The sequence below is a fragment of the Rosa rugosa genome, chromosome 2 (genome assembly GCF_958449725.1).
Source record: "Rosa rugosa chromosome 2, drRosRugo1.1, whole genome shotgun sequence".
Classification (NCBI taxonomy): domain Eukaryota; kingdom Viridiplantae; phylum Streptophyta; class Magnoliopsida; order Rosales; family Rosaceae; genus Rosa; species Rosa rugosa.
In genome coordinates, this window is record NC_084821.1 from 14,138,454 (window position 1) to 14,282,632 (window position 144,179).

Genomic DNA, 144,179 nt, shown 5'->3' on the forward strand with positions numbered 1-144,179 from the left:
GAATAGTTCCATCCACAAAACCATAAAGATTCTGGCCTTTGAGAAAAGACTCAAGTCTAAACAGCCAGAAAAGACTCAAGTCTAAACAGCCAAGTTGGATAGTTTGTCTCATCCAATAGAATATGAACAATTCTTAGGTTCACCCCTAGGGTGAACAAGCATATTCACCCCCATTGTCGATTAACTCAATTTTACTTAATAAATTTATAATCCAACGGTCCATATCTTAAATTAGCCTTTAAAGATCATCTCTGTAAAAAATCAATTGAATCGGAAATCATTTAATTATCTAATTGAATCAAACAAATGGACGGTTCTAACAACACTTACTGTTATTATGATAAACCGTCCATGTATTTCATAGAAATGAATAACTAAAAGGTCTTCAATTTGATTGATTTTTTACAGAGCTAATCTTTGTATTACATTATACAATATGAATGGTTGGCTTAGAAAATTATAATGTTATTATGCGTTAACCACAAAAGAGGGTGAATATGCTAATTCACCCAGGGGTGAACCTGAGAATTGTTCATAAAATATTAGGCAAATATACAGTGGTTTGTGTGGCCTGAATAGTAGTCATGACTGTAATTGAAGTAAAGCTTGATACAAGAAGCTAGGGTTTCAACAAATTTGCACTAGCCTGAGTTTGTGACAAAGTAAAGTCTCCAGTAGTGAAAGTAAACACAAATTGTAACAGTCCGAGCCTTGAGATATACGCAGTAGCAAATCTTTAACAAATGAGCTAGGGTTTCAACAAAACTTGTACTTCTCTGATCTTGTGCAAGCAAATAGCTACTAATAGTGAAATCGAACACTGATTATAACAGATCTGAGCTCCAAGGATGTAAAGCAGTACTGATTCTCAACAAATTTTAGTGAATCTTGAACAAATCTGAGTGTCTGAACTTGATAATGAAAATCTAGCTTCCAATACTGAAATCGAGTACTAATTATAGTAGATCTGAGCTTTGATGATGCAAATATGAAGAAAACTTCAACAAAAACTAAAGAAAATCTGATTGAAGATGAAGGACATATCTGTTGCTGCTGAGATTTGAAGATGAACAAAATTGAGTGTATAGAAGCTTGAATCTGTGCTTGAATCACTGAGAAATAGCTTAACAATTGAGGTCACTGATCGACCTGAGCTCTGAAAACATGAAAGTCTGAGTGTGTGCTTAAGAGAGAAGAAAGAAATTTCTAGAGAAAAAATATATGAGTCTATTATAAAATGCTTGGTTGTTACAGAATGAGGGAGCTGAGCCTATTTATACAAGGAATGAATGCACAGATGAGCACCATGTGTCAACCATCTGAGCACAAGCTCTAACTAACTCGTTGTATCAGAAGGCTAATAGCTAGCTAATTAACTGACAGCATAATTGAGTTAATTAACAGAGCTAATTAACAAAGTAATTAACTAAGTAAGCTAATTAACTAAAACTAACTAATTACTACTGTTAATAGAGGCCAGGCTCGACCCTTCCCAAGGGCAGCCTGGCGACAGCCCAAGACCCTAGAGAAAGGGGGCACTAGTAAGGGATGTCTTTTTTTTTTTTTTGGTTATTTTAAGGGTTGAGGTATCGGATAAATCTTGATTTGACATTTGACTAGCTGCCTTTTCTTTGACTTTTGTTCTTTCTTTATCTAGGAGACAATCCAAAATAAACAGGTATGGAAGCTATAATTGTAAACCATGATCTTGCTTATTAGACCAACTTTTCGGTCACAAATCGATATCTCCACCGTTTAATTTTTTGGTCCCTATGTATAGATCAATTTTGTAAATTTTCAGCCAAATTGATGATAATTTCGGTATTTATGATTGTGATTTACTAATTATGAACACGAACGGTTCAGGTTGGAGATATTCAGTTCGTTCATTGATTTTATCTAATTCGATACATTAACATTTATCAGTTTGGATGAAAATTTGCATAAGTGCTCTAGCAAATTTTTAGGACCCTATGGATAGATCAAATTTGTAAATTTTCAACCAAATTAATCATCGTTAAGGCATTCAAAACTGTGATTTACAATTATAAACGTGAATGGTTCGGGTTGGACAGATTTGGTTCGTCCATTGATTTGATCTAGTTTAGTACCTTAACGATAATCAATTGGGCTGAAAATTTGCAGAGATGATCTATTCATGGAGTTCTAAGAACTGAACTGTCGAGATGCCAATATGTGATCGAAAAGTGAGTCCCACATAAGATCTCTTAAATTGGCAAAAAACAATCTTGGAGTGGAATGGCCATCTATATATAAATAGCAGTAAATGTTACATATGGTAAAAAATATTATTTTATTCACGTAGACGTATCGTAATTGATACAACATATGGACACTAGAGTGATATACTATTCCAAATTTTGGGTCAATCTTGAGAATTACTGATGTTGTAGCGCTCCCTGCTCATGTTAATCTCCCAATAATCAGTCTATTCACACATGCAGCTGTTGAATATCTTTCATTTTGTTAATGTTAGGCTAAGGTCAATTGTGGGCTTGTGACCTTTGAGGTTACTCCTCTGTTTTTCTCAATTCAAAAAGAGCAATCAACCTGAAATTTGTTAGGTTTGATGTTTAACAATTCAATTCAAAATAGCTGAAATTTAGATTGATGTGCATTATTTATCTTAAGTAACAGTGGATAATTTGTAAAAATAAAAGAAAATTAATTATAACTTGACCTATTTCTTAATTTATCTTTTGATCATCCAAAAGAGATTTAAGGTTCATTAATTAGGAATGACAGAGTAAATTCAACTTTATTATTCCTAGAGGGCAAGGAACTAGGTTCTATAGAATGGACTAAATTCCCAACATTAGCTGGAGGCCACTCTGTGCTGACCTGTGCAAGACTAACAATTTCCCCACCAACCCACTAGAATGACACATAAGTTTCTCTAATACTCGTTTATGGCTGTAGTCATTAGAGGTGATGCAAATGAACTCTTGTCCATTCTCACAATGTGTTTCCACATAAAAACCATTGGCTCTTATATCTTTAAAGCTCAAAAGGGTTCTTCCGGCCCTAGGAGCGTAGAGAGCTTCAGTGACATTAATGATTGTGCCATTTGGCAACAAGAATTAAGCTGGTCCCCGACCATGAATTAATTTAGATGACACTGCCATCGTAGTCACTAAAGATCGAGTAGGCGTCATCTCAAGAAATAACTGCCTATTTCGAAGTACGGTGTGCATAGTAGCCCTATCCACGAGGCATTCTAGCTATCCGGGAAACATACTTGAATGAATAAAGTTCAAATCAAAATTGACACTTTATTTCAATGAAAGCCAATAATTACGTCCAAGTTTCTAAATCAAAATTTAATCCAAAAATGATAATCAAGCTTAGACAAGTAGTAGTTACTCAATCCTTTCAGTAACTCCAATTTGATTATGACCAAGTAAGGTAAGGCGAGATTTTGGTGGAGTTATGCTCACTTGTAAAACCGTTCTCTCAGTTCAAACCTTTCCTAGACATCACAATTAGTTGGATGAGCCTAGTGAGAAAGACTTATAACCACTGTCTTTGTTGATAATTTCCAAAATTTGGATTTGGATTGAAAACAACGACGTTTGTATGGTCAAATTTTGATGCTCACAAACGCTCTTAGTCTGTAATATTTCAATGCTCACGAATGCTCTTAGTTCGTAATTTAGCGTGAACTCCCCACGGTTCCACTTTTGTGAATTGAACCCACGTTATAAGAAAGCTGGGATGTAGGAGAAGGGATTTTGTAAGTCCCCAAAGAAAATAAAAAATTTAAATTTCAAAAATGGGGAAAACTTACATGTGAAAACTTACTTATGAATTTCGGAGCTTGAAATTCTCAATACACAAGCGTGTTGATACAGGCGTGTAGGCTTTTAGGATTGCCACTCGTTATCAATCCTGAAGTAGGATTGCAGGCTGTTTCGCGATCCCGACTGCGTGGTAGGATTGCAGACGTGCAGGATTGCTGGTGTGCTTTCGATCCAAGAGTAGGATTGCAGTCGAGCTTCAATCCTAGGTGTGTACAGGCCGGCTTGTACACTAGGCATGCAGGTGCTGCGTAGGTAGGTAAAAGCAAATGACGTAGGGGCACTGTACTTGGCGGAGTTAGGTGCACAGGAAACGGGGACTTCGGCTTCTTGAAGCTAGGGCTAGGACTCGTGCTGATAATGTGCTAAAGGAAATTGGAATGCAGAGAGATTGTAGAGAGAATTGGGAGAATAGTTGTGTGTATTCATTGATAATAGAAGTCCTATATATAGGGATTACAAAGTACATAATCTTGGAGTATAAGGATTCCTATTCTAACTCGGAGTACGAAAACTCTCCTATTACAACTATAGAACTAATCCTAGTTTGACAAGGCACACTAAAGTCAACATTCTTCAATAAACTAGATGTCTAGTTGTCTATTTAGGTAATCCTTTAAGAATTTTCTACCTAGGCAGGTATCCAAAATGAAAGAGCCACGATGATCCTTCCTTTCCATCCCTGCAGCATCCAATGCCCATCTTCTTCAACTCTAAAATCCTTATGATAACCCACAACTTGGACAAGTTCTTTACTTTCTTCAGCCGCTCCTGGTCCGACGGGAGCTGCTTTAACCCAGTCCTCACATTCCTGATCAGCCACTTCTTGTATGTATCAGGTATTTCAAACCTTTCCAGTCCCTCGCAAGCTATGACATTCATTATGTCATTACCATATATTTCTCTCTCGAACATCATCCGTTGCTTATCTTCACGAGGAATGGTTGCTTCAAACATATCAAACAAGGCATAGTAGTGCAAGAGTGCCTCTTTGAACCTTGTGGCAAAGAAGGGTGAAATGTATGTCCCATTGGTAATCCCATGAATGAAAAGGTTGGGATTTATATTCTTGATCAACTTGAGATCAACAGCATCTCTTGGTGAGTTCTCCATTCCATCTCATCATGTATGTAGTGCCTTAATCGATAGAAACAATTGACTGCTTGTTGCTTCTCCTTTCTAGATAGTGTTCATCCTCTCTGATGATTCTTCTTTCCCTTTAATCCATTTGTTGGGTTGTATACATCACTTTCTTTCTCGGATACCAAATTCATGTTCACTACAGGCAGTAATTGGTACCTCTCTTTGTCAATGATATTGAAATTCTCATTTGGAAGGAACTTGTCTGCCTCCCCAACATTTCCAAAATTTTCAAGACTTTGTGTTAGTATAGGAACTTGTATGTTGGCATTCCCTTTATACAAAAATAGAGAGTTCTAGCTTAAGAGTGTGTTTGAGAAGAATGATCTTAACAATCAGAATTGAAGTTCAAGGCTTATAACACAAGACAAGATCCTACTAACTCGTATGGAAGTTTTTTATTGGTTTTTATCACACCCTAATTGTTTTAGGGGGAGGCCACTCTTGACGCATATATAGGTCCTGCATTAGGTTTCTTTTCTTTATGCTTTAAACGATAGAAAAGTTTCTTGGTTTCATAAGGCAAGGCTGTGTCTTGATCATTAATTCATTTTTTCCATGTCAAAGTGAACTAGTGATTCAAGAAATTATTCACACATCATCCATATCATTCTTATGTCTTGAAAGTCCTACGAGTTCAGTTAGGAGTCTAGCACAATTAAGAATTGAAGATTGACAAGTTGAGACGTGTGAAGCACAACTAGAGGCAGTAAGCAAATTGAGGTGAAGTAGTTCAACCGGCTAGAATGGGTTTAGCTAGAGGTAACTGAGTCCAGAGTTACCCGAGAGGTTGTAAGTCTACTTTGTAATTTGACTACTATCGTATAGTCTGTGCTTGAGCACTTGGCCTTCAAGAGTTAAGGCCATGCAGTTGTTTACCTCACTTTGGGGATTTTTACTGCACAAACATCTTCTGTGTTTTGCTTCTTATTATGTATGTTTGCTTGGTACATTGATTCTTATTTGTTCTATTTCTCATTGTCTTGAAACTACATTCTTATTGCAACAGTGTGATCAGTTTAGTTTTTGAGTGTAATCCCAGTGAGTTGCCTATTCAACCCCCCACGTCCCTCCTGCTCCTAGGCCATTCTAGTACTTTCACTCTGCATCTTGAAAAGTGAATCTGAAACCAAAAGAGCATCTGAAAAAGACTCAACAAGAGAAGACTGGGTGGATGAAGGACATCATAGAAAGATTTTTTAGCAGCTTGGAGGACCAAACAGTCCTGCAACATGCTTGAGTACAGGTCTTCATCCAGAATAATATCACTTATGTATACTTGATAACAGAACTGCTGGAGTAACCAACATCATCAGTTTCTTCCTCAGAAGCCGGGCTCAAAGACGTACTTGAATCACTTCTATGGTCTAAGTTAGCTGGATGGATAAGTGTATTGGTGGATTCCCGAGTTACTTTGAACCCCTTTGTAAGATTTGGATTGGAAGTGATTGAAGCTGAGCCATGGCCAAAACTGAATCCCTCAAAAGGGTATCCATGAAAACAACCTATCTAACAGGACCTGCTCAGTTTCTTGAGTTACAAGAAATTCGAGTACGATATGAGATTATGGAAATATAGATTGTGGACTGGAATAAGAAATATTTCGGAGTTCCTTGCATTTGAGCAAAATCAGAAAGATCAGACAGATCGGAGCTGGAGGTATATTTATACATTCACACAGAGAGGATTATATTTATTATCCCTTTTTCTTTTCTTTTTTCCGGAAATAAAAGCTGAGAACACTCTTGAGAGCAATGAACCTTAGTCAAAGTCAGAAGCCACCTTCTATTAAGTGCATGTAACACATGCATGGACACCAGAATGATATTTTCTGTCCAGTTTGAAAATTTACTGATGTTGATCGATAGCAGTCCCTTCTCCTTATAATCTAGCTCATATCATAAGTAATCGATCTGTCTATTCAGTAATTCAGACAGCTTGTGAATATCTTCCATATGACACTGTACAATTGACTGCAATTCCTTAAAATCTTAGCCAGAAAGCCCAAGGCAGTTGTTCACTTGGAGGTTATACCTTTAAGTTTGTTAGTTTTGAAGTTTTGCAATTCAATTCGAAAGAGCTCGTGAAGTTAGAATTGATTTGGGTTTCTTTTTTTCTTTTTTTTTTATAGGGCTAAATACAAATTACTACCCTGTGGTTTAGCCGTTTAGGTCCAAAATCAATTCAGTCCCTGAACTTCTATCAAAAACACCCCTGCACTTTCAATTTTGATCTAATAGGTCCAATTTGTTAGTTTTCCGACAATTGAGTTATTTAACTTGTTAATGTGGATCATATATGGCCTATGTTTTATGATGTGGCGTCAAGGTGGTCTGCATTGTCAATTTAGGAGTGAGTCTTACTATTAAAAATAAATAGTTTTTCAACAAATAATCCAACTATTTGAAAGAATATTAACGAATTGGACCTATTAGATCAAAATTGAAAGTGCAGGGGTGTTTTTGATGAAATTAGAAATCCAGGGACTGAATTGATTTTGGACCTAAACCACAGGGTACTAACTAGTATTTAGCCCTTTTTTATATTTGAAATATTTCTCTGCCGATGAATTGCCTCAAATAGTGAAAGGAACTTAAACACATCCCAAACTTTGGTAGGAAAAACATGTTTATACATTAGCATTTTCAATCTTGATTTATGGAAGGTACTGCTTATAACATCTAGAAATAATCTGCACCTTAATTTGCCTTGTTACTAAATAGAAATGGATTTCAGTATATTATGTGTACTGATGATGGTGTTCGTACTATGTGCGGGCGGCTCAAGTAGTCAAAAGTGACCAACATATAGGACTATGGAGGCAAGAACCTAAATTATATAAAATTAATGGATTGAATTAATCTTATATTAATTAAATGGGAGACCTGTCTTTTCTGTCTTCAGCAAGACTTCAACCATTTAAAGTTTTCTTTTATCAATTGTTAACTTTTACCCAATACTATTTTGTCTAGTGACATTAGTCTCCCCTTTATAGATGAGAAGTTGCGAATTCAAACCTACATTGGAAAGAGAAAGGGTGACAACCTAGTTCAAACCTACACTATATATACATGTCTCTCCTCTCATTCAAGATAAGCCACCATTCTCTCTACTCCTACCTTATCAACATTCCTATAAAGTGTCTGACTTAAGCATCGGAGAGTCTTAGGCCGGCAACCCCGGTCTACCGTCTGACCTCTACTTGTGGTTAACAAGTGATGGAGCTCGGAGATGGTGCGCTCTTCCTGTGATTCTCGGTTCCCACTTGGGAACCACACAGAAACAGATTATAAAAAGGAACTAGGCGAGCAGATTACGTACATACTTATCACCCTTTTCCAGAAGTTGCTGCAAAGATCAAGATTTAGACCAATGTTTTCAAATGCGAAAGCGAAGGCGAAGGCGTCTTGTTAGTGCCTCGCGAGGCGAGTGCCTCAAGGCGATGAGGCGACCGCTTTTTCCGCAAATATTATTCTAATATATTACATTTATAAATTATATTCAAATACATAAAAATATAAACTAATAAATATATTATCAGATTATTGAATTCTTTGGGCTTTTGGCTTTGAATATGTAAATGGGCCATTATCTTTTGCATGTTACCTACCTATATTGGATTGGCCCAAAGAAATTTTCAGAAAAGGGACCTGTATAAAACGACGTCGTTTTGGCTGAAGGAAAGGAGAAACAAAAATACACGTTATTCCATCTTCTTCCTTCCTCCTCCCGCCGCATCAGACCTCGCCTTCGGCAAAAATGGCCGCCCCGATGCCTGGGCGGACGCTTTTCCAGCAGCATGCCTCAGTTTAGACCGGCGAGGCATTTTCCGGTCGCCTCACACAGGAGCGCGCCCCGGGCTCGCCTCAAAATCGCCTTTGAAAACATTGATTTAGACAAATCAATTTGAGCAATCATTATATATAAACATAATCATTTACAGGACGCTATGGCCAGCTTTTAACTTGGGCATGAAATTTTGGTCAGAACTTAATTTGCTAAATTATTTCGAGTATTATAAAAAACTAGAAACCTTGTCGATGAACAAGACAGGGCAACAACGATAACTCTGCTGAAAGATGAACTGCGAGGGTATTCATGAGCTTGCAAGATGAAAATAGTCAGACCAGTGAACACAATTATCAGCCAAAAACATTCAAGATTAAAATACAATTAGCATTTGACTCGATGAAATAGTAATCTAAGCTGTGGCAGGTCTTCACATTGTGCCCCAAAACCCCACAGCTGCTGCACTTCAATGATTTCTGCACTCTTCCCAGCTTGGTTCCCTCAGTAGCTTTCTCTTGTGAATCCTTAATTCTCTTGGTTTTTGGCCTACCAGGCTGTCTGTTGTACTGAGGAGGAAAAATTGCAGCATCATCAGTCCTTTCCCAAAGATCGATTCCATTTACAGGGCTGATGGTGTTTGAGTAGATGGCCAAGTATGTCTTTGTCCAGTAGGCTGTATCAACATAATCCTCAGGTTTTTCCCTCATGTAGTGGATGGCAGATATAGCATGTTTGCAAGGGATCCCACTCAAATCCCATCTCCTACAAGCACAACTCCTTCTCTCAATATCAACTATATATCTTGCTCCTCCAATGCTTTCCACTTCGATTTTTGAGCTTCCTGAACCAAATGGGATGCAGTCTGTGGCAGCTTTCACTTTGTTCTTCTCCAGTATTTCTCTTGGTTTGGGGCAGATGGTATCCTGAACCTTCATAATCTTGTCCCTCCTAATGTGAATCCTCTTCATCAACTTGATCCTCATTTCCTCAAACATGCTGATTACAGGTTTGACTCTTGCGGGCAGTATGAAGGCATTGAAGCTTTCACTGAGATTGTTGAGTAGAATGTCACATTTAAGCACTGTGTTGAAATGTGACCTAGACCAGTGCTTTGCAGGTCTTTCAGGTTCTACAAAACGCACAACATTGGCAGTTAATGTATTGAAAATTCAATGTCAAGAATATAAAGAACATGAAGTGATAATAATGGTAGCATTACAAACCTGTGAGATAGTTATAAGCCCCTGGCTCCATTTGGTTCATTAGGACCATCTCCGCAATAAAGTAAGCCATTGTGGTTGACTTTGCGATGGCCCATAATTGGTCCTTCAAAGCTTTCCCTGGAAACTTCTTGTTGAAATTCGTCCATAAATGTCTTACACAGAACCTGTGCTCCGCACTTGGCAAAACCACCTCAAATGCTGGTAAAAGGCCCTTTTGTTTATCAGATATAAACGTCCACCCAGCTCCATCACTCCTAATGTCCAAGTCATTAGCCAACAACTCCAGAAACCATATCCAACTATCCTTACACTCCTGCTCCACCATTGCATAACCAACTACCCAAGTACTGTTGTTAGCATATCGACTCCAACCGCTGACAAAAGTTGACCTCCATAAGGACTCTTTAGATGACAACCATCTAGTCCTATCAATGACCTACAGCCTGCTTTAAATCCCTTCTTCAGTGCACCCAGACAAACATACATCCGCTTGAAAATAGGTTTCTGGCCAGGGTTATTGTAGTCGCATTGGATGTCCACTGTTGTACTTGGATCAACCCTCTTCAACTCTGCTGCATAGTCCTTCACCCTTGAATACTTCTCTGCATGTGATCGCTCAAGTATACTCAATGCAGCCTTCTTGGTTCTATATGCTTGCTGAACTGAGACTCTTGCTTGCACTTTTGCTGACATAGTTTGGGCTAGAGATTCTGTGTCACAAAAGGGTTAAAGGCATTAGTGTGCTATTGTAAATAAAGCTTAGTAAGTAAAGGCATTGAATTAAATTGATAAAGTCTTGGGGAAACTACCTGTGGACCAATCAGGGTTAAGCTTTATCTGATCAATAAACTTTTCAGTCAGGTAAGGGGTCCTAACCATGCTATTATCTAGCACCCTTGCACAGTTGTGTTGACCATTGTATGTCTTGATCATTAGAGTGTCTTCATGCTGCATCTTAGAGGCATACAGCTCGAATGGGCAGTTTTCTGCTTTGTAAATCACCCTCACCCTCACTCTATCACTCTTCACAAACAAGGCATCCCAACCCTTTTGTATTGCCTTCTCCCTTACAGCAGCTCTCAATATCTTAGCAGATGCAAACCTCATACCCTTACAAAACTGAGGGTTGCCCATGTCTGTCTTGGGGTTGAACTCTGGAAACCTTTGCATATCATCTCCCTCATCATCTGAGTTTGCTTCATGACCAATCCCCTCTTCATCAGAGTCTAGAGCCCCATACATTGGTTCATTATCTTCAACCTCCATGTTCTCATCCACATCAACACTTGTTCCAACACTAGCTTGCTCATATGACTTTGCCTCTTTCTTCTTTCCCTTCCTATCTCCAGCACTTGTTCCTACAGCCTCAGTAGCTTGCTCATGCTTGTCCACACTCTCTTCACATTCCACATAATCTAACCAATCATCACCAACACCATAATTAGCATAGTCTTCATCATCCCTACATGGATCATAGTCTGCATCCTCACTAGCATCATCTTCACTGCTCATAGGGTCCATGTAACACATTGCATCACTGACATCTATGTCTACCAAGTCCTCAAACATCTCAGCTTCATAATCTTCTCTTTCTTGTTGTTCTACAACTTTTTGTTTCCCTTTGTCTTTGCTGTCACATACTGCACCCTTGCTTGCTTGAGTTGGAACCTCTTCTTTGACCTCTCTAATCACAATTCCCACAGCCTTTTTTCTGTTTGCACATACTTTAACCCGACGTCCTAACTTTGGATCTCCTTTCACAACGTCAGGCTTCTTTTTAGGTGAATCTGGCAACTCTTCGATCTTTACAGAGCACTTCCTCTTTGGTGAATCAGGAAGTTCTTCAATCTCCACCCCTGATGAACCAGCTTGACTATACCCCCATGCAGTTGGTTCATCATCAAACATCTCGACATCATCCCCATCAGATTGGTAGTTGTCATGCAGATCTAAATGATCTAAGTAGATGATTACCAACCTGATGTGAAGTACACAACAACACATTTGTATGGCATCAAAGTCTGTGGAAAGCTTGGTCAAAGCATCATCTTCACTCCTAATTGAATACCAGTAGTCCATCCTCCTTCCAACATACGCAGGGTCTATCCCTCTCACCATAGAATCCACCTCAATTAGGGACATCTTGTCCTTGTCCACATTGTCATAGTAGCTGATTTTTCCCCTTACATATTTGTTCTCCCTTATGATTCCACCATGGTATATTTTGACTGTGAATAAATCACAATTTATTGCATGACAAACATAACCAACAGTTAGCATCCTTAAGGAAACATTAACCAGCAGCACAGACAGCCTTTTATTCCATAAACAATAATTCAAAAACACGTTGATACAGTATTAAACACAACAACACTAACACCCTTTTGGACCACAACAGCACTAACACCCTTTTGGACTGCAACACCACTTTTTGAAAGATAGAGTATTAAACATAACAAGACACAAACTGTAGTATTTCAGCTACCCAACAAGGTCCACATGCATATCATTCTTACTTTAATCACAAATTCTCTAAGTAATAAACACAACAAGACAAAAATTCGATAAAGAAACCCTAAATCCCACCAACCCAGATTCAATACATGCATATATAAACCAAAGTGAAGTGCAGTGGTTCTAACAGAAACATCACCCCAAACCATAACTCGAAACCACCAAAATAAGAAGCTTCTAAACCCTAAATCTCATGGTTCATCGAAACCCCAAAATGAAAATTTTCGAAATTCTTAAAACCTTACAGTCGAAACCCGTAAATTAGAGGATTCAAAACCCCCGAATCAGAGGCTTCGAAGCCCCCGAATCAGAAGCTTCGAAACCCCCAAATCAGAAGCTTTGAAACACCCAAATAAGCTTCGAATCTCAACCCAACAGGTCCACATAGCCCTTAAATCAACCAAGCTAAATCCCTAAACCATTAATCACGATTTCTAACACACAATTTGTTGTTCGAAACTCACCATAATAGGGGATTTCATCGCCTCCTTCTTCTGTTCTGGGTACCCACTCTTCAATCTCATTACCAGCCATGTGCCTTTAACCTTGAACTAGAGATTGGGGTGGATATTTTGAAAACGGGGTTATAATCGAAACCGTAATCTGGGTTCAGTTAAGGTTTTCAATTTTCGGGACCGTCGTGGGAGGAGGGAATGGAGTCGATGGTTTTGACTGAATTAGTGGTAATGGGAGCGTAATGGATACAATTTTAGGGTTTTTGGGGATGAAAACTTTTCTGGGGATGCACGCCGAGAGGAGGGAAAACGGTCACCAAGGGTATTATCGACTTTCTCCCACCCATTTCCTGCCACATCAGTAGTTGACGGAAAATTTGGACAAAATTTACGAAATCGGACACGGTTGATTAATTTTGGAAGCTCAGGGGTGTAGCTGATGAAATTAAAAGAACAGGGACTAAAATGAAGATTGCCCCAAAGTTGAAGTGGGTAAACTGGAATTAATCCTAATATAAATTAATGTCAACATATTAAATTTGCTATATTACATTAAAACATATTGCAATAATTTAGGATTACAGGTAATATATTGATTTTTACTATTTTTTGTGCAAAAGATATTAAATAAGGGTATATTAGGATTGAAAAATTTAGGTGTTAAGTCAGCAAGATAGAAAAGGAAATAAATCCAATATGGCAGATTGGCAGCTGAGTCGTAGGATTGCGATTAACAAAAAATTCATTCGGACTACAATCAATATAGGGTCTAAATTTTGGACTTTAATCTAATTAACTCCTTTATTAAACTAACCAAGTCTATGTATTTTAAATCATCTGAGGGTGTGAAAAATAAGAAGTGCTAAAAAACCCTAAGGTCGTGCTTATGCGCAACCACCAAACCAACAAAACCGTGCGGTCTTCTTGCGCTGCTCCTCATCTTCCCCAACCTGCCACCATGTCCACCGTTGAGGACATGACCTCGTCCTTCGCTGCATCACTTGCAACGATGTGGTTGATCTCTCAAGACCCTCTGGAGGAGTCCAAAAAACGCAATCCTTTTTGCTGGCACGACCACTGGTGAAGAAACTGGCCTTACTCAATGATCTGAAACGTTTTTTCAGGCGAGTTTGGGTTCTCGATAATTAAGGGTTTCAAGATTCAAGAGAGGGCACCAAACATGTTTGTCCTTGCTTTTGATTTGCGCAGGGATCGAAACAAGGTGTTGAAAGGAGGGCCTTGGAGATTCAATCAGGCTCTTGTTGTGCTTCAAGAATATGATGGTGTTTCCCCTATTCATGAGATTGATCTGACCTCACTTTTCTTCTGGGTTCGAATTGGCAACATACCACCTCTGTTTGAAGAGCCTGACATGATAAAGAGCATTGCGTCGGTGGCTGGTAAGTTTCTTGAAATGGATGATAAACTCTTTGAGAATGTTGGCAAAGTTAGGGTTCATGTTGCACATGATATTTCGAAACCTTTCTTTCTCAAGAAAACCCTAAAGCTTGCACCTTATGTTGAAGTCGAAATCTCGTATTTCTTTGAGAACCTTGTGGGTAAATGTGATCATTGCAACCTGATCTATCATGAAGGGGATCATTGGCCTTTAATAGGAAGCCATGCAGCACCGGTTACAACTAAAGGGATGGGTGATCCAAGAGTTGAGATTGGACGTCATTCCCTAGGGTTTGTTACTAATAGTTTTGTGGATGGGACTTTCAGATTTCAGGGTGTGCAAATACTCATATTGCCATCTGTGTGTAGATCTTTATTTCAATCCACTGAAAGCAATAAAGGTCACAAATTGATCATCCTGCGTGAGAAAAATCTGAACTCCAAGAAGTCTGAGGAAGTACTAGATTAAACATTGGCGTTAACTGTGTTTGATGCATCAGCCAAAATGCTACAGAGCCTGCAAGCCATGATCCAGGTAAGTGCATGGAACTTGTGAATGTGAGTGAGGATGTGGTTAGTCCAAATCGCAATGCTGAAATGGCTCTTGAGGAGCAGACAGGTACTCCTGAGCTGGCTACAGGAAAAGAAAAAGAAAATAGGGGTGACAAGCGTACCCAACAACCTCCCTCTCCTGCCAAGTCTCCATAGAAACTCAAAATATTGTTGCCTGAACTTTTCAAACCACTTCTGACTGTGGTGCCTGCAAAAAAAGCAAAAAATGTCAATGTTCACAAGCAAATTCTCTGCTAGGTCCTTGGGTATGATTGAAGCTCCAGGGAACATTCTTGTGCCAAAAGATGTGATGTAGCCAAAGTCTGAACCAAAGAAGAAAAGGGGAAGGCCTCTGGGATCCAGTAATAAAAATCCCTCAAAATCAAATAAGATTGCGGAAGCACAGGAACAATGTTTATCTTATCTTTCCAAACCTCCTAGCCCAACTGTTAAGGGCAAGGAGAAAATTTAGTTTAGTTTTATTTCTGAACTTGCCTATTTGCTATGTGTTACTTTTCATAGTTCTTAGGCTCGCTGAATAAGTGAGCACTGGTTGTCTAATGGGTGGTGCTAGCATACCACGTCATAAACTTGTCCTTGAGTTTGGCAAGGAAATGTATGTATCCGTGCCATTCTGGCTTGAGATGAATGAATTACTTAGTTTAAAAAAAAAAAAAAAAAGTCTATGTATTTTGAAATAAAATAAAATAAAAAGCCTATGTACAACTTACATTGCGAGAAAGAAAATCATTTATATAACAGCGGTTGTCTTTGAGTTGAATTTCATACCTCTTACTTGTAGTTCATTCTCCAACTAATAAATGTTATATCTCAAAGAGAATGCATACCAAAAAACAGCTAGCACTGTTGTTATTAAGTAGTGAATTCAAATCACAAAATATATTGACTAAATTAAGATAAACATTTATTAAAAAAAATATATATATATATATATATATATATATATATATATATATATATATATATATATATACGGATCCGTTCGAGAGCGGACGTCTGCAACCCAGAAAAAGTGCGGACGTCGCTGCTCCGCCTCGATCAAGCGGCGACGGCGCGGCGCGGCTTGCCGGAGGGATGCTGGGGGTCGTGCGGAGGGGTCTGCGGTCCGATGGAGTCGCCGGCGACGGTTCTGCTGTGCTGCACATAACCTGCAACTGCAGGTGAGGTGGCTGCCCAGAAACCGGCAAGCCCGACCTCCTCCGACCTCGAACTCCGCCCAGAAGAGGTCTGGGACGCCTCCGGCCTCCCTCTGGCCAGCCCGCGCCGCCGCCGCCGCCTGCTGCATAGACGTCCGCACTTTAGCGACAGTGCGGACGTCCGCCCTTGATCGGGCCTCTATATATATATATATATATATATATATATATATATATATATATATATATATATATATATATATATATATATATATATATATATATCAATCCTTTGTGTCTCCTGGGACACTATATAGAATTGTGTTTCCATAATGTCTCATCCTCGTTAAGATATACATGCTTAATCAGGTAGACATGGTTATCGACAATATGTCTGACTTAGCTAGAGACACTTATGCTAGATATCCAATTCCATGGACAATATATACGTTGGTCTTGATTAGAGAGCGTGTGTATGCTAAGCCTCCATTGCCAAAACTCAAGAATTTGGAATTGGTTCTTGCAGATGATTTCTTTAGTTTCCTTACAGATTGGATACTATAACTCGTTGGCTAATCCATCAAACTGACCGGAGGGGAGAACAATGTTTAAGAGGTTAAGGAGGAAGTGAAGGCAAAGAGAGCATGCTCGCCAGCTAGTTTAAAGAGAAATTGCCTTCATCCGATGAATTCAGTCCAATGTCCATGTTGTGTATAGGTATTAAGGTATGTACTTCGACTTATGCAGTAGATAAGGATATTATCATAAAATCATATTGAAACATATTTAAGAAAGACAATTGAAGCTTGATATGTATGTATGTATGTATGTATGTATGTATGTATGTAATATTTTTGTAAGATATATATATATATATATATATATATATATATATAATATTTTTGTAAGACATACGACAATTTATTGATAAATTGGGCAGTCTATTATGTGACCCAACAAAATAAAATTCATTATATATAATTCTGCACTAGCACCTGCCTCATGCCCAAGTTACACGACTACAAATAAAATACAAGTAAAATATAAATGATATCTCATACTCTCATGTTTATTGTGGGTCATTCCCCAACTAATAAATATTGTGTACTCAATAAGAAGAACATCGACAGATCAATAAACTACTAGCATTATTGATAATGAATTCCAATAGCAAACTGCATTCACTAAATTAATCTGAAAGTATATCACTTAGAAAAAAATTACATCATAAATTTTCCATATTACTTGTTACTTAAGACATAAAAATATCAGAACTACAACTCAAGTTTATTTCCTTACGAGTTGCATATTCCCAAACTGATCCATGACATATTCCACCTCAAAAGCTTGATTCAAATTAACTCGGGCAGAAGAGTCAATCTTTCTTTCAGGAGGTTGGCTTTTTTGCGGAGGTGGCGGGCATGTGCGTTCATCATACGTTACGAATCCCTTGGATTTTGGGGTTGTTGCTTCTTTATCCTTATTATCCGTCATTGACCACCAGTTATTGTCTTGTTGTGACATATTGAAAAACTTGCTTGATTAATCTTTACTGGCTAGAGAAAACGAATTTGTGTTGAGAATAATTTGTGAAAAGTAGCTAAGGTTAGGGCCTCTATATATAGAGTTTTTTTTTTGGATCAAATCATCATCCATACTTCATTCCAGGAAGGAAAATTACAAGCAGGGATGCAATGTAGTACAAAAGCCAAGAGACCTACTTCTAACTCAAGTCCGATCATCTGATCTCGACATACCTTCCTAATTCTAAAAACAAAAAATGGAGCAAAACTCTCCAGAACACCAGTAAGGCTAACAAATGACCAAAATCCGGCAACCGGGGAGACTAGTTAAACTGCTTTTCCTAAATTCAAAAGGACCCCTAAGCTAAGAAAAATCTTTTTCCCAAACTAAACAGGCAATTATATTAGTAAACCCAATAGGAAAAGGGAAGAAGGAACCCAACGAATATAGAGCAAAAAGTTATGGCTGTGGACCCTGGACCCGGGGAGAAGCCCATTATTTTTGTCTTTCAGGCCGATAAGGAAGCCCATCAATAGTGAGGGTTAAATTTGTCTTTTTATCTTGTAAATTATCAATTGGACAGTCGAAGGTACAAAAATTAAAGAACACAGCTGCACAAATTTGTGACTTGTTTTGAATCGATGCCCAGTTCTAGTTTCTATTTGAGATTTGATTTGGGTCTTGCTTAGATCCTTCTGGGTATCTTGAATTTCTGATGCACATCATTGAACTTATATGTAATTTTGTTTGTTTGTTTGTGTTGTGTTACCGTAGATCATGCAAAGGGCAACTCAGAGAGAGGAGATGATCAAGAAAGAAGAAGAAGAAATGAGACCTGATGTTAGGATCCATTTGTCTTATGGCTAGACTCTTGCATGTTTTATGGGCTATTATTGTGTTGTGAGCTTATTAGACTTTATGACCATGTTAAATAGCTACTCAGATGTACTGCAAGACCATCATTGAAGAATATTGAAATTTTCATTTACTTGGTTTCTCTTTGTTTTCCTTCTTCCTACGATCCCGGGGATCGTAACACCTAATGAAGTCAAAATTTCATGTTTACTTGACATCAACAAAAGGGTCTACAAAGATTGAAATCCATTTTGCAAAGGACAGATGAGAGAGAGAACTATCAATTTACCAAAGCGATCGAGAGCTGAGGGAGGCGTTATATATAACTGGAAGAAAAAAGAAACCAAGTAAGTAATTAGAGAAGTATTGGATACTATCATGCCATCTGAAAGAATAATATACATATAAGAATGCTTTGAAATTTGGATTGTAAAAAGGAACTAGCCGAGCAGATTACATACTTTTATCACCCTTTTCCAGATGTTGCTGCAACGATCAAGATTTAGACAAATCAATTTGAGCATCATTATTTATAAACATAGGCATTTACAGAACGCAATGGCAAGCTTTTAACTTGGTGACATTTTGGTCAGAACTTAATTAGCTAAATTATTTTGAGTATCATAAAAAATAGAAACCTTGTCGATGAACGAGAACTGCTCAAGGCCTGACCGGCGACGGTATTCATGAGCCTGCAAGATGAAAATAATCAGACAAGGAAATACAATTATCAGTCAAAAAAGTTCAAGACAAGCAACAATTGGCATTTGACGCGATTAAATAGCAATCTAAGCTCATCTCAGATGATGAAGTTTTGGGTCCATCTAGCCATATATCCAATCCATACAAACATGTATTAAAAACTAAATCCTCCCTATTATGTTCTAATCAATATCATGACTCAAGTTAACATCAAAAGAATTAGAAACTGAACTGCCAACAATGTAATCCTCAATTATCTTCTGAATTATGATTCATGAACACAAACAGAAACTACAAAGGATTAGAAGCATTGGATCATGGAAGTTCCTGAGCAACCAAACAAATTAACTTAAAATATGCAAACCATCATCAGAATCATGTGCAGTGAACGCGCATTGAATCAAGGATTAAATTATGTTTAGTCCCTATACTATGACCCTTTTTTCGTTTCAGTCTCTGACATTCTCAATTAATCTGAAAAGTCTCTAATGTCAAAATTTCTATCTGATTGGTCCCTCCCGCGTCAAATTAGGAGTTGGCCTTAGGTGAAATGTCCAATATACCCCTCTGTTATTTCTTTTTCCTTTTTAATTTCTTTTTCTCCTTTTATTTTTATTTTTTCTTTTTAATTTCTTTTTTGCTTTTTCTTCTTTTTTTCTTGTTCCTTTTTAATTTTTTTTCGTTTTTAATTTCTTTTTTGCTTTTTCTTCTTTTTTTCTTGTTCATTTTTAATTTCTTTTTTTCCTTTTTTTTTTCTTTTCATTTTGCCTACTTTCTCCTTCCTCAACCCACCAATCCCATTCCGATCAAACTCCACAACCCATCTGTTTCTCTCCCCAAATTGAAACCAAACCCAGCAAAGACCTAGCTTGGCGGTGCAGAGATGGACATCGAGCAAAAGCAAGAGGCTAGGAGCTGATCGATCACTTCTTCACCTTCTCTGAAGCCATCTCCCTCTGTTGGGGTCCGCCCTCGCCTCCATCATTGCCGACGCCATCTCCCAAATACAAACAGATCCCAATCAGCTCGGAAATTCGCCGCTAAACCACTCCCCTCTTGTTTTCACAGCCTACTTCTCTCTCTCCCGCTCAAATCTCACTTTCTCTCTCCACATCAAGCCTCAATCTAGAAACTTTTCACTGAAAACTACCATTTTTTCAGACCCTGAGGTTTTTGGGTCTTGCTCAAAATGGTGATTTGGATTTTGGGTCTGGTTGAAATGATGGTTTTTGATGGCCAAGTTGACCAAAACCAGAAGTGAAGAAGAAGAATAGTGATGGAAAAGGAAAATGGCCGCCGGCGTGGAGAATAATAATTGGGGTTTCGGGTCGATCTGGATTGGTTCGCCGACGTGGCGCTAATGATGGAGCAGGATACGATGGTCATTAAAAAGGAAAAAGAAAAAAGAAAAAAGAAATTAAAAAGGAAAAAGAAAATAGAAAAAAAAAAAAGGGCCGCCGGCATGGAGAACAAGAATTGGGGTTTCAGGTCGATCTGGATTGGTTCGCCGCGGCGCTACCGATGCAGCAGGATACAATGGTCATTAAAAAAGAAAAAAAAATTAAAAAGGAAAAATAAAAAATAAAAAAGCAAAAAAGGAAAATGAAAAAAGAAAAGAAAAAGGAAAAAAGAAATTAAAAAGGAAAAAGAAAAAAGGGCCGCCGGCATGGAGAACAAGAATTGGGGTTTCGGGTCGATCTGGATTGGTTCGCCGACGTGACGCTACCGATGCAGCAGGATACGATGATCATTAAAAAGGAAAAAGAAAAAAGAAAAAAGGAAAAAAAAAAGAAATTAAAAAGGAAAAAGAAAAAAGAAAAAAAGAAAAAAAAGAAATTAAAAAGGAAAAAAAAAAAAAAGGAGAAAAAGAAATTAAAAAGGAAAAAGAAATAACAGAGGGGTATATTGGACATTTCACCTAAGGCCAACTCCTAATTTGACGCGGGAGGGACCAATCAGACGGAAATTTTGACGTTAGAGACTTTTCAGATTAATTGAGAATGTCAGGGACTGAAACGAAAAAATAGTCATAGTACAGGGACTAAACAGAATTTAATCCTTGAATCAATAATTCAACTCGGACATTCTTAATTGAACTTTTCAATACTACAATTGAACGGATTGAAATGATATCAATTTATAAATGATAAGCATAATAGCTATTTGGTAAAGCACAAATTTGCAAAACTTTACGTCAGTATTCCAAGCCGTCCAATATTCACAAAACTTCTATAATGCTCTAGAGCACTAGTGCTTATCACCTGTGGACCTTTAAAGTAAGTTCACAGATATAGGAGCATAACCAATGAACCGTTGGATTCTACATGAGAATGGTGAGTATCAATGCTCTAGACTACAATAGAACATCATGCAATCACAATCAGTGAGTAGGAGATCGGCACTGGAGGTCTTGAGGTTCTAAAAGCTTCAAGAATCTATATCGAGCTATTAATCCTTGGTCTTAAACTCTTTTGAACACACTACAATGTGTCATCTGCAACTCAGAACATGACATAATCTGAGTTAATGTTGATTTAGACAAAATTAATTTAATCAAGCTTTCATGAAAGTTTTAATTATAGATGGTTGTAGCATTATGACAAAAAATAACACAACATGAAATGTCACGACACAAACATCATCTGCTAAAATAAATTAAAGCTTGCGCTCCCAGATGCTCTTTTGATTTCCAAAGGAAAAAAAATACCACCAATTAAGAATCCAAGAAACTTGTTGCTTATTGTTTAAGCAAGCACTATATTAGTAATAAACAATGGGGTCATGGGGTGATTGGGGTCAATGGATTCCTCCAATCAAATTGAATGTTTTCCTCCAATGACGAGTGATAAGTAAAGCGGAAGCAATAGGAGCTTCATATAGTTTATACTGACCAACAAATAAATGCAAATTCAGTGTGCTCCAAGTTCGGTTCTGTGGTAGCCACCGGCGGATCTACTCACAGACTAGGACGGGCTTGAGCCCGTCCGAGATTTTGAAGCCCAAAAAAAATATTAGATCTATACCTTTTTTTTTTAATTGGGGTTTGTCCAGACAATAAAAGCCCAGTAGGCCGCCCACTAGCCGACCCGAACTAACTCCCCACTCCGTCCCGACTCCACTCATCGTCGTCATCGACTACGGGTCAACTGGAGATTTGGAGAATTGTCTCTCACAGAGTCACAGTCTCACTCAGTCACTCTCTCCCACTTCCTCCTCCTCTCGCCACCTGCTCTCCTGACTCCACTCATCGACTACGGGTAACGGGTCTACAGCCTATTCGAAGTTTCGAACTGGTCAACTGAAGAATCGTCTCTCACAACCTCACTCTCTCCCACTTCCTCCTCCTCTCGCCGCCTGTGGCTCAACCGGTTCTCCCTTCTGGCCTTCTCCACTTCTCTCAGAGATCAACTGATCAAGTTCAATTTTGTAAGTTCAATTTTGTTTAATTGAATCAATCCAATTTGGGGCAATTTATAGGGTCAAGGATTGATGTGAAATTCAATTTCGTAGGTTGTATTGGATATTTGGATTGAAGCTTTCGTGGATTGAAGAATAAGATTGCAGACTGGAAATCAGGTAGGCTGTAGGCAGCATTCTCTCCGTCTCCTTGTTCTGCAAATATGCAATCTACTGCTGGAAATCAGAGAAGCTTGAGTCCATTATTTTCTTTCTTCTTAAGCTAGCTTCCTACTCATCCCCCTTTCTTTTTTAACTTGTGATTCATCTTCGGTTTCAATTTCTTGGAATTTGAGTTAGATTTGTGGGCTGATTCGGTGACTTGAAGATTTGCACCTTTTCTACTTCAAGATTCGCTGCTTTCTTGGGGTTTCTTTGTTTTAATTTCTTGTTCATGTGTGCATCTATGTATGATCTTGTGCAGGATGGAATTACTTCTGGACTCCATGTGTGCATCTATGTATGATCTATGTTTAAGAAATCCAAGCCCGCCCAAGATTTCAATCCTGGATCCGCCATTGGTGGTAGCTTCATATAGTATGATCATACCTGCTATCAGTTAGACAAAACACGTACTGAAAAACTTATATCGGTCACAGTATTAGAATCAAGCTCGGTTATGAGATAATTAATTTGATAAGATGTATCAAACTAACCTAGAAGTAAATACAGTGAGCTGTGTCATGTTGATTATCATTACCGAAAAAATCAATGGTTGGAATCTTACTCATCACAAGATATGCGGCATGGGGATAAAATAAAATAACCCAGAAGCGTATGAACAGAAACAAACAGAACTGGGAAGATTCTAACTAAAGAGTAAAGACCTAATGCCAAATTGCTAAAAAGCAGCCCTAATGCCAAGTTGCCAACAAGCAGTATTAGAAGAACTTATCAAGCTAATAACATGGATTAAACATTTTGGACGTCACTATACTAAAGTTTTGAGACTACGCGCTTCACGCGCGGCAAATTTTCTCTCCTCTTCACCTCGTTCGTAGCTACTGCACAACTACCATCACCGACATTGACTTCACCGCCAATTGAGTACTCCGCCCCTTCTCTGGTGACGGCGTCCTCTCCTGTCTTCACCTTCTCCGCCCTCCCACCGAGGAGTGGCGGAGATGACCCTATTTCTGCAAATCAAAACAAGTGATTCCGAGCAAATGATGTTCTCTGCGATAAACTCATGGCAGCACAAATCACCGATGCCGAACCTGCCTCTCCTTTACCTGGTCATTCTCTTGATTCGACTAGCTATGCGGCTCGTCTCCTCAACCCCCTCAGTCACTATGGCAAAGCTGCAATAGAAGATTTTGTGATGACTGATGAGGACTACACTATCACTGAAGGTACGATTGCTCCGAATGTCTGTTTTTCTCAACGAGTCAATGATAAACTAGATATCGAGTGGCGTTGTGCTGTTATTGTGAAATTGATGGGAAAGCCTAATGTCAAGAATGCTTATACGTTTATGCATAGTGGTCTCAAACGAAAATGGAACCCTCAAGGCCCTTGGCAGCTTATCGACTTACCCAATGACTTCTACATAGTTAAATTTACTCTGGAATCTGATCTTAATGTTGCCCTATGTGGAGGTCCTTGGATTCTGGCTGGACAAACCTTGGTTGTTCAAAAATGGCGTCCTGATTTTGATCCCAATAATGAAAAAATAAACAATATGGCTGTATGGGTGAGAATTTTGGGTGTACCTGTTAGATATTTCAAGGATTATACACTTAAGGTGGTGGGTAAAGTTCTGGGAACTGTTATCAAAGTTGATAAGCTAACTTTAGCTCAAGCTCGAGGGAAATTTGCCAGAATTTGTGTTGAAATTGATCTACAGGCACCTTTGAAACCTTTTGTGGAGATTGAAGGGGTTGCCTATGGTGTTGTTTATGAGGGAATATCTCTAATTTGTTTCAATTGTGGCTGCTATGGACATGCCAAAGCTATTTGCCCTCACTCTGCACCTCCTAGACCTACTCCTGATGTTGACACTCATGTGAATGCTGAGACTTCTACGCCCCCAGTTTCTTCTGCAATAAACTCTAGTCAATATCCCACTGAAGTTGCTTTGCCTATCAAAGCTGACCATCAGAGTAGTGACATGGAAATTGCTGATAAGGTTGTGAAAGCAATTGTTCTTGGTCATGGACCATGGATGCTCATGTCCTATAAAAACAAAAAAGCCAACTCTAGCAAGATTCCTGCTAACAGTGCACCTGTGCAATCTGGTTCGAGATTCGCTCTTCTTGAGACCTTTGTTGAAGGTGAGGATAATGCTCTCAAGGAGGTACAATCTACAACTGTTGACGCTCTGAATGCTAAAGACAATTCTGAACCTGCAGTAGTGCATATGTGGAAACAAGTTCAAAAGAAAGCCAATAAGACCATTTTTGATAATTCGCAGCAAGCTTCTACATCTAGCAAGAGCACCTCAGCTAGTAAACCTCATGCATCTCTTAAAAAGCCTCTCAAAGACATAACTAATGGAAAGTCTAATTTGAGATCACTTGTGCCTAAATTCAATGCTGGAAAAAGTTCGACTCAGACTTCTAGAAAATACGTTGTGAGCTCCACAGTGAAGAAGTCTATTGCATCATCTCAGCCTAATACCACTGCCAAAAATAGCTCTCAAGCTCCTTCCATCTCAATTCAAGATTCACATCCTCCATCCAATTTCTCTGCCGAATTTGGGAATTTTCCTCCTGAGAGCTGTACAAATTTGGAGTCATCTTGCACTGAAATGGATTCGCCTAATGATGGTTCTATTAGCAATGGCCAGGTATGTTCTGTCCTTGCTGCTGATAACTTGAACAACATGATATCTATTATCTCTGGTGAGAATACTAACCTATCCTCCAATGTGGAGGATATGGTTGATAATTGACTTTGGGTTTCAACCCTCACATTACCTGCTTTCTAATGAGTAAAGTTCTCTTTTCGAATTCTAGAGGTGCAGGAAGTGAGAAGTTTAGATCTGACATTACAGATCTTGTTAAATTACATTCAATTGATATTTTGGCTGTTTGTGAACCTCGGGTCCAATTTTCTAGAGCTAAAGATTCACTCCTATCTCTTGGATTTTCTGATTATACAATTGTTGAAGCCAATGGTTTTTCTGGTGGTATTTGGCTCTTTTGGAACTCTAATCTCTGTAATATCCATTTTGTCGATAAAAATTGTCAATCAATCACAGTTAAAGTTACTCTCCCTGGTGGTATCAATTGGATGCTCACTGTGCTGTATGCTAGTCCTACTAACTCTATCAGAAGTAATCTATGGAATTATTTTGATCACCTGGTTTCAACACATCAGCTGCCTTGGATTTTTATTGGTGATTACAATGAGCTTTATTCCTCTGCTGATAAAAATGTTGGTTCTATGCGTGGAAGAATTGGAGGTCTTAAGCAGTGGGTGGATCATAACTCCTTAATTGATATGGGATTCTTTGGATCCAAGTTTACTTGGTCTAATAATAGAATTAAAGAAAGACTGGACAGAGCTTTTTGCACTTGTGATTGGAGATCTTCCTTTCCTGATGCTTTTATTAGACATTTAGCTAAAATGAAATCTGATCACTGTCCTATTCTTTTACAACTTCATTCTAATAACTCTGTGAATAGAGCTGCTATCCCTTTTAGATTTCAGGCTATGTGGATGACTCACAATGATTTTGCTCCTTATGTTGATACTACCTGGAAAAATTCTCATGGTTCTTTTGTTGAAAAAACTAATGCTCTTTCTCATGCTCTTTTGGACTGGAATCAAAATACTTTTGGTAATATCTTCAAAAGGAAAAGACAGTTACTTGCCCGCATTGGTGGAATTTAAAGAGCTACTGACAGGTACAACAATCCTTTTCTTCTCAAACTTGAAGCTAAGCTTATGACTGCGTATGAAACTTTGAGAGATCAGGAAAATCTTTTTTGGAAACAAAAATCGAGAGATAAATGGTTACAAGGAGGTGATAGAAATACTAAGTTCTTTCACTTGAGTACTCTTGTGAGGAGGAGGAGGAATAAAATTGAAGGATTATTTGATGAAAATGGGGCTTGGCAAACTGAGACGGATTCTTTAAAAATCATTGCTGTTGATTTTTTCCAAAAGCTTTTTTCTGATTCTACCACTAATGATCCCGGATTTGTTATTCCTTGGCTTTTTCCTACTCTTGAATCTGATGAGCTGATTGGTCTATGTACTCCAATTGATATGTATGAGGTTAAATCTACCATGTTCTCAATTGGAGGTCTCAAAGCTCCTGGCTTTGATGGCTTTCCTGCTGCTTTCTACCAAAAGTTTTGGAGTATTTATGCTACAAAAGTTCTTTCTCTTGTGCAGAATGCCTTTACTTCTGGTGAAATCCCTTGTGGTTTAAATCATACCATTATCTCTTTAATTCCTAAAGTGAGTGGACCTCAAAGCATGGTGCAATTCAGACCTATCAGCTTGTGTTAGAGAGATTTGTGTAACTGAAGATCTGTGCAATCAAAACTGATCATCAGTTTTGAATCTTTGTATTTATAAAATTGAATAGTGTTTATAGCTGATTGTAACAGTAGCATAACAGTCAATTAGCTTAGCTATATAATTGTACATTGTAATCAGATTGAGAATATAGAAAACACATTTTCTACATGGTATCATAGTTTAGGTTGCTTACCTCTTTTCGATCCACTATCTCTTCCTTAGTCGTTCTTCCTCCTCTGCGCCTCCCCTCCCTCCCTCTTGGCCAACCCCACTACTTCTTCCTCCTCTCCAAACACTTCCAGCTTTATCAAACTCACTGAAACCAACTATCTAGTTTGGCTTCGGCAAATCAAACCTTACCTCAATGGCAATGATCTCTGGTGCTATGTTGACGGTTCCAAACCTGCTCCCCCATCTACCATCCTGTCCACCCCCTCTGAGGGCAAACCTGCTGTTCCTATCCCCAACCCAGCCTACACCAAATGGTTCAAAGAAGACCAAATCATCGTCAGCACTCTCACCACCACCCTCACTGAAAATATTGCTCAACTGACAATTGGTTTCGAAACCTCCAAGGACATTTGGGATTGTCTTCAGCGCCATTTTTCCCAAAAATCTGTTACCAGTGCCTCTACCCTCAAAATGCAGCTTCTGGATCTCCAGAAAGGAAACCAATCTGTTGATGCATATCTCCGCCAAGCCAAGGCCATTGTCGATTCTTTAATCTGCATCAACAAGCCTGTTTCTGACGAAGACTTGGTCATTGCTACTCTCCACGGCCTTGGACCGTATTATGGCATGCTCCGCACTGCACTCACCCAAAACCCACCTCTCCCTGACTTCTCTGAGCTCCGAGCTCGCATCCTATCCTTTGAAGCACAGCATATTGGCACATCTGCCACTGGAATGGCCACTGCGCTCTTCAATCATACTGCTCCTTCCCCACGCCGTGACGACCGCTCCTCGGCCCCTCGTCCTTCTCACTCCGGCGGCCGGTACTCCACAGGCCGGCATCGTCTCAGCGGTGCGCGTCCGCCCTTTTTCCAGCAGCAGCAGTATGCGTCTTTTCCACAGCACCAGCAGCAATTCGCGTCCCCGCCTGGCCCCTTTTCTTCCCCTGCCTGGGCCGCACGTCCTGGGCCTCCTGGGCTTCTTGGCCCGGCACCTCAGTGGTGCCCTAATTGCCACTCCAACCAACATGGGCTTCCTCAATGCCCACACCGATTCCCTGGCCCAAGCACTGCTGCTCCGTTTGCTGGAGTCCACTATGCACCTGACCCCACTTGGTACCCAGATACAGGCGCCACTCACCACATGACATCCATGCCTGTTACTAATCCTCAATCTTATGGGGGGCCTCATAATGTTTATATGGGTAATGGGGACTCAATGCCCGTTTCCCATACCGGTAATCTTCCCTTGTCATTAGGGTCTTCCAAATTCTCTTTACAAAATGTTTTTCAAATTCCATCCATCCGTAAAAATCTCCTTTCTGTAGCTCGTTTCACTAAAGACAACCTAGTGTTCTTTCTTTTTGCTCCGGATTTTTATCAAATCTATTGCTTACGTACAGGTCATCTCTTGTTTCAGGGCCCTTGTAAAGATGGTCTCTATCCGCTTACTCTGTCCAGCGTCTCCACTCCTCCACAAGCCCTTGCCTCCATTCACTCCTCCATTTGGCACAATCGTTTGGGCCATCCCTCTTCAACTGTCTTAGCTCGTCTAGGTTCAATAATTGGTTCAAAATTATCTTTTCATTCCTTTTGTAGAGATTGTGCACTTAGCAAATCTCATCAATTACCTTTTAATTCCAATAAAGAGTCTGTTCCTTTTCAATTTCACATTATTCATAGTGATGTTTGGGCTTCATCTATTCTTTCTGTTAGTGGCTTCAGGTATTATGTTCTTTTCACAGATGAATTCTCCCGTTACACTTGGATTTATCCCATGCGTCGCAAAAATGAAGTACTCACTCATTTTCAAACCTTGGTAGCCATGATTCAAAATCTTTTTCACCATACCATAAAGATTCTTCAAAGTGACAATGGGACTGAGTATGTTAATCATGCCTTCTCTCTTTATTGTAAATCCTTGGGAATTCAACAGAGATTTTCTTGCCCACATACACCACAACAGAATGGACTTGCCGAGCGCAAACATCGCCATATTACCACGATGACTCGTAGTCTTCTCCTCACCTCTGGTGCTCCCCATAATCTTTGGGTCGAAGCGGTCTTGACCTCGGTTTATCTTATTAATCTCCTTCCCACTCCCATTCTCAATTGGGATACCCCTCACACCCGTCTTTATGGTAGTCCTCCTTCCTACTCGTCTCTTCGAGTTTTTGGTTGCTCTTGTTTTCCTCATCTTGGGTCTTATGTTTCTGATAAACTCTCCAGTCGTAGTATCGAGTGTGTGTTTTTGGGTTACAGTCCTCAACACAAAGGTTACCGTTGCCTAGATCCAACGAGTGGTCGTGTCTATGTCTCTCGGCATGTTATTTTTAACGAAACAATTTTTCCCTACAAGAATTTGCAGGTACCATCAGTTTTGGACCCTAGCTCATTGGAATTCACCCTCTTGACCAGCCCGGGTATTCATCACTCTCAGCCCAATACACCTGGCCCAAATCCAATTGATGAGTTGATCCCTTCTTCTGCTGTCATCCACGACACCTCGGATTCCCAACACCCAGCACCCAACATCGCTCCACCACCGAGCTCCCCTCCGCCATCTTCGGCCGCTCCTTCACCGCCTCCAGCGCCCAGTGCCGCTCCGGCTCCCGCCTCCGCCCCCATCCGGACCTACCAGCGCCGCCAACCCATTGTCCCAGCTTCACCTCCTTCTGCTCCACTGTCCTCTCGGCCAGCCGCTCCTTCCCCGGCGTCCCCACCTGCTTCGGCGGCTTCCCTTTCACCACCAGATCACCCCGGTTGTAACTGAAGATCTGTGCAATCAAAACTGATCATCAGTTTTGAATCTTTGTATTTATAAAATTGAATAGTGTTTATAGCTGATTGTAACAGTAGCATAACAGTCAATTAGCTTAGCTATATAATTGTACATTGTAATCAGATTGAGAATATAGAAAACACATTTTCTACAGCTTGTGCACTACTGTTTACAAGGTAATTTCAAAAATCATTGTGGCAAGAATTCGACCATTGATGCAAAAGCTAATCAGCCCTAATCAGGTCAGTTATGTTCCTGGTAGACAAATTTCAGACAATATAATGATTGCTCAGGAAGTTCTATTTAAATTCAAGAAATCTGCTGGCAAGAAAGGTTTTTTTGCTTGGAAGGTTGATTTATCTAAAGCATATGATCGTCTCAGTTGGCATTTCATTGAGTCGGTTCTATATGAATCTCTTCTCCCTCAACCTCTTGTAAAACTTATTATGAGTTGTGTTACGTCTACAAGCTTTCAGATTTGTCTTAATGGTGAGCTTACTCAATCTTTTAAAGCTCAAAGAGGAATAAGACAAGGTGATCCTCTTTCACCCTATATCTTTGTTCTTTGCATGGAGAAATTGTCCCATTTAATTAAATCTGCTGTTGATGTTGGAGCTTGGAAAGCTGTTAAAGCGTCTCAATCAGGTCCCAAAATCTCCCATCTCTTCTTTGCTGATGACCTTATGTTATTTGCTGAAGCAACCATGGATCAAGCATGTATTCTCAAACAATGTCTCGATATTTTTTGTTCTCTATCTGGCCAAGCTGTCAGTTATGAAAAGTCTCTCATCTTCTGCTCCCCTAACACGAGCAAAGAGCTTACTTCGGATATCAGCATCACTTGTGGCTCTCCTCTTACTACTGATCTGGGAAAATACTTAGGTATGCCTCTCATTCATTCTCGTGTTACTCAGTTTACTTATGCTAGCATCTTGGATAAAGTTCAAAGTCGATTGGCTGGTTGGAAATGCAAAGTTGTAAGTTTAGCTGGCAGATTGACTTTAATTCATTCAGTTACTGCTGCTATTCCTAATTATGCTATGCAGACTGCTAGATTGCCCATGTATATTTGTGATGACTTAGACAAAATAAATAGAAACTTTTTGTGGGGTGATAATGACAGTAAGAAAAAAATTCATTTAGTGAACTGGGATACTGTTTGTTTGCCTAAGAATCTTGGTGGTTTAGGTATCAAGAAATCTTCTGATATGAATCAATCTATGCTTGCTAAGGCTGGTTGGAGGTTATTTCAAAATGATACTGGTTTGTGGGCTTCAATTTATAGAGAAAAGTATATGAAACATAACTATTTGTTTGGTCAAAACTATCAGCAATCTAAGGATTGTTCTAGTACTTGGAGAAGTGTTCTTCATGGTGTTAACTTGTTGAAAAAAGGTTTAATTTGGAGGGTTGGTGATGGTAGAACAATCAGATTCTGGACTGACGTCTGGTTCCCTCCTATTCCTCTTATCAATTATGTCTTGCCAGATTCTACTGTTAATATTAATGCTACTATCTGTAGCTTTTGGAATGATAATGGATGGGACTTGAATTTGCTTTCCTCTTGTCTCCCTGCTGATATTATTGATCAAATTGTGAGCATTCCTCCTGGTTTTGATGGTTGTGGAAATGACATTCAAATTTGGGGCTGCACTTCTAATGGTTCATTTTCCGTCAAGTCAGCTTACAACATTTTCTTTGAGGACTATGATCAAAGTAACTCTCCTTGGAAATTTATTTGGAAAATGCAAATTCCCCCAAAGTTCAAGACATTTATATGGGTTCTCTGTCATGGTAAACTTCTCACCAATGCTCACAGAGTTAAAAGGAATCTCACCCATGATGATACTTGTCCTATATGCCGCAGCAATAGTGAGTCACTTTCTCATCTGTTTAAAGATTGCCCTGCTGCTGTTAATGTGTGGAATTCTTTCACTTTACTTCAGTCGGTTAGATTTACTTTTTCCATGAGGTGGGAAGGTTGGTTGCAGGCTAATCTTCTTTGCAAATCCAAATGTAATGTTGGGAATCTGTGGTGCTCTACCTTTGTTTTCATATGCTGGTTCATTTGGAAATGGAGGAACAAGCATATATTTGAGGCTCACTTTCAAAAACCCAATTATCCTGGTACGATCATAATTGCTGCTATCTCTGAATGGAATAATGCTCAATTGCAAACTGACTTGAACAAATCTTATTGTCTTAACCTTCTGAATTGGATGAAACCTCCTCATGGAATCTACAAGCTAAACATTGATGGTAGTAGAAATGGGCTTTCTGGAAAAATTGGTGCTGGAGGGGTTCTTAGATGTTCTAATGGTTTATGGATTAAGGGTTTTCAGATAAACTTGGGCATAGGCGATGTCCTAGATGCTGAATCTTGGAGTCTTTATTATGGTCTTCAACAAGCTCTTAAATGCCACATTACGCATATTGAAGTTGAAACTGATTCTGCAATTCTGGTAAAGTTAATCTCTGAGACTGATGTTACTCTTCACCCCATGGGCTCACTTATTTGCTGCTGCAAAAATCTGATCAAAAATTTTCAATGCTTCTTCATAAGGCACATTTACAGAGAATGTAACATGGTTGCGGACTGCCTTGCTAAGCAGAGCATCAATCATGCTTATGGGATAATCGAATTTGATAGCCCTCCTATCCATGCCTCTCCTGCTTATCTTGATGATCTTGATGATCTTGATAATAGGCCAAGATAGCTTGTTTCTTTAGTCTGTTTCGTTTTTCTGGGTCTTTTTGACCCCTTGCTTACCAAAAAAAAAAAAATAACATGGATTAAACAATGTGGTAAAAGAACATGATTCTCTGTATTTAAATGTGATGGCATATGCTTCGTGCATTCCACATTTCCCTACTGAGTTGGACTCGCTGAGAATTTTGAGCCCTGCAAGTTTTTCACTTCTAACCTTTCTAACCTTAGTTCAGGGTTGTCCATCCCATCGATATTTAAAACCATCTGATCTGAATCTTGTTTTCCAATTTGCACCTCTTGGAAATTTCCAGCTTCCAAGAACAATTTTGTACTTGACAGAAATACGATGCCAACATCTCCAGATCAGAATATCATTTTTACTGAGTTTGATCAACACAATCTTGAAATTATTGATCCCAGTTCGTTTCTATCCAATCCATACCCTCCTCCTCGTGATGATTCATCCCGGTCTTTGGGTGTGACCTCAGAGGCCTCCAGAGCTACTCTCCAGTATATAAGTGAGATGCTTATGGAGGAAGAGCTGGAGAACAGACCCTGCATGCTTCAGGACTGTTTGGCCCTCCAAGCTGCAGAGAAATCCTTGGAAGATGTCCTGGTTCAGCAATATCCTCCTTTGACTAATCCCGTTCTTGCTTCTTCCATTCAGCAAAATGTTGAGAACTCTGATGATTTCATTAACCACAGCAGTAATAGCTCCACTGCTGCTAGAAACTGGGATGATGGTTCAGGTTGGATTTCCTTTCAAAATGATCACAATGACTCAACAAAAGGATCAAGGAGCAAAAAAGATCGCATTGGGAGGATGGCGATTGTCTAGAAGAAGGGAGGAGCAATAAGCAGTCATCATTTTACGCTGATGAATCCGAGCCACCAGATATGTTGGATAAGGTACTGCTCTTTCATTATCGAAACCCAAAGTCTGATTCATGTTCTTCTTTTCAGCTTAAAGGGGGAAGGGGACATGCAGGATCCAAAGGCAAAAGAACAGTCAAGAAAAAAAAGGATGACAACAGTGAAGTAGTGGATTTTCAGTCACTGCTAACTCAGTGTGCAAAGGCTGTTGCAAGCTATGACAGAAGGACTGCAAATGAACAACTGAAAAAGATAAGGCAGCACTCATCTTCCTACGGTGATGGAACCCAAAGAGTAGCTCATTACTTAGCCAATGGCCTTGAAGAACGCTTGGCTGCTGCAGTTCCTTTGTTCAATCCTCTTTGCCTTAATAAGATGTCAGCTGCTGATATCTTAAAAGCTTACCAGACATATATCAAAGCATGCCCCTTCAAGTTGATGTCAAACATCTATGCTAACAAAACTATCATCAAACTAACAGAGAAAGCAACAAGGCTTCACATAATTGATTTTGGTATTCTCTATGGCTACCAATGGCCTGGCCTTATCCAAAGTCTTGCAAAAAGACCCTCTGGACCTCCCATGCTTCGCATTACTGGTATTGAATTTCCACAATCAGGATTTCGACCTTCAGAGAGTCTTGAAGAGACAGGGCACCGCCTAGCGAAATATTGGAAGAGATTCAATGTCCCATTTGAGTACAACTTCATAGCACAGGATTGGGAAACCATTCGATATCAAGATATCAAACTTGACAGAGATGAGTTGACTGTAGTGAACTGCTTGTGCAGATTAAGGAACTTACCTGAAGAAACAGAGATGAGGAGTCCATGGACTGGTTAATGGAACCTACTATGCACCCTTCTTCGAGATACGGTTCCGGGAGGCACTCTACCATTTCTCTTCCCTGTTTGATATGTTTGACGAGACTTTGCCCAGAGAAGATCAACCGAGGCTGCTCTACGAACAAGAGATATTATCAATGTGATAGCATGTGAGGGTTCCAGGAGGCTTGAAAGGCCTGAAACATACAAGCAGTGGCAGATTAGAAACACCAGAGCTGGGTTCAAGCAGTTACCATCAAACCAGGAGATCCTGACGGAAGTTAAGAATATGGTTAGGTTAGATTACCATGAGGACTTTGTTGTCGATGAAGATGGCAAGTGGATCTTGCAGGGATGGAAAGGTCGAATACTCTATGCTTTTTCTTGCTGGAAACCTGCTTCATAAATACAGAAGGCTGCTTTGTAGTCTAACAGGGGATTTTCAATTGTTGCTATCCAGTTACATTGTTCTAGGCATTAGCTGATGTAATTCATGTTTAGTACGTTATTATAGATTTGTTTATGCCATTATCTGTTTCAGAACACTGACATACTAGTTTGTCAAACTAGAGAATTACTCCTGCAATAATTTAACAACCAACTCTAATCAACCGAATCAAATTAACGTTGCATCAAAATTCCATCTAGCCACACATAGGATGTGTATGTTTATAAATCCTCCCGCCATTTGGGGATTATTTGGTGATCTGAAGCATGTGTTAATTGGTTCAAGGATTCCCTCGTGTTAATTGGTTCAAGGATTCCCTCAAATGATTCAGATATCCTTGGATTTGTAACAGAATGCTCAAATTAAAGCAAAGCAACCTATATGAACACTCCACCTCAAATCCAGCAAGTCACCTTCTTGCTCAAGTACACAAGTAAAAGCACGGTCAATAAAGCCATATGACCTAGATAACACATCTTAAGGATGTCATCCATCTGATCTGTAAATCTCTCAAATGCTAAACTCCACCATCAATACCGAAGTTGTTTTGCTACCTAGCCCACATACTATACCATGATCCCCAGTACCACTGGAAGCTTTTGAATTTTGCAGGGTACAACTGCGGGCTTTTGAATTTTGCAGGGTTGCTTCCATCCTAACATAATATGTAGCATTTACTAGGGAAAACAGATTATGGTGGTTCACCATAATCTTGCCTATGTCCACGGAGAGCAGAAAATCAACAAAAGATGGAGAATTGCACAAATGCAATACGATATAAAATCTATTAATACAATGATGCACAATAATACAGGATACCCAAACCAATGCAACATCCCAGAATGATCTATACCCCATAACCTCGGAGGGTTTTATCGATGACAAAGCACATTGTCAGTGCTCTAAGCTGCAACATTACACATGATGCACTAACCAGATCATAGCTCACATTATGCCTCATCATTTGAATAGCATCACAGTTCACAGGTACTAACTTTTTCATGAGTAATATAAAAAGTATTGCACCTTATGAGACATCGAAAACGTTAAAATCATCAAAGATGGGTTGATAGGACTAAAGAGCAAGTGACCTATGAAGCTAAATTAATAACTTGGGACTTAATGTCAAATATGGTCTTAATGTCTTATACCACATTGCAAAGTATTTTGTGTGTACCCTTTTACTTGCCAAAGAACTGGAAGTTAAGAGGTTTGAACTCATAAATCCAGAATAAACAACCTTCAATTTCCAAACATCAAATGTACAACCCCTATATGTTAGACAGTTATGCAGAGAAATGAACCCAATTTTCCTTGAGCACTAAAGAGTAACTGTGGAAACAAATTGAGACATGCGTCAGTGACAAATAAACACAACCTTTCTACATCTGAATTAATGTAGCATCAGTAGCTGGAAATATAATAGGGACACAAACTTCAGCAACTTTTTAAAAATTATAAAGAAAAAAATTCCACAGTATGAATTACTGTCACTGTGTCACAGCTGGAAACCTATGTTCCAGTTTAAAAAAAAAAAAAAAAACAAAACAAAACAAAAGCATAAGGAAGCTGAAGAGAAATAAATTCATGATTCTGCTGCGAGCTTGAACTTTCACTTTGTTAAAAACTCTAACCAGGCCACTAATTCAGCTCCATAGATACCAAAGTTGAATATGTTCTGATACTGAGCTTTAGTAAATTGTCAACGAGATTACAGATACAAATGAAAGCATCTGAAAGCAATTCAAAACAGTCTAAGTGCAATCACCTAGTTATGGTCTACCTTTTTTGGTTTGACTCTTTGATGGCCTAAGAATGTTGTAGTCCAGCTTTCCACCCTTTGGTTTCTTGAAGGAGCCTTTACTTTTATTTGATGATGACTGACCTTGATCATTTTTGGGCGATTTATTCGGATATTGTGTTTCAGACAATACTTGAGACTGTTTTCTTTTATGGTCTCCATTAGGCTCACAGTTTGAGTTGTCAATATTTGAGCACTCTGCTTCGTCCATTGAGGACCCACTTTCTCTGTGAAAAATGCAAATAGAAGAAAGAATATAGGAAAGCAGAAGCCAAAGTTTGGAACAAATTTGCCACTCAGGTTTTTTAGTCTCCTTAACCCAATGAACAAAAAATCCCAGAAATAGAGACAAGAGATTCCTACAAATAGAAACAAAAAAGTAAAATAAATTGAAATTTCAGATCACGAACCTAGTTGACACTCTTTCACTTTGGATGCCAGAAGAAGACGCAGAGGCTGCTGGCTGACCAGGGTTATTCAGTTTCTACCATGAGAACACTTTCGCGTCAGGTCAAAAAAGAAAGCCAATCAAGAGGCATGCAAGACGTTAACAGTGGATGGAACTATTTGGATCCATGAAACTTATACTCACATCAATTAATGGATTGAAACCGTTAAATGAAATTCGCCCTTTAATTGCTCCCGGACTGGGGTCACCTTCCATTACGACCACACTGCATCCAGAAACATGACCAATCACATGAATCAAGAAAAATTAATACAAAAGAAAATCCAATAATCTAACTAATGAGTACCTACAGCAGCTAGTTTTCTATAGGAATCATCATCATCTTTGATTCTATGTATGGAGTTATCTTAATTATTAGGACATCTACTTTGAGTCGTCAATGCCTTTTTATCAACATAACTAACAGCTTCCCACGTAAAATACTTCCTTATAGCTAGGGTCTACAAACTGATTCTCCTAAGATATAATCAATCACTATCAGCCAATATTACAAGTTTACAACACCTACAAATTCGAATTTTCCGACACTACACCTAGTATATCTCCAGCAATTCAGAGAACAAAAAAAATGTTCAAGGAGCAAGTAGTGAAAAATCCAATCTATGCTAATGCTGAACATGCAAATATGGAGGTGGACAAAAGACTATGATGAACTAATAATTCACAGATAACTAAAGTTAAGAGAAAGCAATAAAAACAGCTCAAATAAGTTACTTTAAGAAACAATCATAAAGAAAAAATACCACTTTCTTAGTTGGGTAGCAGCAGAGCTAAAACCCCCATCAGGTTTGACTTCTTCTTCTTCTTCTTCTTTCTTCACCATCTCCTCTCTCTGAGTTGCCCTTTGCATGAACTATGGTAACACAACACAAACAAACAAAAAATTTACACATAAGTTCAATCATGTGCATCAGAAATTCATGACACCCAGAAAAATCTAAGCAAGACCCAAATCAAATTTCAATATAGAAACTAGAACTGGGCATCAATTCAAAACAAATCACAAAAAGGAAAAGACTAGGCTTTGTGTAGCTGTGTTGTTTAATTCTTGTACCTTTAAGTTCCTCAGAGTGCTGGAAAGCTCCCGCTTCGCCATTGTAGCTTCTGGGATTTCCTCAGAAACCCAATTGGAAACTAAAGGCGGCAACTTTAAGCTCGACTTGTCTCTCTCACTCTCTCGCCGTGAAACCAAGAACGCTTTTTTAATTTTGGTTCTGCAAACTGCAGAAACACAAAAGAGGAACAAGGGTTTGCTTTGAATGATAAATTAGCTGAGAAAAAGACAAATTTGTCCCTCGTTAGTGATGGGCTTTCTTATCGGCTTAAGATGGACACAACTAATGGGCTTCCTCTCCGGCCCAGCTGTATTTATTTGCTCTATATTCCTTCTTCCCTGTTTTCGTTGGGAAAAGATTTTTCTTAGCTTCATTAGGGGTCCTTTTGAATTTAGGAAAAGCAGTTTAGCTAGTCCACAACTCTATATATAGAGGCCCTGACCTTAGGTTCTCTTCACAAATTATTCTCAACACAAATTCGTTTGCTTTAGCCAGTAGAGACTAATCAAGCGAGCTTTTCAATATGTCACAACAAGGCAACAACTGGTGGTCAATGACCGGAGATAAGGATGAAGCAACAACCCCAAAATCCAAGGGATTCGTAGCGTATGATGAACGCACATGCCCGCCACCTCCACAAAAGAGCCAACCTCCTTCAAGAAATAATGACTCTTCTGTCCGAGTTAATTTGAATCAAGCTTTCGAGATGGAATATGTCATGGACCAGTTTGGGAATATGCAGCTCGTAAGGAAACAAGTTTGAGTTGTAGTTTTGATATTTTTTTATCGTCTTATGTGATGAGTAATATGGAAAATTTATGATGTAATTTTCTTTAAGTGACAACTTTCAGCTTAATTTAGTGAATGTAGTTTGCTATTGGAATTCATTATCAATAGTGCTAGTAGTTTCTTGATCTATTGATGTTCTTCTTATTGAGTACACAATATTTACTTGGGGAATGACCCACAATAAACATGAGTATGAGATATCATTTATATTTTACTTGTATTTTATTTTTAATCGTGTAACTTGGGCGTGAGGCAGGTGCTTGTGCAGAATTATAATGAATTTTATTTTGTCGGGTCACATAATAACTCTGTAATCTTTGCCACATTTATCAATAAATTTTTGTTTGTCTTACGAACATAATATATGTGTTTGTGTGTCTATATAAATATATATAGGGGTGATTATTTGTTTGTTTCAATATATACAAAAAAAAAAAACTCTACTCAATAGGGATAATTATTTTTGGTCAAATTTTGAGGGCTTCGTTTCATGGTAGTGGAGATTTGAAGTAACATGAATGACACACTAAAACTTTATGCATAGATTCATTAGACTGTACCCAAAAAAAAAAAAAAAATTTGATGCACAGATGCATCTGGGAGCACTATAGCCGTTTTCCAATTTTCTAGGCCTACCTAATGAAAGTATGAAACCCGATTAGCAGCTCCGGCCAGTGGGCTTCGATGAACCATAAATCGACAAACTATTGTATGAAAGATCAAGACTGGAGAGATTTGATCATGAGCTCTGATGAGGTAGCAGGTCAGAATGGAATCTTGGAGGATTCCCAAAATCCCAGGTAATCTAATGATTGAATTAAGCTTGAAGGAGTTTGACTCTTTACTGCCATTGCATTTTGATTCATGTGGTTCAGGTCCTTGAGGGTCTTATAAGTTTTTTTTTTTTTTTTTTTTTTTTTTTGCATATAATCATATAAGTTTTTCCCAACTTATGGAACAATTGAGTTACAAGGGATTCATAGGGATGTTTATCTTCAATCCAGAATTTGTGTTACACCTAATCATCAAGGGTGTCATGTGTAGTGAGTGCTTGCTTTGCTCAAGGTGGATTTAAATGCATTACAAATCCTTGTTCCAGCTTCCATTTGAAGGAAAATGAACAATCAACTTAGTAAAGGAAAAACTCTAAGAACCAAGCAAATACAGATTGTTATAGTTCTTTTTCACTCCTAAAGAGTAGGTTGTACTCCTAGTCCTAGGAAGGTTCTGAAGAAAAATCCATGACTCTCATTAGGATTCTTCGTCTACATTCTATTCAAAAGTCTTTATGTTCACTAGCCAAATTCGACATACCCTTCAATTTCTGCGAGAGCTCCTGGCCTAGTGGCAGCTACTTGAACCCAGCATCCTGACACTCCTCCATTGCTTGTAGCCTTGTATGTCTCTTGCCTTTAAACTCTTTCCAGCCTTTCACACTCCATGGCTTTTGTTAATTGTGTCTCTTCTATATACCGAACTTTAACCTCCATTGATCTTCACGAGGAGTAGTGGACTCGAAAACATCATATAGTTCAATCAAGCGGAAAAGTACCTCTTTGAATCTCTTGACAAAGAAGGCGCGCGTCTTTTATGTCTCATTGACTATCCCAAGAATGAAGCTTTGTTGCATTTTTTTCCAATTGCATAATACTTGTATTGGCAAAGAAGTTCGACATCCTCTTGAAAGGGGATGCAGTAACAAATACCCGGTAAGCTCTTACAATATTTGCAGCTGATGTCTGCACACTTATAAGAGGGTGGGGTTCTGGTCCCAGCCAGGTGTGCCTCCAATCTCTAACCTATCAGAAAAATAATAAGCTAACCCCTGGGTTGTATCAACATGGGGGAAGAGCTAATTTGGTTAAGTAGCTCACTAGCAGATCGGTGGTTATAGGTTGTATAAATTGATTGAACAAATCCACTACTTCCCTCATGTTGTTCTTCTTGTGAACCTCTCTGTTTTCGATCCTTTTGATTTCCTCTTAGGGCACATTTGTTTCCTAGGACTCGCCCAGATGAGCTTATTTTTTAATATAGTCTTGTAAAATCTAGGAAATGTATTCAAGAATAAGGCTCATGATTCTCACCTAGGAAAATCTAGTTAAGAACTGAAAACAGATCACATCAACTTAGAAGATAAGAAATGGATCACATCGACAAATAAACCAAATAACAAGGAATAGATAATTATTGTTACATTGAAGCAAACATAATTGCTAAAAATCAAGCTGATTTCCAGCAAGAAATAGCATGTATTATTCGGCCTTTCCATCCCTGCAAGAGCCACTTGCCATCTTCGTCAACAACAAAGTCCTCATGGTAATCTAACCTTACAATATTCTTAACTTTCTTCACGATCTCCTGGTTCAATGGTAACTGCTTGAATCCAGCTCTAGTGTTTCTTATCTGCCACTGCTTGTATGTTTCAGGCTTTTCAAGCCTCCTGGAACCCTCACATGCTATCACATTGATAATATCTCTACCAAATATCTCTTGTTCGTAGAGCAGCCTCTGTTGATCTTCTCTGGGCAAAGTCTCCTCAAACATATCAAACAAAGAAGAGAAATAGTAGAGTGCCTCCCGGAACCGTATGTTGAAGAAGGGTGCATTGTAGGCTCCATTAACCACTCCATGGATGAAGATATCAGGGTTGATTCTCCTGATAAGCTTCAAAACTGTATCCCTTGGACTGTTGATTACTGTTTCATCATGTAAGTTCTTTAACCTGTACAAGCAGTTCACTACAGTCAACTCATCTCTGTCAAGTTTGATATCTTCATATTGAATTGTGTCCCAACTCTGTGCTATGAAGTTGTACTCAAATGGGACATCGAATCTCTTGCAGTATTTCGCTAGGCGGTTTCCCGTCTCTTCAAGCCTCCCAGATGGTCGAAATCCTGATTGGGGAAATTCAATACCAGTAATGTGAAGCATTGGAGGTCCGGAGGGTCTTTTCGCAAGCATCTGGATAAGGCAAGGCCATTGGTAGCCATAGAGAATACCAAAATCGATTATGTGAAGCCTCGTTACTTTCTCTGCTAGCTTGAAAATAGTTTTGTTAGCGTAGATATTTGACATCAGCTTGAAAGGGCATGCTTTGATATAAGTCTGGTAAGCTTTTAAGAGATCAGCAGCTGACATCTTATAACTGAAAAGGGAAACGGGATTGTACAAGGGAACCGCAGCGATCAAGCGTTCTTCGAGGCCATTGGCAAAGTAATGAGCTAATCGTTGGGTTCCATCACCATGGGGAGATGAGTGCTGCCTTATCAGCTTGAGTTGTTCATTCGCAGTCCTTGTGTCATAGCTTGCAGCAGCTTTTGCACATTGAGTTAGAAGTGTCTGAAAATCCACTACTGCTCTGTTGTCATCCATTTTTTTCTTTCCTGTTCTTTTGCCTTTGGATCCTCTAAGTCCACTTCTCCTTTTAAGCTGATCAGATTCCTGAAGAGAAGAACATGAGTTTTGATATTGATAGAGCAGTACCTGATCCAACATCTCTGGTGGCTCAGATTCAGCTGCGTAAAGTGCTGTCTGCTTGTTGCTCCTCCCTTGTTCTTGATAATCACTATCCTCCCACTGGCGATCTTTCTTGCTCCTTGATCTGTTTATTGAGTCATTCCCATCCTCAGTCAGCTCCCTTGGCTGTATGAGAAATGATGAGTCCCTTTCTTGATCTATGATTTCACCCTTGCCATTTGAGGAAAAAGGATTTGGAACCGAAAGGGCAGTATTTTCCACAGGAAATGATTCTAGAACATCTTGTAAAGAAATCCAACCTGAGCCAGCATCCCAGTTCCTAGCGGCAGTGGAGCTATTACTTCTGTGGTTAATGAAATCATCAGATATCTCAACATTTTGCTGCGTGGAAGAAGTGAGAAGGTGATTAGTCGAAGAAGGATATTGCTGAACTAGGACATCATGTAAGGATTTCTCAGTGGCTTGGAGGGCCAAACAGTCCTGAAGCATGCAGGGTTTGTTCTCCAAGTCTTCTTCCATAAGCATCTGACTTATGTATTGGAGAGTAGCAATAGAGGGAGAATAATACTCCCCCTCTGAGCTCAAACCCAAAGATGAAGATGAATCATCATGAGAATGTGGGTTTGGATTGGATGGAAAGAGACTGGGATCACTAAATTCATGATTGTGTTGATCAGATTCAATAACAAGGATATTCTGACCTGAAGTTGGCATTGAGTTCTGGTAAAGCTTGAAATTATTCATGGAACTTGGAAATTCATCCATAAAGGTGTAAGTGAGTGAACTGAGTAGGGAAGTGTATATGCTCCTAATAAATTGAAGAGAGCTGGGTGGCACTGAAGAATATGGCACCAACTTAGAATAAATGAATGGATACAAAGCCTAGGTACAACCAATCACATTGAATTTTAGTGATCAAAAAACTAGTATGTGCCTCTTACTTTTCTACACCTAATTTGCGCGTTTCTTCAGTCTCAGTATGATGAATGGTGAAACAGACTCTTCTGCCAATGGTTTTGATTGACCACACTGGGCAGGAAGTGAAAATTCTCCCTTATTATAATATGGAATTATTTTTCGATACAGATTATAATATGGAATGAATAATGCATATGCCATCACATTTGAAGACAGAGGATCATATTCTTTTTCCAAATTGTTTAAAGCTTCTTTGTTTGCATCAGGTCTTTAGTCCGAATCTTTCATCTCCAAATGCTATTTGTTTGTGTTTATGTTGTTATTATTATTTTAAAAGAAAAAAAGAGGATCAAAGGATTTCATTTCTACCCTCATGGTGACTCAAACCCATGACCTCGATCTTAGGTAGTGAGTGCTCTAACCACTGAGCTAACACCACTTCGTGTTAATTTTACCCGCAAGTGCTTTTAGTTTTAGCACAATGATTTAGCCTACACTAAATTTTAATTTATTTTTGGGTTAGTATAAACTATAAAGATGGTTGCTTCTATTCCTTCTATTGTGTAATGTTTATTCCAGCTCCTTTTTCTTTTAGCTTTATTCATCACTCATCAGTCCTCACTAGAGGAAAAGGTTCAATATGATTGGAGAAATCCGTTGCCAACCTTGTTTATGGCCCCCTTGTTTATTATAAAATGAATCACTAATGCAGTCTATCATTTTTCTTGCTTATACAATAAACAAGTATCTAGGCCATAATTTATTAAAGCTTCCATAAAAGCCAGGCTAAGCTGATTTACTTGGTCAGTTTTGTTGAATACATCAACATTAACTCAGATTGTGTCATGTTCTGAGTTGCAGGTGACACATTGCAGTTTGTTCAAATTAAGGAGTCCAGGATTAATAACTCGATATGGATTCTTGAAGCTTTTGAAACCTCGGAACCTCTAATGCCCATCTCCTACTCTCTGATTGTGATTGCAGGGATGTTTTCAAGTGGTCTAGAGCATTCATGCTCTCCACTGTTGTTGATAATCCAACAGTTCACCGGTTAACTTTCATCCACTGAATTTAACGGTTCAAAGGTGAAGAGCACCAATATTGATCTAAAACGTACATTATAGAATTTTCTGTGAATGCATGAACATTAAACACCTTCTATTCTCAAAAAAAAAAAAGAACATTAAACACCTTGGAGTACTAATATAATGTTTGTCATCTTTGTGCTTTACCCATACCCATAATAGCTATGATTTATTAAAGGATATTAATCTAATCGGTTGAATTTTAGTATTGAAAAGTGAGATTAAGACGATTTGAATAAACTCATGATGGACCAGATTCATTCCATTAGATATGGACCATATCCATTACCTGGACAAACGGATTATTTGACTCTCAACTTTTTTTTTTAACTACCCTATAATAACATAAAGTGGGATTTTTCCACAAAATAGAATCTTTTGATTTCCCTAGACCAAGATCTTGAATTGTTTGCCTGTCTGCTTGGACTTGTGTATCCCAGTTTCTTGTGTGGCACACAATGATTTCATTTGCATGATTGCATCCTCAGGCTGCTCAATTTTAAATCTCGATTTTGGTTTGGGAAAATTTCAAGAATAGTACATGAAGTATCGGTCATTCTAACCTTTCGTGAATCTACTTTCGAAACTATCAAAACGGTACATCAAGTTTAAATTTCTACCCAATTTAGGTACATGTCGTTACGGGTTCCGTTACGATGCATGCCATTGTCAAATAATTGAAGGGTAAAATAGTATTTTTAAAGTTTCCTTTCTCTCTCTCTCTCTCACCCTCTCAGACACTCTCTGACTCTAGCTCCTCTCTCTCTCTCTCTCTCTCTCATCTCTATCTAAAGACTCAGATGCTCAGTCTCTCACTCTCTCCTAGTCTCCTCGACGGTCGACGGCATCGGTACGGCGGGCCAGCAGCACCTCCTAGTCTCCTCGAATCCGGATCCGATCCGGCCCTGTCCTCGAATCTATTCCGGCACCACCAAGAATATAAAGCATCACAACTCTTCCCCTCAATCTCAAGCTCCTCCGATTCGAGGTCTAAACCACTTTTAACAAATACACACAGTTCTCCAACTCTCTCTCTCTCTCTCTCACTCTCTCTCCCCCACTTTCTGTCTCTGATAGTCAAGCTATATACTTGAAGAAGGTCGGACTAGTGTCAATTAAACCATCTTGGCAGCGTGGAGCGAACCGTGGCCTCAGTTTTCCTGTGCGATGACGGACGACGATGGAACGAAGCCCGCAATTTTTTATCTTCAACTGGTTCCTGGGAAAATTCCGGCGCCGTTTTGATATGCATGTGGTGAGAAAATCCTTCTACTCTTCATGCCTTATCTTCTGGTGTGATCAATTTCAAGTTTTGATTGGGTTTTGAACAATTGGCGTTTTTGGGTAGCGTCGGCTGTCGCTGTGTTCGTGGTTTCTGGCCTACGGCGACTTCATCGACGGAGACAAGGGGCTAACGTATGAGGGGCTGTTGCGGATGTATGACGACGGAGGCGGCGACGTAGGTCTAATGGTCGTCGGAGGAGACCCGGATGGTCAGTCCGATGGTCTTGATTGGGGTTGGGTTTGGGGGAAGGTTAGAGAGTTGGATGAGGGAGGATCGACATGTGTCGAGGAAGTGGGTGGCTTTGCAGGCGAGTTGGATCTGAGAAACGGCGGCGGTGGTGGAATGATGGTAGTGGCGGGCGGCGAAGGAGAGGGAGAGGAAGACGAGGGAGGCCATGAAGATGAAGAGGAATTTGGAGGGTTTGGATAGGGAGGAACATGGTTTGGAGAGTGAGGTGAAGCTAGGTTTTATGGGTTTTCGGTGATGCGTGGTCATCGGAGGGAATGGGAATTCAGCTACGGTGGTCGGCTGCAGTCAGTACGAGGGAGAGAGAGAGATGGGTGCTCAGTTTAGTTTTTTTTTTTTTTTTTTTATCATCCTTGAAAAGACGGATTTACCCTAAAAAATTTGACAAAAAACACATTAATTAACGGAGCATGTAACGGCATACACCAAAATTAGGTCGAGATTTGAAATTCATGTACCGTTTTGATAGTTTCGAAAGTTGATTCACGAAAGGTTAGAATGGCCAATACTTCATGTACTGTTCTTGAAATTTTCCCTTTTGGTTTTATGTTTTTTTGTGACTTGACCCAATAATAGAAGGAAACAACAAATAGAACATAGAAGAGGACACAGGAGGAACTGATGTAGTAGATATTACAGTTACTCTGAGTAAAGGGATGGAAGAAATAGTTTCTACGTATGTCATTTAAGGTGTATGCTCAGTTCATTAAACATTTTTTCCCCTACTAGTTGAATGTAGTAGATTCAATCACATCTTTTTTTCTTCTTTTTTTTTGAGAAGATTCAATCAGAGTTTGAATGACATGAAGAAGAATTAGGATGGATCATCAGCCATCAATTTTGGGTCAAAGAATATGTCATGATGAGTTGTAAGAGCATCTTTAACAATGCTAGCCATTTTTGAGTCAAATTTTAGCCAAAGTAGCTAAAAACTTATTTTGGCTAGCCACTTTAGAAATATGTCTATATCAACTCTCTCTATTTTAGCTAATTTTGAATTTATATTATTTTTTAAATGAAAACTAAATAGTTTAAACTTTAAATATATTTATAAAATACATAAAATAACTCAAAAAGTATGGATAGAGCCTTATCTCGCTCTCTATATTTAGGAGCGAGATAGTTAAAAGTTATGATGGAGAGCCACTTAGGAGTCTGGTGCAGCTGCTACAATAGATAAAAAACAAAACATGCTCTCCAAAATAGCTAAGAAGTCAAAATAGAAAGGAGAAAACTACACCTACCTCCTTGACCAAACTCCAAAACACAAAAAACTCCACTACATTTGTTTTTAGACACTTAGAGTGTGTTTGGATGAGGGAAAAAATGATGGAATTTAATTGAAAGTGAGGATTTCATAATTCCTACAAGCTAATTCCCTCGTTTGGCGTTATCAGATTGGAAATTTTAAATTTCCCTGTGGAAAAAAAAGAAGGAATTCATTATTTAAATTTCTCACTTCAATTTCCACCCAAATATGTGTCATTTACGAATTCCTTTGCAGTATTCAATTTTCATTTCCAAAACAAGGCTTTTTTCAATTTTATTTTTTTATTTATTTTAAACTTTCTTAATTTATTACACATTTCAAATCCTAAATAGATACAAACAAACAATAGAAATTTCAATTAATGGAATTTTAGATTGATGGAGTTAAAGATTCCATCATTTATAAATTCCTACGGATTTCATAATTTTCTCATCCAAACGCACCGTTAAGGACATTTTGTCTTTTCTTCTTCTTTGTTATTTACCTTTCCTTCAGTAAAAATTAAAAATGACGGAGCGTAGTGGGCCCATACTTTTGAATTTGTTTGTTTAAACATATTGCAGGTATAAATCCATCCTCTATACTCAAAGGTAAACAGTTATTTTTACTATTCATAATATCGATCGTCGACAGACTTGAGTTAAATGTTATATGCAAAAATACTAGCAAGGAATTGAGAAAAGAAAGAGAAAAGTTGAGAAAATTGAAAGATTTCAGAGAAAATCTTAAAAGAGAAACTCCCGATTATTGGGATATTATTTTTAGGCTTCAAACAAGAATCTATAAAATAGAAGAAGATATTGAAAATCTCTTATATATACTCAAAGAGGAACAAAAACCTCTTGATTATATGAGCATTGGTTAGATCCGCAAATCACTGGTATCAGAACTTGTAAAATAGCTCAGCAGGGGAATCCCCGATGGGGACAATGTCTGATTTAATAATAGAGAGACTGAATTCTCTATTAAAATCTTCTGATGAAAAATATCAGATCCTGCAGAAAGAAATTTCTAGATATCAAGAACATCTAGAAAAAATTCCTATTATAATCCACCAATTAGAAAAATTGGAAAACAAACTGGATTATATCAAAGATCTTCCAAAACCGGAAGAAGAAAAGCTAACAAGTGTTAGTAGAAAAATCATTGAACAGCAAAAAACGCTGGATTCTATGAAAATTATACTGAAGGACAATAAAGTGCCTACAGTAAAACCAAAGAAAGCTAATGGATTCAAACCATTAGAAAAACCTGACAAGAATCCTGTTCCGATTTTTCTAGATCCATCAACTAGTTCTACTAGTATTCTGTATGAAAATCCGAAAGAAACTCGAGATGTTAACATGATGAGCATCTTCGGGAAAAAAAAAGGAGTACAACTCCTAAATGCTGAAGAATTTGAATATAATGAAATCGAGCATGAGGTAAAAAACGCCTCAATTCCAAAGCTAGATTTCAAACAAATATACAAAAGGGGAACATTTGACCTGATGGATAGCCATCATTTCAAATTACTAGAATTTACAATCCCCTCTACAACAGGAGAAACCGATCTTTTACTGATCACTCCTGCTGAAGTTGCCAGAGCAAAAGCAAAAAATTATCAATTTATGCATATTGGAGCAGTCCAAGTAGGCATAAAACTTCTTGCTCGGGAAGGCATAAACTGTTCAGTTCTATGTGTCTTACAAGACAATAGACTAACAGATTTTCAAGCTAGTCTTTTGGGAACCCTTGAAGCATCTTTATGCAACCAAGTGGCATATTTCAACTGCTTCCCCAACTTCTCAACCAGCTTGAAAGATGCAGCTCACTGTCTAAGACTGAGAGTCAAGACGGATGGCATATCTATGAAAAATGATATGCAAGAATTGGCAATAGTATACAGGATATACTATAAACTGATGAGTACTACAGTAGAGCCAAAGACAAGGATATCTAACATCCCTGGTCTTACTACTGGATTCCTCACCAGTCAGAAGAACCATTCACAGCAGATCCACAAGGTTACTTGGAATGAAGTAACTTTTCCTATTGAATGGAAATTATCTGGTCCGAAGCTACCAGCAGAAAGTGCAAAAGCTAAAGTTTATGAAAGTAGAAAGACTGGAGAAATCAGTCTAAATTTTGAAAATCACAGAAAAAGTGATGTCTGTCCTGAGAATATCAGGATAAACAAGAATCTTCTTAGAAGAAGCTACAGCACTAGAGAAGCTAGTTTTAGTGGTACAAAGAACTCTGAAGAACCATCAGAGTCCATCACTGAAGAAGAATTAGAAGCTGATCTAAATAGACCAGTTAATATGCTTAGAGCACAAAAGCTCTATGATCTCTATGAAGAAGCAGAATTTTGCGAGAACCCTGAACGATTAGAGAAACTAATCGAGGAAATGAAAAACTTCAATCCAGGAAAGGAAAGAAAACTCCTTCCCTACCAAGATGTTGAAATGGAAGAAGGAGAAAGCTCCAAAACTTTCATTACAAGAGAAAAGGGAAAAGTAAAACTCCTTATACAAAAAGCCCCTACTGGCAGAAATGGAGAAAGAAATTCTCAAAGATTTGTCCCAGAGGACAAGATACCCAGAGTACCAATTACCAATTTTGGTATCTGGTTAGATTTAGATAAAACTCTAGACAAGAGAAAAACTCTTGACCAATGGGTAGACAGCCTGATGATGGCATCTGCTCTCACCTTTGGAAAATTCGAAGCCCCTGATCTTCAGATGTACTTCGAAACTACTCTCACAGGAGTAGCTAAGAAATATTATTTCTCATTCAAAGAAACAGCCAGAGGAAAAAAATGGCTGGAAGATATCAAAGCTTCGAAATCTCCGTATGATTTTGCAGTACCCTTGTACGATCAGTTCTGTGGAGATTCTGCAAATATGAGTGAAAAAGCCAGAGAAATGGCCAAATCAAATATCTATGCTCTCAAAATTTGTGACATGAGATATTTTGAAGAATACTTGAATGAATTTCAAGAATATTACTGTACAATTGGTGAACTAGAAAGCACTGATCTAGTCAACCTGTTGCACAGGAAACTCCCTGAACCATGGAGAACAGCTGTGCGAGAAAGCATAGCAGAAAAACCAATTGAAAGATTTTCAGTTAGAGGAATTGCCGATAGAATCCGGCAATTACTAAAGGAACAATGCAAAGCCAATCTTAGAGCAAAGATGGCTAAGAAACAACTCAAAGGAGTTGAAAATTTCTGCTATGGAATACTTGACATGCCAACCAACTAGGGATGTCATGAATCCAAGTTCCACAGAAAGAAAGGAAAATATTACTCTAAAAAATTCAAAAAGAGTAATCAAAGAAAAGATTGGAAATTCAAGAAAAGTTCCAAGAAACAACAGGATGAAGATCCAAAAAAGAAATTCTTCAAGAAAAAGAAAAATACTCATCAACATAAACAACCAAGCAAGAAAGCTTGCAGATGTTGGTTATGTAAAGCTGAAGGGGCACTATGCCAATGAATGCCCGGAAAAGGGTAAAAGATCTTCTACTAAAGCTCTCTTTGAAGAATATGAGCATATAGTAGAATCTGCAAATATGAAAGGCTACGAAATAGCCTATTCTGATGATGAAGAAGACGACAGGTCAATTTACTCTGCCTGGTCTGAAGAAGAAGATTCATCCGAGTCTGAGACAGATTCTGAAGTAGAGTACTTCGAATCTAGACAAATGAATGTTTTGAAAATCAAAAATTGGGAAGAAAGCAAGACAGAATCTTTAATGTCTTCTTATCAGGTGAACCCTGGTACATTCGTTTGTGACTTCTGTTTATGTCATGAAAAGAATGGTCTCCCTATGTTTTGTGAAGAGTCAAAGAAGACTTATCACAAAGAATGCTTCATAGCTGAAGCAAGAAGAAAAACCAAGAATGGTCTTGTCAACCAATTGGTTGAACAAGAATATGAAGAATATTTCTCTGAACAAAAAGAGAAAGAAGTAGAAACTTTGTTCCAAAAAATCATGGAACCATCTTCCTCAAAAAAGAAGGAAGAAATCATCGATGAAGAAAAAACTGATGAAAACTTAAATTTTGAACTGGTCAAACCACCAGAAATTGTTCCAAAAGAATGTAAACCATTCATTCCCAAGGAACAAGCTCAAGAAAATGAGCTTCAACAATCAAAAGTCGTCTCTACGAGTAGATACAGCAACTACATAGAGATTGGACTAAAATTCCCTGACCATAAAAATATCATCTACATGCCTTTGTAGATAATGGATCAGGATTTACAGTTGCAAAAAGATTTGCAATTCCAGAAAAACTCTGGAAAGAAGAAAAGAAAACAGCTACTGGTGTTACTTTTGATGGAAGCCATCTCACCATGAATAAAGTAGCAAAAAATGTTCACATCACCATTGGTGGAGGAACATTTATCATCCACAACGTCTGGCAATCTGAAGGTCAAGGCGCAGATTTCTTGTTGGGAAATGATTTTATTCTCCAACAGAGATTTATTCAGGATGAAGAAGCAATAGGCTTCAGAAACGGAGAACGGGTGTTCTGGGCAGATAGGCTTACTCAAGCCAAAAGTATTGTAGGTCCAAACTTTACTACCCAGTATCAGAGATCGCAACAGAATAGTGGTGATCTTATCCCCTACAAACCCAAATTTGAACCCATACTCCAAATCAAACAACAAGAAGAATTACTTGTTGAAGAATCTTCTGAATCTTCTGAAGAAGAAGAAGAAGAAAAAACTAGTGAAGAAGAAGAAGCTAGTTTCATTCATGAGCATAACCTCAAGCACTTTCAGAATAAGTTTGAGTCTCAGAAAATTCCCACTCTTGAAAAAATCAAGAAACTACTTGAGCAGAACATTGATGTAGATCCTCAGAAGTTTTGGGAAAAAGACCCAGTGGTCTGTGAATTGAGATTACATGACATGAATGCTATCTGTCATGTCAAGGCCATTCCTCAGTACAAAGAGGAGGACTAAAAAGAATTCAGAAAAGATATTAAAGATCTCCTGAACAAGAGATTAATTCAACCGTCCACTAGCCCTCATCATGCTCCAGCATTCTACGTGAGAAATCATGCTGAAAATCTAAGAGGAAAAGCTAGAATGGTGATTGACTATAGAGATGTCAACAAGAAGACTGTCAAAGACGGTTATCAAATTGCTCAAGTAAGAGTACTGATTAACCAGCTCAGAGGAGCTAAAGTCTTTTCAAAATTCGATGCAAAGTCGGGTTTTTGGCAGGTCAAGATGCATCCTGAGAGTATTCCTCTCACTGCATTTGGAACACCACAAGGACATTACGAATGGTTAGTAATGCCTTTTGGCCTAAAGCAAGCTCCCTCAATCTTCCAGAGAAAAATGGATAATATCTTCAAGCATGTTGCGGAGTTTTGCGTCGTCTACATAGATGACATTCTGGTCTTCTCCAAAAATAGAGAAGAACACATGAAACACCTCCACGAGGTTGTAAAGCTGATAGTTCAGCATGGAATCATCCTAGGTGAAAAGAAAATCTTCTTTATCCTTGATGAAGTTGATTTCCTAGGAATAAATATCAAAAATGGAGTAATAAAACTCCAACCTCATATCCTTGAGAAGATCTGGAAATTCCCAAATAGAATTCCTGATGCTAAGAGTCTAGAGAGATTCCTTGGTGTCATAAATTATGGGAGAGATTTTATCCCAAAAATATCAGGGTTAACAGCAATGTTATCTCCTAAAACAAGTTCCAAAAGAAAATGGAACTTCACTGAAGACGATGAAAAAATTGTGAAGCAGATAAAAAATCTCTGCAAAAAACTCCCTCCTCTTCAACAACCAGAAGAGAATGATGAAATTATCCTCCAAACAGATGCGAGTGATAATTATTGGTCTGGTGTGGTTCTGGCGAGAGCGCCTGGAACTAACATTGAAAAGATCTGTAAATTTTGTGGTGGCAAGTTCAGCCCTGCAGAACTGAATTATCCCACAGGGGAAAAAGAAATTTTGGCTGTTAAGAAAACAATTCTAAATTCTCTAGCTTTCCTTGGAAAACCCTTTACTGTCCGCACCAATTGTGCCAGAGTAAAGAATTTCAAAAATTTCAAACTTGATAAAACTGCTGATAGAGGAAGACTAGCAAACTGGCAATTATTTCTTAACCAATATGATTATGCTGTTGAATTAATTGCAGGAAACAAGAACTATCTTCCAGACGCCTTAACAAGAGAATTATCCATGTTCAGTAGAAAAGATTAAGACAACGACGAAGGTCGAAATCCCAGAAGCAGAAGAGCTGGGAAAGAACATGAAACCAATGAGGATCCCAAAGAAAAAATCCTCAAGAGATTTCTGCTAAGTCCAAGAGGCTTAGCCACAACTGATCAATCCCAGGGTAAAGGATTGACTAGCCCGTCTCAAACGGCAGACGGTAAAGGCTCATCAAGACCGTTGACGGCTGTTGCTTTGCCAAAAAGCAAACCTACTCCAACTGGAGTAATAAATGTTTTTAATTATGAACTTCGAACTTTCGATACTCCGGTGTTCAGAACTGGCAGGAGATTAGCTTACCACCAGAAGACAATTCTGGATAATCTGTTATTTGCCTTTCAGGAAAGAAGCAGTGGTCTAATGTTTCTAGCTCTCTTTGCATTAGCTGAAGAACTTTATGAGAATGCAAGACCACAATTCGAAGAAATACAGCAGAGTGCTGTCAAGAAAGAAAAAAATTCACTTCCTAGAAGATCCTGAAAGTGCTAGAATCCCTATCATAGCACTAAAAGAATCAGACTGGCATGAATTCCATTGTCTGATAGGAAGTCATAATTCTAAAGATCGTATTCCTCCAACCCTCTTCATCATTGCAGGACCTTATGTTGGAAGATACCTGGTAAATGTTCAGAGTGAACATTCACAAGAACACAAGCTTTGGCTTGTTGAAAATGGTTTTGTCCATAATCTGTGAACTAAATCTAATGATGATCTCAAAGGCTTGCCTCCAATCCTTGTCAACACAGTCAAGAATATAAGAAAAAATGACTGTACGCTTCGTCTGAAGTTCAGATCCACCCCTCCAGAATGGATCAAGAAGGCAAATGGTGAGGTTGAATATATTTCTCCGTATCATTATGTGAGAATTATTCAAAGACAATACCTTCAGCCTGCCTGTGTTGGGTATAATGGCCAACCAAACTCAAGCATCCCTTGGATGAAAGCCATGACCCTAGAATACATCAAGAAGATCATCTCTGAAGATGTCAGCAATACCTTCCTAGCAGCAGGAGAAAAAACAATTATCACTGCTTACGATCATCCTGACGTAGTCAGCAGTGACCTGTTCCTATCTCTCACCAGAAAAGAGATAGACTCGACGATGGCATGCATGCAGTGGGTGGAAAGACTTGAAAATGACAATCACTACAAAATGTATGTTGATACAGACGTCGAGGATAATGCAACAACAGCCAGAATGGCCCAGACAGACAATAACTCCTTTGTCTTTGGTCATAATTAAGAAACAGACGAGAACATGTGAAGCAGCAGGTGTAGAGAACACCGAAAGCACTTTTGGACTTTTCCCAAAGGTCGCTTTGCTTTTCAAAAAGAAGAAGGTGAAAAACATTTCACCTAAAGGAATCTGATTTTCTCGTCCGACCTCCACTAGCCGGAGCACTATGGAAAGCAGAAAAATCACGGAGTTGTTCTATTCATTTTATGTTTTGAATTCTAGTTTGAGTTCCGCTCTCTATATAAAGAGCTTTAGTTTCATTTGTAAAGCATTCGAAAATTTCCATATCAGTTCTAGATTCGAAAATTGAGAAAGACTCATAGTCTCTCAACCAAGAAAGCCATAGTAGCAGTGTGCTCTTCTCTTCCTGTTTAGTGTGAAGCAGTGTGCTTTCATTACAAGTAAGTATCTGTAATCACTCTTATGGATAGCTAAACAGCTTTTTAGCTGTTTACCCAAGAGTGAGGCTCTGGATTCTGTATCTGAAGTTTATGTTTGAATAAATAAATTCAGTTTGTGCCCAGTACCTTGTCACAAAAATATTTTGCTATTACTACATTTATGTTTTTAAGAAACAGTAGCAGTTAATAAGCAGTAGCAATCCTCATATTTTACTCTAAAGATCGAACCCCTTTTTCATACTAAGGCAGCAGCGATTCCGCCCTGTTAGTAGCCGCTTAGACAGGAAGTCGTTAGGTGAAATTGTGGCATGTTGAAGGCTAGTCCTTAGGCTGATATTGTGGTTAGTCTGGAAAAGTAAAGAATGAATTGATACTGTGAAAAAGCTAATACTGTGTAAAAGGTTAAAGGGAGAATAGTATGTGTCCTTAATTGTATAAGGGAAAAGGTTGTGGACTTTGGTGTCAAAAATCTTGTTGTCTGGTAGTACTTTGTAGTTAACCCAATAGAAAGTCTGCTAAACATGCTATAAATGAATATCATAATGGGTCAAAGTATTATCTAGCAGGTGGAAATGGAAAGTTGGAGCTTGCGTGATTAGTGAAACAAGAAGGATTCCCAACATTCCAGGTAATCCCATAGGATTTAGATTGTATTAATCTTCATTCCTCTTGAAAAAGTTTGATTCATTACTGCATTGCTTTGTGTTTTTTGGATTCGAGTTGGTTGCTTGCATTTTGATTGAATTGTTTCAGGTCCTTGAGGATTTTAAGCCATAGCAAAGAATTTAAGAAGTTTATTCCCAACTAATGGAACTGCTGAGCTAAAACCCCCATCAGGTTTGACTTCTTCTTCTTCTTCTTTCTTCACCATCTCCTCTCTCTCTCTCTCTCTGAGTTGCTCTTTGCATGAACTATGGTTACACAACACAAACAAACAAACAAAATTACATTCAAGTTCAATGATGTGCATCAGAAATTCAAGACACCCGGATGAAACTAAGCAAGGCCCAAATCAAATTTCAAAATAGAAACTAGAACTGAGCATCAATTCAAAACAAATCACAAGAAGGAAAAGACCAGGCTTTGTATAGCTGTGTTGTTTAATTCTTGTACCTTTAAGTTCTTCACAGTGCTGGAAAGCTCCCGCTTCGCCATTGTAGCTTCTGGGTTTTGCTCAGAAACCCAATTGAAAACTAAAGGCGGCAACTTTAAGCTCGACTTGTCTCTCTCTCTCTCGCCGTGAAACCAAGAACTGCAGAAACACTAGAGGGGTTTACTTTGAATGATAAATTAGCCAATAAAATGACAATTTTGTCCCTCGTTAGTGATGGGCTTTTTCTAATGGGCTTTTTCTCGGGCCCAGCTGTATTTCTTTGCTCTATATTCGTTGGATTCCTTCTTCCCTTTTCCTTCACTAATATATTTGCCTGTTTTGGTTGGGAAAAGATTTTTCTTAGCTTCATTAGGGGTCCTTTTGAATTTAGGAAAAGCAGTTTAACTAGTATACAACTCTATATATAGACGCCCTGACCTTAGGTTCTCTTCACAAATTATTCTCAGGTTCTCTTCACAAATTATTCTCAACACAAATTCGTTTGCTTTAGCCAATAGAGACTAATCAAGCGAGCTTTTCAATATGTCACAACAAGGCAACAACTGGTGGTCAATGACCGGAGATAAGGATGAAGCAACAACCCCAAAATCCAAGGGATTCGTAGCGTATGATGAACGCACATGCCCCCCGCCTCCACAAAAGAGCCAACCTCCTTCAAGAAATAATGACTCTTCTGTCCGAGTTAATTTGAATCAAGCCTTTGAGATGGAATATGTCATGGACCAGTTTGGGAATATGCAGCTCGTAAGGAAACAAGTTTGAGTTGTAGTTTTGGTATTTTTTATCATCTTATGTGATGTAGTTTATGATATAATTTTTTTAAGTGATAGCTTTTAGCTTAATTTAGTGAATGTAGTTTGCTGTTGGAATTCATTATTAATAGCGCTAGTAGTTTCTTGATCTGTCGATGTTCTTCTTATTGAGTACACAATATTTACTTGGGGAATGACCCACAATAAACATAAGAGTATGAGACATCATTTATATTTTACTTGTATTTTATTTTTAGTCATGTAACTTGGGCGTGAGGCAGGTGCTTGAGCAGAATTGTAATGAATTTTATTTTGTCGGGTCAAGTTTATCAATAAATTGTTGTTTGTCTTACAAAAATAATATGTGTGTGTGTGTATTTATATACAGGGGTAATTATTTGTTTGTTTCAATAGATACAAAAAAAAAACAAAAAAAACTCTTGCATTTATTTGTTTCAATATATTCAATATGGGTAATTATTTTTTGTCAAACTTTTGAGGATTTCATTTTATAGTAGTAGAGATTTGAAGTAAAATGCATGAAACACTAAAACTTTACGCATAGATTCTGTACCAAAAAACAATTTGATGCATAGAGGCATCTGGGAGCACTGTAGCCGTTTTCCAATTTTCGGGGCCTACCTAATGAAACCCAAATACCAGCTCACGCCATTGGGCTTCGCAGCCTAATGTGTTGTGCGGAAGCGTAACAAACACAATATTGATATGGAACTAGATGAGCAACCGAACAACGAAAAAGAAAGCAAACACAAGAACACAAGAATTTATAGTGGTTCACTCAATCAATGTGATTGAGCTACGTCTACTTCGGAGCCGGCGAGAAATTCCACTATAATCAATTGGAGAGAATACAATTAGAGTTTGATAATAAACTCTCTACCCAAACCCCAATTCAACCAATTCCCTAGTAAAACTGAGAATAGGCCATTACTCTAGGTTAATTTTTCTCTCACACAAAACCAATCCCTGCGGCAGCAATGCTATATATATATATTCCCTAATTAACTTAGGGATGCATATATAACCTAATTAACCTAGGCAGCCCATGGGCTCTTCACATTTGACTTTGTCCACCAATCAAATTAAAGCCAATATTCAATATAATGGGTAGTTTTTAGGTAATTTCTGGGGTTCGATGAACCATAAATCTTTGACAAGAAAGCGAGTGGTTGGGTTCAGGGAATCGAATATCATGAGCTCTGATGAGGTAGCAGGTCAAAAAGAAATCTTGGAGGATTCCCAGAATCCCAGGTAATCTAATGATTGAATTAATCTTGAAAGAGTTTGATTCTTTACTGCCATTGCATTTTGATTCATGTGGTTCAGGTCCTTGAGGGTCTTTAAGGCATTGCAAAGAATTTAACAAGTTTTTCCCAACTTATGGAACGATTGAGTTACAAGCGATTCATAGGGATGTTTATCTTCAATAATCCAGAATTTGTGTTACACCTAATCATCAAGGGTGTCATGTCAAGTAGTGAGTGCTTGCTTTGCTCAAGGTGGATTCAAATGCATTACAAATCCTTGTTCCAGCTTCCATTTGAATGAAAATGAATAATCAACTTAGTAAAGGAAAAATTCAAGAACCAAGCAAATACAGATTGTTTCAGTTCTTTTTCACTCCTAAAGAGTAGGTTGTACTCCTAGTCCTAGGAAAGTTCTGAAAAGATAAATCATTACTCTCATGAGGATTCTTCATCTACATTTATGTTCACCAGTCAAACTCGACATACTCTTCAATTTCTGCCAGAGCTCCTGGCCTAATGGCAGCTACTTGAACCCAGCATCCTGACACTCCTCCATTGCTTGTATGTCTCTTGCCTTTCAACTCTTTCCAGCCTTTCACACCCCATGGCGTTTGTTAATTGTGTCTCTTCTATATACAGAACTTTAACCTCCATTGATCTTCACGAGGATTAATGGACTCAAAAACATCATATAGTTCAATCAAGTGGGAAAAGTGCCTCTTTGAATCTCTTGACAAAGAAGGCGTCTTTTATGTCTCATTGACTATCCCAAGAATGACGCCTTGTTGCATTTTTTGCCAGTTGCATAATACTTGTATTGGCAAAGAAGTTTGACACCCTCTTGAAAGGGGATGCAGTAACAAATACCTGGTAAGCTCTTATAATATTTGCAGCTGATGTCTGCACACTTATAAGAGGGGAATTTGTTGGGGTTATGGTGCCAGCCAAGTGTGCCTCCAATCTCTAACCTATTAGAAAAATAATAAGCTAATTAACCTCTGGGTTGTATCAACATGAGGGGAAGAGCAAATATGGTTAAATAGCTTACTAGCAGATCGGTGGGTATAGGTTTTATAAATTGATTGAACAAATCCACTACTTATTCCCTCATGTTGTTCATATTGTGAACCTCTGTTTTACATCCTTTTGATTTCTTCTTAGGGCACATTTGTTACCTAGGACTCCTTAGGTATTTTTTAATATAGTCCTGGGAATAGGAAATCTATTCAAGACTACGGCTCATGACTCTCACCAGGGAAAATCTAGTTAAGAACTGAAAACAAATCACATCAACTTATAAGCTAAGCAATGGATCACATCGACAAATAAACCAAACATCAATGACTAGATAGTAGTTGTTACATTGAAACATATAAAATTGCTAAAAATCAAGCAGATTTCCAGCAAGAAATAGCATGTATTATTCGGCCTTTCCATCCCTGCAAGAGCCACTTGCCATCTTCATCGACAACAAAGTCCTGATGGTAATCTAACCTTACCATACACTTAACTTCCTCCAGGATCTCCTGGTGTAATGGTAACTGCTTGAACCCAGCTCTAGTGTTTCTTATCTGCCACTGCTTGTATGTTTCAGGCCTTTCAAGCCTCCTGGAACCCTCACATGCTATCACATTGATAATATCTCTACCAAATATTGCCTGTTCATAGAGCAACCTCTGTTGATCTTCTCTGGGCAAAGTCTCCTCAAACATATCAAACAAAGAAGAGAAATAGTAGAGCGCCTCCCGGAACCGTATGTCGAAGAAGGGTGCATTGTAGGCTCCATTAACCACTCCATGAATGAAGATATCTGGGTTGATTCTTCTGATAAGCTTCAAAACTGTATCCCTTGGACTGTTGATTACTGTTTCATCAGGTATGTTCTTTAACCTGTACAAGCAGTTCACTACAGTCAACTCATCTCTGTCAAGTTTGATATCTCCATATTGAATGGTTTCCCAACTCTGTGCTATAAAATTGTACTCAAACGGGACATTGAATCTCTTGCAGTATTTCGCTAGGCGGTTCCCCGTCTCTTCAAGCCTCCCTGAAGGTCGAAATCCTGATTGGGGAAATTCAATACCAGTAATATGAAGCATGGGAGGTCCGGAGGGTCTTTCTGCAAGCATCTGGATAAGGCAAGGCCATTGGTAGCCATAGAGAATACCAAAATCGATTATGTGAAGCCTCGTTACTTTCTCTGCTAGTTTGAAAATAGTTTTGTTAGCGTAGATATTTGACATCAGCTTGAAAGGGCATGCTTTGATATAAGTCTGGTAAGCTTTTAAGACATCAGCAGCTGAAATCTTATAACTGAAAAGGGAAACGGGATTGTACAAGGGAACCGCAGCGATCAAGCGTTCTTCCAGGCCATTGGCGAAGTAATGAGCTAATCGTTGGGTTCCATCACCATGGGGAGATGAGTGCTGCCTTATCAGCTTGAGTTGTTCCTTTGCAGTCCTTATGTCATAGCCTGCAACAGCTTTTGCACATTGGGTTAGAAGTGTCTGAAAATCCACCACTGCTCTGTTGTCATCCATTTTTTTATTTCCTGTTCTTTTGCCTTTGGATCCTCTAAGTCCACTTCCCTTTTTAAGCTGATCAGATTCCTGAAGAGAACAACATGAGTTTTGATACTGATAGAGCAGTACCTTATCTAACATCTCTGGTGGCTCAGATTCAGCTGCGTAAAATGCTGTCTGCTTGTTGCTCCTCCCTTCTTGATAATCACCATCCTCCCACTGACGATCTTTCTTGCTCCTTGATCCGTTTGTTGAGTCATTCCCATCCTCAGCCAGCTCCCTTGGCTGTATGAGAAATGATGGGTCCCTTTCTAGATTTATGATTTCACCCTTTCCATTTGAGGAAAAAGGTTTTGGAACCAAAAGGGTATCATTTTCCACAGGAGAGGATTCTAGAACATTTTGAAAAGAAATCCAACCTGAGCCATCATCCCAGTTCCTAGCAGCAGTGGAGCTATTACTTCTGTGGTTAATGAAATCATCAGATATCTCAACATTTTGCTGAGTGGAAGAAGTGAGAAGGTGATTAGTCGAAGAAGGATATTGCTGAACTAGGACATCATGTAAGGATTTCTCAGCGGCTTGGAGGGCCAAACAGTCCTGAAGCATGCAGGGTTTGTTCTCCAAGTCTTCTTCCATAAGCATCTGACTTATGTATTGGAGAGTAGCAATAGAGGGAGAGTAATACTCCCCCTGTGAGCTCAAACCCAAAGATGAAGATGAATCATCACGAGAAGGAGGGTTTGGATTGGATGGAAAGAAACTGGGATCACTGAATTCATGATTGTGTTGATCAGATTCAGTAACAAGGATATTCTGACCTGAAGTTGGCATTGAGTTCTGGTAAAACATGAAATTATTCATGGAACTTGGAAATTCATCCATAAAGGTGTAAGTGAGTGAATGTATATGCTCCTAATAAATTAAAGAGAGCTGGGTGGTACTGAAAAATATGGCCGCCAACCTAGAATAAATGAAAGGATACAAAGCCTAGGTACAACCAATCACATTGGATTTTAGTGATCAAAATCATTAAACTAGTATGTGCCTCTTACTTTTCTACACCTAATTTGGGCGTTTCAGTCACAGTATGATGAATGGTGAAACAGACTCTTTTGCCAATGGTTTTGATCGACCACACCAGCCAGGAAGTGGGAATTCTCCCTTATTATAATATGGAATTATTTTTCGATACAGATTATAATATGGAATGAATAATGCATATATATGCCATCACATTTGAAGATAGAGGATCATATTGTTTTTCCAAATTGTTTAAAGCTTCCTTGTTTGCATAAAGTCTTTAGTCCGAATCTTTCATCTCCAAATGCTATTTGTTTGTGTTGATCCACATGCGGGTTGAGATTGCATTGAGGGATGAGGTTAGTTTGATACATATTATCAACTCAATCTGTGAAAACTGAAAATACATGTTTTTTGAGCACATGTTTTGTCTAACTGAACCATTTCATATCAGGTATGAACATACTATATGAAGCTACCTCATCATAACGCCCAACTTACTTGGTGTCAATTTTACCGGTAAGTTCTTTTAGCACAATGATTTATCATACACTACCGGTAAGTGCTTTTAGCGCACTGATTTATCCTACAATAAATTTTTGGGTTAGTATAAACTATAAAGATGGTTGCTTCTATTCCTTCTATTGTGTAATGTTTATTCCAGCTCCTTTTTCTTTCAGCTTTATTCATCACTCATCAGTCCTCACTAGAGGAAAAGGTTCAATATGATTGGAGAAATCCGTTGCCAACCTTGTTTATGGCCCCCTTGTTTTTTATAAAATGAATCACTAACAAGTATCTAGGCCATAAAGCCAAGCTAAGCTGATTCACTTAGTCAGTTTCGTTGAATAAATCAACATTAACTCAGATTGTGTCATGTTCTGAGTTGCAGGTGACACATTGCAGTTTGTTCAAAGGAGTCCAGGATTAATAACTCGATATGGATTCTTGAAGCTTTTGAAGCCTCGGAACCTCCAATGCCCATCTCCTACTCTCTGATTGTGATTGCAGGGATGTTTTCAAGTGGTCTAGAGCATTCATGCTCTCCACTGTTGTTGATAATCCAACAGTTCACCGGTTAACTTTCATTGACTGAATTTAACGGTTCAAAGGTGAAGAGCACCAATGATCTAAAACCTGATAGAATTTTCTGTGAATGCATGAACTTTAAACACCTTGGAGTACGTGCTTTACCCATACCCATAATAGCTGAGATTTATTAGCCGATAAGAAGACAATTCTGTCCCTCGTTAGTGATCGGCTTTTTCTAATGGGCTTTTTCCTGGGCCCAGCTGTATTTCTTTGCTCTATATTCGTTGGATTCCTTCTTCCCTTTTCCTACTGGGTTCACTAATATATTTGCCTGTTTTGGTTGGGAAAAGATTTTTCTTAGCTTCATTAGGGTCCTTTTGAATTAAGGAAAAGCAGTTTAACTAGTACACAACTCTATATATAGAGGCCCTGACCTTAGGTTCTCTTCACAAATTATTCTCAACACAAATTCGTTTGCTTTAGCCAGTAGAGACTAATCAAGCGAGCTTTTCAATATGTCACAACAAGGCAACAATTGGTGGTCGATGACGGATGATAAGGATAGAGAAGCAACAACCCCAAAATCCAAGGGATTTGTAACGTATGATGAACGCACATGCCCGCCGCCTCCACAAAAGAGCCAACCTCCTTCAAGAAATAATGACTCTTCTGTCCGAGTTAATTTGAATCAAGCTTTCGAGATGGAATATGTCATGGACCAGTTTGGAAATATGCAGCTCGTAAGGAAACAAGTTTGAGTTGTAGTTTTGGTATTTTTTATCGTCTTATGTGATGAGTAATATGGAAAATTTATGATATAATTTTTTTAAGTGATAGCTTTCAGCTTAATTTAGTGAATGTAGTTTGCTATTGGAATTCATTATCAATAGTGCTAGTAGTTTCTTGATCTGTCGATGTTCTTCTTATCGAGTACACACAATATTTACTTGGGGAATGACCCACAATAAACATGAGAGTATGAGATATCATTTATATTTTACTTGTATTTTATTTTTAGTCGTGTAACTTGGGAGTGAGGCAGGTGCTTGTGCAAAACTATAATGATTTTATTTTGTCGGGTCACATAATAATTCTATAATATCTGCCATGTTTATCAATAAATTGTTGTTTGTCTTACAAAATATTATGTGTGTGTGTGTGTAGGGGTAATTATTTGTTTGTTTCAATATATACAAAAAAAAATCTTGTATTTATTTAAATAAATAAAACTCAATAGGGGTAATTATTTTTTGTCAAACTTTTGAGGGCATCGTGACTCGTGAGTAGAGATTTGATGCACTGATACTGGGAGCACTATAGCCGTTTTCCAATTTTCGGGGCCTACCTAATGAAACCCAATTAGGAGCTCCTGCCACTGGGCTTCGCAGCCTAATGGGTAGGTAATTTCTGGGCTTCGATGAAACCATATATCTTTGACAAGAAAGCGAATGGTTGGGTTCAGGGAATCGAGTATCATGAGATCTGATGTGGTAGCAAGTCAAAATGGAATCTTGGAGGATTCCCAGAATCCCAGGTAATCTAATGATTGAATTAATCTTGAAAGAGTTTGATTCTTTACTGCCGTTGCATTTTGATTCATGTGGTTCAGGTCCTTGAGGGTCTTTTAAGTTTTAAGGCATTGCAAAGAATTTAACAAGTTTTTCCCAACTTATGGAACGATTGAGTTACAAGTGTTTCATAGGGATGTTTATCTTCAATAGTCCAGAATTTGTGTTACACCTTAATCATCAAGGGTGTCATGTCAAGTAGTAAGTGCCTGCTTTGCTCAAGGTGGATTCAAATGCATTACAAATCCTTGCAAGAGTTCTGATATTGATATTGATATTGATAGAATTTTCCATGATTGCATGAACATCAAACACCTTGGAGTACTAGACAAATATCTTTGTGCTTTACCCATACCCATAATAGCTATGATTTATTAAAGGATATTAATTCAATCTGTTCAATTATGGTATTGAAAAGTCAAATTAAGACGATTTTAATAGACTCATGGTGGACCAGATTCATCCCATTTGATATGGATATGGTTTTACCTGGACAAACAAATTGTTTGACTCTCAACTTTTTTATAACTTCCCTACAATAAAATAAAAGTGGGATTTTTCCACAAAATAGAATCTTTTGATTTTTCTAGACCAAGATCTTGAATTGTTTCTCTGTCTGCTTGGACTGGTGTATCCCAGTGTCTTGTGTGGCACACAATGATTTCATTTGCATGCATGATTGCATCCTTATGCTGCTTAATTTTAAATCTCGATTTTGGTTTTATGTTTTATTGTGACTTGACCCAACAATAGAAGGAAACAACAGATAGGTCGACTTAGAAGAGGACAGAAGAGGAACTGATGTAGTAGATATTACAGTTAACAACTAGAGAATTTGTAAATGAGTAAAGGGATGTAAGAAATAGTTTCTACATATGTCATTTAAGGTGTGTGCTCATTTCATTAAACATCTTTTTCAAGTAGTGTAGTAGATTCAATCACAGTTTTTTTTTTTTTTGAGAAGATTCAATCAGAGTTTGAATTACATGAAGAAGAATTAGGTTGGATCATCAGCCATCAATTTTGGGTCAAAGAATATGTCATCATGAGTTGTAAATGAATATCATAATGGGACAAAGTATAATTATCTAGCAGGTGAAAATGGAAAGTTGGAGCTTGCGTGATTAGTGAAGCAAGAAGGATTCCCAACATTCCAGGTAATCTCATAGGATCTAGGTTGTACTAATCTTCATTCCTCTTGAAAAAGTTTGATTCATTACTGCATTGCTTTGTGTTTTTTGAATTCGAGTTGGTTGCTTGCATTTTGATTGAATTGTTTCAGGTCCTTGAGGAATTTACGCCATAGCAAAGAATTTAAGAAGTTTATTCCCACTAATGAAACTGTTGAGCTAGAAGTGGTTTTTACGAATGTATTAATCTCTAATCTAACTTTCTCATACTACTAAGTATCAAGGGTGTCATTTGTCATGATGTTCATATCAAGTAGTGGTTTCCTCAAGTTTGATTCAGATATGTTACAAATCCATATTCCAGCTCCATTTGAATGAAAATTAACAATCAACGTAGTAAAGGAAAGATTCAAGAACAATTCAAATACAGATTGTTATAGTTCTTTATGAGAAAGTTGTAGGTAGTTATATGACATTGTGAAACTCCTAGTCCTACCAGACAAGAAAGAGCCATGAGGATTCTTCCTTTCGAATCCCTGCAACATCCACTGCCCATCTTCATCAAGTCTAGAATCCTCATTCAATTTCTGCAGGAGCTACAACCCAGCCTCGAGAGTCCTAATACTCCATTGTTTGTATGTCTCCGGCCTCTCAACTTTTTCCAGCCTCGCACAGTTGCGTACGTCTCTGCCATATACTGCTCTTTCAAATATTACCCTCCATTGATCTTCGCAAAGAGCAATGAACTAAAAATATCAGAGTGCAATTAACTGGAAAAGTGCTTCTATGAACCGTGTGATAAAAAAGGTGCCTTTTATGTCCCACTGACTACCCATGAATGAATGAAGCCTTCTGCACCAGTTCCGCAACAGTTATATTGCTAAAGAAGTTTCTCGAAATGGGATGCAGTAACAAACTAACAAATACCTGGTAAGCTATTAAAATATTTGCAGCTGATGTCTGCGTACTGATAAGAGGCCAATCTGATGGGGTTGTAGTGCAAGCCAAGCCTGCCTCCAATCTCTAACCCCTCAGAAAAATAATGAGGTGACCTCTGGGTTGTGCCAACATGGGGGGATGCATGATGTCTTATCTGGTTCGGTAGTTTACTAACAGATCAGTGATTATAGGTTGTGAACATTGATTATGCAGTGTATAAATCTACTACTTCCCTGTTGTCTTTCTTTGAACCATTGTTTTAGATCCTTCTGATTGCCTCTTATGCTGCGACTTTTGATCACCCTAGTTCTGAATTCGTGAGGAAAACAAAACTCAGGAAGTCAGGATCATGATTCTTACCCTGAAAAATCTAATTAACTAAAAAATAAACCACATCAAGTTATATACCAAGCAATGGACCACATCAAGTAATAAACTAAACAACAATATAGATAGTTTCTTGTTACATTGAAACACATGATTTCTAGCTATCAAGTAGATTTCCAGCAAGAAATAGCATGGATTATTCGGCCTTTCCATCCGTGCAAGACCCACTTGCCATCTTCATCGACAACAAAATCTTTATGATAATTTGACTTCACCATGGTCTTTATTATCTTCAAGAGGTCCTGATCTAATGGCAACTGCTTGAACCCAGCTCTTTTATTTCTAATCTGCCACTGCTTGTATGTTTCAGGTCTTTCAAGCCTCATTGAACCTTCACATGCTACCACATTGATAAGATCTCTACCAAATACCTCTTGTTCAAAGAGCAGCCTGTCTGGATCTTCTCTGGGCAAAGTCTCCTCATACATATCAAACAAGGAAGAGAAATGGTAGAGTGCCTCCCGGAACCGTGTGTCGAAGAAGGGTGCATTGTAGGTTCCATTAACAATTCCATGGATGAATACGTCTGGGTTGATTCTCCTGATCAGCTTCAAAACTGTGTCTCTGGGGCTGTCCAACACTATATCATCTGGTAAGTTCTTTAACCTGTACAAGCAGTTCACTACAGTCACCTCATCTCTGTCGATTTTGATATCCTCATACTGAATGGTTTCCCAATTCTTTGCTATGGCAGTGTACTCAAATGGGACATTGACTCTCTTGCAGTAATTCTGTAGGCGGCGCCCTGTCTCTTCAAGCCCTTCTGAAGGTCGAAAACCTGATTGGGGAAACTCGATTCCAGTAATGCGAACCATGGGAGGTCCGCCAGGTCTTTTTGACAGAGCTTGGATAAGGCAAGGCCATTGGTACCCATAGAGTATACCAAAATCAATTATGTGAAGCCTGGTTTTCTTCTCTGCCAGCTTGCGAATCGTTTGGTTGGCATAATAATTCGACATCTTCTTAAAGGGGCATGCTGTGATGTAAGTCCGGTAAGCTTTCAAGATAACAGCAGCTGACAGATTACCTCTGGAAAAGCAAACAGACTGCTTGTACGATGAAACCGTCGCAGTCAAGCGTTCTTCGAGGCCATTGGCCAAGTAATGAGCTAATCTTTGAGTTCCATCGCCATAGGGAGACGAGTGCTGCCTTATCAGCTTCAGTTGTTCATTTGCATTCCTTTTGTCATAGCTTGCAACAGCTTGTGCACATTGAGTAAGCAGTGTCTGTAAATCCACCACTTCTTTATTGTCATCTGCTTTTTTCTTGCCTGTTTTCTTGGCTTTGGATCCTTTTGGCTTGCCGTTACGCTGCAGCTTTCCATTTCCATCTTTGAGCTCAGATACCTGAGGAGAAGAAGATGATTTATGACCCTGACAGAGTAGTACCTGATCAAACATCTCTTCTGGCTCAATTTCGTCAGCGTAAACTGCCGACTGCTTGTTGCTTCTCTCTTCATCTAGATAGTCACCATCCTCCCGGTAACGATTTTTCTTGCCCCGTGATCCATTTCTTGACTCATCACTTTCATCCTTATCTGGACTGAACTTCACATCATCAGAGAGTTGCCTTGCATCCGCAGAAAATGATGAGTTGCCTTCTAGATCTGTAACTCCACCCTTGCCATTTGAAACAAAAGAGTTTGGAACCACAGTATCTAAAACCTCTTGGATATAATTGAAATCCGAGTCAACCCAGTTGCTACCAGCAATAGAGCTACTGCTGCTGTGGTTGCTGCCATCATCTGGACTCCCAACATTTTGGTATGTGGAAGTGAGATTCTGACTGGTTGAAGAGGGATCCTCCTGGACTAGGACATCATATAAGGACTTCTCAGCAGCTCGGAGAGCCAAACAGTCCTGAAGCATGCAAGGCTTGTTCTCCAAGTCTTCTTCTTCCATAAGCATCTCACTGATGAATCTGAGGATGGTATTGGAGTCACTGGTGTCTGGAGAATACACCCCCTCGGAGCTCAAACCCGAAGAAGATGAAGAGAAATCAGTATAAGGGTATGAATTGGCCGGAGAGAAACTGGGATTTGTGAATTCATGATTGGCTTCAAACTGATCAGCAGGATTTTGATCTGTAAAGGAAGGGATGGAGTTTTGGTCAAATGTGAATTTGTTCATGGAATTTGGAAGCTCTTCCAGAAGGGTATCCATTAAGGCCAACAGTCTGTCTAGATTCAAGAAAAGTGTGAATCTTTCACGCAAAAGTGTGCATGAGATAAACAAACAATACGATTCAAGATGAAAAGCTTAAATTGAGTTCGAAGAGATATTTGCAGGAGGCATATGGGGAATCTCTCAGATGCAAGTGTATGCAAAGCTTATATGCTCCTAAAATGATGAGAGGTACTGAAAAACTGAACCTTGTTTTTAACTTCTTCTACAATAGCCGCCAACTTGGATTAGTTAAAGGCTATATAGCTTAGAAAATTATAAAACCAATGACTTTCACCGCCAAAAAGAAAAAAGAAAAAAAGAACTTGGGACTTCTAGGTGCTTATTACGTACATGCCCCTATTTTGGGGGCATTTCTCCGAGAGTCGGTTGGGGCAAGACAAACATATTGATGAATGTTGTTGATTCTGATAGACAGATAAACTTGCCCCACAAGCTTGAATTGGTCACACCTTCCAGGAAATGGACATGGAAATGGAAATGGTCCCTTTCTGCTATGGTGGGGTGAATAATGCATATGCCATCACACTTGAATAAAATAGATTGATGCACCCTTTCCAAGTTAAATAAATCTTTTGATGGATATCATTTTAATAGCAGGTGATTATCATATAATTAATGTGAAGCTACAAAAAAATTTTAATAGCAGGTAATAAGAGCATCTCCAACAATGATACTTATATTTATAGCTAAAAGTAAAATATAACTAGTTAACTATTGGGTTATGCTCCAGCAGAATACTTAAATCTAAAGTTAAATTTAGGTTTTAGTTAAATTTTCTCTCATCCTAGCTAAATATAGCTAGAGTGTTTAGCTAAAGCTAAATTTAGGTATTTGATAGCTATTCTATTGGAGATAGAACTTATCCTAATATTTGTTAAATTTTAATTTTTTTTAAAAATAGCTACTCTGTTGGAGATGCCCTAAGCACCTAATAGTCCCAAGTTTTTTTAATAGATCAAGAAGCATCAAAACTACTATTCATCAGATGAGTGAAGGACAAAGTCCAAATAGAATCAAACTTATCGCAGGACCTTGATCTCAGATCGAAATCCAAAAAGGACTTAGAACTAGATCAAGATCCAATTTTGATTCTATAGGTAGGTCTGACCAGATTTAAGATGCGCACAGCATGGGCGAAGCCTCTATACCAGCCATGTTACCTAAAGCCCAATGCCTAAGGTTGCCAAATCTGAGAGCCTGAAAGCAAACATGCTGGCGACTGCACCTCTACACAGTGAGATGCGATTTTGATGGTGCGACAACCCACAGTGGTCTTGAAACCAGTGCACATTGCACATGTCTTAATGTCTGCTGACACTGATCGATATTGGTGCTGACCCATAGGTAGTGAGAGACGCAGAAAGAATCTCCTAATAAATTGACCTGGAACCAACGCCTTTTGACATTGACAGAACTCCAAGTCATTACGACGAGGATTTGGAAAGAGCAGACGATTCATTTTTGTTGTTGTTGATCTTCTGTTTATGTTTAAAACTATACTAATAATATAGTTTTAAACTTCAAAAATGAAAACATTGTTTTTGACGTACACACAAAATTAAAACCATTTTTGGATTAGGTTATTAAGAATAGGGCTAATTACTGTTTAGTACCCTGTGGTATGGGTCGAATATCAATTCAGTCCCTCGATTTTCAATTTAATCAAAAACACCCCTACACTATCATTTCTCGTCCAATAGGTCAATTCGTAATAATTTCGTCAATTTCAGCCGTTTAGCTGATGACGTGGCGTTCCAAGTCAGCACAGGTGGGGCCCACGAGGAAGTGAAATTCCCAAACTGACCCTGGCCAACCAAATATGAAAAAATCCAAAATAAATTCCAGTCTTTGAGGTTGGGGAGACTTGAACCCACACCAACACATATGCAAATGAAATGCCCAACCACCAGACCACTTGCATGGTATTGCAATATTGCAAACAAAAATAATATATGTATAATAGTTTAAAAAAACTCTCCTTCTCCACCCACCTCTCTCCTCCTCTCCTCTTCTTCTTCCTCTGTGCCTTCCTAGTTTGCCGGACTACAGCCCAGACCGGCCTCACTGCCTAAGGAAGAAATCCCAACGCGCTGCTGCTCACCTCTGCCTCCGCCTACAGCCCAGACCGCTTGCAGACTCAACCCGCCTGCAGCACTAGACCCGATCTGCTCCAAATCGAATTCCGGCAACCTCCAGCCTTTGCCCAGCGCTGCACACCAGACGCAGAAGCAACGAAAACATGTAAGAATGAACCAAAGCAAGTCCGGCAAATTGGGAATGCGCAGAGGAAGAAAAAGAGGAGAAGGAGAGAGGTGGGTGGAGAAGGAGAGTTTTTTTTAAACTATTATACATATATTATTTTTGTTTGTAATATTGCAATACCATGCAAGTGGTCTGGTGGTTGGGCATTTCATTTGCATATGTGTTGGTGTGGGTTCGAGTCTTCCCAACCTCAAAAAGACTGAAATTTATTTTGCATTTTTTCATATTTGGTTGGCCAGGGTCAGTTTGGGAATTTCACTTCCTTGTGGGCCCCACCTGTGCTGACTTGAAACGCCACGTCATCAGCTAAACGGCTGAAATTTACGGAATCATAACGGATGGACCTATTGGACGAGAAATGATAGTATAAGGGTGTTTTTGATGAAATTGAAAGTCGAGGGACTGAATTGATGTTCGACCCATACCACATGGTACTAAACAGTAATTAGCCCTTAAGAATATTAACCAAATTTTTCCTACTAATCAAGAGAGCATTATCATTAAATTGGAGGAGCCAAATCTCATCAAACGTGGCCTCAAGTGCGATTAAGAGTAATGAGTAATCCTCTACAATAAATGGATTAGTGGGTCATTAGTAAGATGATTGCTTAGTAATTAACAATGCTACATTTTTTTTATTATTGTTCAATCACATGGTGTCCTCAAATGCTTCCTAGGTCCAGAGACTAATCCGTACTAGGGAAATCTTGTCAAAATGCTTCCTCCCCCCTCGCCACCAGGAATATATTACTCCATGCTCCTTTTGCTTTCATCAACTAATTGCCTTTTCATTCATTGTCATCACTCAAGATGAAAAGAAAATGTTTAATTTGATTGGGGAGGATTCAATGCACCGACGTGCATTTGTTAGATTATATTAAATACACTCTTAGGTTATTAATAAAAATATTAATTATAAATATCAAGGGTTGAGATCATTTTATAAGTGTTGAATCATTTATACCGTCGGTGCATAGAATAATTTCATTGGTTTGATAGGAGAAATCCAACGCAGCCATTGTTTATTACTAATGAAGCAATAATGGAGTGTCTCATGATGCTTACACTAAACACTAAACACTAAACAACAAGAATCTTGGACTTGTTGAGCATTAAGATGATTCTATTTTTCTCATGTGATCAAATCCACAACATGGAGCACCAGATCCATCTGTATGTGAAGTAGAAAAAGGGGGACCAATGATTGCATGGAGATTAATTAAATTATTAATCATTACTCTAATTTGAGATAATGGTATTGTCTAATTTGGTTCCAGTACTCTATAGGGATCTAATTCAAGGAGGCTTCCGGTCCATTTGAAAAGATGGTTCATGCAAAGAACTAGTCAAACAGCTGGAAAAAAAAAAATTTGATTATCCGATTGTCATACATTATCATCATTTCAATCTTTGATGACAAAAAGGAAAAGCCTTTGAATACTATAATCACAGATAGGATTTGAAATGTTTTTGATTTGACCGTCTTTTGTAAGAATAATCTTTGTCTAAATATCTAGAAATTGATGCTGTCATTGAAGTACATTGCACACGATGATCAGAAATAGTGAATTATCTACTTTATAAAAAGCAGTTACCTAAAACGACTAAACGAGCATATATATTAGTATATTACATAGTTCGAATAATTAATAAAAAAGCATAACATCAATAAAAATAATATTTTTATAACATAAATTGTTTAGAATAGTTTTCACATACAAAATATTGTGAAAAATTAATGTGAAAGTCAATAATATTATGAAACTCTATATTGATGAACAAAATTTCTACTATGAATACGTTTTTTTTTTTTTTTTTTTGATTAAATCTACTATGAATACGTTGCAAAATCACACAACATGATATTTTTTGTTAATGTTATGAAAAGAGATCATTTCTGTTCAGCTATCCGACGAAAGTGCTATTTTTGATAAATAACTTAATATAAAAGTTTGATAATCGCGTTTGTGCTCTAGTTCGAGGAAGGTCTCAGTGACTTTGAGACTTCCAACACCTCTCCCCCCACTTTGTCTCCACTTAATTTTGATATGTAGTGTGGGGTTTGCATTCACACTCATTGCTTGTGATTGATGAACCTTCACGAACATGAAGCATCGATCTTTATATTTAAGTACTCGATCAACTTTGTGCTTTAAACAACAAGGAAACCCTGAAATGATCATGTTCAAGCATGAGCTATGGTGCGGTGGGCGGCTGCCTGTAAACTTAGTTTAAGGATGATAATCAAGTCAGACTAGTGAACGATATAGAATGAAAGTTAAACTGAGTGGGTCAAGTTTGTCGGTATTAATTTTCTTTGTGATTCACCAGATTCATACCATTTGATTATTTTGATATGGATGTGATCGATCTCTGCCGTGACCAATGCATTATTTGACTCTCAACTTTTTTTTTTTTTAATTTTTTTTTTTTATCAAAAGAGGTCAGCCCATTATATAGATTCAGCAAGCAGTACAAAAACGAAACACCCCTAAGGGGTTGACAGAAAGAATCGTTCCTTAGAGAACCTTAAAACCTATTCTGAAAACAAGAATAAGACCCACAATGCCCCCAATACACCCACCTTTTAGAAAGTCCACACACCATTATTTCAAACAAAGACCTAGGAACTCTGAAGCAGAATAAAAAACCCTCAGAGAAACTAGTCTTTGCGACCAAGATAAAAAATTAAACAGTATTTGGAGTAGATGATGATGTATCACCATCCACTCCGTCTTCATTCATCAGAGCCGCCCAAAAGGAAAAGTGTCAATCAACCTCAGCCCAGCAAGACACCCAGGCAGCCCAGTATCCGATCCACATAGAGCCTAACAAACAGCCCCACCCGTGATCAAACTTCCAGCTCAGTTCCAACATCTTTGGAATCCAAATAACAGCCCAATTGCCCATTACCCAGAAGGAGGCCCAAAGCATGGAGACTACGGTGGGCACCCCAACACCTCCACCCAACAGATTCCGGCCACCGAAACCATGAGCTAGCTCCGTTGCTGCAAGGCCGTCGCTACCAAACTCTCGCACCCCCGTTGAGAAGCCGCTACCATCCTGTCCCCGTGAGACTCCGTCCCAACCACCAGCAGAAGTAAATCTGGTCAGATTTCCCCAACCAGTCGCGCCCCCGTTATCGGCCCAGCCAGATCGCAGTAGAATCAACCCCAGACCTCTGCCGTCTTTGATCGACTCCCTTAGAAACCCAACAGAACAATCCACCATCGGATCCCCATGAAGCTTCGACCCGAACTCAGATCCAGTTTTCGGGCCCTAGCTCCCAACCAGAGCGGACGGTCACCAGATAATCCAGCCACCAAGACGTCCACCACTGCATCCTCTAATCGGAACACTTGGTTGACGACAAAAGGAGAAAGAGAAGCCCCAGGCCAAGGCGGCTTCCCATATGAACAATCAAACACAACAAGCAGCAAGAAACAGAAAACCGCAAGGCTGATGATGACCATGGCCATCGAGGTTTGGGAATTTTGGGAGTTTTGTCGACAATGGAAAACTGCCGAGTAAACCCTAGCAGAGCGCTAGGTCAAAGAATATATCATTCATGCTAGGATGATAATCTTTAATTCTTAACTTTAGTCTTTAGTGTTATCAACACAATAAAATAAAAGTGAATTTTTTTATTAAGATCCTTTGTTGTTTGTCCGAGTTTCTTGTGTGGCACACAATAATTTGATTTGGTTTAGGTTGTTCATTTTGATTTTGATTTTCTTTTACCATTCAAACAGTGGAAAAGAAGACGGAGAGAAAAAAAACAATACGTTAAAATTGTTCAAGTAAATCCAGAATATGTGTCTGACTCAAACTATAGGTTACTTGCTCTAATTGTAATAGAGTTTGTATTAGAGATAATCTCGGAGAATCTTAGTAGATATCCAATCAATGTACGATTATGTTTTTATGTACAACTCTGATACTATGCTTTTTAATTCTCTATATAAAGAGGCCCCTATTATCAATGAAAGCACAACAATCTCTCTTCCACATATCGATTCCCTAAAACACGTTATCAGCACGAAACCCTAACCCTGAAACCCTAAAATCGTTGCCTTCAAACCCTAGCAACCACCGCCGCATATATTGAAACCCTCAATCCCAGGAGTTCAGAACTAGCGGCGCCACCCCCAGAACAGGCTGGAAAAATATCGAACCGGCCCCCAGAAGAAACAAAAGGTCCCCTGCCCGATTCGCATCCTTCCAGTCCACCTCCTACCGTGAAATTTTTCCATCACATGCGTCCTAAATCCAGAAACCTGGAACCGGGAAAATAACGGCCAAAACCAGCAGGAAAGTTGCCGGACCGGCCTGCAGAAGCATTGCATGTCCCTGAACCGTCAGACTCCCCAAATCGCTGCCCTCCTTCTAGCCCAGTACCAGTCCAGGCCAGAAAAGAAAAAAAGAAGAAGGACCAGCCTAGAAAGAAAGAAGAAGGAGCAGCCCAGAAGAAGAAAAGAAGGCACGACCCAAGCCAGAAAAGAGAAGAGAAAAAAAAAAGGGGAGGCGCGACCTAAGCTAGAAAAGAGAAGAAGGCTGACGCGGCCAAAGTCGGAAAAAAAAAAAAAAGAGCAAGCCCCGCGGGCCACTGCTGACAGAAGAAGAAAAGAAAGAAAAAAAAGAAGCAGGCCCCGCGGCTCACTGCTGTCAGAAGCTTAGCAGCCCAGTTTTTTTTTCCTCAAGCCCATTTAAGGCATTTTCTTTTCTTTTCTTTTATTCAATTCCTTTTGCTTCCGTAATTTCAATTTGTTTTCTTTTTCTCAGGAACTTGCAACCTCCCTTCTTCTACCCCCCTTTCTTCTTCATAGGGGAGACCAAAGAACTGTGGGGGTCCATGCTCACTCCAAGTTTGGAGTTTGTAAAGTCCTCCAAACTTAGAGTTTGTTGAAAAGTTATGATCGACCACAAACACATTATTGTTTCGATCTAATCCAATACCTCTTGGAATCGGATTTCTTGGAAGCGACTACGCTCAGAAATCCCTAATTTCTTGGGTGCGACTACGCTTAGAAATTTTATTGTTTTCATGGTAGCATTTTTCACTCCGAAACTAACCCTAATTTCTTGTTGTTTTTCAGGATGAGTAACCTGAACAAGTTGAATTTTTCTCCACTGGAGACAACAGGCGCAGGATACCACAAATGGGTCCGTGATGTGCGCCAGCATCTTAAGGCTGTTGGGATTTTGAGTACCATCCAAGAGCCAAGTCAAAATGTGCTTACTCCTCAACAAGCTACCGCTTTCGAAGCGAATAGAGCTACTAGAGAGGCAAATAAAGCTAAAGCCATAATTCTCATGACAAGGTAGGTGAATGACGCGCTCCGGAATGAGTACCTCAATGAAGAGGACCCTAGAAAGCTATGGGTAGAACTCAAGCAGCGATTTGGCAACGTTCGTGACTCCCTGCTTCCTGATTTAGAAGTGAGATGGCATAGCCTCCGCTTCTGTGATTTCAAGTCTGTACTTGACTACAACTCGGAAGCCCTTCGTATCAAGTCTTTGATGGAATTCTGTGGACAGAACATCACTGATACGATGTTGATCGAGAAGACTCTCTCTACCTTCCCCATCTCTGCATTGATGATTGCAGAGAATTATCGGATTGATGTCAATGCCGGACGCATCACAAGATTTCATGAGCTTATTGGAGCCATGAACGTAGCTAAAAAGCACGATAACATCCAGAACTATCCCTTTCCATAGGGTTTCGCTCCTTGTGTTGGAATTACCGAAAGAAGCTAGACGACTACCATTGTTTTGCATTAGCTAGTTTTTGGATTAGATTCTCTCTAGTTAAAGAGACAATGATGTAATTCTGTTTGGCTTATTAATAAAAGTTGAGTTCTTTTCATTATGACTCCTTTTTAATTACGAGCTTTTTCTTTTAGGAATGGATTTTGGAGAACTGCAATGTCTTGCGGATAGTGCGACTACGCACGCGCATTATTCTCCACCATAGGCAATTATTCTTGGAGATGTTGCCTACATATTCCTCTGTGACTATGATGGCTGGGCCATCAGGTTTAGTTCAAGGACATGGAATGACCCAATTCCTCTTGCCAAATGACATCTTGATTAATGTCACAGAAGCTCTCTACCCTCCTAAGGCAAATCGAACCTTATTGAGCTTTAAAGATATTGGAGCCAACAGATTCCATACGGAAACGCATACTGAGAACGAAAAAGAGTTCCTTTGCATTACCTCTAACGATTGTGGATGAAAGCGCATCTTAGAGAAGCTTATGTGTCAATCTAGTGGACTTTATGTCACTACAATTCGACCTATTGAATCCAATAATGTGATAAGAGAAAATCTCTTGGATTCTGACACATATTGGCTTTGGCATAACTGACTAGCACATCCTGGTCATGATATGATGATCCGTATACTAAAGACTTCACATGGACATCCATTCTTTCGAGCGAAACGAAACAAGAATCAAAGATTGATTCCCAGACTTAGTGTGACTGCCACTGCAGCAGCCTCTAGAGCCGCCGCTGTCCACCGCCCCGTAGGGTCGCCTCTGTCCCCCTTGACAACGCTATAGATGGTGTCACACATGGCTATGACGCCATGGGTGTCAATTCCCATGGCCATGGCGCCATGGATGCCACTTCCCATGGTCCCAACGCTATGATGGGTACTGTAGTCACAAATTCTGCTTCGAATAATGCTTCAGATGCTCAGGCCCAACCAAAATCCTCATTGGTTGCTTCTAAGGCCCCTCACTCATTTTGCAAAACCTGTTCCTTAGGAAAATTAGGACCAAGACCGTCCTACTCAAAGGATCCAAAAATACTAATTAATTCTGTTCTTACAAAGAATCCAAGGGGATATCTGTAGACCAATTCAACCATCTTTCGGACGTTTTAAATACTTTATGGTATTGGTTGATGCGTCAACACGCTGGTCATATGTCGCGTTGTTGTCCACTTGAAATGTTGCATATGCTAAACTCTTAGCCCAAATTATCCGTCTACGGGCTCACTACCTGGACCACCCTATTAAGTCAATTCGACTCAATAATATTGGGGAGTTTACATCGAAAACGTTCGATGACTATTGCATGTCACTGTGGTTTGATGTAGAGCATCCTGTTCCCCACATTTATACCCAAAATGGTCTCACAGAAGCCGCTATCAAACGACTACAAATGATAACACAGACATTGGTTATGCACACCAATCTCCCTGTCTCCGCTTGGGGATATGTAATATTGCATGCAGCGACACTAATTCATCTACGACCCACTGCCACCCAACCTTACTCTGCGTTACAGCTAGTGACTGGGTATGAGCCTGATATCTCGCACTTATGCATTTTTGGGTGTACCATTTATGTGCCTATTACACCGCCACATCATACTAAAATGGGTCCACAGAGACGAATGGGCATATATGTTGGATATGAATCTCCAAGTATCGTCCGCTACCTAGAACCTTTGACAGGCGATCTCTTTACCACAAGATTTGCGGATTGTCAGTTTGATGAGACAGTCTTCCCGTCGTTAGGAGAAGATAATAATACAGATGTTCAACAGGAACGACATGAATTGTCGTGGTCTGTCCCCATTATGTCTTATCTCGATCCTCATACCGCACAGTCCGAACTTGAAGTGCGAAGAATAATCGAGCTCCAGAACGTAGCAAATACTTTGCCTGATACATTTTCTGATGTTGCTAAAGTGTCGATATCACATATACTTGCTGCAAACGTGTCTGCAAGGATTGACGTCCCAAATACTGGACGTAATGTCGCTCCTGAGATATCACGAGATGGCGCCACTGCCCATATTGGCAGTGATGTGGCGTCTATGGCCACAGGTCCCTCGAGGAAGCGAAGTAGACCGGTTGGTTCAAAGGATACTCGCTCAAGAAAGAGAGCGAATGAGACACAAACAAATCCTTTGATCATAAATACTCAAAATCCGTCCCATGAGTTTGTTCCGGATTATGGTTATGTCCAAGAGACATCTTTGGGAGATGCCTCAATGTCAGAACCTATCCCTGAGAACGTAGAGATCTCTGTAAACTACACTAGTGTACATAGGACATGGGAAAGAAACTCCATCATCATTGATGATGTATTCGCGTATTCAGTAGTGCATGAGATTATTGACACCGATGACATTGAATCACGCTCCGTTGATGAATGCCAACATAGAGCCAATTGGCCAAAATGGAAAGATGTGATCCAGGCAGAACTTGATTCTCTAGCGAAAAGAAAGGTATTTGGGCAAGTTGTGTCAATACCGCCCAACACCAAACCAGTTGGTCATAAATGGGTATTCGTTAGAAATCGTAATGAGAGAAACGAGATTGTAAGGTACAAAGCTCGCCTTATGGTGCAAAGCTTCTCACAATGCCCTGGAATCGACTACGAGGAGACATATTCTCCCGTAATGGAAGTTATTACGTTTCGCTACCTTGTCAATTTGGTAGTTTATGAAAAACTGAACATGCAGCTCATAGATGTGGTTACTGTGTATCTATATGGGGACCTAGATACAGAGATTTACATGAAAGTTCCAGATGGACTTCAGTTATCTAAGTCAAATGGCTCTAAACCACGGAGCGCATTTACAATTAGATAGAAACGCTCACTATATGGATTGAAGCAATCCGGACGGATATGGTATAACTGTCTAAGTGACTACTTGATAAGGAAGGGATATGTTAACAATGAACTATGCCCATGTGTGTTCATAAAAAGAACAAGTTCCCGATTTGCAATAGTAGCTGTTTATGTTGATGACATGAACATAATTGATACCCTTAAAGAGTTAAGGGAAACCGCTGAATACTTTAAATCCGAGTTTGAGATGAAAGGTCTTGGGAAAACACGGTTTTGCCTCGGTTTGGAACTTGAGCACCGTGAAGATGGTATCCTGAAACATCAATCAGTTTATACCTAAAAGATGTTTAAGCATTTCAATACTGATAAAGTTAAGCCTTCAAGCACCCCAATGGTCGTCCGTAGTCTTGATCCAAAGAAGGATCAATTCCGTCCAAAAAATGATGATGAAGACGTGCTAGAGGCAGAAGTGCCCTACCTAAGTGCAATAGGCTCATTATTGTACTTAACTTGATGCACTAGACCGAACATCTCTTTCGCCAAGAACTTGTTAGCTAGATATAGCTCTGCGCCAACATGATGCCATTGGACTGATGTTAAAGATATCTTTCAATACCTAAGTGGTACAATTGATATGAGCTTGTTCTATCCCTACAGAGAGACAATGGATTCAGACCCATCATATGTCAAGAACGCCACCAACAGTGGTCTGCGTTCTCTCTCCCCATCACAAAAACATTGGAAGGCAATTAATTATACTGATTAGAATACTGCATGCATGCCATAATATTTATAGTACTACCTACTTCTCTTGCCCATATGGTTTCTTCTTTTCCCTGTGGCCACTGGTAATCTTCAGTCATACACAAGGTTCAAAAAATCGCTAGGCGCTAGTCGGGCGGTGGGCAGAGGACTAGCGCCCAGGGGACTAGGCTGGTGTCTAGGCGGTTTTTATTTTATTTTATTTATTTATTTGTTTTTATAACATATAACTATATAAATAAGAATATATAAAGATTTAAAGATTAATAAATTTGTGGTTCACAAATAAATATATAGTTAAACTGATTTGTCTGATGTAACTAGAGCTAGGAGGACTGGTTTTTGTTCCAGTTCTTAGTTTCTTTTTTGCTTCTGTTTGGGCCTTTTAGGCCCCGCTTGTAACCAAAAAAATAAATAAATAAATATATAGTTAAAAAAGCCTCTGCTTCTTCCATACCCTTTCTCTTTGCTCATCTCTATGACCATTCTTTACTACCTTCACATGGCACTACCTAAACTCACTTTTGTTCTTATCCTACCACCATAATTTTCAAAAATATTTCAATCAATATGCCATACATACCCCTTCAACCACAAAGGCCCAGAGTATGCGGCGGTGACAACTCTCTCTCTCTCTCTCTTCTAATAAGCAAGGCTGCTCTTTCACGATCAACGCCGACAACAAATTCAAAAAAAAGAAAAAATCACAAATGCCCACAATTATCTAGACCCATTTGTCATAATGGAATGTTATGCACAAAGGAGGATCAAGATCAAAAGAACAAAGTTGAAGAAAGCCCAGATGCTATATTAGCTTTAAATAGTACAACTGATGATGATGATGATATTCCAGAGCCCATCAAAGTTGAAGAAAACCCAGATGCTCTTAGTGACAATTACCGAAGGACGGGACTCTCTTAAGCGACGACTTGAGGATGCAATTATCACAGTCGTCGACGACGGAGAAAGATGAGTGACAATCTTCGGCACCCAGCGAAACTCACCAATAGCAGCTAACCGAAATCCCCCTAACCCAACCGCCTAGCCCACACTACAACAAATTTGGGTATTAATGACCACTACATTGGTCACTGAAAGTAACAATTCTGGTCACTAAATATGATTAGTGACCAAACTTAGGTGGTCACTATAGGTCCGTCACTAATTCTATTTAGTGACCAACAAATGTAAGTTGGTCACTAATACAAATTGTCTTTAGTGACCACGATTTTAGTCACTAATTCAAAATGTCTTTAGTGACCACAATCTTACGGTCACAAATAGTAATGGCATTAGTGACCTATGAATCATTACTAAAGGTGTTACCAATGGTCACTGAATAGCAAAATTTGGTCATTAAAAACCATTCACTGACATGCTTTTAGTGACCATATTGTTAGATCATTGGTTTGGTAACTGAATCGGCAATTTTTCCTAGTTGCTAAAACAAACCTGATCACTTAATGCGTCAATACAAATCAAAGTAGCCTTCAATACTCCAACACCACAAAATGAAATGTACTCAAAAACCAGTTATCAATATTAAACTACTCAATTCCAATACAATATAAGACACGTATCTCTATTACATTTGCAGATCCAAAATAAACAAATGTCAATATCCATCCTTAATAGCAATTTCAAAATAAATCGGAATACATACAAGTCTTTCTAGAAGTTCAAGTCTTTCTAGAAGTTCCATAAGCCTTCAATGACAGTTTGCAAGATGTACTTTTTTGAAGCTTAGACCAATCTGCAATATAACAAAACATATACAACAAGTTATAATTTTCATCCTAATGTAGGTAAGAGCTGCATCTAAGAAAGGCCTAGTATTCACTATATACAGTTATACACTAATTATATTTCATTGATATAATATAATTACAACAGCACAAATGAATCATGTATGCATACCATCAGTTTTGGGAGGATAACACATCAATTTAAGTAAAAGTATGTCAGTATGATTTTGTCTTGCCTTTAGTGCCTCCAAACTCTTCATTTTGTGCAGCGGCTTTAGCCTTCACTGCCTCTAACTCTTCATTTTGCTGAGCTGCACCAGCTTTGACGATTTCTAACTCCTCATTGCTGAGCTGTAGTAGACTTCGCAGCCATCAACTCGCTTTGCAAGTTGCATTTCTTGTCTTTCTGCTTGATCTGCCTTGATTTGCCTCCCTCACTTGAGCAAGATTTGCTGTATATGTAAAATGAATCAGATTAAAAGTAATCAGACATTATCTGAGCTTGCACACAAAAAAGAGTGGGAAAGAAAAGTATCATAATAACTGTAGAAGACCATGGGCTAAGATCACTAAGTCATAAATCTGAATAAGATAATAATTTTTTTGGTTAAGAAAATATGATACTTAAGTTCAAACTCTTATATAGGGCAGGGACAGTATTCACATCTCTAGTAGCCTTATGTATAAGGGGGAAGTACACAATGACACCTCCAAACAACTCAGCTCACAAACTTGAAAGACAAAATAAAAATTTTATCTAAGCCAGTAATATGCATAATCATACCCTCTGCCGCAAGCCAAACGTCTCCCAGGTCTGTCAAATGCTACTCCTATAAGCAAGGAGGATAAGCAAATTCAGTCAACTATTGTTTGTATTTAACACACAAGATATACTGAAATTAATAAGAAAATAGGAAATGAACTTTTACCTGGTAAGAGGAACAAATCAACTTGATCACTTGCCTGTAAAACTGCACAAAGAGAGATCCTCGATTAGTTTAACCCAATCATATCTACAATTGTTACATATATTTAAATCTATGAAGCCAATCCTGCATTCTTTTTGGAAAGAGTTTATTTACACCGAAATGCCCTATAAGAAAAAGTAAGACATTAAAAACAAACAAGATGCCAGGACTAAGGCATTCTGGAAAAGAAATGCCAGACTACACTACATCTGAGTGAAGAACGAGAAATATGTCATGATTTTTCAGGAAAATGAAACACTAAAGGATGTCCACACCTTCTAACTGAGAAACTACCCAGTTTGATAACATTCTGATGTCTAAACCTGGGTAAATTGATAGAGTGCCTTTTAAGAACTAGAATCACCGTCTAATATTGTTCACATCCTAACATGGTTTTAGACAATCAGACATCCACATAAGGAGTCACATAACTAGGCAGCCACATAGTCAAGATATGGTAGCATGAAATAAAAGTATGCAATGAGTAGCTACAAGAAAAATGGCTTCTGGCAAGGAATTTTTTCCTTGTAAAAAAACTGGAAATTCCTTGCATTAACCCAATAAAAGCTAGCATTTATAAGCAATAGAGAAATAATAATGACAAGCAAATAGAAAGCTAATGAATGCCCTGTTAATTGTGTGTTTTGTACTTCTTTGGTGCTTGATCCTTTGATAACTTCACAGCAGCAAAGCTTGTACCTGGACTATGCAAGCCATAATCTAGGTTAAGTAGGACATTACACAGTAACAAACCGGAACCACGAAGCAATTCGATCCATGATTAAATTGGTTATTACCAGTACAGAAATAGGCATATATATCATATCAACTTCATGAATCTAAATCAAGCTTTAAACTTTCCAAGGCAAAATAAGCATAAATATCTGGCCTTGAACAAATCTCAATCTGGGTTTCAGCCCTTCTGCAATCAAATACACTCAAAATATATAAAATTCCAACTCATAACCCAAGAACATACCCAATTCTGTGTCACTAGTTTAATCAAATTACTGGGTTTCTCACAGATATCAAATTCAATGAGAAACAAACCAAGCACAGATTCACAGAAACGAGTGTGAATTAAGAGAGAAAGAGGGATTGGGTGACCTTATTGAGGACGCATTCTCGCAATGAATTCATGAGGCTGAGGCACTTGTCTTGGTCATATGGAGATTGAGCGATGCTATTGAGCAGATCCAGAGCATCCTGACAAGTTAATAAATTAATAATTCAGAATACAATTTAATCTCAAAATCAACTGCCAAACTTCCTAAAATCCACAATATATAGAAGTGACAATACAAAAGAACACAAACATAGAGAGTCAAGTTATATGAGAAAAAAAAAAATCAAACTACTGGCAACTTCTTACCAGACCCAGAAATACAAAAAGCCAATCGTTTATCTGTCGATCCTTCTTCGTTGTCTCCAGCTAATCCTTGCACTGGATATATGAAAAGCAACCTGATCAATAAAATTTAGAAATAAGGAAAATCAAATCAAATCAAAACCGAAACATTCATATCAAAACAAAGCACACAAATGTTACTGAAAATCATATATATCTCTCCTCTAATCACAATGATCCTCAAATTTGATTTACTTTACAACAGCATACAAATGAAACACAAAGAAGTGAATGATCAAACCGAGCGAGTGGGTAGTGAAAAAATTACAAGAATCTGACATAAACAATTTTACATCAGAAAAACTTGCTATACTGGCTAGTGAGAGAATCCTTCAGATTTGAATACAGACCATAAAGGGAGTACTGACCAAGGTTCTGTGTTTCATACCATGAGTTCAGAACGGATAGGTGCTTATCCGTCCCAGAAAATGCCAATTGTATCCTGAGGCTGCAATCCACAGTGCCTCCATGGGTTTTGCAGCTGTTTGTCTTGATTGCACAGTCCCGATTGTGCAGACAAACGAAGCTGGAGCTCCCAGAACATTTGACGCACCCATCCATTTTCCAATGCAGGTGCTGGAGCCTGCCCTTGGTGAACTCAAGCACCTGCATAAATCAAAACACATTCACTACATAACCTAAACCACAAACCACGAACGACATTAACGAATTCAAACTCCAAATCCAATTGCAATTTCCGTGCTCACTTACAAGAGTAAAGCTGGTGACAGTGTAGGTACTATTGGCAACAAAAGCCGCAGTAGACCTTGCAGCATATTTATGCCCAGCAAAAGCAACCATATGTTCCCCATAATTATCCTGCAAATTCAAAATCACAAACCACAATAAATCGATGGAATTCAAAACAAGCCAACATTAACTTAACTACAATCTGATACTTTCAGTGCTAAGCTTATAAATCTGAGACCAACATTTTGCAATTATCAATATCAAAATCAACATTAACCCTAAACCCATCAAATCCCCGTAGCGATTCACAAAATTAAAGGATCACCAAAACGAAATGCAACGGTTTAGAGAGAGAGAGAGAGAGAGAGAGAGAGAGAGAGAGAGAGAGAGAGAGAGAGAGAGAGAGAGAGAGAGAGAGAGAGAGAGAGAGAGAGAGAGAGAGAACGGACCGGAGCGAAAGAGGAGTTGACGGAGAGGGCGAGAGTCTAGTGTCGCACGGAGACAACTGGAAGGTGGAGTTAGAGCCATAACGGGAGGCGAAGGCGATCCCGAAGCTGAAGCCGTCGAACCTGGCGACCTTGGTGTCGGAGCACGGGGGTAGATTTAAATCAACATCATCTTTCCGAAAGAAAATCTCAATAGCTCGAAATTCAAATAACTCGATGAATTAATAGGAGCAGAGGAGAAGATCTGAGTCGGAGTCGATGGGTATGAGTCGGAGAATATTTGAGTCGGAGTCGGAGTGAGAGAAGAACAAGATGGGTATCACAATATCCATCTTTCATTCTTTCATTCACAATTTGGGAATTGGGAGCGCGCCTATAATTTTTTGGAGACCGCGAAGTTGCCGCTTGAAAATTCACCAAGGAAAAATGTAAAATAGTTGGTCACTAATTGCAAAACGACAACGTTTCCCTACAAGTGTCATTAAACTTGTAGCGGCCAAACATAATCTGGTCACTATCAATTATAGATTTGGTCACTATCATAAAATAATTAGGCGGGAGTTGGAAAAAATTGAGCGCTGACTATTTTAGTGACCAATGGGTAATGTTGGTCATTAATTCTATTCTTTTAGTGACCAATTATAAGTTGGTCACTATGATTTGGTCACTAATGTCTATATTTGTTGTAGTGCCAGTTCACCCCCGCCCAGACGCCTAGTCGCCCGCCTACACCACCTAGGCGGCCGCCCAAAACTCAACCCGCCCAACCCATCGATTTACCATTAATCGAGGCGGAGACCCACCGCCCAGGCGCTAGGTGGCCTGGGCGGCCGAGTTTTAGAGCATTGGTCATACAAAAGGAATAGCGTACTAATAAGAATATTAGTTTCTTAGTGCCAACAAGCAAAGCCAGCATAAACACATCTAATATTTCTCACAGCAGTAGCAAAGAAATATTTTATTCTAGTTTAAATGAAGAATATTTATATTCCGATGAAAGAATAAATTAAATCTACAGAATAAGATATTCGCCATGACTTTGACTGGAAAGTAAGTGGTTGGGTTTAGTAAGTCAAATAGTTTTTGGTAAACGAACAGGTGACAATGGAAACTTGGAGCTAGCTCAAGTTGAGCTACAAAGATGCAAGGTAAACTAAAGTATTGGTGTTTTTGTACTTTATTTAACTTTTGATCAGTCTTGATAAAAGTTGTTAGAACAAGTTTGTGGAGGGTATGGAATATGAGCGAGTTTATGTTTTTAAGGTATGTTGTAGCAACGCTTTCCTTAAGACATTATTTGCTCCACTATCAAGTGCGCAAAGAGGATAATCAAATATGCCTTTAGGATATAATAAAGCCTAGCACAATGCTATTGTTGGTTTTCGTTTTGCACTCACGAAAACCAACCTAAACACTCAAAAGAAGGTTTACAAGATGACTCAAGGTTACTAGGAATTAATTGTGCAGTTGTGCACTAATAGTTTCTAGTAGTATTATGTCACATCGTAATTTTATTTTATTTTATTTTTTTGAGATGCAACTCATACTCCAATCATCGAAATACGAATAATTGGAAAGGAACGACACTCGACAAGTTTCCGAAATTGAAACACAACCTTTATTACAATAGGGGTTTACACCAACAGTTACAACAAAAGACCAACTATACTCCAAGTTCTTGTCTAGGAACCCAAGCATGATTAACAATAACACACATGTATATCACATTATTAAAAACACCCTTGCAGTAAACTAACTTCAAACTTATTTATCCATCACCTGCAAAATGATAAAAAGGGTGAGCATACATTTCCCAGTAGGAGAATAAAACCTCTTTGAGGGAAAAAGTTTCACTATTGCTGAGATTGGAAGGCTTATTTCTAGCCATATTCGTGCTGCAAGTGGTTTGGCCAGGAGCACCATGCATAACACTATCAATGATCTGCGTATTGTGAAAGGTTTTGGGGTGCAATGTAGGCAGCGGCGTGCTCCGGTAGTCTTGGAGGTTAATTGGCATCCTCCTATAATTGGGTGGGTCAAGATCAATACTGACGGAGCATGGAAGCATGAGACATGCAAGGGGGGTTATGGAGCAATTTTTAAGGATTATAGAGGTGGCTTTCTTGGAGCTTTTGCTGCTAATATTGACATTCCTAGCTCCGTGGTGGCAGAGGTTATGGCGGTTATCAAGGCAATTGAGATCGCTTGGGTTCGTGAGTGGAAGCATATTTGGCTTGAAGTTGACTCCTCCTTGGTACTTGATTATTTTCGTAATCCTTCTCTTGTGCCTTGGAATCTTCGAGTTAGGTGGAATAATTGTTTGTTCAAGGTCTCTATGATGACATTTCGGTCTTCTCACATTTTCCGTGAAAGGAATAAGGTAGCTGATACTTTAGCAAACTATGGTTCATCTTCTTCCGACATGGTGTGGTGGGATTCTCCTCCTTCTTTTATCCTCTCGCACTATGAGAATGATAGGTTGGGTATTCCTCAGTTCCATTTTCGTTAACTAGCTAGAATTTCATTATGCTTGTTTTTGGATTGGGAGGTTTTGGTTTTTGGTGCCCCTCCTTTGTATTCTTTTTTCCTTTAATCTCATGGAGTGATGGAGAGGATTCCTCCTCTTCTATCTCTCTCTTTACCATAAAAAAAAAAAAAAAAACCTCTTTGAAGATCATAGTTAGAATAGCAATAATGAATGGATGCAACTACTATCTATTCCTGATAATCCACATTGCAAAATAAACCGCGCCTACATGTCCCATACCATGTATTTTACCACGAAGGTGACTCAGAGTATTCAACAATGTGAACTAACCCCCACCCAAAATCAATCCCCCTAACCCTCTTTTGCTAGTCATCTTGTCCATTCCCCTTTCGCCAGTCCCGAATTACCCTTTCAATATCCTATACTAAGTGCACATTAACAAGCGGGCATACCTGGGATCTGGTACCTGCTGAGGTTATAGACTCAACTACGCAAAAGATAAACTATCAACATACTTATTCCAATAGCAAATTCACATTACCATCACCACCCTTATACTTCATGTCTTATTGATGCACCAAATACTTTGAATATATAAGTGCGTTCACTATTCAGCCATACCAAACAAGCAGAAACAGAGGACATAATTGCATACAATCATGTAAACAACCATCCAATGCAATCATGTAAACAACCATCCAATGCAAACATAGAGGCTCCCCAATTTTTTTCCCTACCTCGATCGATTTTCACGTTAAGTATCCTGATGAAAACAAGTTCCCATTGCAAGAATAGAATTCATTAGTTCCACACACAAAGAATTAAAGCAAAACTCAGCTAAAATACTATGAAAATCTGGGCAGTGAGTTATTTTGACCAAAACAGGTTTTTACTTGACAAACTGAAATACTGCAGTTTTCTGACCCAGTCACCTTAACGTTAAAAACTGTACAAATCTGTTTAAAATATGTTTTAATGGTCTTCTAACTATTTGTAGCTGACATCCTAAAGAAACTCTCAGAATTTGAATCACCTGAAAAAAAATTTTCTAGAATTAGTTATGAATTTTTAAAGTTCAGCTACAGTCCCACATTTTTCTGCAGAAACTGCTACTGTGTGCTAACCTCTTCTGTTTTAATGTACTTTCTAAAACTCCAATTTGTGTAAAACTTTCAGTACTGAACATAGACATTATAAAGTGTCAAAGAAAAGAAACCACACTTTCAACAAGGCTTTAAAGGATGAGTAAAGGCTTTCTAAGTTCAACTTTAAAACTGCATATATTTCCTACTTGGTTCTTGCCTCTTCTCAAGTTAGATTCTATTAATCTATGTCTTCCAAAAACTCTAATGACTAAAGAAAACAACAAACCAGATACAAAGTGATTTCAAATTCTAATTTGGAAAAATTCAAAGACCAAATATATAAACTGTTTTCCAGAAAACTAGCTAGTGAAATCAAATAGAAGATGAGAAAATAATTAGTTCTGTTCCAGTAACAACAACTTTATTCCTAACTGAACTTCATCTCTATTGCAACTTCTTCTATCAACCCAGGTCTTAATAATAGCCTATGGATATTTAAAGCATAAACATAACCCAATTTCCAAATTGCATTAACCATCAGAACCAACAAAGAACTCATCAAATCAGAAAACGAATCACACCTGACTTTTTACTCCTCCACTTCTAAAATACCAAAACTCTCTTTCTCCCTCCCTCCCTTGGTTATCTATGTATCTAGCAACTCAAGGAACTGTATGGAAAGCATAGATGGTTCAGCCTATTTATAGTGTCTGGAAAGAAGGTGTAAACGTAGAAAGCAAGATAGGTCTAACAGAAGGCAAATTGGATATTCTAATTGAAATCTTACCCATATAGGTACTAGACTCGCCACCTCCAGATTTCTAGAGTTCCAGCTCCTGATTCTAGGGTTCCAGCTCTAGCTTCATAGCTTTGGGGAATCACCAATCTGAAACTTGATTTCCAAGGCTGTTGACACCTCCTACTTGCCCATGGCGGTGGCTACAACCTTTGTACTTTCCTAAGGCGGTGGCTGGTGTATCAGATGGAGGAGAATCTGGAGGGGACGAAGACGATGAAGAGACGGGACAAAGTTTTGAGTTTAGACGTTGTTTGATCTAGTTTTGTCGTGGAATTCTTTCTATAATCTGTTAAGCCACTTGGGTTTAAGTTTTGGGCCAAATACTGTGGGCTACACTCTATTTACTTAAACCCAAACAAGTAAAACTAGCTCTACACTATACATATATATTTAAACAAATAGTTAAAATTAAACTTTATTTTTTCAGAAAATGTTAAAAATTTTAGGTCGTCACATATTATGTGTAAGAAAACATGAAAATGGTGAATATTGGAGGCTTAGATCTTCTAGGGATTTTCTCAAGATTTTCTGAGATTATGTCATTCTGTAGAGAATGATTCATTTATATAGTAGTTATATGTACCCCTTCAAATTGTAAGGTACCTTTTCATTTGTATCATTTGAATTTTGATCATATTACTTGACTCAACAAATCCAAAAGGTGCAAACATAAATGATACCTTTTCATTTTTTTTAATAAAATTTATATTTTGAAAATTTCTCCAACAAAAGTTTTACTGCGATGTTTTCCATGGTTTCCAGTTCATCGATCACTCATTTTGATTGATTGGTTCGAATACATGCATTTTTAGGCATTAAGCACCGAATAAATTTCAGAAGTTTGTTCCCCACTTATGTAACTTCGGTTAGTTAGATTCTTCATTCTTAAATCTTAATCATCCAAGATTGAAGCTATTGGCAGAACATGAAAATTGCAAGTCATTGCAGAGATGAAGAGGTAAAACATAAATGAATTCAGAAAACCATAATTCAACATACACAACATATTTTGTTCCTGAATGAAAGACTACATGAATTAAAGGTTGTGACCAAAGAGGAATACAGATTGTAATAGTTGTCTACTGCTCTATAACAAAACTTTTAGGCAGGTTTCCAAAAAGAAAGAGCCATAACGATTCTTCCTTTCCATCCCTGCAGCATCCACTCCCCATCTTCATCAATTCTAAAGTCCTTATGATAACCCGTCACCTTTAACATACTCTTCACTTTCATCAAGCAATCCTGCTCTAATGGCACCTGCTTGAACCCAGTCCTGAGAGTCCTGACATTCCATTGCTTGTATGTCTCGGGCATTTCAACTCTTTCCAGTCCCTCGCATGCTACAACATTTATTATGTCCCTCCCATATATTTCTCTTTCGAACATCTGCCTCCATTGATCTTCACGAGGAACAATGGCCTCAAACATATCAAACAGTGCACCGAAATGGAAGAGTGCCTCTTTGAACCGCGTGACAAAAAAGGGTGGACTGTATGTCCCATTGATAATCCCATGAACGAAAAGGTCTGGCTTAATTTTCTTGATCAACTTTAGTACTCTGTCTCTTGGACTGCTCACCATCACTGTCTCATCAGGTATGTGCCTTAACCGGTGCATACAATTCACTACGATGAGCTCATTTCTGTCAATATTAAGATCCTCAACTCTGATAGATTCCCATTTCTGTGCAATGACATTGTACTCAAACGGGACATTGAACTTTGCACAATACCTTGCTAGACGACGCCCGGTCTCTTCAACCCTTTCTGTAGGTCGAAAACCTGGTTGGGGAAGCTCAATTGCTGTGATTTGTATCTGAGGAGGTCCACCGGGTCTCTCTGAGATATGTTGGATAAGACGGCCATTGGAAACCGTAAGAAATGCCGAAATCAATAATGTGAAGCCTTGTAGCGTCTTTTGCCAATTCCATGATGGTTGCATTGGCAACAAAGTTTGACATTTTCTTTAAAGGGGATGCAGTGACATATAACCGGTGAGCTCTTAAGATATCTGTAGCTGATGTCTGCATACTTGCAACAGGCGAATATGATGGGGTCATGGTGCCAGCCAACCGTGCCTCTAACCCATTGGCAAAGTAATGAGATAACATTTGGGTTGCATCACCATGGGGGGAAGAATGTTGCCTTATCTGCTTGAGTAGTTCATTCACAGCGCGCTGATCATAGCTTGTCATGGCTTGTGCACATTGATTTAGCAATGTGAATACATCCACTACTTTGTTGTTGTAGAATCGCTGTAAATCTGTATGTAATTAGGTTTTTATTTAATTAGGATATCCTGTAATTATGGAAAGATTGTTTCCTATTAGAGTTAGACTACTCATTTGTACTTGTATATATACCCTCATTGTGGGATGAATAGAATCATAAAATTAACCCTGAATTGAAGTATTCTTTTTTACTTGGTATCAAAGCCAGGTTCAATCCTTTGAATTTGCGCTGCATCCTTTGAATCCTGAATCCTGAATCCCGAAGAACACCACAAACCGCTGCGTACCACCACCGTTGAAATCAAACCATCTGGAATTTCAAACCACCATCACCCTACCTTTTTTCGAAAAAAAAAAAACTTTTTTTTCAAAAACATTCGTATCCATCTTGAAACCCTTGAAAATCCAATCATGCGAAAATCATGAATTCCTCAATAATGCAATCAGAGAAACAGGCTATGGGGAATTCGGTGACTACCGAATTTTCTGTTATAGCTCAACGCAAACAGGGTCCTCCAGGCTTCTCAAGACCTTCTCCACACCGTCCTCTAGGTAAACCAAATCCATATGCAAACAAAAGGTGCATTATCTGTGGGGAGTTAGGTCATAGCAAGGAGCGGTGCTATGAAGTGATTGGTTACCCTGATTGGTGAGACTTCACCAAGAAACCGCAAAAGAATCTGGGCAAGGCCGCTGTTGCTACTAAAGAGGAAGTTTACCTAGACAATGCCTCCGCTAATGTAGCGCAGTCAGGTATGAAGGGTAAGGTTACTTTTAATAGTACATGGATAATTGATACAGGTGCATATGACCATATGACCAATGACCTAAGTCTTGTGAAAAACCTTAGACGTTCCCCTCAAGACGTTGTCTCTACTGCTGATGGTACTCCAACTCCGGTCACCGGAGAAGGTTCTATTGCTTTATCTGATACCTTAACCCTTGAATCTGTCTTAGTTGTTCCATCACTAGCTTATAATCTCCTGTCTGTTGGTCAAGTTATTTTAGCTCTTGCATGTATTGTGACCTTCTATCCGTCTTTCTGTGTGTTTCAGGACATTCTGACACGACGGATTATTGGTTATGGTGTTAGAAGGGGGAAATTATACTATCTGGATCTGACAGAGACTGGAAAGAAACAGAAGCATCTTTTGGGACAAGCTAATCAGATCAACGGGGTAGAGAATGCGAAGGAAGCTGTATGGTTATGGCATCGCTGTTTAGGTCATCTATCCTTTCGTTATCTTAAGAAGCTGCAACCTCAATTGTTTTCAGTTGTTAGTGATTTGGATTTCTACTGTGACATCTGTGAACTGGCCAAGAGTCACCGTATTTCATATTCACCAAGTCTTAATAAAAGTCCTGTTCCTTTTATGAAGATTCACTCCGATGTCTGGGGTCCTGCGAAAATTCCTTCTCTTTCTGGAGCTCGGTATTTTGTAACGTTTATTGATGATTGCACTCGCATGACATGGGTGTCATTACTGAAGAATAAGAGTGATGTATTTGGAATGTTTACCGAATTTCACAAAATGGTGGCAACTTAGTATCAACAATCCATAAGAGTGTTTCAGTCTGACAATGGTGGAGAGTTTGTGAATGGCCCTATGATTGAGTTTTGCCGGTCACATGGAATTCGTCATCAAACCTCCAATTCTTATACTCCTCAACAGAATGGTTTAGCAGAACGGAAGAATAGACAGTTGATGGAAGTTGTTCGTGCTTCCTTATTTGGCATGAATGTACCTCGGTCCTATTGGGGAGAAGCAATAAAATCAGCAGCATATCTTATCAACCGTACTCCTTCACGGGTGATTGAGTTTCAGAATCCTCATCAGAAGCTTCATACACTTTTAACCATCCCTTCTATGCCTAATTTGGAGCCCCGAGTGTTTGGGTGCATAACCTATGTTCATATTCCCAAGCCTCAACGCAGCAAGCTTGATCCCCGTGCCCGTAAGTGTATCTTTGTTGGTTATGCTGACTTTCAGAAGGGTTATCGATGTTATGATCCCCTTACTGGCACTATACATGTCTCTCTTGATGTTGTTTTTCGTGAATCCGAGCCTTATTACTCAGGGGGAGCTTCTCAGTCTTCCCTTCAGGGGGAGAGAGGTTGTGAAGGGAATCCTCGTTCTATTATTGATTTTGATGTCTTTGAAGACTTGGAAAATTTGGAGGATAGATTTGAAGGTAGAAATTCGGAAACAGAAAATGCAGTTGCCGAACAGAGCATTGTAAATTCCGAAATAGACAATGTGACTGCCGAACGAAGTGTTGCGAATTCCGAAACAGAAAATGTGACTGCCGAACAGAATGCGACTGCCGAACCAAGTGTCATCAATTCCGAAATAGGAAATGTAACTGCCGAACAGAGTGTTGTGAATTCCGAGACAGAAGAGACAACTTTTCTGGATAGTTTGAATCAAAATCAAGACATATCTGAAGCTCACACATAAGATATTTCCCCTTCTGCATCACCAACTGAAGATCCCGGTCAGAATGATCCACCTCAGGTACTCCTAAACTGTAATGAGTCTTCTGGGTTAGAAAGTGTCGAACCTAGGAAATCACAAAGGGTTATCAAGGGAATTCCTAAGAAACAATATGAACCAGATATCAAAGCCAAAGCTAAATACCCTATAGCTAATTTTATGTCTAACCATAGGATTTCTGGGTCACATGCACTTGTTGTTGATCAATTATCTACTGTATCTATTCCTAGTAACGTGCAGGATGCATTGACGGATCCAAAATGGACAAAGGCGATGAATGAAGAATTGGAAGCTCTTCAAAAGAATGCAACATGGGAGCTAGTACCTATGCCGGTTGGAAAGAAGACTGTAGGATGTCGTTGGGTATTTACTGTGAAGCTTAATGCAGATGGAACTATTAATAGATACAAGGCGAGGTTGGTTGCCAAAGGATATACACAACGATATGGGATTGATTATGAGGAGACTTTTGCACCTGTGGCAAAGATTAATACTGTCCGGATTCTAATCTCACTTGCAGCAAACAAAGATTGGCCCTTGCACCAGTTTGATGTGAAGAATGCGTTTCTTAATGGGATCGATTTGGAAGAAGAAGTGTACATGGATGTGCCCCCAGGTGTTAAGAATTACCCAAGTGACGTTGGCAAGGTGTGTAAATTGAAGAAGTCTTTGTATGGCCTGAAGCAGTCTCCAAGAGCTTGGTTTGGAAGATTTTCAAAGTCCATGAAAGCCTTTGGATACAGACAGAGCAATTCTGACCATACCTTGTTCATCAAGCGCAAGAGTGGTAAGATTACAGCTCTTATTGTGTATGTTGATGACATGATTGTTACAGGGGATAATCCGAAAGAGATAAATGAATTGCAAAAGTATTTGTCAAAGGAGTTTGAAATGAAGGATCTGGGACAACTGAAGTATTTTTTGGGTGTTGAAGTTGCAAGGTCTAAGAAGGGGATTTCACTTTCACAGAGGAAATATGTTCCTGATTTACTTGCTGAAACGGGGATGTTGGACTGCAGACCCATCGAGACACCCATTGAGATGAATCACGGACTTGCTATCTATCCTGATCAATTTCCAACTGATAAAGGAAGGTATCAACGTCTTGTAGGAAGGTTGATTTATCTTTCACATACTAGACCTGATATTGCTTATGCTGTGAGTATTGTCAGTCAGTTTATGCATTGTCCTAGTGAAGAACATATGGATGCAGTTTTTCGTATTTTGAAGTACTTGAAGATGGCGCCAGGTAAAGGGTTATTGTTTTAGAAAAAAGATGAATTGGAAGTTGTTGGGTACACAGATGCAGATTGGGCTGGTGATAAAACTGACAGACGTTCTACATCTGGGTACTTCACTTTTGTTGGAGGGAACCTTGTCACTTGGCGTAGCAAAAAGCAGAAAGTTGTTGCCAGATCAAGTGTAGAAGCTGAGTTCCGAGGTATGGCACACGGAGTCTGTGAAATGTTGTGGATTCGTAATGTCTTGAAAGACCTGGGATACAAGCTTAAAAAGCCTATGGATTTGCATTGTGATAATACAGCTGCCATTGAGATTGCACATAATCCAGTTCAGCATGATAGAACAAAGCATGTGGAGGTTGACCGTCATTTTATTAAAGAAAATCTTGACAGAAAGGTTATTCGCTTTCCATTTGTAAACTCAGAGGAGCAATTAGCTGATGTTCTGATTAAAGGAGTGTCCAGGAAGGTATTTGACAGCTCAGTTGACAAGTTGGGCATGATAGATATCTATGCACCAACTTGAGGGGGAGTGTAGAATCGCTGTAAATCTGTATGTAATTAGGTTTTTATTTAATTAGGATATCCTGTAATTATGGAAAGATTGTTTCCTATTAGAGTTAGACTACTCCTTTGTACTTGTATATATACCCTCATTGTGGGATGAATAGAATCATAGAATTAACCCTGAATTGAAGTATTCTTTTCTACTGTTGTTGTGTTTCTTTGATCCTCTTGGTTGTCTCTTAAGCCGCAACTTCCCACTTTCCTCAGATTTAATAAATTCATGAGGAGAACAACTTGTTCTCGACTCATGATTCTCTCCCTGACAGAGAAACACCTTTTCAAACATTTCTTGCGGCTCAAAGTCCTGAGCAGAAGCTGCTGACTGCTTGTTGCTTCTCCCATTGTATGGATTATTACCATCCTCACTTTGATGATGTTTCTTTCCCTGTGGTCCATTTGTTGAGCTGTAGCTGTCATTCTCTGGCTCATAAACCACATTTTTGATTGCTTCCCTTACTCCTAGAAACCCAAGGTTTTCCATCTGAGAAAGTGAATGTGAAACCAAAACGGTATCTGATATAGTCTCGGCAAAGGAAGATTCGACATGAAATTGATTTGTCTTAGGAGTAACAGGAGTTATAGAGCCAATACTACTATGAAAACTCTGTGTGGAATCATCATCTGAGTTCTCAAAGCTTTGGTACACAGAAAGGGGAGGTTGGTCAAATGAAGGGCGATACTTTGGATTGAGGAGATCATAGAAAGATTTTTCAGCAGCTTGGAGTGCCAAACAGTTTTGCAACATGCAAGGTTTACCCTCTAGGTCTTCTTCAAGAAGAGTATCACTTATGTACTTGAGCATAGGGTTATTGCAGTCATTATTGTCACAAGTATCTTCCTCCGAAGATGTACATGGACGATAAGGATGGTTAAAGTTGGTTGGGAAAAGTGGATTTGTGGATTCATGGTTTACTTGGAATCTATTTGCAAGATTTTGATTAGAAGAGACTGAAGCTGAGCCATAAAATCTTTTAAGAAGGGTATCCATAAAAGAAGCTATCTAACAGTACCTGATCAGATATTTTAACTGCAACAAGAAATTTTAGAACTGATGAAAAGAAGCTTTGGAAATATGAAAGTGAACTGAACACTTGAATCTTATGTTATAAGTCACTGATTCACTTACCAAATAAGTAGAACCAACTGGGAAAAACTGACTCAGATTTGTTGCATATCAGCAAAGGTTGTAGACTGGAGTATGATTGGGGTTATTCGTGATGAGATGAAGATGAATTAGATAAATAAGATAGAACATAAATAAGTTGAATAAAAGTTCTTTAACAAGGAGTAACAAGAGACATAGCAGGGCATATATGACAGCCAATCAGTTTTGGACATCATTGTCTTTTGTTGTATGGGAGTGAAGAGAACAATAAACCTAAAGATTACCTAGAAACGAGCAAAACAATGCAGTACTGTTCAAATTTTTGGAAAGATTGAAGACGGTGACTCAAGGTATCGATGAACGACTTGCAATATATACAGTTTCTGCTCAGAAAACGCAATGCCGAAAGGGGCCTTATTCTTCTAATATAAACAAAAATTAAAACACAATATTTTAAGCAGTCGTCTTCATTCACTCCTCTTTGCCCTGTTTCTGTTTTCATTACTTTCATCAAGACCGTTATATTTATTTACTCTCTTCGTTCACTATTCTGTTTGCATTGATGTTTATTGATGAAGAACAAGCTTAGCAGTAATCAGTGGAAAACAGTCAAATTGCTCTTGTCAAGTATCTAATTAATCATGATTGATGAAACAGAACATGGTAGAAGTAATTTCAATGTAACAAGACATAACATATTAATTAATATTAACGCTAATCAACAAAGTGAAGTTAAGGCAGAGGAAAATGAATGAGAAACCTTTTTTCTAGTATAGTGCTTCCGGATTCAACACTATTACAACGGATTCTGCAAATCCAACCGGTACTTGATTGAGATATCTGGTCACATACCTATCCAAGAAGTATTTCTCTGATTTGTTAAACACATTGGCCTATCTCAACTTGTCCTGTTTTATCAATCCTTCCAACAACAAAATTCTAACAACTGAACACCTTGGCATGATTCTCATCTCCAAGCTGAAACACAAAATCTTGGGATACTCTGCAATTTTTTCTGACTGCCACCATCTTGTTCACCAATATATCCATTGTTTCCATTATTTTCTTCTCTGATCTTAGTCACACACATTGGAAACAACCTGAATGCAGCAAGAAGATTCTTTTCAGACCAACCCCACCTCCTATAAGCCTCTTCGTACAATCCCATTTCTTTCACTTCTCCCACAAGTTGACTGAACAATTCAGGCTTTCTCATCAGAATATAAGCACAATATGTTGCCAGCAGATCGCAATAGAGGACTAGGGCATGCCCAATTCTCTTATTATAAGCCCAATATTATTGTGTATTGGTCGAGGTCGGTAGTTTTTTTATGGGAGCTGTAGGCGGCAATAGTTTTTTGGTGCGGTTAATTTCAATATTAAATCTACTTGTCTAACACATTTCTAATTCCCAGAAATATCCTTATATGACTGTTTCTGTTGATATTGGGAGCCGGTATCTACAGAATCACGGGGTGAATGTCCTTTGTTCCGATACTTGTCAAGACAGAAGTAGGTCAGGGGTAGACTGCTGGGGTTGCCAGCCTATAATCTTCTGATGCCTAAGTCAGTATCTGTGTAAGATAAAAACAGGAAAACGGTACAGAGTAGAATAGTAGACTTACTTGATTAGGAAGTGTTTGCCCATTTTATAGGAGACTTTGGGGCTACGTGCCCAAATATATTTTGATGTGGGAGTGTGTTCCCATATATGATGAAGGTCTTGCAGCAGACTTGGGGGTTGTTTTGCGCCCATGTCTTGCCGGCCACCGGGGGTGGCTCCGGTCGACATGGACGTTGGCGATTTGTCATGCTCCGTGTTGGGAGCTCAGGCGTATCTCTGGTCGGCAAGGAGGCGGTCTTTGGTGGCTATTCTGCCATGTATTTCTGGTGTTTGCGCTTTGTGCTCATATATATATATTTTTTTCATCAGAATAAATACAAAGTTTTATTATATGAAGACGGAAGATCAGAAAAGTACGTTGCCAAGATAGTACAAGATCGAAAAGATATAAATTCTGAAATCATGCCTCCCATATTAATTAGTGTTTTTCATATATAGTAAAGTAGTCCAATTTCATATGCTTTGTGGATGTATTTTCTATCACTGAGGTGTCAAATTTTAGAAATTCAAGGTGTATCCGAGCCATCGATGATAAGTCGAAAAGTAAAGACCCCTGGTTGCGGCTTCCTGTAGTCACCCCGTAACACCACCCGGAATTGATACAGGTTGTGAGTCATTTTGTGGTTCTGGGCAACCGCAAACTTTCCGACTTCAATCACATGACGGTCACTAAGGTTCGTTATGGGCTTCCAAGCAAGGTCGCTGCCGCCAACATCCGCGATCGCGAGGAGAGGAAAGAGAAGGCAATCCAAGAGGTAGTAAGCGCCCATGATATATGGATGATGAGATAGTATAATATTAATCACGCTTTGGGCTTATGTGGTATAAACAATGACATATATATATCCAATTAAAAAAAAATATTTGTTGATGAAAAATCTCATTTAATTTATACCAATAGAAAAATTAAAATATATTAAAGTTTCCTAACAAAATCATAATCTGATTTACTTCTTTTTTTTTTTCTTTTTTTTTCTCTTTTAGTTTCAATGTTCATCTATTTCAATCGATGTCAAAATATTAGTAAGTTAACAATTGTGAGTAATGAAGAAGAGAATGACATTTATTTTTTATGTTTAAAATTTTTTACTTTCGGTGTTCACAAAGACTATTGCAAAAACTTTAATAAAGTTAACACTAATGGTTTTATTAATTGAATAACAAATTATTGATGAGGAGAAAGAAAAAAAGAAAAGAGCGAAACCCTAAGCCTAGGGTTTCGTGCCTAGCGGCGGCCATGACCGATTGCGTTTAGTGTCGGCCTTGGCTGGGTGAGACTGCATTGGTTCAGGGCTTGTGGGGCCAGAAAATTTTGTGCCTTTGTGGTGGTCCGACAAGGCTGTCAAACTTCAGTGTCAGTGGCGCATTTATATAAGGCATTGTTGTTTGGAGCGCGTCAGGTGCAATCCAAATCGGTACTTCTTATCGAAGTGCGGCGTGAGTCTTATTGCAGGTCGAGGAGGTGTCGTGATTGCGAGGCAAGTTGGCGAGATTCTCTACTGGATTCGACTAGTTTGGTGGTTGCTGATTGAAGAGGGATGTTGTGGTGGAAAGGCCGGCAGCCAAAGGGCCTGAGGGCTGCAAAGGCAGAGTCACAGCAAATGGCTAGGACGTCTGCTTCTTTTGCTTGGGCTCAAACTTGGGGTGATGGGCTCTATGTTGTGGGCCTTCAAGGAGAGTGCCTTGCCACCCTCATTTATCACTTAGGGATAAGGGTGGGTTCGGTCTAAGAGGTGGACATTCTTGGATAGTTGGGCCAATATATAGCCCAGGACCAATCTGTTTCGGATCATGGCTGCTATGAGAGTTGGTAATTTTCTAGAATACGATTGGCTTTTACAAGTATGTGTGCAAAAATAACTTCTAGGAGCTTTCTAAGATCTTTCTATGCTTCACGTGTACTACAATTGAATGTAGGCCGGAGATGATTGGTGTTTCCTTAGGAAGCGAGGCTATTTTTGTTTGTACTAAGCTTGCTTTTAAGCGAGCTTTCCTTGGACTGTAATGAGCTGCGGTGTTTGGGTAGAGAATTGGTTGTTTTCCCGCCAATTACTCTATTCTTAAGTGTTTGTAGTCTCTAGCCAATTGGTTGTTGATCTAATACTATCAACTTTATTTAAATACAAAAAGACAAAAAAAGTTATAAATTTAGATTTGGGGTGGAGAAGATGATGATTAATGTTATCCAATGAGAAATTAAGTAGCGTTGTATTTAATTAATTGGTTATGTATTTAGTTTTCCTTATCGATTTGAATTTTGGAAAATTAGTGTACTTATTAGTCATTTTGCCTTCGGGTAATATAGATTTTCAATAATTATCAAATGTTTTTAGGGTGAACTAAGAAAATGTTAGGGTCGCAATAGCCGCACCCTTCCCTAATCCCCTCACTAGGGTTCTGGTTTTCTGAGTTGGATTTGATCCGTTGTCATTTTTGCTTTCCGAAGGTCCCACGTGGCAACGTTTTCCCATCGACCATAACTCTCGTTCTATTTTTTTTATTAATACCCCAAATGCCCTCAGTAGTAAAGGAAAAATATATAAAAAAGTACCCCATGCACCACCTCCTAGCTTGCATGTGATCACGATTAGGCCCGTAATTGCCACGTGACACATCGGCCTCACTGAAGACCTGCTTCATAATAAGATTCATAATAGGAATTAACTTTTACATACCAAAACCACCCTTATGAAACTTATTTGTACAAGAGACAAAAAACGCTAAACTATAGGACGCGAATATAACTGTTTTCATTTTTGAAAAACAGAAAATGCTTTTGCAAAATGATACTGAACAGCCCATTAGTAATCAGACTGTTCTTTGAAATGACATTTACAAGTATACTAATCTAGAATGAGTATCAAAATTGTAGAAATATTGATTCTGATACATTAATGCAAATAGACGACACATAAAAAGGTTACCAAAAGCAACCAATTTTTTTTTTTTAATTAAAATAAGGGATGAGGCGATATTAGCTTCTCGGAAGTAGACGATTTAGGGAGCAAGTCCCACCCTCAAACCTGAAGGTGAAGGGTCTACCACACTCTGGGAGCCCACCGCCTGTCCCCTTATTTTTTTATATTAATAATAAAGAAAAATACAAAAAAGAGAAGGGAGGACAAAAGCCAAACCCCAAAAGTACAGACCAGAGAAAGTAATAAAAGATGGAAAAGAAATAAATTTTCCATCTTTGGAATAGAGAAAAAGAAAGAAATAAACTCCAAGAAGCCCAAATCAACATCAAGAAGAAACACGAGAATAAGGGAACCCCTGGTCATCCATTCTCAAGTATGGAGAGATCTCGGGTGGAGGTGAGGCATGCCAAATCAGAGATGAAGAAGCCAAACCCAAATTTGTTAACCTATCTGCCACAGAATTGCCTTCGTGAAGAACATGAGAGCAGTGAAATGTCATTGACCGAATGCAAGATAAACAATTCAACCAAGCAATGTGCAGTGTTCAAGGAGGTGCAAATGAGGTAGAGGAAATACATGCTAAAACACTCGTCGAATCACTCTCCAACCAAATACAATGCCAACCCATTAGAAAAGCATTCTCAATACCAATTATAACTCCCATTAACTCCGCAAAGAAAGCTAAGTGTTGACCTAAACCTTGACAATAACCTCCAAAATATTGACAATTCACAACCCGAAAAACACCACCACAAGCTGCAGGGCCAGGATTACCTTTAGCTAACCAATTAGTGTTAAGCTTAATCCAAGGAAAAATAGGGGGATGCCAAAGAACCAACCGAGGAGCAACTGGTTGGATTCCCAGGCTCACTAGCAACTGAGAGTCCAACACACCGCGGGAATAACCAGGCAAATGAGGAGCAGCAAACCGCAACCAAGATTTAATAGAGCGAAAAAGACGCATAAGAGAAGGCCTCTTATTATTAAAACAAAGCTTATTACGTGTTTTCCAAATAGCCATGAAAGCAAACAGACAACTAGCAAGCCATAAATTTTTTAGCTGAGGAGAAAACGGTTTACCAACAATTGTACTCCATAAATCACCAATTGAGCCATGAGTTGGTAACGAAGTACCAAAACAGCATGACAACCATTGCCAAACATGCTGAGCGAAGGAACAAGAAACAAATAAATGAGTTGAGTCCTCCATAGTGCAAAAAGAGCAAAGCTGACATACCGAAACCAATGGGATGCCCCGTCGTTGAAGTTGGTCATCTGTGGGTAACTTGTTATGGAGGAGGCGCCAAACAAGTATAGAGAACCGTGGTGGAATAAAATGCCTCCAAACTTGAGCTTGTGGACCATTAGAAGCAAAGTGTGGACGTAGAAGAATATATCGCTTAGAAAAGGAGAAAAACCCATTACCCGAATCCTCCCAAATCAAAAGATCATCTTCAGGGACAATAGGGAGGGGCAAACTATGAATCTCATCTACCAAAGCTGGAAATAAAGTAAAGAAACGGTGTGGCAAACTCCATTGCTGACCAGAAATAAAAGACGCTACAGTAGTTGTTAAAGGCTTAGGGAAACGATTGACATGCAGCTTATCAAGAAGAGAAGTATCAAGCCACCGATCAGACCAAAAAAGAACAGACTTACCATCTCCTAAGAGCCATCTGGAGTGTTGGAAAATTATTGGAAGAGTAGCTTTCAACCCCTGCCATAATGACGAACCAAAATAGCGATAATTCAAATGATAGGAGATCGAGAACCTCATACAAGCAAAAGAACTCCATAGAGATTTCAAGGTGAGAGTACTCCATCCCATGGTCAAGAGAGCAGCCCTATTAAGAGTCCTAAGATCCCGCAAACCAAGCCCAGACTTAGCTTTAGGAGCACAAACTTGGAGCCAAGAGACGGTAACCATCTTCCTAACGGCAATATTTCCAAACCAAATAAAATTTCGTGCACAAGTTGATAGATGTTTCAACAAAGATGGTGGCCACAAGTACACTGAAAAGCTATGAAGAAATAAACTTTGAAAAATATCATGAACCAATTGAACTCGGCTTGCCATAGATAATAATTTTCCATACCACCCAGCAAGACGTGCTTTTGCTTTGTCAGCAATAGATTGAAGATGAACACGTCGTGGCTTACCCTTGAAGATAGGAACACCTAAATAAGTGAAAGGAGCAACCCCTGACTTGAACCCCAAAATTCTTTGAACATGCTTACGCCGATGAGAATAAGAATCCCCCATATAGAAGGTACTTTTATTTTGTTAACCAATTGTCCAGAAGCAGCACCATAAGAGTCCAAAAATAACTGCAAACGATTGAGGGATGAAACATCACCTCTACAGAAAATGAACAAATCATCAGCATAGAGCACATGAGTAAGCTTGCAGCCTCTTGGCAAAGATATAGACTTTACTCTTCTTGAAGAAAAAAGAGACGAAAGTCCCCTACTAAGAGCTTCCTCAGCGAGACAAAATAGAAGCGGGGAAAGAGGATCACCCTGTCTAACCCCGTGAGCACAAGAGAAGAAACCATGGGGAGAGCCGTTTACTAAAATTGAAAATCTTGCTGATTGGATAATTGTATGAACCATATCCCTGAACCGTGAAGAGAAACCAAACTGCTCCAGAACTTGGAGATGGAATTGCCAATTCAAAGTGTCAAAAGCCTTAGCAATATCAACCTTAATGCCCACATTGCCACCATAATTTTTTCGATCCAATAAATTAAAACCCTTTGACACCAACCAAATGCAATCTACAATTCTGCGACCCTTCAGAAAAGTTGTCTGTTCTGGAGATATAATCCGTGAAGAAATAGGACTTAATCTATCAGCCATGATCTTCGGAATGATCTTGAAAAGAAAATTAGATAGAGCAATAGGACAAAAAAATTGAACAAAAGCAATGACATCATCACCCACAATATCCCAACAATTCTGATAGAATGACCCAGGAAAGCCGTCAGGGTCAAGAGAGCTAGTCGGATCCATAGAAAAAACCACACGAGCTATCTCATCTGAAGTATGCACCAAAACAAGACGAGCGTTCTCATTGCTAGAGACTAAATTTGGAATTACCTGGCAGCAGTCAACCACGCTAATTGGAGCAGAGCCTGGACCATACAAAGTCCTATAGAAATCAACAATATGATCGGCAATATCATGCTGGTCAGTAAGTAAGTTAACCCTATCTTGCAGGCAATGAATATGAGCACGTGATGATTTAGAACGGGCATAAGCATGGAAAAAAGAAGAACACTTGTCACCCTCTTTAAGCCACTTAACCCGGGCCCGGTCACGCCAAAAAACCTCTTGTCGACGAGTTGCCTCAAGCACCTCAGCTTCGGCAGTAACTTCAGCTTCCAAGATGATATCAGAAGGCCCAGTTGTAGCAATGTCAAGCTGAATAGTTTGTAATTTAGTGCGTACCAAAAGCAACCAATTTCCCCATTCTTTCAGAAACTTGATCACGTGGTGGAGGATATGTATTTGAACACTTAAACCCTCAATACCTTCTAGAATAAAATAAATAAATAAATAAATAACGTGATCGATTCCTTTTAACAACGTGATTCCTTCTTTCTCATCATGTTAATTTCCTTCTCATTCGGATGTTAGGAAATTTGACTTTCATACTAAGGATTGAAAAGGGGAGAATGACCATACGACTGTATACAAATAATGACGTTTTAGAAATCTAAGAGCTGATCTCAGGTAACCTCCACTATTATTTTGGTGGGGAAATTGTTAGTCTTGCACAAGTCAGCACAGAGTGGCCTCCAGCTAATGTTGGAAGAATTTAGTCCATTCTATAGAACTTAGTTCCTTGCCCTCTAGGAGTAATAAAGTTGAATTTACTCTGTCATTCCTAATTAATGAAACTTAAATTTCTTTTGGCTGATCAAAAGATAAATTAAGAAATAGGTCAAGTTTTAATTAATTTTCTTTTATTTTTACAAATTATTATTACTTAAGATAAAATAAATAATGCAAATCAATCTAAATTTCATCTCTTTTTGGTGAGTTTGGTGTCGACACAAGTGAGTCGTCTAGTCTTAGAGTTATTACTGGCTGGACGAGAGGTGAGATGTTATGGATTCACTGCTCCTGCGATTTTGTCTTTGTCATACAGTTGTAGTGCAAGTTTAGAGTCAGTCATTATAGAGTTCCAGTGTGAAGTCTAGAGGCCATTTCTGGGTTAGATATGTCGCCTTAAACTCGTTGTAAGCAGTTCATTTTTAATGAAGTTCTTATTTGATTAAAAAAAAAAAATTCATCTCTTTTGAATTGATTTGTTAAACATCAAAGGGCTAAATACTAGTTAGTACCCTGTGGTTTAGGTCCAAAATCAATTCAGTCCCTGGACTTATAATTTCATCAAAAACACCCTTGCACTTTCAATTTTGATATAATAGGTCCAATTCATTAATATTCTTTCAAATAGTTGGATTATTTGTTGAAAAACTATTTATTTTTAATAGTAGGACTCACTCCTAAATTGACAATGCAGACCACCTTGACACCACATCATAAAATATAGGCCATATATGATCCACATTAACAAGTTAAATAACTCAATTGTCGGAAAACTAACAAATTGAACCTATTAGATCAAAATTGAAAGTGCATGAGTGTTTTTGATGAAATTAGAAGTTCAGGGACTGAATTGATTTTGGACCTAAACCACAGGGTAGTAATTGGTATTTAGCCCAACATCAAACCAAACAAATTTCAGGTTGGCTGCTCTTTTTGAATTGAGAAAAACAGAGGAGTAACCTCAAAGGTCACTAGCCCACAATTGACCTTAGCCTAACATTAACAAAATGAAAGATATTCAAAAGCTGCATGTGTGAATAGATTGATTATTGGGAAATTAACATGAGCAGGGAGTGCTATCAACATCAGTAATTTCCAAGATTGACACAAAATTGGAATAGTATATATCACTCTAGTGTCCATATGTTGTATCAATTAAGGTGCGTCTACGTGAATAAAATAATATCTTTTACCATATGTAACATTTACTGCTATTTATATATATATGGCCATTCCACTAAGAGATTTTTTTGGCCAATTTAAGAGATCTTATGTGAGACTCACTTTTTGATCACATATCGGCTTCTCGATCATTCAGTTCTTAGAACTTTATGAATAGATCACTTCTGCAAATTTTTAGCCAAATTGATGATCGTTAAAGTACTAAACTAGAACAAATCAATGGACGAACTAAATCTGTCCAACCTGAACCGTTCACGTTTATAATTGTAAATCACAGTTTTGCATGCCTTAACGATGATAAATTTGGCTGAAAATTTGCAAATTTGATCTACACATAGGGACACTACAAAAAAAAATTCAAATTGCCACGGCGCTGCGCCGTCGCGAAAAGTGAAATTGCCGTCGCGAAAGACCAATGGCGACGGCAATTGAGCCGTTGTCGTTGGGGGCGTCGCCATTGGTATTAGCGACGGCAAATGCACCGTCGCAAGCTTATTAGCGACGGCTCTCTTGCCGTCGTAAGAATTTTGCGACTGAAAAATGCCGTCGCAAATATCTTTAGCGACACCACCGACCGCTACCAAAGTTTTGCGACGGTAAAATTGCCGTCGCAAAATTTTATTTATGAATAAAAAAAAATCTGGCATGCAAATATGCATTGCCAGATTTTTTTTTTTTTTTTTGGATAAAAGCTGTACAAAAAGGAATTAAACATATTGAAAAGGGAATGTTACATTTTGATTTTTCTCATGAATGTTACAAAAGCAATGAAGCTCTTATACAAGAGTTTACAAGATAATACAAGGTACTTTTCTTCCTCTACTTCAAGAAAAGCTTTGCAGGGATCTTCCTCCATCTTCCTCAAGATATGTGTCCGTTTTCTATCTACATAGATAAGTGAAAAGTATTCAGATAAAGAAACATAAATCAAGTGAAGAGAGGGAGGATGAGCATGAGACTTGGGACTACACTTACTGATACTAAAGTTTAGGCAAATTGATATTGAAATCCTCTGATTAATTACTTTATGAAGGCATAGAACCTAGTGTGGAGAAGTGTACATTTTATGAAATTTAGAGTGAAATTTGGACAAGTGTACATTTAAGTGATTAATTACTTCATTAAATAGATCCTAGGTTGGCAAATTTACTGTCAACCAGATCAAACAATATCGGTGTACACACTACACACCAATCCACATAAAAAAACTTAAGTGAAATTTAAACTACATATGAGTTTTTCATACCTGCAAATCCCCAAAAAATGTTGCTGAAAGCTCTGCCTCTCATCCTCCTTTTCCAACTGTGCATTTCAGAGCCTATGCTCCAACTTCTCCTTTTCCTTGTAGTTCTGGACATACCTGCATAAATTCAAGATTCAATGAACATAGAGTTGCAAATTTAGAACTTGATAAACAATGAACAAGAATCACACACATAAGAAATAAGATACAGAACAAAAAAACCTTTACTTAGTTTCGTAGCTTTCAGTCATTTCATTATAGTTTCAATTCATATATACTCTATGAAAGCATTTAGTTCCTACTGTCTTATGGTATTGATATGCCCTGTTTTACTTCTAAGCTTCATTGTCCTGTGCCCAGGAAGGATCCAAAAGATAAACCCTTAGAGGAATAGGCAACATATTCAACTCATCACAAACAACTGAGATCAAAAGATTGTGAATCATCAATAACTATCATTGTTATTCACCAATTGATGTCACACATTCAAAATAAAAATCAAAAGCATACACCTTTTTCATTCCAACCTCCTCAAACCCCAATTCAAAACACATACCCTAATATCAAAACCATTAAACCAATCTCACAAAAGCAAAGGATAGTCTTTCCCATTAAATTGTTTAAAAAAAGATTTCGGGAACAAATTAGTGCTCAGATTTTATGACTACCACCTAAAGCTGGGATATATCTGTTTACAATGATCCTATTGTACTAGATATAATCTCCAGCAAAGCAAATCAAATAGATAGAATAGCAAAGTAGCACAGCAAAAAACAATATTAAATTTTGATGAAAAATTAAACTAAAACTAGATTGCTTGAATTCTATCAAAAAACGGTGGGCATGAGAACTTAAACAACAAAATGTGGGACAATAAGAAAATTGATTATGCGGTACCAACTCAGAAAGGATAGCAGAAAATGCTTACTTTTGTCACTGCCCGGAGAACAAAGAGGAACGTGAAGTACAAATTCTGAACACGATCTGGATATTTTAAAACGCGATCATGCATCAGTTCCATGTTTTGACCCCCCTGAAATTTATATGTGCAAAGGTCATATACAGCTCATATTGACTAAAGACAGGGACATAAATTCTTTTAGTTGTGATACCTTTACTATAGAAGTTTTTTTTCTCATTGTAGAAAAGTATTCTGACATCCTATAAATTTTCAATTTTGAAACCAAAGAAGATTATAGAAGAATGAACAATGCATGTGTTATGGATAACAAATAAGTTGATAGTTATGCTGATAACCCCTCAACTGGACAAATGAGATCAAAATGAGCAGGAAAAGAAAAATAGTTGCATGATATGAGGCAGAAGGAGAACCAGATTGGTAATCTGGTCTAGAAGATAATCAGCAGCTATGTGGATTGAAATTGACGAGTGAAGACCTGATATTAATTTGTACAATACTCTTTGCTCCTGGCAAATGTCCTGAGATGAATCTGTAGAAGAGCAAAAGAAACAACACTGATACAGTTTTCAAGCAGGGCATATGTCATTTGTAAGAATATATTACACCACCTACATGGCTATATCTGCCTAATGATTAGGCCGGCCCTAATGCAATAGATAAAGCATAATATATATATATTTTTTTGTAGGTCATGATCAACAATAATAATAAAAAAATGTAAAAGTTATCTTAGGAGGTGAATTGCATACCAAAACTTTGAAATACTGATTGATGATTAGAAATGATAGCTTCTTTCCAGTACAAAACAAAATTGAAAGTAATGTCCATGTTCTTTAACCAATCTTCCTTCATTATATTATTTTAGAATATAGTTTGGTAGTTGCTCTATTTTAATGAAATATATCTGCATATTTGGGAAGTGTCAAAGCCACCATTAAGAGCATAAGCAACTTAATATTTTGACTCCCAAAAGTTGCTCTATTTTAACGAAATATATCTGCACACTTTGAGTTTTGACGTACACCTCCACTTCCCAAAAAATAATATCTTCAAATAGAGCATATTGGTAGAGAGACCAGCAACTTACACTGACAAAACAGCAGTTTCAAGAGCATAAGCATCTCTGAGTGTCACATATGCAGCACAGGTATATTCTCACCAGATCTTTTTCCAATTATTAAAGCATTCTTCAAATCAGATACGCAATCGTTAACAAAATCCAATAAGCTTAAACTAAATTAAACCGATAATGCAGGCTTCAGAACTCCAGATACTTCCAACAACAACAATAAAAGAAGAAAGCAAGACCATGAATTTTCAAAAGGCCAAAGACTATAACTTTAGCTGAAAATCTAATCAAAAAAATGAACTCGATAACAATTAAACTTACTTAAACATCTCAAGGTTAAAATTAATCATTTCATTAATGGCATGCCTGAAGATTGATTTAAACTCACAGTGCTCTATATATCACCGTATACAATAAGATGGAAGAGACAATTCGCCTTAAAAAATATTAAAATTAAAATTAAAAAAAATAAACATTGGTTTCAACATAAAAGGGATAAAAAAAACATTTCATGTTATTAACCAAGAAAACATTCCAACACTCCATTTCACTCAAGCATCCACACATTAACTTCCGATGCATATGGACCGGTCATTAAGTTAGGACATATGAGCTTTTAAGAGTATGCTGCAAGCCAGACTAAATGATCTGAAATAACAACAATAAACAAACCAAAGAATTTGGAGATGTGCATGACAAAATTTGTTTGATGACATATCAGTAACATGAAGGTGCTAAAAATCTCCATAATGCTTACAATTATATCGGATGGCCAAAGACAATCACAATCAACAAGAGGAATCCATGCTCTTCAAAGACAATTTGAGAGATTTCCAAGTATACTTTTCTTTCATGATTTCCAGCTATTTTGTGTCTACCAACTTGATGGAGGATTTGTCCACTACAAAACAAAAACCAGAGGCAGATTAGTTTCAAACAAAAACAGGCGCAAAATTATTTCAAAACTTTGGAGAAGTTCAAAAATGATAGGACTTAGAACTATTTGATACACATTGAATTGAAAAGCATTATAGTAAAAACATTAAACCTCTTCTGAATATATTGAGAATCAAATTATATGATATGCAAGAATGATGACAAGCTACAACAGCAGAAGTTGGTGTGCAAGACTATAAAAGAGAACTATGAACATAACGTTTGACTTTAGTATCAAATAAATTTATGTTTACTCAAACTTTTTATAACTTGTGCTTTTGAACAGATTATAAACATGATTTGATTGCTCTCAAGTTGTGATACATGCAGATGAAAAATACATTGCGTTTAAGAAGAGAAGAAACGTGGATAATTTTATTTTGTGACCAACAAAAACAAAATCTCACTTGAAGTAGAAGAAGAAGAAAAACCAATGTTCTTTCAGAATATATCCCAAATGGTTCACTCAAGCTTTACGATTTACCAGTGTGAATCAACAGCAAAACAATTTTTCCATGTTACAGGGGTGAGAAAATACACATAACAACATCAAGAAAATTAAAAAATTCACCAGCAAGCAAGTGAAGACCTGAACGTTTGTTAATGATAAATACAACTTAGTTCAATGAAAGAAAGTTCAGTACTTAAATGTTTCGTACATATACCAGCTAGCTGACAGTTCCTCCTCCACAACTTAGTTCAATGAATTTAGCAAGCAAATCACCTCAGACGAATCTCATCAACTACTGAAACATCTCGCACTCCAACACAAAAAAAAAAAAAAAAAAACCCAATTAGTTCAAAACCAACGGAGACAGAAAACAAAATCAAAACCAAACCCATAAAAAGGACAAATCGGATATCGTCGAAGACAAACCCAAACTGATTCATCCTTTTATCACTCAAAATCCAGACTAAAAAAACTCAACCATTACCTTAGACCACCGATTAAGCTTACCTTACCATTGCCAGACAATTTGGTGTTCTAATCTTTTCCTTAATCGTATTATTCGTCTGCCTGAAACCAATCCGATGAGAAAGAGAATGACCTTTCTATCTTACTCACTTTCAGTCCAAAGTCCAACCCGAGCATCAAAGATAAAACAACAAAACAGATCAGTAATCAATCATTCGAACACCAGATTAAGAAGGAAGAGGAAGTCACCGAAGATTACCTTAGCCCACCCCGGAATCACGCACCTATCAACCATTGGCCAAATTTTCAATTGGAGATGTTAGTAACCCTCACTTCCTAGAATTAATTCAAAAGACCCAAGTAAGAGGAATAAGAAAACTAAGATAGATGAGTTACCTGAGAGGAAGACGGAATGACAATGGAATTAGTTTCTCTGCGTGTTTGCTCTGTGACGAGAGGAAGAGAACAAGAGAGGAAACCAGATCTGGATCTGGCTTTTACGTTTTTCTTTCTTTCTTTTCTTTTTTTCCCCTCATACTCGAATCTTATTGCCTAAAACAAGCGACGGCTTGTTAGCTCTGTCGCAATTGACAGAAGTACATGCGACGGCATGTATATGCAGTCGCAATTGATAAGAACAGAAACGACGGGAATGCAAAGCCGTCGCATTTTATTTATGAGTTCGCGACGGCAGTAATTGCAGTCGTTAAAGGAGGACCATTAGCTACGGCAAATCTGCGCCGTGGCCCTTTGCTGTAGCCAATTAAATTCTTTTTTGTAGTGGGATCTAAAAATTTGCTAGAGCATTTATGCAAATTTTCAGCCAAATTGATAAATGTTAAGGTATCGAACTTGATAAAATCAATGGACGAACCGAATATAGCCAACCTGAACCGTTCGTGTTTATAATTAGTAAATCACGATTATGATTACCGAATTTATCATCAATTTGGCTGATTTACAAAATTAATCTATGCATAGGAACCTAAAAACTAAACGGTGGAGATGTCGATTTGTGACCGAAAAGTTGGTCTGATAAGCAAGATCGTGGTTTACAATTATAGCTTCCATACCTGTTTATTTTGGACCGTCTCCCAGATAAAGAAAGAACAAAAGTCAAAGAAAAGGCAGCGAGTCAAATGTCAAATCAAAATTTATCTGGTACCTCAACCCTTAAAATAACAAAATAAATAAATAAATAAATAAAGACATCCCTTACTAGTGCCCCCTTTCTCTAGGGTCTTGGGCAGTCGCTAGGCTGCCCTTGGGAAAGTCTGGGCCTGGCCTCAACTTCAATTACCTCCAATCCAAGTCCTGCAAACGGGTGCTTGTATCTTCTGGACAATTGAAGCGCATTTCTTCTCCTAGAGGCACTTTGGCTCCTTCTCATGTATTATTTGCAGATGATGTTATTGTGTTTTGTCGGGGGAATCGGCAGAATTTATTGAGGGTCATGAATTTCTTTGATGAATATGGTGGTGCTTCTGGCCAAATCATTAACAAGGAAAAGTCCCAAGTTTTCATTGGGAAGCATATGCATAGTCGTCGTCATTTTATCTCAAATTTCTTGGGTATTCCATTAGGTACTGCTCCATTCATGTACTTAGGTGCTCCAATCTTTCATGGAAAGCCTCGAGTTGCACATTTTCAAGCTATTGTGGACAAAATCAGGTTAAAATTGTCGAGTTGGATGAGTTCATTTTTGTCAATGGCTGGGTGTCTCCAACTTATTAAGTCTGTCATCTTCAGCATGTTTGTTTATACATTTCAAGTGTATGAATGGCCCGTGTCTTTATTAAGACGAATTAAGGTTTGGTGCCGTAACTTTCTTTGGTCTGGTTCTATAGATAAGCGAGGAATTTCCCTAGTTGCTTGGAAATCTTGTTGCATGCCAGTTGAAGAAGGGGGTTTAGGACTTAAGCAACTTGAGATTCTAAACAGGTCCCTCTTGCTCAAGCGTTGTTGGGAGATTTATACCTCCTCATCTGAAGGTTGTTCCTTTATTAGAAATTGATTTTCACGACGACGTTCTTATGCTCCATCTTCTATATGGCCTGGAGTGCGTAAGTTTTGGGGTGTAGTCCAAGAAAATACTCGGTGGTTGATTGGTCCTGGAGTTAATATTTCTTTTTGGAGGGACAACTTCTTGGGTAGACCTCTCATTGAATTGTTTGGTGATCATGATGCTTTGAACCATAATCCTTGCTTGGTCTCAGATTACATTGATAATGGATCTTGGGCTTTTCCTCCTCTCTTGCAAACTAATTTTCCGATGTTGTGTGATTTGATTAGACAAGTTCCCATTGTAATGGACCCGATGCTGGAGGACAAAATGGTTTGGCAGTCTTCTTCTATTGGAGAGCTTACTGCTAAGGATGCTTTTTCCTTTATGAGACAACCTTCTCCTATGGTGCCATGGGGTAAGCATTTATGGTCTAAATTTATTTTGCCTCGAATGTCTTTGCACGCTTGGAAGGTTTTGCGAGGTAGAGTAATTTCAGATGAGTTTTTACAACGACGAGGAGTGGCTTTGGCATCTCGTTGTGACTTTTGTGGTCACTATACTGAAACTCTATACCATATTTTTTTTCATTGTTCTTTTGCTGCTTCAATATGGAATCACTTCATCTCTATTTTTGAAATTGGCATAGCTCCTACTACAATTCATGAAGTTTTTAATTTGGGTATGGATATTGAGAGGAGTCCCCAGCTTCAAGAGCTTTGGTTAATATGCTTCACTACTGTTTTGTGGTATATATGACATGCTAGAAATCAAATCAGATTTGAGAGCAGGGCATTTTCAGTTCTTGGATTTTGTCACCTAATCTCAGGGCATATCCAAGCAGCTAGTCGACTTGCAACAAGTCATATGCATAATACAATTCAAGATCTATGTATCTTGAAAATTTTTGATGCTTGTTGTAGACCGCGACGTCCTCCTAGAGTGGTTGAGGTTAATTGGCATCCCCCCATTATTGGGTGGATCAAGATTAATTCTGACGGCGCTTGGAAACATGAAGAGGGTATTGGAGGTTTCGAAGCTGTATTTCGTGATTATAAATGTCAGTTTATTGGTGCTTTTGCTTCTAACCTGGATATTCCTAGTTCTATTGCGGCAGAAGTAATGGCAATTATTACGGCTATTGAGATTGCATGGCTTCGCGATTGGAAACACATATGGCTAGAGGTAGATTCCTCTACTGTATTGGATTATATTCGCTCTCCTTCTCTTGTGCCTTGGCGACTTTGAGTACGTTGCTTAAATTGCTTATATAGGATCTCACAAATGAACTTCAAATCTTCACATATATTTAGAGAAGGGAATAAGGTAGCAGATGCTCTAGCTAATCATGGAACATCTTTGTCGGAGCAAGTATGGTGGGATATGCCTCCTTCATTTCTCTTGTCGTTCTATGAGAGTGATGTTTTGAGTCTTCCACAGTTTAGATTTCGTTGACTTGTTTGTTTTGCTTGTTTATTATGGAGGTTTTGGTTAGGTCCCCCTCCATTGTCATTCGCATTTTTTTGACTTAATAAATTGGAGTGTTAGAGAAAAAAAAAAAAAAAAAAAACTCGAGAATTCACCAATACACTTTTCCATCCAGCTAACTTAGATTATCCAAGTGATTTGAGTACGTCTTTGAGCCCAGCTTCTAAGGAAGAAACTATTGATATTAGTTACCCCAACAATCCTGTTATCAAGTACATAGTGATATTCCCTGTTTTTTTTTTTTTACCTGGATAATTAAGTGATATTCTTCTAGATGAAGACCTGGAGAACGAGAGCTCCAACCTTTTTCTTTTTAAATGTTTTCACTTTGTATATAAATATAAACCCCAACATAAAATATCACAAGCAAGCTTGTGGCTTGGCTGGTAAGGTTGGAGCTTGCATTTGAGTGATCAAGTGTTTGATCCTTGCTAACTGCACTGAAGTAATTAAAACTCTTATTTCGGTCGGTTCCCTAACCTTTAGTTTATGAGAACCTCGATTCGGTTGTGCAGAGCTGAATGTTTGGTTCAGCCTCGGTTCGGATTAGATTGGTCGACTTTCGACCGGTTTCAACGCAGTGGGGGAAAAAAGCCAGTTTAAATTACCTTTATAGTGCTATATGTGTTGGTTGCTTTTGACTACTGGAGCTCCTCATAGTCCAAATTCCAAACATGCACAATCATCAATTTTGTGGTTTACTTTTTTTTTTTTGTTTTTTTTTTTTAAAGGAACTTTTTGTTTATCATTATCTATATATAAGAACGCAAATATGCAGATCATTTGAAATCCATGTAGTCTAGTTAAGTTATAAGTAATGCATAATCAGGAGTGAACATTATAGTTTCTTGATAGAGAAACTCTGTCATTCCTAAATAATGAAACTTAAAGTTGTTGTAGGAGAATAGAATTGTGTTTATTATTGATAATAGGAGCCCTTTATATAGGGAGTTTACAGAGTACACAAAAGGTAACAGAATCGAAATACAATTAGTATACCTAGGGTACTTTCCTATTACAATTCTAACCCTAGTTTGTAGAGGCACACATTATGTCGATATCCTTCAACACTCCCCCTTGTGCCGCTCAAACTTGGTGATGACGCTTTCATTGTTGCCTCGTTAAAAACCTTGCCAGGTAACAAAAACCCTGTGGGACAAAAATAACCCTGGTCGAAGGACAAAAAGAGCACAACACGTCCTTCACTCTTCGAGATCGAACATGTAGACATCATGCCTCCCCCTGATGTCAATATCTCCCCCTGATTGCTACAATCATGGGAGTTCGGATAACTTTCTCAATCCGATGCTCTTCACATGTTTCTCAAAGGTGGATTTTGGTAACGACTTAGTAAATAAGTCCGCTACATTATCCTCTTATCGGATTTGGTTCACTTCAGTATTTAGAAGTGCTTGTTGTCATTTTGATAGAGAGGAGGAGGAGCACGGAAGGTGGCATTTTGCCTTGTGGAGTCCGATCCCACACTTCCGTCATCTCTTTTCTCTGTAGGGATAGAACAAGCCCATATCAATCGTACCTCTCAAATATCAAAAGATTGTCTTTATACCAATCTAAATGGTGTTGCGTTGGCGCGGGGCTATATCTAGCCAACAAGTTCATAATAATAATTGAGGTGTCCGGTCTTGTATTGTGCTAAGTACAATAATGCGCCTATTGTAAATAAGTAAGCACTTTCGCTATTAACACGTCTTCGTCATCATCCCTGGGACGAAACGGATCCCTTTCAGGGCTAAGACTACGGACGACCATGAGAGTGCATTTTTGACTTTATCAAAAATGTCTATTGACACGGTATACAAGTTCTGAATCTAGACAAAACCGTGTTCTCCCAAGGTCCTTCCTCTCAAACTTGGATTTCAGGTGTTCAGCGGTTTCCCTTAACTCTCAAGGGTTCCAATTATGTTTATCAACATAAACCGCGACAATTGCAAATCCGGAACTTGTCATGGAAACGCGTGGGCATAGTTCACCATATCCCTTCCCAATCAAGTAGTCATTTTAGTGAGCATTTCAACCTCGTTGCAAATGCGCTCTGTGGTCTAAAGCCACTTGACTTGGGTAAATGAAGTCCACAAGAACCTTCATTATATTCCGTATCTAGATCCCCATAAAGATACGTAGTGACCACATTCGTAAGCTGCATGTTCAGTTATTTGGAAGCTACCAAACTGACAAGGTAGTGGAGTGCAATGACATCCATTACGAGAGAATATGTCTTCTCGTAGTCGATTCCAGGGCGTTGTGAGAAACCTTGCTCCATAAGGTGAGATTGCCATCTCTTTCCCTCATCACGCTATCTAACGAAGACCTGTTAATGTCAATAGGTTTTATGTTAGGAGGTGTTGGCATCTCAGGCCCGAAATCCTTCCTCTTCGTTAGTGAATCCAATTCAACCTGGATCGCATCTTTCTATTTAGGCCAAGTTTCTCTACGTTGGCATTCTTCAACGGAGTAAGGTTCGATGTCATTGATCTCAATAATTCCACGTCCTCATGTACACTAGTGTAGTTCGTAGAGATCTCTATATTTTCAGGAATTGGTTCTAACATTGAGGCATCCCCCAACGATGTCTCTTGGACATAACCACAATTCAAAATATTCTCATGAGACGGATTATGAGTATCAATGATCAATGGATCAAGTTGTGCCAAACTCGCTCTCTTCTTAGGGCGAGAATCCATCGAACCTATGGGTCTCCTACTCTCTCTAGCGGAACCCATGGCCTATGACGCCATTATGCCACCTTTGTGGCGTCACCATACTACCATCCATGGTAGTGGTGCAGTACCCATCTTCTCTGGGTGGCACCATGTCCTCTTGTGGGGACATTAATCCTTGCAGGCATGTTTGCAGCAGGTATATGTGATCTCGTCACTTTTAGGGGATCAAGATGAGACATAGTGGGGACAGACCACGACAATTCCTGTCGTTCCTGATGAACATTGACGTTCTAATCTCCCCCTAACGACGGGAAGACTGTCTCATCAAAGTGACAATTCGCAAATCCAGCGAAATAGAGATCGCCTGTCAAGGGTTTTACATAGCGGACTTATAGTTGGAGACTCATGTCCAACAAATATATATATGCATTCGTTGCAATGACTCATGTTGATGCGCTGTGGCGGCGCAATTGGCACATGAACTGCACACTCAAATATGCATAAATACGAGATATTAAACTCGAACCCAGTCACTAGCTGTAACGCAAATAAAAGTTGAGTGGCTACTATGAGTCGTAGACGAATTAGCATAGCTGCATGCGTTATTGCATAACCTAAGCGGAAATATTGGTGCGCATTACCAATGTCCGGGCTACCATTGTAGTCGTTTAATGGTGGCTTTTCCGCGAGACCAATTGGGTGTGTACATGGGAATATGATACTTGATATCAATACCCAATGAAATGCAATAGTCATCGAAAACTGTCGATGTAAACTCTCTAGCATTATCAAGTCAAATTGACTTAGTGGGATGATCTAGGTAGTGAGCCCGTAGCCTTATGTTATGTGCTAGGAGTGCAGTATAAGCAGCATTACGAGTGGATAATGACACAACACGTGACCAGCGTGTTTGCGTATCAACCAACACCATAAAACATCTATATGGTCCGCAAGTTGGTTGATCAAATCCATAGAATTCCCTTAGATTCTTTGTGAGAATGGAATTATTTCCTCAATCTCCTTTGCATAGGATGGTCTCAATCCTAAATAACAGGCTTTACAGAACGAAACATGGGCTTTATAATCAACCAATAAAGGTTTTGGTGAAGCCATAGTGTCACAATAGACTTGAGAAGTAGATAGAGGAGTTTATGGTGTCAATGCCATGTATTTGCCGCAGGAGGTAGGCGGCACTGGCCATGTATGGCCTATCTTTGCACAATCATGGCGCCATGAGGCGCATGTGCAGCTCCTCGAACCAATTCTTGGTTCTTACTTTTCTTCGTTCTGAAAATGGATGTTCGTGTAAAGTCTTTAATACACGGATCATCATGTCAAAGCCTATATGTGTCAAAATCCCATAAGTCGTCTCTCATGACATAGTTGGATTCAATAACTCAAATAGTGGTTGCATACAACCCACTAGAGCGACACATAAGTTTCTCTAATACTCGTTTATGTCCGTAGTCATTAGAGGTGATGCAAAGGAACTCTGTCCATTCTCATAATGTGTTTCCACATGAAAATCATTGGCTCTTATATAATAAAGTTCGAATTAAGGTATGTCCAAGACATTAAGTAAAAGAATTGACACTTTATTAATAGCCAATGATTACATCAAAGTTTCCAAAGTCTAATCCAAAATAAAATCAAAGTAAGACACATTGTAGTCACTCTATCCGTTTGGTAACTCCAATCAAATATGACCAGGAAAGTAGAGAGAGATGTTGGTGGAGCGAGGCTCTCTTAAGTACCAAGAATCTCAATGACTTTCCTAGACATCACATTTTATTGGGTCTGCCACATAAGAAAGAGTTAATACAATTGTCATTTAATTGACTAAGGCAAATTGCCATTACAAAAGTTCTTGGAAAAATAAAAAGGACTAATCTAATCAAAGTCTGTTGCATCCATGTGCACTTCATTTTCAGCTTTGAAGTCCTCTATGGTGAGATTGACATCTCCACCATCTTCTTCTTCTTCTGCAAGGTACACTTCTTGCTCTCTCATGTCTCTATATGCCCTGTAGCTTGCAGCTAGTTCCTCACTTGCCTTGCATTGCTTGAACCAATGCTCAATTGATCCACATCGATGACACTCATCATTGCGGTTGCCTCCCTTTAATTGAGGTGCACGTTGTGCACATTGCGGGCGTTCCCTAGGAGGGTTGGTGCCACCACCACGACCCATTGAGCCATCATTACGGCTAGGGATACCACGACCCCCTCTCCCACGTGTGGCATTACCACCACGTGTATCCGCACCAAACTTACTGTTTCCTTCCTGGTTAGGGCGGTTATATGGGCCCATACGTCCCTCTTGTCCCCCATTCTTAGGGTACCGCTCCTTGCGCCCTCCTTTGGATTCATTATAATTCTCTTCATGAACGCTCTTAGTTCCAATGGGCCTTGAATTATAATTCCTCACGAGTATGTTATCATGTTTCTCAGCTACAGATATAATATTGATAAGCTGATGAAACCTCGTGATCCGTCCAGCATTGACTTCAGTACGGTATTGCTTTGATACCACAATGGCTGAAACGGGGAAGGTGGAGAGAGTCTTCTCAATTAGCTCTTGCTCTGTGACAGGTTGCCCACAGAATCTCAACATGGATTGTAAGCGAAGAGCCTCTGAATTATATTCAGCAACAGACTTGAAGCCAGCAAAGCGCAGATTGTTCCATTGAACCTTCAAGTCAGGGAGGAGGGAATCTTGGACATTGCCAAAGCGCTCTTCTAGCGCTACCCATAGCTCTCTTGCATCCTTGATCGACATATACTCCAATCTGAGTGCCTTGTCCATATGGCGTCACATCAAGATAACTGCTTGAGCATGCTTTGTAGATGTTCGGTTGAACATAAGATCCGGGTTAGGTGCCTGGATTATGGGTAAAATGCCCTTTGAAGTGAGATGGTTTTCAACATCGGTTACCCAACTGTGGTAATCCGAGCCTGTTGAGTCAAGCATGTGAAAGTCGAGTCTAGGTTCATTCGACATCCTGAAAATAAGAAGAGAAGATATATTAGTTTCGGAGCTAAACTTCCACGAAAACTAAAATAATAAGATTTCCGAGCTATGCTACCAAGAAATCATTTTCCAAGAATCTCTTTTGGATTAGACCAACAATGATGTTTAATATGGTCACAATTTGATGCTTACGGACGCTCTTAGTCCAAGCATTGTGAACGCTCTTAGTTCACACGAACACTCTTAGTTCGTTTAATTATGAACACTCTTAGTTCATACGAACACTCTTAGTTCGTTAAGCGTGAATCCCCACAATTCCGCTTTGTTAAGTACTCAAAATCATTTGGCAACATATATTCCAATATTATGCAGAAAATAAAAGGAATTTAAATACAAGAAAGCAACAACCTTAATTATAAAAACTTACGTGATTTTTCTTGAGGACACGCGCGTGTTGGAGCAGACGTGTTTTTTTTTTTTTTTTTTTTTTTTTGGGCTTTCCTCCCCTTTTTTTTTCTTTCTGGCCGGCCGGGCCCCCTCCTTTCCTTTTCCCCTTTTTTTTTCTTTTCGGGTCGGGTCCCTTCTTTTTCTGTTTTTTTTTTCGGTCTTCCTCCCTCCCCCTTTTTTTTTCGCGACTTTTCTTCCTCTGGTTCTTCTCCCTGCAGTTCGCCGGTGTGCAGATCGGAGGAGGGCTGGGCTGTTGCAGATCACGGCCTGGGCTGCTGGGCAGGGCGGAGGGCTGCTGGGCTATGCGGAGGAGGGCTGCTGCAGTGGGCTTGCTGCTGCAGTTTCGCCGGTGGTATGGGTGCAGGGAAGCAGGCGGTGTGCTGATCGGAGGAGGGTTGGGGCAGCAGTGGTGCGCGGGTTGCAGGATGCAGGGAGGCTGCGCAGGAGGCTGGGCTGCTGGTGTAGTTCGACGTGGGCACGGGGGCGCTGCTGTTAGTCGGCCTCTCCTCTTTTTTTTTGCTTTTCTTTTTTTTTTTTTGGTTTTGGGTTGGCGGCAGTGAAGAAGTTCTAGGGTTTTTTCTTCTGAAGCTAGGGTTAGAACTCGTGCTGATAACGTGTTGTAGGAGAATAGAATTGTGTTTATTATTGATAATAGGAGCCCTTTATATAGGGAGTTTACAGAGTACACAAAAGGTAACAGAATCGAAATACAATTAGTATACCTAGGGTACTTTCCTATTACAATTCTAACCCTAGTTTGTAGAGGCACACATTATGTCGATATCTTTCAACAAAAGTAACTTTTTTGAATGGAAGAATTGTGTGCATCACATTTCAATGATCGATGCAATTTCGTTGCTCACATATATTTCGTGAAGGTAACCAGGTGGCTGATGCATTGGCCAATTTTGGCGCTTCTGGTACGGGCTTTACTTGGTTTGATTCATCTCCTAGTTTCGTTAATCAATTTTGTTTAAAAGATAAGTTGGGTCTCCCTAATTTTCGTTTTAGATGATTTCTTTTGTTTTGGAAGGCAGGATGATGTCTGTCATTCCTCATCAGTAGTACTTTACTTCTGGAAGGTGCAGGATATGTCCTCTCCTCTTACTTGTATTTCCCTTTACTTTTAATAAATATTAAAAAAAAAAAAAAAACTTTTTCTTACAAATTATCCACATTTACTTAAAAAGCAATGCAAACAATCGAAATTCAGCTCTTTTGAATTGAATTGTACGTTAAACTTCAAACCTAACACACACAGAGTCAAGGTTAGCTGCATGCTCTTTTAGAATTGAGAAAAAGAGGAGAGTAATCTGGAAGGTCACAAGCCCACAACTGACCTTAGCCTAACATTACAAAATGGAAGATATTCAACAGCTGTGTGAATAGACTGATTATAGGGAGATTAACATGAGCAGGGAGTGCTATCAACATCAGTAATTTTCAAAGACTGACACAAAATTGGAATAGTACGTATTACTCTGGTGTCCATGTCTATGCAACTATTAGAAGGCGGCTTTTGACTTCTCGAAGTTCAAGAACTGTTGCTATGAAAATAGCTCTCCAGCTTCGATTTTGGATAAGATTACTTTTGCTGTGAAAATATATATAAGTATACCTCCAGTTCCATTGATCGTATTGATTTTCCTCAAGTGAAAGGAACTCTACAATAATTCAAATTCCTGTGTCCACAACCCATTTCTTCTTCCCAATTGGTTCCACTTCTTATTTGGTAAGTGAATTATATAATATTCACTTCACCTTTTTCTATTCCACAGCTTCTTGGTCATCAGTTCCAAAATTTCGTACAGTACTTGGGTTTCTTGAAACTCAAGAATCTGAGCAGGTCTTCTTAGATAGGTTCTTTCCATGGATACCTTTTTTGATACAGTTTCTGGTCCTACGGAAAGATTCAAATTTGGCCATGCCTTAACTTCAGTCACTTCCAATCCAAATCTTGACAACAGGTTTCAAATAAATCAGGAATCCACCGATACACTTTTCCATCCCAGTGATTCATGTAAGTCTTTGAGCCCGGATTCCGAGGAAGAAACTTTTGATATAAATTACTTCAATAATCCGATGCTCAAGTACATAAGCGATATTCTTCTGGATGAAGAACTGGAAGGAAAGAACTGCATGTTGCAGGACAGTTTGTCTCTCCAAGCTGCTGAAAAATCTTTCTACGATGTCCTTAATCCGAAGGATCCTCCTCCACCCAACCAACTCCCTCTGCCTGTGCACCAAAACTTTGAGCACTCGGATGATGATTCCACTCATATGTTGTACCAATCTTCTCTTGTTGAGTCTTTTTCAGATACTCTTTTGGTTTCAGATTCTCATTTCAAGAAGCAAAGTCTTGGGAATTTCGAACAGGCTGGGGAGGCAAACAAGTTACTTACAAATGGGAATTTTGGTTTCATTGATGAGGAGAGGTACCAAACAAATGGACTAAAGGGAAATTAAGAAGAATCATCAAAGAGATGATGAAAATTATCCAGAAGATGGGAGAAGCAGCAAGCAGTCGGTTGTTTCTGCTGATGACTCTGAGCCTCAAGAAATGTTTGATAAGGTGTTACTCTGTCAAGGTGAGCATCATCAGGAGTGGGAGTCTTGTACTCCTCATTGCTCTATGAAAAGGGAGGGAACAGAGCAGTTGCAGGATAACAGGCAGTCAAAAGGATCTAAAACAAATCGTTCAAAGCGACAAAATAAAGATGAGGAAGGAGTAGATTTGACCACCATGCTAAATCAATGTGCACAAGCCGTGGCAAGCTATCAACAAGGAAAGGCGAGTGAACTACTCAAGAAGATAAGGCAGCACTCCTCCCCCCATGGACATGCAACTCAGAGATTAGCTCACTACTTTGCCAATGGCCTAGACTCCTAGAGGCGCGGCTTACTGGTGTCAGAACCCCATCATTTTCACCTCTCTTTAGTAGGCAGACATCAGCCTCTGAAATCCTACAAGCTTACGAGGTATTTACTACTTCATCCCCTTTCAAGAAGATATCACAATTCCTTGCCAACAGAACAATCATGAAGCTAGCAAGAAATGAAACAAGGGTTCACATTATTGATTTTGGTATTTCTTATGGTTTCCAATGGCCTTGCCTTATCCAACATTTCTCCAATAGACCTAACGGACCACCTAAGTTGCATATCACAGCAATTGAGCTTCCACAACCTGGTTTTCGACCTACAGAAAGGGTTGAAGAGACTGGACATCGCCTAGCAAGGTATTGTGCAAAGTTCAGTGTGCCGTTTGAGTACAATGTCATTGCTCAAAAATGGGAAACTATTCAATGTGAGGATCTTAAACTTGACAGAAACGAGCTGGTAGTGGTTAATTGTCTGTACCGGTTAAAGCACATACATGATGAGACGGTGATGGAGAACTCTCCGAGAGATGCCGTCCTGAAGTTGATCAAGAATATAAACCCCAACCTTTTCATTCATGGGATCATCAATGGGACACACAATACACCCTTCTTTGCTACACGGTTCAGAGAGGCACTCTTGCACTACTATGCACTGTTTGATATATTTGAAGCAACCATTCCTCGTGAAGAGAAACGTCGGATGATGTTGGAGAAAGACTTCCATGGTAGAGACATAATGAATATCGTAGCATGCGAGGGAGTGGAAAGAGTTGAAAGGCCTGAGACTTACAAGAAGTGGCAGATCAGGAATGTAAGGGCTGGGTTGAAACAGCTCCCATTGGACCTTAAACTGTTGAAGAAAGCCAAGAAATTGTCGAAGTTAATGGGTTATCATAATGATTTTAGAGTTGATGAAGATGGCCATTGGATACTGCATGGATGGAAAGGAAGGATCATCACGGCTCTTTCATTTTGGAAACCTGCCAGCTAAACTACTAGCTGCGTCATCTTGTCCTAGAAGAAAGTTTTTAAGGATTTTGTGTACAAGTCTTATTAGCGATTTTATTTTTAATGTTTCTAGCAAATTGACATGTTATGAATCCCACAACATTTTTACAAAGAATAACAAATAGCAACAGGATTGCTGACTATGAATGAAAAGCTATATAAGATTTACAAATCTTCTCTAACATTCTGCGTTCCTCATCTTGGAATCAAACTTTTTTTTACTAGCATTCTGTCGTCGTCATCTTTAGAAAACTGGTTAAAATTAGCTAGTCTCTTTGTTCTTGAATTTTTTCGGTAGTCTTCTAAACAGGAACAGAATTGCATGGCTGTACATCACTATGCCAATAAGTCAATTAGACGGCAGATAATATGCGTCGTCTGATTGCACAATTTTCTGTCGTCTGAGGCTCTGCCGTCTCTTGTGCAATTAGACAACGTAGAAACTCAGTTGTCTGATTACATTCACACGACATAAATGTTTTCGGTCTTCTGTTGTCTGATTGATTTCTCACAAGTACAGGTGTGTGTTATCAAGATTTCAGAAGACAGAAAACTGTGGGCAAACATGAAGACCAACAACAAAGTTCTTTAACTTATGTGGTTTAATTCTCATTTCGATAACAGTACTGAGAATTTATTTGTTGTTAGTATTGGTTCTCAACTATAGTTTATTGTCCTTGTGTTTGAACCTATATTTGGCAAGGCCCATGTAGCAGATAGGTGGGCCGGCGTAATGAATGACCACGGCTAATTAGCCGTGGCACATTAAAGATTTACAAAGATTGATTCTCAAATTTATGACAGAAGATAACGTGTTCGGAGAACCGTTATTGAGATCAAATGAATCACAAGACGTAATGAATGACCGCGGACCCACAAGTCGTAATGAATGACCGCGGCTAATGCTAATTAGCCGCGGCACATCAAAGAGGTTGATTGTCAGGAGAAACGTTACCAAAACTTGGGGCAATTAACTTGAATGAGCATCAGGAGGTGTTACTGCCAATCATCAGTTACAAGACCTGATTGATTGCTCATGAAAGAATCAAACATTGATAACGTCAAAAATATCACAAACGTGAATACTGTTCTATTTGTAATCAATGCGGTTTTAGCTGTAAAGGCTGAGATTACTTCTTTTCCTTCTTTCAGTAGTTTAGCTTCACTATAAAAAGGACCATAGGATTCATTGTTAGAGGTCCTCGACCAAACGCTCTATGCGATTATTCAAATTTTATCTCAATACATTTCAACATTTCTGCAACACTTATCAATCTTCACGTGTTTATCTTATTGCTTTTATTTTACCGGTACTTATCTTTCCTGCACTTTACTTTGTTGTTCTTTACATTCCAGCAATTTATCTTTTTGCTTGTTACGTTGCTGCACTTTATTTCCCGCGGTTAGTTTACATTCTTGTTCTTTATCTTCCTGCACTTTATTTGCTGCATTTTTACATTCCTGCACTTTCTTTACCTGCACTTTCGTTTATGTTATTTATTTCGTGTTGTTTACTTTACGTCATTTAATTACTTTATACAAAATCACAAAAAGATCATCACTTCACTTCACTTTCACCTCAATCATCGAGTTACACAGCACTGCGGCTAGGTAAGGCCGATCCGTGCTAAAGTCCTTGCATTCAAGGCAGAGAGAACCCCGTGGCCGAGATCAATCCTTCCTTGGCCCACAATCAAGTGATCAGAAGTCAGATCGGCACAAGATCTACAAACAGAACAAAACCTCGCTTGGCCTACCGGCCGCGAGTTGGCACGCCCACGCACATGTCACCACTCCAGAAGGACACGTGTAAGCTAAAAAAACCCTCAGTCGAGTGACACACGGCCTAGACGATTTTTGAGCGAACATCTTTTGGCACACCCGGTGGGACCACATTTGGTTTGGTGAATGTTAGACCATTTAGTGAGATATTACATATTATGTATATTCACTAATGAGTTATCATGAGCCGAATTTACCTGGCTCTCTTTCAATAAATGATTACAGTGGCCAATATGGCCAAAATCAATTGTATGATATTGATGGCAGATATAGCTACGATGCATACCAAAGTTTTGTTAATTTAAAATGCCATTCATCTTGGGATCAACAAAATCCAACAATACTACCTCAATATGGTTTTGATCACCGAAATGGCTATGGTAGCCAACATGGTTATGGGCAGGCCAACGAGCCGTATGATAATTGTGGGCAAATAGTTAATGCACCATGCAATAGTTATAATTCAAATTATCATCATAACAACCAAGACGGCTACAACCAAATAGAGCCCTACAACAATTTTGATGGCTTGAGTTGCCAGCTTGTACGGGAGACTCTACAGCCGCGCTGCAGCTCCTGTACGATCAACAAGTTGGTCACAATCAAATGGTAGAAGGAAATGTACGCTCTTGGGGAGGTGGTGTAAAATCTTTTGAAAAAGCCATAAATGTGAACAAGATCATTCAAAAAGGGGTGGCAGAAATAGCCACACAATTTTCTATTTTCATAGAAGAGATGAAGTCACACCTGAATAAGATGAAGATGCTGAGACATCAAAAAATATTGGAGGAGGCAAGCCACCGTAACCGGGACCATGACCTCCAAAAAGAAGTATTTATTGATGATCATATGGAAACTCGGCCACCTGTTGTTCTTCCCTAAAAAATGGAGGCAAACATGGCAGGTCAAAATTTGCAAAATGTCAAGGAAAATGACCATCACATGGTTGAGTGCACAATTAACCAGACTATTCATATGGATATGGTTCTCGAAAAGAAAGCCGACCTCAACAATCCGCGACTTGATGAAGATCTTAATCTTGTAGCAAGGGAATGTCAGCTCACTGAGCGTAATGGGGTCAATGGTGATGATCATCTAATTCAAGATGTCATGCATGTTGACATGATTATTGGAAATAAAGCTGACTTGGAGAAGCCATGGTCAGATAAAGTGGAACCGATTACATTTGAAGAGCATATAATTTCGGCTCACATGAAAGTGGAAAAGAAAACAAATCGCAATCATTCCCTTTGCTCAATAAAGACCGGCCTTGAAAAATTCAAAATCCATGCCGAGAATACAAAATGTTCAAAACTTGGGGTGAAACATTGTTGGCCACCTCCATAACGGTACACAAGCTTTGTACATTTTATTTTCTTGCTTTAGTTTCTGCAAAAAATAAAATAAAATAAGTAAAAAGTTGTGTTTCTAGGAGCCATTTAATTACTCGATAGGCATGAAACTGTAAGGCCGAAATATTTATATGATTACGGCTGGAAAATATTTGGATGTCATTCGACAATGAGGTCGACTTTGTTTACCAGTGCTTTCACTACTCGGCTCGAGCCAAGGCTCAAGGAATTAGGGGAGGACTACATATATATCACGAACTTAATGACTAGCCGCATAGCAAAGGACAGCAGTTGAACGACCTTGTTTAGCGAAGGGCCGCGATTAAATGGTTGTGGCTGGCAAATAAAGGTAGATGAATGGTCGTGGCGAAACAAAGGATTGCGGTTGAACAGTTGAATGACAGCAACTAGTGAAGAGCCGCGACTGGAGAAGGCTGCGGTTGAACGGCTGTGGCTAGCGAAGGGCTGTAATTAAGTGGCCATAGCAAGCGAAGGACCACAGCTAGCAAGTAACAGCAGATGTATGGCCACGGCATAACAAAAGACCGTGTTTGAATTGAACCATGGTTAAATGGCCATGAAGTAAAGAGCTTAGAAACATGCCAAATATTGAGAGATGTTAGCGAGATTAGGCAAAAAGCGTATAGAGTGTACCTTGCCAATTAAGCTTGTAATATTATCCTTTAGTCCCTTAACCATTCGGCATCTATGCCGAAGCTCAAAGGACTAGGGGGGGCTCTGTTTGAATCCAAATTTGGCAAGCCCTACATGGAAGACAGGTGGGTAGGGCCCATAAGGAATTTGGCATAGAACCGCTATTGAACTATTGAATAGCCGCTGCATAACAAAGAACCACGATGAGTGACCGCGGCATGATGAATGTCAGCAACGCTTATAATAGAGCGTGTGCCTTGCCAAGAGAATTTTCTAGAAATAATCTTTTAGTCCCTTAACCACTCGGCATCTATGCCGAAGTTCAAGGGACTAGGGGGCTCTGTTTGAACCTATATTTGGCAAGGCCCATGTAGTAGATAGGTGGGCCGGAGTAATGAATGACCACGGCTAATTAGCCGCGGCACATTAAAGATTTACAAATATTGATTCTCAAATTTATGACAGAAGATAACGTGTTCGGAGAACCATTATTGAGATCAAATTAATCACAAGACGTAATGAATGACCGCGGACCCACAAGTCGTAATGAATGACCGCGGCTAATTACATCAAAGAGGTTGATTGTCAGGAGAAACGTTACCAAAGCTTGGGGCAATTAACTTGAATGAGCATCAGGAGGTGTTATTGTCAATCATCAGTTACAAGACCTGATTGATTGCTCATGAAAGAATCAAACATTGATAACGTCAAAAATATCACAAACGTGAATACTGTTCTATTTGTAATCAATGCGGTTTTAACTGTAAAGGCGGAGATTACTTCTTTTCCTTCTTTCAGTAGTTTAGCTTCACTATAAAAAGGACCATAGGATTCATTGTTAGAGGTCCTCGACCAAACGCTCTATGCGATTATTCAAATTTTATCTCAATACATTTCAACATTTCTGCAACACTTATCAATCTTCACGTGTTTATCTTATTGCTTTATTTTACCGGTACTTATCTTTCCTGCACTTTACTTTGTCGTTCTTTACATTCCAGCAATTTATCTTTTTGCTTGTTACTTTGCTGCACTTTATTTCCCGCGGTTAGTTTACATTCTTGTTCTTTATCTTCCTGCACTTTATTTGCTGTATTTTTACATTCCTGCACTTTCTTTACCTGCACTTTCGTTTATGTTATTTATTTCGTGTTGTTTACTTTACGTCATTTACTTTATACAAAATCACAAAAAGATCATCACTTCACTTCACTTTCACCTCAATCGCCGAGTTACACAGCACTGCGGCTAGGTAAGGCCGATCCGTGCTAAAGTCCTTGCATTCAAGACAGAGAGAACCTTGCGGCCGAGATCGATCCTTCCTCGGCCCACAATCAAGTGATCAGAAGTCAGATCGACGCAAGATCTACAAACAGAACAAAACCTCGCTTGGCCTACCGGCCACGAGTTGGCACGCCCGCGCACACGTCACCACTCCAGACGGACAGGTGTAAGCTAAAAAAGCCCTCAGCCGAGTGACACGCAGCCAAGACGATTTTTGAGCGAACACATTGTAAATAAATTTCAATTACAATTATCTGTCATTTTAACTCATAGCAAACGACATTTATTTGCGGTTAAACTCGCATTTAAGATACAATTTTATGTTATCTGAATATATATAGAGCAATAGATTTTTTCTTCTATTCTATTGTTTTTCAGTTGTTCCAACAACATATTGTTCTTTGAGTTTGTTGTTGTTTGGTATTTTAGCTGACACATAAGTCTGCTATTGCCATTCATTGATGTTCTCATTCATTGTGGAAACTCCAATGTCATTACAACCATCAAATAATACATCTACAATAGTCATTAATTATTCCATGAGACCTAACTATTGAAGCTGACTAGCAAAATAAATTGCAATGTACTCTAGAGCTTGGACATTTGTTTTTTCTTCTCCTCTTGTGGCTTGGCTGCAGGATATATTAAATGCTCTCAGCTCCTTCAAGATGCCAATCACTTGCCTTCAGAGTTTGCATATAATTTTCACTATGGGAAAATCACCTGCAACAAGGGGAGCAGGGAGTCTTGGTCAAACCATAACTGTGCTATAACACTTAATGAAGACTCTGAGAACATAGTAATTTTTATTGCAACACAGTAATACAGTAAAGAAAATACTGAATGAAGACTTGATTTCAAGACTTTTGGTAAAACTGGAACTTCAGCTCCATGCAAAGAAATCTAACAAAACTAACAGCCATCTATGACAATGACAGCATTAAGAGATAATAAGCTCTTTCTGCATAGGGACATTTCCACTCTAAAGCATATCGAGTAAATATATTTATCCTTAAACTCTTTCTTATTTAATGAGTGTTAGCCTATAATGACATAATAAGGGGCACATCTTCATCATCCTACCATCACCAACAACTTGGATAAGCAAATTAGCAGTAAACAAGGAGATGTGAAAGTTATAGTATTCTTACCTTAATAGCAAGAGTATTTGCCTTCACTTCTTTTCCTTTGCATGATCTAAGCTTCGATTTACGAGGATCATCTGGTCTCCTAATTATGGTGTAAAACAAAACAATTAATATGGATATAATTTTAAAATCCACACAGTTGATGAATGACTTAAAAGAAATAGAGAATGCTTGTACAAAGTGGATGAGAAAATGAAATACAGGACATATGCATGCATCAGGCAAACACTATCCAGAATCATCAAGAGAGAAGTGAAAATTGATATGCGACCAAAATTCAAGGGAACTACTTTGCTCAAATGTCAAAATCATCGCCTACCATGATAAAAGAACAAATGCCTATATAGGAAATTAAATAGATAACAATCCAGAAACCACATAATGATGCCCACTATGTCAAGCTGATACGAGATACCTTGATGACCCTACAATTAATGATAGAAATATATGTACAATTTTAGGAAAATTTGTTGAATCATGATAGAATCTGGAACTTTGCATAGAAGATCAATCATTAATTACAAGCATATAGACAATACTCATCGACAAGAGCACTTGAAGATCATCATAAAACATGCAAATGTCAAATAAACCGTATCCAGTTAAAACCACCAAGAGTGCAATTTGAAGTGCAAGAAAAAGTCAAGGGAATGCTTTGAACAATTCTCAGAATCATTGTTCCACAAGAGAACAATTGCAGAGAAAGGAAAAAAAAAATTAAATGCGCAAGAATTTAGAAAACAAATAATTGGTGCCATAAGCTAGTGTGTATAAGGTACCTTGATGAACCTGTAATGACATGAGGTACCAAGTGTGCAAATTTTAAGGTAAACCTATTTAAACAAGTACTGTGTGACTGACCTTTCATAAGGGGCTTCCTTTGGAATAGACGGAAGTTCGGAAGGATCTTCATCATCCTACAATCACCAAATATATATATCTTATTTTACCTCAAGAGTATGATTATTACCTTCATTCCTTTTCTTTTTCTTGACTTCGTATAACAAGCTTTACCATTTGATGTCTCAGGATCTTCTGCTATCCTGAATAGTGAAAATCAAATGATTAGTAAGTATATAATTTGGAAATACACATGAAAGATAAATGATTAAGAGTATACTTGTTCAAAGTAGAAAAGAAGACTATTGTAAGACATATGCAAGAGTCATGTAAAGACTGGCTTTCAATCACAGAGTATCTTCACTATCATGTTCAAGCCACCAAGAGAGAAGTAAAATTTAAAGTGCATGCAAAAAGAGGAAAATTGAATGTGTCAAAATTTTGGCCTACCATGACAAACAACAAATGCAGACCAAAGGCATAGATAAATAATTGAAGGCATAAGAATCCAGAAACCACATCAACCAGCTATATATAAAGTATTCAAAGACAAATTGTTCAAACATGATGTACAAAACTGTTTTGAACTTCTTTCGCAGTCAATAACTGTTATATCAAGTTCCACTCAAATTTCATTGAGGAGTTTAGACTACTTCAACGTGCAATGTGTTGGTAAAGGAAAATATGAAAAATTTAAGTTCAAAAATAGATATGACTGACCCTTCATTGGAGAGCTCTGATCTGAAACAGGCGAAGGATTGGGAACACATTCATCGTCCTGCAATCAACCCAATAATAAAACCATAAAATTTCAAACCAAGCCTAGCTGTACTACTTCTCTAGAAGCATATATCTTCAAATCACAAAACGAGGCATCAATAACCATGAATATGACATTACCTTAAGTCCTTCCTTAAAACCCATATCCACCAAATCCTAATTCCATTACAGAAAACCCTTGAACATATATAATTATCATAAACACTTCAACATGAAATTATCTGCAACAAAGAGAGACCCAGAACAGTTCTAAACACAAAGTACTCTTCAGCCATTTTAGACGAAATATTACAGCAATCCAATTGGCTACTTACTTGATTATGAAAATAAACGATAAAAGCTTGAATGGTTTCCCTTTAGAGGAACATTTATGGCTCCATTGTTCTCTGACCAGGATAACCACCAAATCGATAAACCAAGAGCTCCCCATTGGAAACCTCATTTGAAGTTGAAAACGAGTTTGAAATTGAAAATGAATTTGAGCACAATACCACTTCATAAGTAGGGTGAGTGAGAGCGGTTCTAGCAGATCGATGGTTGAGTTTTCTGGTTGATTGAAACTAGGGTTTTTTCTTGATCGAAATGCACCACAGCGGCTAAATCCGAGATTAGGGTTCCGGTACAGCGATGCAAAAGATCTGTCGCGCGGGCTTGTAGTCGCAGGAGATCTCGAGTTTTCAGCAAAGTGTTTTCGAAGGTGGAGTTTTCAGTAGAGTTGAGAATTTTAGACAAAATGAATAAAGTGTAGGGCTTAAAGAGAGAAAGGCTTCCAAAGGAAAAGAAAAGACAAAAAAAAATTGACTCCATTATATTCAAACAACACATTTCCTTTAATCTGTTGCATGAATGTTACCGATCTTTTGACTCAGCTAGTGTTTGACCATTTTAAGAGGGAAATGGTCAAAAGAGAATGGAGGGGGAGAATTTTAAAATTTCAACCATTATATTCAGATAACAGAATTTTCTTATCACTGATATCTGAATAAGACTACCTTTTAGGCTTCAAATGAATGCAGATTATAGTTATATATCTATCTTGAGCTAACAACGTTAATATATTGTCTAAATGTCACCTTTTTTACTCAAAATAAAAAAACGTGTATTTTAGTGGGTATTCAGACAACAGAGTTAGAATTTTCTGTCGTCTAAAAAAATAAGACAACAGAAAATTAAGCTTCTGTCGTCTATTGACTTTTTGGCATAGTGTGTGCTGTTGTATAAGTTTATAATGATTTTCATTGTTAATCGTTTCTAATATAATGATAACATCAATATAATCCCATGATCCCATCAGATTCCAACAAAGATTAACAAATAGCAAAAGCCATGGACCTGACGCTGACTGAAAGCTATATAAGAGCTCTACAAACTAGTACTCCTTGACTACTTTAGGTATAAAATATGAACAACACTGCTTCTTTCCAATATATAAATAAAAGGGAAAATCGTCCAAACAACACCTGAATTTTTTTCGACTATTAACTTTTGTATCTATGATTTTTCAAATATCAAAATGGTACCTGACTATTTAAGCCCAACCCAATTTTCGTACCTAGAAACAGTAAAAACGTTAACCCCGTTAACTTTCGAGGGGTATGTTCGTCCTTTCAGTTTTTTTTTTCCTTCCCTTCTATCTTATCGAGGAATTATTATGTGGTTCCGGACTATCACGTGGCACTGTCATGTGGTGGTCCAAGCCAATAACATCACTCGAATTTAGTGGCGACTATGCAAGGAGTGAAAAAAAAAAAAAGATAAATTAAAGGGGTTTTGTCCATTTACCCCATTTTTAGAGATTTTTTTTCTCACTTACCCCATTAAGTTTTTTTAATTCCCTCTTACCCAAAACAATCTAAGGAGGTCTTCCCTAATACCCCATTAAGATTTTTTTTTTTGTTTTTTAATTTTTTTAATACCATTTTATCCTCACCCCTTTGTTACTTAGAGAGAGAGAGAAAATGGAAGAGAGAGAAACCATGGGAGACTTCGCCGGAGCCCGGTCACCGGCCGCCGGAATCCGGTCAACTTTCGCTGGATTCCGATCACCGGCTGCCGCCCACCGGAATTTGCTGAAAATCTCACCGGAAAGTTTTTTTGCCCCCAATAGACATCTATTGCCCCCTAATAGATGGGCAATAGAGGTCTATTACCCCCTAATAGACGTCTATTGCCCCCCAATAGACGACCATCAGCCATGTATTGCCCCCCAATAGAACTTTCAATTACCAGAATGGGAACTAATCTCCCTAAATTTAGACAAATAAAAGGACCCTTGTTTTAAATGTAATCTCATGAACTAAGTTATATGCAGGGATTACTGTCTTTTGTATTGTTTGTTTTAATGTAATCTCCTGAACTAAACTATATGCAGGGATTACTATGGTTTCTTTGTTTGATTTTTAAGTAATCTCCTGAACTAAACTATATGCAGGGATTACTATGAATTCTCTTGTTTGTTTTCATGTGATCTCCTGAACTAAGTTTCTATGCAGGGATTACTATGAATTCTTTTGTTTGTTTTCATGTGATTTCCTGAACTAAGTTTCTATGCAGGGATTACTGATTTTGCTTAATTCTTATTGTGGGTACAGTTGTGGGTTGTGATCTATAGTGATTGGAAAATGAGTTGAGATGTCATAATTTTGGCAAACGCGTTATGTTGAGGGAAATGAATATGATTTAGTGGTTGTGCCGTAGAGGCACAGGAATGGTGATCTGATAGTTTGTGGGGACGTAAAATGTTAAAATATTGGGAGTTATTTGTATAGTTGAGATTTTGGGATGTGAGATAAAATGAATTGTGAGACAGAGCATCTGGGTTTTAGTTGGGTTGAAATTATTGAGCATGATATTGATTTATTTGAACTTGGTGTTTTTGTTGTGATAATTGCATATTGATTTTGTTAGACTAAGATGGTGAAAGCATGTTTTTTGTGAAAGTAAATGTTGTTGCTTTAATTATCTCATGAGTTGAGAAATTATAACCATGCGTGACGTGAGTCGCTTTATTTGAGTTTACTTATACGGGCTTAAAAGCTTACCGGGTTTGTTTTGTTCATTCCCGGTGCACTATTCTATGGTGTAGGGGTTATTGTGCAGGTTAGAATATTGATTAATTGTCATCAAAGCTGAGGTGTACGTTCGGTAGCGTGGACGTGGAAGAGTACTCTTAGTTTTAAGTCTTCCGCTGTGTAGTGAGTTGTGGTGGGTGTGTTTACTTATTGAATTGTCATTCAGTTTAATTTGTAAACTATCTGTAATGTAATATATGACTCTAAAGAACGAGTCTGTATTGACATTGTGAGCTCAGTTTGTTTGTTGCTTAATTTAAATGAAAAATTTTCTATGTGTTTTTCTTGTGCTTGTTAAGTTTTCGCGTTTCGGATTTGAATTTATTTATTCAAAATTCGGGGCGTGACACGTACCTTTAGGTTGCATTGCTTGGGAATAGTTTAGGTGTAGGGCACTTCCTGCCTAGCGTACAAAGTAAGAAAGAGTAATAGGTTGTGTTCAAGCGTACCGAGCCAAACTGAGTGTCTTCAACTAAGTTTTTTTTTTTTTTGATAATGGAACCAGTAGGCGAATATATATTCATCAAAAGCCAGACTAGGCCATTACATACCCTTCCACTGTCATTTACAGACAAGAAGATAGTGGTAGTACCCACAACGGTACATAGAAACACAGACCCACTCATCATACAATCAATACGTAGACATAGCGGGAATCCCCCTTTGGTACTACGCCGGAGGCGCTAGAGAGATCTGGCCATTCCAACCTAACTCTTTAACCAATAAACCTAGCTGTCTAGAGACCTCAATTGGTGTACACCTAGATCCACTGAGAATTAAGTTCACAAGACCAGACCAAATTCCAAAACTAAATACTAAAACTAGATGCACAAAGGTGCGTAGAATGTCCCTGGAAACGGAACCTTATTGTAAATAAAAAAACTAAAAAACATAGGATGAACCTAGGGCAAAAACACCCCAGCCCAAAAGAGAGCAGTCCCAAGAGAATGGGCCCAACTCAAGGCCCAGCAGCGAAAGGATGACCCGAGCCTACCACTTCCTCCCACCTCCAGCCATCGACTACGCTGCCCGACCCACGACCGCCGCGACCTCCCCCACGGATCCGTGCAGAAACACTGCCCAGACCCCGCCACCACGTTCCGAGCAGATTCCCCATAGCTACGTCGCCCCCGCGATCAACCCAGACCACCAAAGCCCCGCCGCCCCACCAATCTGCCGGAAAAACCGCCATGGCCACCTCACCGTCACAGGTCCAAGAGATTCCCTGCCGAAGATGCCCACTGCCATAGGTCATGGAAGCCGTCGACAAGCACCACCTGCACAATCCGAAGAAACCCAGGCTCCATCATCATCCATTCCGCACAAAGCCTCGAGCCACACCGCACTCATGAGACTACTGGCACAGCTTTCAAAACCCGCCTGGCAGCAGCCCAGTCGGCATGGCGAACCACCACCGATGAGCGCCGCCGGACGAGAAGACTAGGAGATCTTGAAAAAAACCCTAGGCACGGTCCGGGTTTTGCGGAGCCATAGAGAGAGATGCCTTGGCTAATTGTGTTTTGTTTAGTGTCTTCAACTAAGTTAATTGGTAGCAAATTGGACAAAGTGTGTTGTGTGATTGTTGGGGGTGGATTCTTCCTTCCAAGCTAGTTTCATTATCTTGATCTCAACCATTCTCAAATCAACTTTTCTTTATTTTATGCTCTGTTCTCTGTTTTTCTATATTTATTTAATATAGCAAACTATATCCAAAAATTCTCAAATTTTGTGTGCTGGATGCCTTGTGTGTCTAGTATATCTCTGTAAATTTTCGTATTTTTTCTGGGTTGTTTTGAGTAGGTTTTTAGTTTGTTTTTCAACTGCTGTTCAGTATGAGCTACAGTCACGTTTTTGTGACTTTTGTTGAAGCATTTAGTTTAACTTAATCCTCTGTGGGAGACCCTTATTTCCCTATATTACAATTGACATATTTGCAGGAGAATAAGGAAAATCAATAGCTTTAAACTTGATAAAGTAAAACCAATTAGCAATGGATGGAGTGGCCCAAACCCTTATAAACTCATAGGCAAAGTCCCATTTTTCCCATGTGGGATGTATATATTCTCAACACGCCCCCGCACATGTGGCGAATTTTCAAGCCATACTCGTGGACAACTTTTGGGTGACGTGGAGCCCGTGTGGCCGTTAGGCATGCACACGTGGCTAACCTGGCTCTGATACCATGATAAAGTAATTTGCGGTTCACATCCAAAACCAATTGGCAATAGATGGAGTGGCCCAAACCCTTACAAACTCATAGGTAAGGTCGCATTTTTCCCATGTGGGATGTATATATTGTCAACAAAACTTAGCTATCAATCACTTATGTATACTTGATAACAGAACTGCTGGAGTAACCAACATCATCAGTTTCTTCCTCAGAAGTCAGGCTCAAAGACGTACTTGAATCACTTCAATGGTCTAAGTTAGCTGGATGGATAAGTGTATTGGTGGATTCCCGAGTTACTTTGAACCCCTTTGTAAGATTTGGATTGGAAGTGATTGAAGTTGAGCCATGGCCAAAACCGAATCCCTCAAAAAGGGTATCCATGAAAACAGCCTATCTAACAGGACCTGCTCAGTTTCTTGATTTACAAGAAATTCGAGTACGATATGAGATTATGGAAATATAGATTGTGGACTGGAATAAGAAATATTTCGGAGTTCCTTGCATTTGAGCAAAATCATAAAGATCAGACAGATCGGAGCTGGAGGTATATTTATACATTCACACATAGAGGATTATATTTATTATCCCTTTTTCTTTTCTTTTTTCCGGAAATAGAAGCTGAGAACACTATTGAGAGCAATGAACCTTCAGAACTTTGACTAGTCAGAAGCCACCTTCTATTAAGTGCATGTAACACATGGACACCAGAATGATATTTTCTGTCAAGTTTGAAAATTTACTGATGTTGATCGATAGCAGTCCCTTCTCCTGTTAATCTCATATCATAAGTAATCTGTCTATTCAGTAATTCAGACAGCTTATGAATATCTTCCATATGACGTACTGCAATTACTTAAAATCTTAGCCAGAAAGCCCAAGGCAGTTGTTCACTTGGAGGTTATACCTTTAAGTTTGTTAGTTTTGCAATTCAATTCGAAAGAGCTCGTGAAGTTAGAATTGATTTGGGTTTCTTATTTTTTTTTAATATTTGAAATATTTCTCTGCCGATGAATTGCCTCAAATAGTGAAAGGAACTTAAACGCATCACAAACTTTGGTAGGAAAAACATGTTTATACATTAGAATTTTTCAATCTTGATTTATGGAAGGTACTGCTTATAGCTATACATCTAGAAATAATCTGCACGTACTTTAATTTGCCTTGTTACTAAATAGAAATGGATTTCAGTATATTATGTGTACTGATTATGGTGTTCTTGCTATGTGCGGGCGGCTCAAGTAGTCAAAAGTGACCAACATATAGGACTATGGAGGCAAGAACCTAAATTATATAAAATTAATGGATTGAACTAATCTAATATTAATTATGTGGGAGACCTGTCTATTCTGTCTTCAGCAAGACTTCAACCATTTAAAGTTTTCTCTTCTCCCTAAACTTCAGACTTTTCCTTGGTCTGCAATTACTAGGACTTTTGGGCCCCTAATTTTTATTTTTATTTTTTATTTTTTCTTTAAACCCGGGGAAGCCCCCTTTGCGTAGGGTGCTTCTTTGGGAACATGAATAATATTGGGGAAGACTTTTGACTGCGTTCGGAGGCTTATTTGGTAGTGTCAGGTTACTGTGTCACATGGAGCCTTAACTCTAAGGTTACATTACGTTTGATTAGTCTAGGGCTTTGATTTAGGTTTTTCATTCATGACTCAATATTGTCATAGCCCGGCTGTTCGGGTGAGTCATTTTGTAATGTTTCTTTCATTACATTTCAGGATTGACACCACTTTTGATAAAAAAAAAAAAAAAAAAATTTAAAAAAAAAAAAAAAAAAAAAAACTTTCTTTTATCAATTGTTAACTTTTACCCAATACTATTTTGTCTAGTGACATTAGTCTCCATTTTTGCGAATTCAACTTACGAGAGACTAGTTGTTATGTAATCCAAATGAGAAGGCAATGAGATAGAGAATGAATCAAATTGGGAAGGAATCACAGTCTTCATAAGAATTCAATCCTCATTAATATCCTGTGAAATCAATCAAGTCAGTTCGGTAGTACAAGGGAAAAAAACCCTAACGCACTTGGCTTTCTCCAGTGTGCCGTCTTGCCTTGTCCGACGGCACGCCCTCGTGGCGGCGTCGTCGGGCGGGCTTTTCAAGGTGGATGGGTCGTTTGATGGTCCTCTAGTATGCCCAGTCTGTGTGGAGATCAGATGTTGCCAGGATCAGGTGTTGGTTCACTGGGTTCCGGACGCTATGGATGGGAAGGCCGGTGGGGATTCAGTGGTTTGCAGCGGCGGTCGTGGTCTTCAGGGTGCGATCTGGTAGGTCTCCGCCTCGGGGTCTTGTTAGTGGGGATAGATCCGAGCGGCCGGATTGGGTGGGAAGCAGATTTGGATTCGACTCGTCGTTGGTTTGGCCTGGTTGTAGGTCACGGTGAAGCGCCGGTGCTGGGTTTGGTCTGTCTAGTGCTGGGTTGGTTGGCACAGGTCGTGGAATGCAGAGGTAGGGGTGTGGATGGCGGAAGGCGGGCGACGGGATTCCAAGGGAGCAACCGGTGTGGTGGCTGCAGATCTAGACATGGGCTTGGGTTAAGAACTTTGTGGGCCTGGGCATATGCTTTGGGCCCAAACTATTTTAATTTATATTTATGTTCGTTGTTTTTTAAATTAGAATTGGCTTGGGCCGGGTTATATGTGTTGGGCCCGTGTTGGTGGGAAGTTATTATTAGTTTTCAGAGCTGGGTTTTTTTGTTTTTGTTTTTCGGTTTTTAAGTTAGCTATTGGGTCGGTGCACTGCAACTTTTGGCATAGACAATCTTCTCTTCGGCGGTTTAGATGGTCGTTCCTGTTCTAGAGTTGGGTCAGCAGCGGTGGCGAAAATGTCTGGCTGTGGCATACTAGCATAGACAATCATCATTGGCCTTCTAGGGGTTCGTTCCTTTCTGGTTTCAGGTCGGAGGTGATGGCGATTTGGAGCATTTATGGATTGCTGGTGTTGACATTAAGGTAGCAATGGAGTTGGGTTTAGTTTAGTCTCAGGTCTGATGGTCCAGCATTTCACTTTGGTCGGGTTCGAAGTCACAACGTGTGTAGACTTGGTTGATCAAAGGAAGGTCAGGAGGACTGTGAGTGGCGAGTTAGTGTTGACGAAGTTGTGGGTTTGGCATTCACTGCTCCTGCGCAAGTTGTCTCTGCCTTTTAGTTGTTGTGTAAGTTTTAGTTTGTAGTTGAGTCAGTCAATCAGTATGGATTTCTAGTGTGAATTCCAGTGGCCATTTCTGTGTTAGAGATGTTGCCCAAACTCATTGTAACCAGTTCATTATTAATGAAGTCTCTTCTTGATTAAAAAAAAGGATTAATTTCAGTTTACCCCCCTGAGGTTTGGGGGTGTCATCATTTCACCCCCTGTACTTTCAATTTTGAATTTTTACCCCCTAAACTTTTTAATTTCAATCAGCCGTGTCCAATTTCTACTATTCCGTCCAAATTGGACGTTAAGTTTGACTTTTGAGGGCTAAAATGGTCATTTCAACATAAAAAAAATAAAAAAATTTATTTTTTTTCTGTTTTTTAGTTTTTTTTTTCGGTTTCTTCGCTTTTTTATTTTATTTTTGTTTCTTCGTTTTTTTTTTGTTTTGTTTTTTTGTTTTTTTGTTTTTTTTTTTTTTTCTGTTTCTTCGTTTTATTTATTTATTTATTATTATTTTTTATTTTATTTTGTCTTCAACCTATACACCACAAGTTATAATAGGTTTATGAAAACAAAAAAATACTCTAGGTAGTTGAAAGTCGCTCGCTGGTCTACGATATTTGTGACATATCTCCGATAAAGTAAAGAATTTAAGATATATCCCCAATAAAGTGAAGAAATATCTGTAAAAAATAATTTTACACTTTATCTGTAAATAAATATCTGTAAAAAATGATTTTACACAGATATTTCTTCACTTTATTGGGGATATATCATAAAATTCTTCAATTTATTGGAGATATATCACAAATATCGTAGACCAAAAATGATTTTACACAGATATTTCTTCACTTTATTGGGGATATACTGATATTTATTTACAGATAAAGTGTAAAATTATTTTTTATAAATATTTCTTCACTTTATTGGGGATATATTCTAAAATTCTTCACTTTATCAGAGATATATCATAAATATCATAGACCAGCGAGCGGCTTTCAACCACGTAGAGTATTTTTTTGTTTTTATAAACCTATTATATCTTGTGGTGTATAGGTTGAAGACAAAATAAATAAATAAAATTAAAAATTAAAAAAAATGAAGAAACAGAAAAAAAAAAAAAAAAAAAAAACAGAAAAAAATTAATAAATTATTTTTTTAATTTTTAATTTTTTTTTAATTTTTTTATGTTGAAATGACCATTTTAGCCCTCAAAAGTCAAACTTAACGTCCAATTTAGACGGAATAGTAGAAATTGGACACGGTTGATTGAAATTGAAAAGTTTAGGGGGTAAAAATTCAAAATTGAAAGTACAGGGGGTGAAATGATGACACTCCCAAACCTCAGGGGGGTAAACTGAAATTAATCCTAAAAAAAATATATATATCCTGTGAAATCGAAATTAAAATTAGTCTGATACTCAACGTCCCTTACACAAAATAAGTTTGTGAGGGTAGTTTTGGTATGTGCAAGTAGAAATCTCAATTGCCACCTCTTCAACTCCTGACTCCCAGCTATATCAGGAAAGAGGAATGTATATAGGAAAGCGAAAACGACAATCAGTTATTTGAAAACCGAAACACTAATGAGGGATTTAGGGGAAAATCAAAATCAGTCTAAACATAGCACCGCACTACATTTCTGCTCAGATCTTGATCGAGGATTTATAATATTTTGAAGAAAAGCTTGAGCGAGCAAGGCCCTCTCTGCTTCTTCGCAAGCAACAATCTTGGTTGGTCAATAGTCCATAGTTTTGGTACTACAAGATATTTCCACATTCAGGTACAGCTTCTACTAATATATACATGTTTCAATCTTTCAATTCCTCTTACTCTAATTTGCTCTGTAGAAACAGAAATGAATTTAAAGAAATTATATTTCGGTTTTAGAAAC

The 144,179-nt window shown here is 38.7% G+C and overlaps 8 protein-coding genes, 3 long non-coding RNA genes and 3 pseudogenes across 24 annotated transcripts; 5 read left to right on the forward strand and 9 right to left on the reverse strand.

Moving 5' to 3' along the window:
* Nucleotides 1-9,100: 9,100 nt before the first annotated feature.
* On the reverse strand, nt 9,101-10,295 carry LOC133730396 (uncharacterized). Its single transcript, XM_062157995.1, has 2 exons — nt 9,971-10,295; nt 9,101-9,876 (listed from the first exon to the last, which is right to left on the reverse strand). Exons 1-2 carry the CDS (start codon nt 10,293-10,295, stop codon nt 9,101-9,103), a joined length of 1,101 nt encoding a protein of 366 aa, XP_062013979.1.
* A 3,824-nt stretch (nt 10,296-14,119) lies between these two features.
* LOC133730397 (uncharacterized) lies at nt 14,120-15,045 on the forward strand. The gene is made up of 2 exons (XM_062157996.1): nt 14,120-14,628; nt 14,838-15,045. Exons 1-2 carry the CDS (start codon nt 14,120-14,122, stop codon nt 15,043-15,045), a joined length of 717 nt encoding a protein of 238 aa, XP_062013980.1.
* Nucleotides 15,046-25,511: 10,466 nt separating this feature from the next.
* On the forward strand, nt 25,512-26,420 carry LOC133730398 (uncharacterized). Its single transcript, XM_062157997.1, has one exon. The coding sequence runs from the start codon at nt 25,512-25,514 to the stop codon at nt 26,418-26,420; it is 909 nt and encodes a 302-aa protein (XP_062013981.1).
* A 5,868-nt stretch (nt 26,421-32,288) lies between these two features.
* LOC133732782 (scarecrow-like protein 11) lies at nt 32,289-36,280 on the forward strand (annotated as a pseudogene).
* A 240-nt stretch (nt 36,281-36,520) lies between these two features.
* Nucleotides 36,521-38,374, reverse strand: LOC133732783 (uncharacterized). Its single transcript, XM_062160362.1, has 5 exons — nt 38,188-38,374; nt 37,877-37,986; nt 37,257-37,338; nt 37,075-37,148; nt 36,521-36,891 (listed from the first exon to the last, which is right to left on the reverse strand). Exons 1-5 carry the CDS (start codon nt 38,227-38,229, stop codon nt 36,636-36,638), a joined length of 564 nt encoding a protein of 187 aa, XP_062016346.1. The 5' UTR covers nt 38,230-38,374; the 3' UTR covers nt 36,521-36,635.
* A 2,330-nt stretch (nt 38,375-40,704) lies between these two features.
* LOC133731823 (scarecrow-like protein 30) lies at nt 40,705-43,897 on the reverse strand. Its single transcript, XM_062159250.1, has one exon. It carries the CDS (start codon nt 43,220-43,222, stop codon nt 41,201-41,203), a length of 2,022 nt encoding a protein of 673 aa, XP_062015234.1. The 5' UTR covers nt 43,223-43,897; the 3' UTR covers nt 40,705-41,200.
* Nucleotides 43,898-58,148: 14,251 nt separating this feature from the next.
* Nucleotides 58,149-62,980, forward strand: LOC133731830 (uncharacterized). The gene is made up of 3 exons (XR_009856834.1): nt 58,149-58,267; nt 62,263-62,327; nt 62,701-62,980. It is a non-coding gene; the product is annotated as an uncharacterized LOC133731830 (long non-coding RNA).
* Nucleotides 59,582-61,715, reverse strand: LOC133731824 (scarecrow-like protein 30). The gene has a single exon (XM_062159251.1). The coding sequence runs from the start codon at nt 61,668-61,670 to the stop codon at nt 59,652-59,654; it is 2,019 nt and encodes a 672-aa protein (XP_062015235.1). The 5' UTR covers nt 61,671-61,715; the 3' UTR covers nt 59,582-59,651.
* A 3,926-nt stretch (nt 62,981-66,906) lies between the features above and the next one.
* LOC133731822 (scarecrow-like protein 30) lies at nt 66,907-69,278 on the reverse strand. The gene has a single exon (XM_062159249.1). The coding sequence runs from the start codon at nt 69,024-69,026 to the stop codon at nt 66,969-66,971; it is 2,058 nt and encodes a 685-aa protein (XP_062015233.1). The 5' UTR covers nt 69,027-69,278; the 3' UTR covers nt 66,907-66,968.
* A 13,010-nt stretch (nt 69,279-82,288) lies between these two features.
* On the reverse strand, nt 82,289-83,244 carry LOC133731831 (uncharacterized). The gene is made up of 3 exons (XR_009856835.1): nt 83,197-83,244; nt 82,585-82,864; nt 82,289-82,420 (listed from the first exon to the last, which is right to left on the reverse strand). It is a non-coding gene; the product is annotated as an uncharacterized LOC133731831 (long non-coding RNA).
* Nucleotides 83,245-84,034: 790 nt separating this feature from the next.
* On the reverse strand, nt 84,035-86,314 carry LOC133731826 (uncharacterized). The gene is made up of 5 exons (XM_062159252.1): nt 85,928-86,314; nt 85,500-85,607; nt 85,177-85,394; nt 84,753-84,844; nt 84,035-84,586 (listed from the first exon to the last, which is right to left on the reverse strand). Exons 2-5 carry the CDS (start codon nt 85,587-85,589, stop codon nt 84,564-84,566), a joined length of 423 nt encoding a protein of 140 aa, XP_062015236.1. The 5' UTR covers nt 85,590-85,607; nt 85,928-86,314; the 3' UTR covers nt 84,035-84,563.
* Nucleotides 86,315-91,368: 5,054 nt separating this feature from the next.
* Nucleotides 91,369-98,035, reverse strand: LOC133731828 (scarecrow-like protein 30; annotated as a pseudogene).
* Nucleotides 98,036-108,188: 10,153 nt separating this feature from the next.
* On the reverse strand, nt 108,189-113,341 carry LOC133731829 (uncharacterized). 14 transcript variants are annotated; one of them, XR_009856832.1, is made up of 10 exons: nt 112,978-113,340; nt 112,841-112,865; nt 112,624-112,730; nt 112,310-112,411; nt 111,487-111,630; nt 110,748-110,824; nt 110,136-110,189; nt 109,667-109,771; nt 108,742-108,855; nt 108,189-108,380 (listed from the first exon to the last, which is right to left on the reverse strand). It is a non-coding gene; the product is annotated as an uncharacterized LOC133731829 (long non-coding RNA). The 14 variants fall into 14 exon arrangements; XR_009856827.1 differs by having other exon boundaries at nt 112,310-112,426; XR_009856831.1 differs by having other exon boundaries at nt 112,331-112,411; nt 112,629-112,730; nt 112,978-113,339.
* Nucleotides 113,342-123,726: 10,385 nt separating this feature from the next.
* On the forward strand, nt 123,727-126,042 carry LOC133731825 (scarecrow-like protein 30; annotated as a pseudogene).
* The last annotated feature ends 18,137 nt before the right edge of the window (nt 126,043-144,179 follow it).

Excerpts from the sequence above, each read along its gene's own strand:
- LOC133730396 (XM_062157995.1), bottom strand. The coding sequence starts at position 10,295 with ATGGTGGAGCAGGAGTGTAAGGATAGTTGGATATGGTTTCTGGAGTTG. Across the intron at positions 9,877-9,970 it reads GGCTTATAACTATCTCACAG|AACCTGAAAGACCTGCAAAG; the intron begins GTTTGTAATGCT and ends TGCGTTTTGTAG.
- LOC133730397 (XM_062157996.1), top strand. The coding sequence starts at position 14,120 with ATGTTTGTCCTTGCTTTTGATTTGCGCAGGGATCGAAACAAGGTGTTG. Across the intron at positions 14,629-14,837 it reads ATTGGACGTCATTCCCTAGG|CCAAAATGCTACAGAGCCTG; the intron begins GTTTGTTACTAA and ends TTGATGCATCAG.
- LOC133730398 (XM_062157997.1), top strand. The coding sequence starts at position 25,512 with ATGAGTAAAGTTCTCTTTTCGAATTCTAGAGGTGCAGGAAGTGAGAAG.
- LOC133732783 (XM_062160362.1), bottom strand. The coding sequence starts at position 38,229 with ATGGCGAAGCGGGAGCTTTCCAGCACTCTGAGGAACTTAAAG. Across the intron at positions 37,987-38,187 it reads GCACTCTGAGGAACTTAAAG|TTCATGCAAAGGGCAACTCA; the intron begins GTACAAGAATTA and ends GTGTTACCATAG. Across the intron at positions 36,892-37,074 it reads AGTGAAAGAGTGTCAACTAG|AGAAAGTGGGTCCTCAATGG; the intron begins GTTCGTGATCTG and ends CATTTTTCACAG.
- LOC133731823 (XM_062159250.1), bottom strand. The coding sequence starts at position 43,222 with ATGGATGAATTTCCAAGTTCCATGAATAATTTCAAGCTTTACCAGAAC.
- LOC133731824 (XM_062159251.1), bottom strand. The coding sequence starts at position 61,670 with ATGGATGAATTTCCAAGTTCCATGAATAATTTCATGTTTTACCAGAAC.
- LOC133731822 (XM_062159249.1), bottom strand. The coding sequence starts at position 69,026 with ATGGATACCCTTCTGGAAGAGCTTCCAAATTCCATGAACAAATTCACA.
- LOC133731826 (XM_062159252.1), bottom strand. The coding sequence starts at position 85,589 with ATGGTTGCTTTTGCTGGGCATAAATATGCTGCAAGGTCTACTGCGGCT. Across the intron at positions 85,395-85,499 it reads CTGTCACCAGCTTTACTCTT|GTGCTTGAGTTCACCAAGGG; the intron begins GTAAGTGAGCAC and ends TGATTTATGCAG. Across the intron at positions 84,845-85,176 it reads CTATCCGTTCTGAACTCATG|GTTGCTTTTCATATATCCAG; the intron begins GTATGAAACACA and ends TTTATTGATCAG.